This window comes from Sturnus vulgaris, chromosome 1, assembly GCF_052056855.1.
Source record: "Sturnus vulgaris isolate bStuVul1 chromosome 1, bStuVul1.hap1, whole genome shotgun sequence".
Lineage (NCBI taxonomy): Eukaryota > Metazoa > Chordata > Aves > Passeriformes > Sturnidae > Sturnus > Sturnus vulgaris.
Window position 1 is genome coordinate 82,724,035 of NC_142243.1, and position 117,198 is coordinate 82,841,232.

At 39.0% G+C, this 117,198-nt stretch overlaps 2 protein-coding genes across 3 annotated transcripts; both read left to right on the plus strand.

Annotated features, from left to right (window-relative positions):
- The first annotated feature begins 2,412 nt into the window (after positions 1 to 2,412).
- On the plus strand, positions 2,413 to 62,973 carry RETREG1 (reticulophagy regulator 1). 2 transcript variants are annotated; one of them, XM_014893085.2, is made up of 9 exons: positions 2,413 to 2,688; positions 16,484 to 16,590; positions 18,367 to 18,397; positions 53,005 to 53,131; positions 54,931 to 55,015; positions 56,195 to 56,332; positions 58,119 to 58,183; positions 59,342 to 59,468; positions 62,362 to 62,973. In XM_014893085.2, the coding sequence occupies exons 1-9, from the start codon at positions 2,459 to 2,461 to the stop codon at positions 62,871 to 62,873; spliced, it is 1,422 nt and encodes a 473-aa protein (XP_014748571.2). In that variant the 5' UTR covers positions 2,413 to 2,458; the 3' UTR covers positions 62,874 to 62,973. The 2 variants fall into 2 exon arrangements, with proteins under 2 accessions (XP_014748571.2, XP_014748573.2); XM_014893087.2 differs by lacking the exons at positions 2,413 to 2,688; positions 16,484 to 16,590; positions 18,367 to 18,397 and adding an exon at positions 43,171 to 43,391.
- Positions 62,974 to 67,502: 4,529 nt separating this feature from the next.
- On the plus strand, positions 67,503 to 75,286 carry ZNF622 (zinc finger protein 622). Its single transcript, XM_014893088.2, has 7 exons — positions 67,503 to 67,710; positions 69,272 to 69,880; positions 71,305 to 71,574; positions 72,311 to 72,473; positions 73,284 to 73,396; positions 74,219 to 74,362; positions 74,951 to 75,286. Exons 2-7 carry the CDS (start codon positions 69,274 to 69,276, stop codon positions 75,076 to 75,078), a joined length of 1,425 nt encoding a protein of 474 aa, XP_014748574.2. The 5' UTR covers positions 67,503 to 67,710; positions 69,272 to 69,273; the 3' UTR covers positions 75,079 to 75,286.
- Positions 75,287 to 117,198: the final 41,912 nt, after the last annotated feature.

Here is a 117,198-nt window from a genome sequence, read left to right on the forward strand (position 1 = left end):
AATCCAATTTTTAACATTTTAACCCCAGTGTGCTTTCTGAGTCTAATTATCCCATGGTCACTTTAAAAATGCATGAGAAACATCTGACTGCTTCCCAGGCTTACCTATTAACTGTCTGGAGTTAGCTAGATTTGGATGCCGGATAGAACTGCCCACATTACTGAAATAACTGAATGCTAGCAAGGGAAAGTAAATTACCGCTGGCTAAGCTGGGGATGGTTTTTGCAAGTTATGGGCAGTGTTCACTAGAGCAGCAGCTTGGCATCCTGCATTGACCTGAAAAAAGGGTGAGTATAGGAGAAACTCTCTCTTTTGTGCCCATCTCTCTACCTTCTTTTCCTTGCAAAAAGGCTGTTTTTACTCCTGTGGACTGTAAAGATTTCCTGTTAGGACTCCCTCTGCTCCCTCTCTCAAAACCAGGGAAGCAAACAACTACTACTCAGCCTAGGAAAGCATGAGATGTCCAAGTGACAGCAGGAGGAGTGCTCAGTAACTGTGAGCAGCTGCTTGCACACACAGGAGACTGCTTGCTTTCCAGCACATGGAGAACACCCTGTTTTGACCAAGTCATTTTAGGACAAATCTTTATTCATCAGCACAAAACTGAAGCAAGAGAACAAAGTATTTCTCCAGTCTTGCTGAGACTACTTCCCTTTCTTTTCCATGTATGTTTCAGGTTATTAAAGGAGTCTGTCTCTTTCCTTTTGCTCTCAGACTTTCAGAGACAATATTTAATCACATTTTAGCTGGGCTTATTATTCAGGTAGGTCTGTTTGAATACCTCCGGGTTCTTAGACATAAGACCACAGAAATATAACTGATTATCATAAAACTAAAATGTGCTTTAGAAAAATGTTATTTGACTATGTAGAATAACATTCTGTATATTTCCTCTCAGGTGCTAGAGACAGCATATGGAATAAGAAAAATAGAGTAACTCCTTCCCAAGGCTTTTGGTGAAAACACATAGTAGACTTGCAATCCACAGCCAATGTTACAACTGAATGCTGTAATTTTGTTTTGTCTTCTTTTACCTCAGAGAAAAAAAAAAAGACATGTTGACCTTCAAGTGAGTGTGACTCATTTTCCCATTAAAAAAACATTCTAAGAGGGTAACTTAAACTTGAAACAGATGTCAATTTCCAATCAAAAATTATTATTCTTGCTCTTGCAGTAAAAATTAATTTCTTTTACACACACTATCCTGTGAAACACCTTCAATGATTCCAATTTTTGGCTCTTCTTATTCAGCAACAGATGCTCAAGTGACAATTCTCACCAGGCATGCTCCCCAGAATTCAGATTCCCAGCAGTCACATCAGCTATTATGCACATCATCAGCTCAAACATAGTGCTACGCTTCCATCTGGAGCTTGGGGCTGGCCAGATAGGTAATAGTGCAGGTGACAGGATAGCACAGTACAGGTTTTAAAGTATTTTTATTGGATATTTAGGATACAGATGTAAGCCATAGACTCCTTTGTGGTCTGACAAGCTCCCAGCATTATGACAATAGCAACTTAGTTCCATTTGGTTTTTTGAGGATTTTGGGGACTGTTATTATGGAACTATGGAATCACAGAATGTCAAGGACTTGGAATAGACCTTAAAGATCATTTAATCTCACCTCTCTTGCCATGGGAAGGGATACCTCCCACTAGACCAAGCTGCTCAAGGTTTTGAGTGCTGCCAGGGATGGGGAATCCACAACATCCCTGGGCAACCGCTCCCAGTGCCTAACCACCTTCACAGTGAAGAATTTCTTTTTAATGTCTAACCTAAATTTCTCCTCTTTCCATTTGAATCCATTATCCCTTGCGCTATCACTGCAGTTCCCGATAAGAGTCCCTCTCCAGCTTCCCTGTAGGCTCCCTACAGTTACAGGCAAGTTGCTATGAGGTCTGCACACAATCTCCTCTTATCCAAGCTGAACAGCCCCGATCTCCTTAGCCTGTCGCCGCAGGGGAGGTGCTCCAGTTCTCTTGTTTATCAACTTGGTGCCCCTCCTCTGGACACGCTCCAACTCTGCTTGGCTGTGGCACACACACGCGAGGAGGAGATGACGGACCAGTCTCACCTTTCGGTGAGCTCCACCTTCCCAAATCTAGAAACCAACCGGGTTGCCCAGCATTCCCCCAGCAGGGAACCGGAGTGCTCCTGCCGCTCCCTCCTGCAGCCCGAGGAAACTCCCGCCAGGGCCGGCAGCCTCGGGCCCGCCCGCTCCCGGCGCCTCCCCCGCCCGCCATCGCGGCCTCCCCGGCCCCGGCCCCGCCCGCCGGGCGCCGCCCCCGCCGCACCTGCGCGGAGGCGGGCACGGGGTAACGCGGGGGCAGCGCCGCGCTCCGCCCCGGGCCCGCCTCTGCCGCCCCGGCCCGGCCCGGCCCCAGCCCCAGCCCCAGCCCCAGCCCCAGCTCCAGCTCCGCCCGGCTGAGCCGCAGCCCGGCGGCCGCACCGAGCCATGGCGAGCGCGGCGGTCCCCGCGCAGCCCCGCGAACCGGAGGCCCCGCAGGAGCGAGGTGCGGCGGAGCCCGAGGAGACGGAGCCGACGGAGGTGTCAGGCGGGGCCGGGGCGGCGGCGGTGCTGGGAGAGACGGGGCTGGCCGTGAGCTGCTGCATCGCGGCGGCGCTAAGCTGGGAGCGGCCCCTCCGCAGCCTGGGCGGCTTCGTCTGCGCCAACCTGCTCTTCTGGTGAGCCAGCCGAGCCAGGGTGGGCGCCGGGTCCGGGGTCGGGACCGCCCCCCGGGATGGGAAAGCCCCCGCCCGGCCCCGCCGCCCCGCCCGAACCGGGGTCTCCTCCCCCCGCGCCGCGCTGCCCTCGGCGCCCGGCGGCAGCGTTTGCCCCCTGCCCTGCTCTCCCGACCGCCCCTCGCGGGAAGCTCCCGCTCCCCCAGCCGAGGAAGGTCCCGCTTTTCGCTTCACCTGCGCATTCATGGCATTCCCTGCCCCCGCCGCCGCTCCGGGGCTGCCCATGGCCCTCGCACCCAGCGCATCTGCTTGGCCGGCTCCTTTCACCGGCGGTGTCCGCCCCAGCCCGCACACACACACGGTCTGCCCCCATAGCCCACAGCAGGATGCGTGATGGTGATGAGGGATCTCAGATGGAAGCTGAGCGGGGCGGCTGCACGACACCCCGCCGAGAACTCGCATTTATCACAGCCGAAATGAGCCTCGGGCCCGCATTTCTGTGCAGAATTTTGAAACCTGCTGAAATCAGGTCCCGAGCCTATCGGTAGTGCTGTGCTGATGCCCTGGTCCAGTACTTTAGAGTTCACTTTGGGTTTATGTGCTTTTCCGAATTGGTGGCCTACTTAGTGGAGTCTTTGTGAAGTGGGCACAGCCGGAATGTTACTGCAGTGCACCAGTTCTCTTTTTGGACTAAGCTTTTTGTAGTTGGAGACACTTTAGTTGAATAAACCTCAGAGATTAACATAGGGATGTGTTTATTGTTGTGTTTGTCATGTCTCTTCTATTAATTTCTGTAGGAATAAAGTTGTCCTTCTATGTGAAACTTCTTCAGGGCTTTCCCATGATCTTAGGTTTTGCTAATGCCTATGTTTTTTTGCTTTCTGATCTAAAATGGTGTTGTATGCCTGCTTGACCATGTAGAGCGATTGATAAATTTGTGCACAGTCTAATAATACTGCAGAGGCTCTTCTGACTGAATAGTGTTTCATTTCCTGTGGCTAGAACTGCCTCCTTTCCTCTTAAGCGAGCAAGAGGTAAACAAGCAGTGCAATGGATTAATAGCAAACTCTTCTTGGTTCTCTATAACCCTAACAGTGTGATGTTGAAACATGAAATCCAAGTCATAGAAAGAAAACTTTCTAGAGCTTTGTGCGGCACAAGAAAATCTCTGCAAATATTTTCAAAATCATTTTATCCTTTGATCCCAGGAGCAGAGTGGTGTATGTGACGTCTAATATAGGTTGATTTTTATTATCCATCTTGCTCTTATGTATCCATGGTAAATCCTTTCATTGAGAAAAGTTACACGGTTTTGCTCTCATTTTCTGCATACTTCAGAGGTCACCTGTTCTTTCAGCCCTTTGGAAGAGTCATAATACTTTATATTTCTTTTCAACGTGGCTCTGATAAAATTTTCAGCATCTAGCAGAATACATTTCCATGTCTCAAGGAGTAGCAGCTGCTGCACAGCCTATTATTGGCTATTATTTTGCGAGATTTGATCAAAAGCAAAGTATAAAATGCCTGCATTATTCAATGCCTGTAGGAAGTCTCCTTTGGTAGTCTCACTGGCAACTTGTTATGTGAGCAATATTTGTAGTTATTTTGTCAAAATTTATAGGTCACTTTGTTACTTTCAAGATGAGTTGGAACAGCAAAAGTCAGGGCACAGATTGCTCAATTTAACTTGGTGGTATTTTATCTCAGAAGGCACTATCCTAGTGCCAGGGTGTTTTAAGAGGTGTAGACGAATTAAGAAATATGTAGAAGCAGGAATGATGACCAGTAAACTTCTGTGGTTTGAAAGCATCAGGAAAGATCTCATTAACAAACCTATGAAATCTGACACTTTGAAAATTAAACAGTGATTTAAATCTAAGGTCACGTTTCCTTGGTTTGGTGTTGGGACTATGAGTGTTTGCAGCACAGTGTGTTAGCTGCTTCTCCTTTTCTTGTTTGAGATCCAGCTGGTCAGCCTGGTTTGTGGTGACTCAGACAGTCCTACTGCTTCAGGACTGGGAACAAGTGTCCACCCCTGCTGCCTGTGAAGTCTTTCCTAACAGGGCTTTGTGCTGGCTGGAGCCTGTAGGTAGAAGGAATATTTCCTAGTTGCTGTTTCATGTGCCTCTTCTTTCTTTGTCGTATGCCTACAAGTATCCCTGCCCCATAGGGGGACTCCCAGTGCATGCAGTCTCTAATCAGGATATCTCGGAGTTGAGAGGTCTGTATTGCTGAATGGGAGGCTTCTCCCACTATAGCAGCAACAGCGCTGGTGGAAGAGAGAGAAAGGGGAGGTGAGGTTTCATTTTACACTTTTTTGAATTTTGGAAAAGCAACACCAGGTCCTTCCTTCCATTTATTTTTGTTGGGACTGTTTTCCTCACAGATATATATATATATATATATATATATATATATATATATATATATGTATACACACATAGGTACCCATCAAAATACTTAGTGTGTAAACTGTTGCAGTAGGAGCTGCTGAAAATGAACTGTTTCTCTGGTGTCACAGGATTTTTTTTTTTTAATATATTCCATTGTAGCCTCTTTTGTGTTAAAAGTCTCTTAGCCATTGTACTCCATATAAGTGCATTTCTGACGGTTACTACTAAAGTATTGTTCTTGTAAGTACAAAAAATTTCCTAACTTAATTTCATTCTGATTTCTTTGATTTTTTAATATCAATATTTTAATATTTAAATAATTGTAGACTTTTAACAAGAGAGTAATAAAAGTAGACAAATCTGACTACTACCAAAAAAGAATTTTTCAGTTACCACATCCATTATTTTTTCACCATGAACAGCTTTAAGCCTCTTGCCCCAAATGAACCTGACTGAAAATCCTTAAAATGAACAAGGATTATATATATATTATTTTGCACCTAACCATCTGAAATATGATTTATATTTTTGTGCTGTATATAGTTTGCAGACTGAAGTCAAAATAACACAGGAAAACAAGGGTTTTTTTCCCCCCTGTTTTACAGCCTTTGTACTGAAAAAGTGGGTGATTGGCCCAAGAACAGAGAAACTCTGTTCTGGTGGGTGCCAGAAATTCACTCCAGGTGTTCTAAGTGTTAGGCTGTTGACTGATAACTTTCAGTCTTAGGTTTAATCTTAGCCAAATATTAACATTCAGTCCTAGATTTTTTTAAGCTAGTATTCTATCCTAATTGTTATTCTTTGTGTGTATGGAATAGAGGGGATAGTGGCAGCTTTTTGTTCTCCCAATCTGTAATATTAAATTTCTACAAGGTCAGAGGGACGAGTTTGTTTTCTGTAATTCTGTATTGTTCCATGTGTTTTGTAGTTTGCAGATAACTATTTCAAATATATGTCTTCTATCTGCAGATAAATGTTTCAAACCTAAGTATATTTATGTCTGCAAGGTCATCCCTATATACCCCAGTTGCATCTGTTGACCAATTGCCCAATTTCCTGATTTCCCTAGGATTTTTTGTGAAGGGAGGTAGCAGAAAGACTAAGATGTAATACATCTCTTCTCTTTTCCCGTCTCTTTGTGGAAGTAATTTATTGCATTACCCTGTTTGCTGTTCTCTTCACCAGCCCAAATGCACATATTTCTTTGAGGATTTTAATATACCTTCTGACCCCAGAAGGTATATTTGCATGTTACTGCAGCTCTGTTCTTACCAATGTTACATGATGTCATTGTACTGGCTCAACAAAGTAACTGACCAACTCTGTAAAATGCAAGTATCAGTCCTAGATTTAGAAAGGTGTACAGGCCTAATTTGGTCTTAAAAATAGTCTTTTCACACCCATATTGTTTGTTTGTTTCTTTGGTCTCAGACCAAGTGAATATTTCCATTGTCTGAGAGAAACAATCAAGAGAGAAAACAATATTGCTTATATCTGAATTGTCTGTGTGCATTGCATTAAGTAAAGATTGTGTATTTTCTAGACAGAAATCTAATTGCTCTTTAAATGTTAGTTACAAAACACACATCCAGAGCTTAGAGACTTGGTGTGTTTTGTTTTTAAGTATCCAATTTGTTTTAGGAGTTGTTATTGAAGTGTTTGTTTTGTTTTAAAGTATCCAGTTCAGTTTAATATTTGTTCTTGAAGTGTCTTTTACTTGAAATCTCTGCTTGGCAATGATAAAGTATACCGTGAAGAGATTTCAAAGTACTTTTCATTAATTAATTTATTTTTTCAATGTAAGAAAGCAATATTAAGCTAAGCATTTCTTTCATGTATTTGCGTACAACTTGTAAATGCTACCACTACTATACCTCGATGGACAGCTTGCCTATTAAGCAAGATTTCTGCCCATTTAGAGAGAAGTGTGCATGCACAACGTATGCTTGCATTTTTATTCTTTGTTACAAGAAAGAAACTGACCTTTAAGACATGCAGCAGCCCTGTTTTATATATTTGTGGACTGTACATTTTTTTCACTTTTGGCTCTGACTGTGGCTATCACTGGAAATGTGGTCTAGAGGAACTACTCAGGCAGGACATTCTTGGTGACAAAATGTCAAATTAAGTGAGAATTGGAATAAAAGAAATCTTTGAAATCAAAACATAAAGAAAAATACATGAAAGTTAAGTGAGTTGAAGTAAGGCAAGGTATTGATATTCTGAGGTCAGTTTGTAGTATGTTGGTCTTCAGATCACTTAATTAAATTTGTAATATTTTCCAAGTCAGGAGAACACATACACATTTTCCTTATAGCATCCACATGCTAAATATGGTTTTGAATGTGGGAAATTTTGGTGTTTGGCTGTCTTTGTTACAGGAAATCTTAGAGCTATATTCATAGTTGTTTTAGGATTACTTTCCTGAAATCCAAAGTATCAGGATAGCACACAAGTGAATACTTCTGCCTTAAATTCTAATAAGAATTTATGTCTCTGATCACTCAAGTAGGAATGGTAGAGTAGGTTGTAACGATAATACATTCATTATCAGAAAAGAGAAGAAAATTCTGGCATGGACAGTTTTGAAATTCACTGTGCATTCATGTGAATGGGTTTCTTAGGTGGTTGCTAGTTTGTTTTTTCTAATCTGATAGTTCTATCTTACTTAATTTGCTGCCTTTTGTGAAGTCTTTGTAATTTATTGGTATTGAGATTTATTTTATTACACCTAGCTATAGTGCAGCAAGTTGCTGATACTTCTTCAAGATTAAAAAATGTTTGTGATTTGTTGTTTTTTGCTTCCTAGAGGGTGATATTTCAAAAATACTCTTCCTCAAGTAAAGCTAAACTTCCGACCTCAGCACAAGTTGTGATAAAATTTTAGAGTCTACTTGTTTTCACCCAGGCAGTTTTAGGTTTATGTTCACTTTTCCAATACAAATTATGAAAACTTTTGAAGGCTTTGGAAGTAGAAAAGTGGAACAGAAAGTTACATTAATTTGATTTAGCTAGCAAAAATAATTAAAAGCCATTAACAGCTTTTTAGTGACAGTTTGCATACTTTTGGCTGAGAGATTAGTTTACAGGAATGAAAATTGACGTTGTTTAAGAGCCAGACTGTGTTACATAAAAACCTGGACAGTTGACAGCATTTTTCAACCAATAAAATGAAATCAGGATCAGTCAGGAAAGAAATCAAGTGGGGTAATTGAGGAAAAGCAAGCATTACTAAACAATTTTGGATCAAATCTGGGATGAGAACTTTATAGAAGATGGAAATGCAGAACAAAGGAGAACAGAAATGAATTGCCGCATGGCTTGTGTTTATTCTGTCTTGCTGAAATGTACATATGCTGTGTCTAAAGCAGTTGTTTCAAGAGAGAAATTATAATTTCTTTGTGTATTGCTTCAAAATAATGAGACCTTTCAAATTGTAAGTAGAATTTTGAGAACAATGGACGTTTTAGGGGGCTATGCTATGCTCCATGGTAGATGTTACAGGACTAATGAGAGCATTAAAGAAAAGGAGATTTAGGGCAGCACGGTAGAGGTGCTACTGCTCAAACTACTGCTACTGTATGAGAAAATGGGATTAAGATTTCTTCTGTACTTTGCCAGAGCACAGGTTAATTAAGGTCATCTGGGCATTTGTCTGCAAAAACAAAGCAGGCAAGGTTATTTGATGTTATGTGTTTCAATCAAAATAATTTTAACTTCCATGGAAATACCATCCCCTGCTTTCACTGATGCACCAGTAGAATTCGATGTCACGGTAGACTCAGAAGGTATGTAGTTTAGGTCATTTAAAACGTCTTCTCAATTGTTTTTTATGTGTTTGAATGCAACAGGTTGCAGTAAATCTGATCCAAAAGCACAAATATTGAAACGTGATTCTAACTGCTGCATTCCTCAATAGATTTCCTTGCAAACAGTGTGAGATAATTTTGCAATGCGAAATTATTAACTTAATCTTATTTCCCAGACCACCAATATACTTCCACATGTTCCTGTTTATAAGGACATTTGTCTTTGGTGATTAAATGCACAGCATTGGAACGATTTTTCTAGTGTTTTTTTTATTAGAGACTTATACTATTTTTGGTTTTATTTAGACTTATTTTTTAGTTTAAGACCTGATTTCTTGAGTTGGGGCAGAGAAAATGCACTATTTAAATTCCTATCCTATTTGTTAAGTTAACATTGTCCAGCCATCTTTGCTTTTGCCCTGAAAGCTGTTCACAGACCTTCCAGAGAACTACCCCTTCTACAGATGGCTGTCAAAGTAACAGTAATTTAAATTTCTGGGAGTCTGGTTCTTAGGACAAGAGGTTTATTTATTATTCAATTTTTTTTTTCCTGCTAAGTTCTTGAAGGTTTTCTAAAGAAAAACTGATTTGGTCTGTGCTTTCTGGCTGAATAAATACGATCCTAATCTTTTCAATTGCAACCTGACAAATAAGCTCTTTGAATAAAAGGCTGATGGCTGAGTTTTCTTTGTCTTAACAAAGAAAGAATTTTTTTTAAGTGGTGAAAGTTTTAGAATAATAGGCATGCCTTTTCTGCTTGAGGTGGTTTTTTTTAATTGTTTGCTTATTTTTATGTACATAGTGATAGAATTTTTAGATTTCTGGGTGCTATCCAATGGAAGACTCTTTGCTAGCTGGCACATAGTTACAAATCAACTGCTTTTCAGTGCTTCATTTCACTCTGAAATATCTCAAATTCCTAAGTTTTTGGATGGAACTCTTACTTAAAGAAAAACTTGAAGTGAAAATGGTGCTTCTTTCTAATTAATGTCTTTATGGAGGGCTTTTCTCCACTCAATTAGATGTGGTCTAAAACATTTTTAATGTATATGTTTTTAAGAAGCATTCTATTACAACATTTCACAGGTTTTCAGCTAAACAGACATACAGCTTTCTAAGTTCAAGATGCCAGGCACCCAGGACACTGGTGTGCATATTTTAAATTTTAATTAACATAAGATGTGGAGTAAATGCTTTTGAAATTATTTTATTCAACAAATTATGCTTTTTGGAAGGCTGGGGAGGTTTTTTAGAATTTAAGTCTTTGTTCCTTCTAAAATTTTTGACAGCACATATACAGATGTGTTTTTACATGTAATTCCCTCTCTTCAACACAAAATCTGTTGTACCAGTTTTTGTTTGTTTTTCAGATGTACAGGTTGATAGTTAAATATCATATAAATAAAATAATATTGTACCAAACTCTATTCTATAAAGAGATTCTACTAAAAGAATTATAACTTTTAGTGTAACTAAAGTATATAAAGTAACTGCATAACTTACTCTGCCTTAAGTGAAAATCTACACTTTTTGTAGGAATTGAGAAGGGATGTTTGCACTATAATTCCTGAACAGTTATCTAAGTACTTTGGCTCAGACCAGGTGTCTTGGTTTTGGCTGGGATGGAATTCTTTTTCTTCCTGGTACAGCGTTGCAGTGCTGTATTTTGGATTCAGTCAGAGAACAAAGTTGATAACAAACTGATGTTTCGGTTGTTGCTGAGCAGTGTTTACCCTAAGTCAAGGACTTTCCAGTTTTCCATGCTCTGCCAGCAAGCAGGTGCACAAGAAGCCAGGAAGGAGCACAGCCAGGACAGCTGACCCAAGCTGGCCAAAGGGATTTTCCAAACCTCTCATGACCATGCAGTGTGTCGTGCTCAGCACACAACCTGGGAGGAGCTGGCCAGGAGCTGCCCATCACTGATCAGGTTGGGCTGAGCACTGGTCAGCAGGTGATCAGCAGTGGTATTGTGCATCACTGATCTTCCTTGGATTTTATCCCTCTCTCTTTTTGTTGGATCACATTTCGTTTATTATTATTGTTGCTCTTATTAATTTATTTCAATTAACAAGGTGTTAAGCCCTGGCTTTTACTTCTTTCTGTTTTCCTTCCCATCTCATCAGGGCAGGAGAAAAGTAAGCACCTTAATTGCCAGCTGGTGTTATACCACAACACCAAGGTGTACTAAAGGAATAATAGGAAAAATACTGGATTATTGAGTTCTGATTTCCAATGTTTTGAATACTCGAGACTTGCATTTCCATATTTGTAGCTACAGCATTTTGATATTTACAGAGGCTTAGTATGAAAATAATTTATATAGAAGAGCGATTCACATAAAAGTTGTAAATTTCATAGACAACAAAACCAGGTTTGACAAAACTGCTTTGGGATGGTCTTTCAGTCAGGAGAGTCTAAGCGTTATATTGCCTGTAAATAAAATAGAGTTGAATATATGTTTTTCCTTCTTGATTAACAGGAGGGCAAACAAAATGATTGACCCAGTGATCACTAAGGGCACAAGCTTTCTAATACTGCCTTTACCATGCATTTCAAAAATGTTATTCAGGCAATGTACTTCATGCTGTAATTAGAAGAAAACAAGCCCTCTTCTCCTTCCCCAGAACTCTTGCTTGAGACGGTCATAAGAATTTATTGCAACCAGACAGGTGTTGATCACTCCAGTAGTAAATGTGGAAGAACGGTCTACATTCAGCTCCACGCAGGAAACAGTTACCACCAGGAAAGAGTTACTGACAGATCTTTTCCTTATCCAAATGCCTTCACTGTAGATATTTGTCTGAAACAGTGTTTGGTGGTCCCCCGTCAGAGCAAAGTACACATAGCTTTGAAATTGGCAGTTCAGTATTCTCAAAATGCACTAGAAATATTTTCTCTCTACAGGGGAGGGTCATGCTTGCTTATCAGTGTCTGATTGGAAGAAGACCAGTTCTATGGAAAGCTCTGGCTGAAAGGTGTCAGTAAATTTTCGCCTAAACATTTTATGAGGAAACAATTATATACTAACCTGTGCTCTTTAGAACTCCACAGTATTACTCTGAAGAGTTTGGCCACTGGTTTTAAGATGTAAATATGAGTTTGTGGAACACAGAACTGAAGTCCACAAGTCACTCATGCAGCCAATAAATGTGTCAAAAAAAGTGATGGTAATGCAAAGCTCCATGCTCACATCTGTGTTATTGACAGCTTTCATTTATTTATGTGATTATCTCTGGAATTCATCTAAGGATAGATGGTTATTAAAAATATATCTGCTAAGGCTTTCCAGAAATAACTAGCACTGGATGCTGATAGTCTAAATAATTTAATATTTGAATAAATGTTTTCTTATGCTTTGTGTTTACAAAGTGCAACTCATTCATAGTTCTAGAATGTGTTGTAAAAAACCCAAACCCTTAACAGCTGAAATGAAAGAATCAAATTAATTTATTTAACATTTGAAACAATTTGTAAGGTCTGTGCCCTCCCTGTATCTCATGGTACAATTAAAAATAGCTTTTGTCATGCCCCATAAGTTTTTATTATGTTTACTGACTGCAATAGTGTATGATATTGTTAACCTTCAAAATTTCTTAGCTGGCTCATAACACTTGAATAACTTGTACAATCCAGTTTGTGCAGTTAATTGTCCCAGGTGCTCTGGGACAATTCTGGTGCACTGTGAGATACCTGCTTTTTGATACAACAAATTGACAGTATTGACATAGGACCATCCCATACTATAAAGAACTGGGGAAAAGAAGGAGAAGGTGCCTTACTCTACTTTTCTATCTTTAGGTTCACCATCATGCAGTTGAAGAATTTCCACTTTTAATTGTGGAAGTTGTCAAGTTTTGATTCTTACTTATGCAGTTTAGAATAATTTCATCATCACATACAGCTTCAGTACGACCAGGCCCAGCAACAGAAAATGCTGTGCCTCTAAGTTCTACGGTCAGCATCTTACCTAAAGATACTTGTCAACCACTTCTACTAGCCTAAAATAGTCACAGAATGAAAATACCATTCAGGTTGGTAGGAGCTTCATGAGGTCTCTTGCAGCTCAAAATAAGATCAGTACTTAGATCAGATTGCTTAGGGTTTTGACTTCGCATCCATCAAGGTTAGAAAGTCCACAACCTTTGTGGACAGCTACTGCTTAATTATCCATTGATATCGGTCCTATTTCATTTTACAAAAACAGTTTCTCAATCTTCCACAGTGGAGTTGAGTGGCAGGCTTAGCTCCATCACATTTACATTCTTCCAACATAGAAGAATAGAGGTTGGAAGGACAGCTGCAAGTCAGCTACTGTGGCTTGCTCAAATGTGCTCCAGTTGGAACATATTGCTCGAGTTCTTACACAGTTAAGCTTTTTGAAAGGCCTACTCTGTAGTGGTCTGCCACCTGCTTAGCACCTCCAGTAGCTCTTTCACTTGAGTGCTCTGGACCAGAAGACATCTTTCCCAGTGAGGCCACTTGCCATCAGTGCAGGGGGCAGGCATTTCTTGCAGCCTCAAACCCAGGTGGCTGTATCCCAGTCCTGGGCGTCTCATGACTGCACTGCCTACAGCAGAATTTCTTGTGCCCTTGTTGTGCAAGCTGTCCTGTTAACTGCTGAAGTAGTTATCTAGAATTCATAATTCTGTACATTGCTTTAACCTTTGCTTTCTTAAACCCCCTGTTCCCCAGAAAAAAACATTCACAAAATACTGCAGAATTCAAGAGGGGAACAAGTCTTGTTTATGTCTCTAGTAATGATTTTTATTTCCGCACCACTTGTAGAAGAAATTAAACAATTTGAACTTCAGTCTGTTTTGTTTATTGCTTAAAAAAGAGAGTATGTTCAGTAAGCTTCACTTACATAGCGTTTTTCTATAAAATAGGAGGAGTGCAGTCTATGAAGATTTCATTCTGGAGCCTTTAATTTTTTTCATGTTAGAAATGCTTAAGAATACAGTCTATTTTTTTTTTTTAAGAAGGGGAAAAATGCCCTAACTTTTATTAATAAGCAAAAGTACCACAGAAACTGTTATTCTGTTGCTATGCACAATGTTGATAATTCCAAGAAAAATTCTGAATCCTGACAGTGGTGGTAGCATAATAAGTGGTTTTCAGATCTCTGCATGTTGAACTAACCGTTTGATAAGCTTATGGTAGATATATGCCAAAAAAGTACAAGGGGGACCTATGAGCTTTTCACCAGGAAGGGTTTCAAGGACGCAGATCTGACATACAGCTCACAGTTTTTCTAGTCTGTGCTGCTGTGGCACCTGAGGGCTGACACAAGCTAGATGAGTGAATTCACAAGGGATGGTCTTTCTTGCAAACATCACAGTCTAGATAAAAAGCTGGTAATGTTAAGGCATGGGAGGTTAAATCAGAACAATTCAAAGCTCTCCGAAAAAGTGAAGAGTCCTTGTTTGGTGACTACATTAGCTGCTTCAACTAGATTGCTAGTTTTTTTCCTCAAACATTGGAGCAGGGAGACTGTAGCATCAAGAAGGTGGAATGACATGACTTGGAGGCATCTTTCAGAGAGGATGCTACCTTGTTAATCCTTGTTTGCTAATCCTGGTCCGCATTAGTGCAATTGTTTTTAACAGCAGGTGACAGCTGTGATTGCAGTGAAACTAACAGTGTGGTTTAGTTGTGAGCATAAAGTAGGTCAAACATGTTCTGTGCATTTTTTGAAAGATACATTAAGCCTTCTTAGTAAGCATCTAATCTTACCTTGAAAAGCTAATAAGATGTGTGCATGTACACACATGCACACACTTGTATATCAATTTTGGTATTGATGGGTGTATTTGAGACCAACAGAGTGGCCAATGGTAATTGCTAAGTCAAGGCATTCTGTGTGATTCTATAAACATTAATGCACAAGCACCATGAAGACCCTATAGAGTAGACAAGGTACTAAGCCCAAACAATTTGAAGGTCTACATTTGCTATAAACTTCTGCTGCCTAGAAGCTGGATAAAAAATTCTTCACTTGATTTTTTTATCCAGCATCACATCTCGAACTTAATACTTACACACAGTCAAAGATTTTTAATGCTGAATTATATTACCAAGAAAAATAGTAGGAAAACATGATGTTAATCTGTTACAAGTTTTGATTTATTGAGCTGTGATTGGGCAGTTTTGATAGAGGTTGCCTTGTAATCATTTTTCTCTACACTTCTCTGTTGGTTTTCTTGAGCTGGCTGAATTATACAAAGGTGCTGATTTTATACATTTATTTCATAGAGTAGTCTTATAATTCAAATTCTCTACAGATATAAAAACCCTTTATATTTGGATAAAACCTTCAGAGTGAGCTTATGTATTTGCATTGGAATTCATATACTGGTCTGCTCAGGGTGATTACGAGTTTGTGTTCAATGTGAAAATTAGTGGCATGGATATTTTCTTTAATGCAGTATTTTTTTTGACGTTTTCGAGGAACACTGGAGCAGTTTGCTACTACAGCAGTATGTCCTGAGCTTGTTAGAAATATTATGAAGTAGATTTTCTTTCTAAAATCCAAGTGTGCTCAAAGGGTTGCCTCTAGGCTTCCTGCAGTGGCCGTGTTTTCTACTATTTTCACTGCCCTTCCCCCTCTTTCTTGCAGAAAAGCTCTGCAGCAGAAACTCATTGGATAGCCAGCTGCCCTGTTTTCAAATCTGAGAGATTTCTTGAAAACATCCCAGCTTTGTATGATTTTGTTACTGTTGGTATTCTCATTTGATCCAGTGCCTTGGACAGTGGCTTCTTACTAGTTTTGGCTGACCCCAGCTTTTTAAAGTTAATTGCTTTTACCTGGAAAAATTAACTTGTTCACTATTTCTATTCAGATCTCTGATTTAAAGTGCTCAAAACCAGCTATTAAAATACTTTAGTTTAGTTATTGATTTAGTTGAATTTTAATTCTTTTTACTTCACACCCTTTTTTAATGAGTTAGGATATTTGCCAGTAAAACAGATAGAAGAGCTAATCTCCAAACACACCTGGATAGCAAAGTCAGCAGTGCATGAGATTATAATTCATACTTTCCGAGCCTAGGTCTGTTTGACTTGACTAGACATGCTCTAAAAAATTATGTAATTAAAAAGAATTCATGAAAGCTTGTTATGAAGACAAGTTTTAGTGTTATTCTGTGATATGAATTTATCTCATCTTTGAAAGAATTATTTGTATGAAAATCTTGCTTAAACGTATGTTCTGTAGGAAACAAAAGAAAATGTTTAACCTTTTTTTGTGCATTTAGACAAGACAACTAATTTTAATGAAGCCACAGTTAATTTATAAGTAGTATTTTCTGTGCAATAATTAAAATATTTTGTTTTCTTTATTTTCTCTGTCTGTAAATAAAAGCATGGACAAAAATCTACTACAAATTCAATGTTTAATCTTTGTATCTTTAAATGTCATGCTCGGAGCTCTCAGTATTTACTTCTCATGGAAAGGTTGTGGGGAGAAACTGAATTTGATTATTACAATATGAGTCTATTTCTTCCTATTTATTTTCAGTATTAGTAGCAGCTGTCAGTTTTTGCATGCTTCCAATGAGTTTTAAAGTATTCAACATTTATTTCTTCTTGACATTCTAGGTTTGTTGCATTGACCCCTTGGAGAGTGTATCATCTGACTTCTCTTATAATACTTGGAGTGTTAATTTTTCAGATAATGAAGGATTTGGTATTCTCAAAGCTAAAAGGTAAGTGTACTGCTAGACTTCTGTGCTTAAACACCTGCAATTTGGAGCATGCTAATTCATTACTAAAACTAGTTCAATATTATGATTATTGTAGAAGTATCAACTAATTTTAGAGAGTGATAGTAGATCTGTGATGGTCTATTTACATTTCAATTGAGTTTTGCTACATTTTATAGGAAGGGCATTAGGAGATTTGTTTCAGCATTTAGATGAATGTAATTGTTAGGAGTGGGCAGTCATTCTTGTTTCTTAACTGCTATGTCTGAAAATGCATTATTTTCTAAAATACAGAGTTTTCCTAAACATTCATACTTCTTCCAATATTAATCATGTCATTTTTGGAAATTTTGGGACATCCAATATAAATCTGAAATTTGTAAATAGATAGAGAAAATACCTATCTTACCACAATTGAAATAAGAAGTGAATAGTATTTTCTTTTCACTTTGTAAAGCATTTAGTCTCCAGAGCATAAAAAGTCTTACATGAATACAACCAATTTTGAAAGGGATTTTGAGTTTGTTGGCTGGTCTAGTATTTTGGAATTTTTTTTTTCATTCCTGTCCTATACTTCTTTGCCATCTTGGAAAATTCTTTGACAAAATACTCGTCCTAAGTTTTAATTTTCATTGCCAGGAAGTGGGGTTTTTTTTAAGATTCTTATTTTGCTTTTTGTTTGTTGTTAAATCCCATGCAAAATGAGGGAGAGGCCCCTTGAATTTTCATTCTAGGGGAGACCACTTCAGAAGTTTCAGAAGTTTGAAAAACCATCTGAACATAGTACAAAAGTAGGAAATAGACATTAGAGAAGCATGGTTTTCCTCTTTGATGTACTAACACATCATTTCTGACTGCTAAAGCCAAGTTGTTCCTTGCTAAATTACAGCAGGTATTTGCTACCTTTTCTGAAGGATGATTTACTGGCATTTCCTTTTCTGGGAGTCTTGGTTACCATTCTATTTTCTGCTTGAGTATTACATGCCCAGAGGCCAACTTATAAAGCTAAGCAGAATTTGATTTTTTTAAGCTCTATGCTGTATAAATCACCACAAACACTGAATACCTTGCTAGCTGGAAGGCAATAATTTAGGTAAATTCACTCATACCTGTAAATAATATTTTTGTAGTGACCAAATCCAGGATGTACCACTCTTGTGTGATTATTTAACCGTTCATTTTAGAGATGAGGCTAGGAAGATTTCTGTTTCTTAGCTTATAGAATAATTACTTACTGTAGTAAACTCCTTTATTTTGCTATTTTATTTGATACCATTGTAGACAGAGTTCAAGAAGAACCAGGCTCTCAAAGTAATACTGCAGGAGTCTTGTGGTAATAAATAGAAATCAATGAAGTGCCACCCCAAAAAACAGAAAAAATTCCAGTATAACACATCTGCTTCACATTTCCAGCCAGCCACTAGATGGCAAGACTATTACAGATTCATGAGGAATGTAAAGAGGTTTCAGTATGTAGACATAAAGGGTATGTTGATGTAAAAGTTATGTTGCTTATCATCTTCATGGCATGCTTCCATGTGGAAATGTAGCCATAGAAGTTCCTGACTTTTTCCATTTATGATTTAAACTGTATGTTAATTTACAGAAAGCAATTAAAAATGGTTACTGTAAGATAAAGATAACATAGCTTTCCTGTTTGACTGATACAGAGAATTCCTTGGTCATTTTGTCCCACTTCTGAACATGTTCTATGAATAAAAATAAAAATGCTTTGTGATTTAGTGCATTGTGTTTCATCTTACATTCCTACAATTGCAGGTGCGCAGCTTTGGAGGGCCATCACTGGCAGGTAGGTATTTTATTTTTAATGCATGGTTATTTATTACTATATTTTTTATAATTGGCCTGAAATTTTTTAAGAAGTCTGTTTTCCTCTAATGAATTATTTTGATCTGAAAATATTTTCTAAGTTTGTTACTGCTTGTTCATAGCTTTTAATAAATTCTTTCTTCTGATTTGAGTTATATGAAAGTACAGAGTAGTATATCAGAATAGTTCTGGCTTTTTCTTACACTAGGATTATCATGTTTTGTGTTTTCTGAGAATGAGTTCTTTCTTTGAAAAGTGAGATAATACTGTGTTGGTCAAGAGGTAACTTTTAGAACTTCATTATTACCAGTGCTGCTGACTGAAAGTAGGTAAGCTTGCTGGGGTTTCTCTTCAAATCAACACAAGTAATTGATCGTTATAATTGCCAATAAATATTAGTTGATATCCATATGAATAGAAATTAATAATTCTGAAGCTTATTGACTTGTCATTGACCTGTCTTAGTTAAATGTTTTTATCATGTTAGTGGAGAGTATATAATTTATTCAATTTGTGTCAGTGGTCCTGGTTCCAGCCAGGACAAGGTTAATTTTTGCAGTAGCCAAAAGGGGCATGGCCAGGATCCAGAGGTTATTCTCTACTACCTCTCATTTTCCAGGGATAGGGGCAAGAGTGCCTCCCAGGTCAGGTAGTGTGGCAGCAAGGTCAGGTGTGGTCAGGGATTTATGCATGGCATGTGAATCATTCATCTGCCACTCTGATATTGTTGCTGTTGCTGTTTATTGTTCTTTCTCGTTGCTGTTTCCCATAAATTTTTCTTATTTCAATCCGTGACCTTTACCTTTTTTGTCTCCAGTTCTCCTCTTCAGCCCTCCACAGGGGGAGGGGTCATGGGGGAGTGAGCAGTGTGTGGTTTGGAGTGTTTAGGTGGGAACACTGAATTGGGGAACACCATTCCTTAAGCACAGCAGCAGTTTAAGCAATGTCTAAACAATTTGCAGACAATCCATTTTCAGAAAAAAAGATTGCATATTTAAGGCATTATTCTTCTAAGCAGACCATCAGGATTTATTATATATCTGACATAGTTCGAAAACATATCCACTGGTACACTATCGTATTATAGCCTGACACTGAAGAAACAGTAATGCAAAGTTTAAAAAGGGAAGATGCCAGGTTTTATTCTCCTTCTAGAGACAGATACCAGTGTCATAGAAATTACAGAAAGCAATTCAGATGTGCAGCTCCGGTTCAATTTCATACCTCTAAACTTCCACAGGTATGAAATCTCCTCAGACTTTCCTTTAAGCATGAAATGAAGCAATGTGGAATTGATGGCAGCTTAGTTCAAGAACAAAGCGGAGTAAAATGCTTCTTTTACTATAGCTGGTGCTACTTTGTGTATCTGTGTAGAGTGGCAGTGCTTCAATAATTTTAATTGAGAGGCTATTGCTGTGGCACAGTAGATTAGTGTGATTTATGTTTCATTTCTTCCACCTGTAAATTTACATAAAATTTACATAAAGTTTACTATCTTTTGGGTTTTGAATCTGACTTTGTCTGTTTACGTTTGAGAAGAGGAAGGCAAAGAAAGTTAAATTACTGGTGAAGTTGAAGGAAACATAGGGTTTTGACTGCCTTTTGTTTCCATGAAAAATAATTCTGCAGTCTGATACTTTTTTTTTGTCTTACTTCCCAGTTCATCAGGTCTCCAAACAAGAATAGTTCATTTTAATGAAAAGACTATAAATAGTACTTAAAATATCTTGGATTTAGGTTTCCAGTTGTTCAGAATTCTGGACTTGATTTGCTGTTCTGTGCGGAGACAATGCAGAGAGGGGAAAAGAGAATTTGATGAGCTCACCATAGCTCATGCCCTTGGGTAATATAATAGAAGCATTGTATGTGTCCATCTAGCCCAGCAGCTGCTCTCTGAAGGGATCCAGCCAGGAGAAACACGACCTTGGGTAATGTCCTGCATTAAAGCAGACAAGCTTGCAAGGTTCTCCTGGTGTACTTTCCCTGCAGCTTCCAGTTGGACCTTACCCTCCATCCCCCCAAGCTGTTCTAGGTGGACCTTCCATGAATTAGTCTCATTGCTTTTGTTCTTACAAACCTCTGCTGTTGGCAGCATCCTGTAGCACAGAGATCCACAGCTGAACCACGTGCTTTGTGAACAGTTTTCTGTTTGTTTACTGCTCTGTAATAGTTTGTAAGCTCTTCCTACATTTTTTTCTTGTTTGAAGAAATATTGAGCAATTACTCTCTATTAGTATTCTCCAGCAAGCTGTGACTTTATAAACTTCTGTCCTGTCCTGTTTTTTTCAGTTTATGACTGCTTAATTTTTCCCAAAATAGAGGTTCTCTGAGTTTTCATGTCTTCATTGTGCTTTTCTGCACTTTTCTTCCATATCTGTTCTTCTTTTTGTTGGGGGGACAGAATTACAAATAGCATCCAGCATTCAGAGGCATCCTTGGATTATATGTTGTCCCTCCCTTTTTTTCATGACAAATCCCAACATGTGATAGGGGTTTTTTTACCTCTACTGAGCTCTGAGATGATGTTGTCATGGATATATAATGACTTCAAGGTAATGTCGTAGTAGTAGTAGTAGTAAAGATCAGCTTAAAGCCCATGTGACTTTAAAAGTTTTTTGTTTTTTTTTTTCTCTTTGAATTTCTTCACATTTCATCTGCCTTTTTGCAAGAAATCGTGTGATGCTTGATTAAATTCTGCTGTTCCTTGCAACTGGTCTCTGTCTTCACCAGAGTAATTCCTCTCATTTCTCATGGCTTCTCAGGCTCCATAAAAGCATTTGATGAGAAGCCTTGTTGAAAGCCTTCTCAGAAATCCAGGTGATTTTTTATGGACATCTGTGTTTGTCTAAAAGCAGGTTGACTTTTTGAAAGGGCAGAAGGTTTGTGATACGATGTCCTTTACAGCTTACATTAGGACAGGCATGCATGTCCTTTGTTAGTTTTCCTGACAGTTTGCACAGAGCAGAGATGAGTGTTTGGTGGTTTGCAATTCTCTGGCTCTTGCGTACCTTCCCTAAAAATAGATATTGCTTTAGACACTTCACAGTCCTCTGCCTTAAGGCAGCTTTAAGAGACACTGTTTAACCTAAGTGAAATTTAAACTGTTGCACCCAACCTTTCATTTATATCTTTTATACATTCACATAAAGACTTTACATTTGTTTGCATTGTGGGTGGGTTTTTCTTTTTCTGAATGCTACTATAAATGTGTCTATTGATTGTGTTGAAATTGAAAGAACTTCTGTAAGATGTTGAGGCTGGGTGCATGGTTCCTTTTCATTTTATTCAAAATTGTATATGAAAAACTGTTTTCATGTTATCAAATATGAGCAAGATGTACCAAATGTATCCCCATATCTAGCAGAGAAAAACCTGATCTAAAGTAGCTTACAGAGAAAAAATGTGGTAGATCTGTGATATTTTCAGTGAGAGATAATGCCTATTCTAATAAATGTCTATTCTAATAAATGTGTACATGATTTTTTTTTTGGCATCATGGCCCTACAGCTCTGCATCAATAGTTTGTAACTGCCTTAAGGACTGTGCTGAATGGCTGTATGCAGGCAGGAAAGGATTTCTGGTCTGTGCCAACTTTGAAACTCCTTTGGATTGTTTTAGCAAGTGCTAGTTGGTATCTGCCAGAAATGTTCTAAGAGCTATTTTGATGTTTTAACTGCACAACTGACCAATTCTAGTGCCTGACAGAATTGCCACACACAGTTTGGTTTACCAAAACAGATGTAGATAGAAAGTACCAAAAAATTATCTGAACAAACTCATTTCCTGCCCTACCTTTTTGTTATGTGGTTTTGGTTTTGAAAGTTAATATCAGTCAGTCACTATCACAGTAGGATGTTTCGTAAATGATGGCACTGATTTCTGATGAGTTATGTAGTGAAATGGTAAACTTCTGGTAGTTGGAGGGTGAATTACCAACTGTGACTGTTCTGAAACTTGCATTTTTTCAGCATTAATGTGCATTGTGTATTTCGTCTGCTGCATGTACATTCCAAGTATCAGAGACAGAAGTACTTCAATGAAAATGCTGATTTGTGGCACTTGTTTTTGGTCCTCCTTCGTCTTTGTTGAGCACTGCTGATTAGTCAAAGCAAGCATAGCCTCACTTTTTTCATTGCCATAACTTAAATACAGAATGCTTGTTGTCTCACATGTAAAATGTGTCTGTGTAAGAAGACCTGTGATTGTATTTCTAAAGGAATAATTTAGTACTATTTTATGTTTAAAATTTCAAACTGAAAATAAGCTGAACCTTCCTTAGGGAAGGTAGCACTGAAGCACCTTTTTTTTCCTAATCTGGTTCTGTTTCTGAGGAACTGCTGTACTGGTGCCTTGCCTTTTTTAAAAATGGGTGACAGCTGTTAAAGGAGCATTGGTAAAGATCACTTATTAAATTACTTTTCCTCATTATAAAGCTGTTTTACTTCTTTCTATCCTAGTGGTATTTCTTTGAAATCTGGGGCTTCTCTAGTCAGTAGATGTGTTAAAATAGCCGCAGGAATTGTAGCACACCTTCATTTCTTGGGTGGTCAAACTTAAGGTGAAATTAATATTAATGCAAAATTATTCTTTTATAGCAAGCCTAAAAAAAACAAGCCCTAGTGACAGCCTGAGAAGGGACTAAGCCACAGTCCTTTTAAATGGCCATCAGAGAGTCAGTGAAGAGAATAAGCCAGAAAGAAAAGAGTTAATGCTCTGAAGACCAGCAAGCTCTGCATAGCTTGTTTTCAGTCTCCTGTTATGTTTTATCATTTTCTCAAATCAAGGCTATTGATTTCTGGGAGGAGCCTTCCCTGACCAGTCATGGTGTTAAGTCCCCTACTGCACTAATGGCTGCTAGAGCCACACAGACTGCAGTAGGTGTGTGGTCCTTACTGTATTATTATTCATTGAATGTGTTGGATGTAATCCTTTGGGCTGTGAAAATAAATCCTGAAGGGGTTCTCCTGGCCTTGCAGGTTGAAAGAAAGGGGTTTTTTATTATTCCCAAGGTTATTTTATTATTCCTAAAGAACATGTTCTCCTCTGCTCCTAAGAGGAGGGAAAAATAAGAAGGTGCAGCACCATGAACAGCGTGTCTCATCTGCTGCCGCTCATATGATCATGTCAATGAAGATTTGGAATTCCTTAAGAAGAAACAGTAACATTTACAAGAGAAAAAGGACACTTCTTGGTCAAAGCTTTTAACTGGCAGCCGTCTTTACTGAAGCACTTTAGGAACTGATGTTGAAAACCGTGGGTTAGTATTGAAGCACCCTTGAAGCTCGGTAGTTAGCTAACTGGGATATTTCTGAAATAATAGCCTTCACTGATAGAAGGTTACAAACAGACACACAGAGGTTATTTTCTAAGCCCAGGACATTCCTCTTCCTCACCACCTCCCTCCTCCAGTCCCTTCTTTGTGGATTCTTTTTATGAGAGTCAGCTGTGGTGATACTGCTGGACTCCCAGAGCTGCCCACTTCCAAGCGAGTGTTACTGTTTGGTAGGCAACAACATCCATTACTGGGTCAGCTGATGTGACAGATCAGCTTCAGATTCAGGTCATAGCTTTTCCAGACCTGAATTCATCTTTTGAGCTACACTGATTTCACACTTGCATCAGCCTAGCTCATAGACATTTGTGTGCATTACAATGGTCAGTGTGTTCTGAAGAACAGTATTCTGTACTAGCACCATTCAGAGCTTGACAGACTTCACATAATGTGACTATTGGCTTTTTTCCAAGAAGAAAAAACACTTTTGAACTCATCATAATTCCATAATGCACTTGTGCAAAATTATTCCTAATATGTCACTGAGAGCAATGAAAAAAATTCTTCTTGTGTTGTCCCTAAGTATAAATGAGACAATTGCCCCTTTCATCTAATTACCATGCTTTGTTTATTATAGCAGAGGCTTTACATACCTCTGATTTGCATATGTTTTGCCTGCTGGGTTTGCTTAAGACAATCTGCAAGTCATGTGCTTAAATATTTCTGATGTAGTCTGCTTAGTCTAATTTCATGATCAATGGAGAAAGATTTGAAATACTTCCTGAGATGTATATCCTGATCTATCTCTTCCCAAACAAATGACTGTGGGCTGGTCAGGTATACTGAGTCTTAATGATGACTGTTTCCCTTGAATATATGCAGGAAGCCTAGGGTGGTGAGACAAGTGAGGACATTTACAGCCCTTGTGTCATTGCTCCCTGTCGATCTGAAGGCTTGGCTGTTTTGGAGATGCCATTGATTGCTGCTTGTGGCTACAATAAGAAGCTGACTCTTGCCACAACAGACAAGAATACCAATCCACAGCAGTAACAACCTTAAGGCATGAGAAATTGATTTATTTATCTGAAATGAGACTCAGGCACAGTATGATTGTGCATTCAGATCACTTTTGAGACACCAAGGATATGCTGCTTCACTGTATCTCAAAAATCCTGTCCTTCAGGGTGTTGCAAAGAGATTTCTTTGCAGATGAGTGGATTAGGAAATAAGAGGTCTTCTTCCATTAGGAACTCCAACAAGATCAAGGCTGTAGCAGAAGTGTTCCTGTTTTACACTTGTTAATCCGTTTCCCTGATGTTATAGATAGGAACAAACGTAATGTAAGCCAAGGGTAGTCATGTGGGCCAGTCAGTACTAAAACACGGCACCATCAGCTCCAGTTTCTGTTGCGTAGTCTCTTTGTCTTGTTTGGTCATCCAGACAGGATCCATTCCTCACATGGCCCTACACAAATACACAACCTGGATACAGACTGAAGAAAATACTTCCTGTGGACCTACATTAAGGCAGAGGGCAGAATATAGTCTAACAGATAAATAGATACAAATAAGCTCCAGAAAGCAAATATTTGCTGCTTCAGTTATGTCAGTATAATCTGAAGGCATCTGGAGTTCTCAAAGATTTCCAGCCTTGGTATTTCATAGTGGTTGCTGTTCTGTTCATTTCGGCTCATATATTCATATGAGTTTCTGTTGGAAGATATATATGGCTGGATAACATACCTCAAACAATTCTGCTTCAAATAAGGTTCCCCCAAATGTTCTTAGTATATCGTAGTATATTACAGTCCTTCAGGAAGTGGGTGCATACTTGCAGAAAGCAAATGGAAATTGAGTTTAATTTGCACCCTAAACCTGTACTTTTTCAGTGGCCGCTGTACTGTTCAAATACCAGATTGTAATTTTCCTTTTTTTTTTTTTTATAATGTGTTGCCACAACTCAGGCAGCAATATGTGTGGTGGGGCTTTCTCTTAAGGCACTTTACACATAAATTATCAAACCTAATGCAGATTGCAGAAAGATTTGTCTACATTGCAAAAACCTCTTGATGCTTCAACTTTTTTTTTTTTTTTTTAATATTATGGGACCTTATTCCTGCTTTCTGGCTAGTTATTTCCAAATTGTTAGCTACCTTTCTAAGTAATGTATTTTGCCGGGTTTGTTTGATTTACATTGATACATGATAAAACCAACATGCTGGTAAAGTTTTTTCTTACAGGAGCAAAACTCAATACTTCCATAAAAATGCTGTAACTTCGGTAAAAGTGTCACACTTAGCCTGAAAAATGTTTAATACCTTTTTCTATACAATGACACTATATTCTATAAGGTTGGTTGGTTCTTTTTTTGTTTAAGGGGAGGGGAAATGAGGAATGTTGCACAGCATTTGTAGGTGTCATGTATCTCACTGGTAGAAATAGTTGGCTTGTTTGACTTGTTATTTTTCTTATATTTGCTAGAAATAATATGTAGTGCAATATAACCAATTTCTTCTCACATAGAGTGGTTTGCAGACTTTTGAAGTCAGGCCTACTTTCTGTGGTTCTCTCGTAATTTGGTTTTATCTCAATTTTGTCTTAGCCATCACACGGCATTTTCTTCTCTTCCTTCTCCCCAGAAGCTCAACAACTCACCTTTCATTATGAAGGGTACACAGAAGAGATGAGGAGAAAATGTTGGAATCGTCCCGTTTCTTTACAATTGCCAAATAAATATTGTATTCCTCTTTATGTAAGCCTTACTTGCCTTCTGTCCCTGTTAGATAAACATAAAGGTTAAACATTATCTTGGCTGTAAGAAGAGAACTTCTGAAGAAGTAAGGACAGAAACAAAGAACCAGCAGAATTGTACTGGGGCTACTTTGTTTTTATACAAGGATGTATTCTAACCCAGTTATGTTTACAGAAACTGTCATTATTTGTGTGTCAGTATCTCTGTTGCTCTGAGCATGATGCTCAAACTGAGCAACATCAGTAAGCACTTATATCAGTATAATGTAAAAGACATGACTTTTGCTGTATATGGTAAATATCTTGTAAATGCATCTTAGGCATAGATTTTTTTCTTCCTAAGACTTGTAAATAACTCAAGTAGAAACATTCTCCTTTTCCACTACACTGCTTTTTTAATAAGTTGTTTCCCATTTTATGTTTATGCACTTGGCTTGTCAAATACAGTGTGTCCCTTATGAGTTAGGGTAGTTGATTCTGTGCCATTTCCCAGTCTGATCTCCTATACATTTTGAACCCTGACTCTGTTCTTTCCAGTGTCTGCCACTCCTCCTAGGGTATTGCAACTCACTCATCTGAAGGATTAAGGCAAATACTGAATGAATATGTTAAGGACATACCAGTCTCATATAAAAAGGCACTTCTAATGCCCTGTCCTTGCCCTTTGGTATAGCTTTTCAAATAAATGTGAAGTTATGGGGATTGCATATGTGCTGTATTTTTGCAGTTTGCTTTTAAGTGTCATATAGTAGAATTTCAAAAGCCTTGTAGCAGTTGAGATGTATGCTTTCATCTTTTCTTCAGGACAGGCTGTGTACTTTTAAAAAAGTAATGTGCCTTCTTTTTACTTTTTTGGACACTGATAATCCTCCTTGACTGCTTTAACAGCTTCTTAATTACTTGGATAGCCCTTTTTTTCTAGTTTTACTTCATAAACCCTAATTCCTAGAGAAATTTATTACTTTACTTATTTGTCCCACAATCTTGTCCTTTCCTCTACCCCAATGGCTAGGAAATCAAAATTATTCAGAATTATTTTAAACTTTTAGTTCTATTTAGAGAGCTCTGAGTGCATTCCATGTTGTTTATTTTGGTGTTCCAGTACTGAGATACTAAGGAATCATTCAGAAGACTGCTGTAGTGTACCTCTGGGAAATCTTTTTCTTCTGTTCTGGTAACAGAAGTGTTCTTAAACAAATATTCAATTAAATTTTTGAGATTCAAAAGAATACCCCATATAGTCTTATTTGATAGTTGTTTTTCAGTCTTACTAAACTCACAAACAGGTTATTTCAGTTATAATTTCTAAGCATATTGTTTGAAAGCTTTTTGAGGTGTGTGTGTTCTGTTTGTATTTTCTCAGGGATAAACAAATATTATTCCTTTATTAAGCCAGAAGGATTAATTTCATGAAGGAACTCAAGGCAATTTCATGTGGAGGTTTCAAAAGATCCTTATACCTAGTATTGTGGTTGGACTGGATGATCTTGAAAGCCTTTGCCAATCTAAATAATTCTGTGATTTTTACCAGTTTGCCTTCATGCTGGGAAAAAAAATTATCTGGGTACTGTGAGATGTGTATTTTTACTACACTTAATTAAGTTTGAAATACTTATTTTTAAAAATTTTTTAAAATTTTGTAGTACTTTGTTCAAGTGAAGTCTCTGCATCCATCATTAAATGTGTGAAAGAAATATCTGACATAAGTGCAGTTTGTGTAAACTGCTGATTGTGCTGCATCCTGTGCAAAAGTAGCTCAGTAATTAATTTCCTTAGTTACACATTGGTAAAAATTAAATGCTACACTCAGCTGGTCATAGTCTGTGGTGATGGGAGGACTGATATACAGCTTTTGTTTGTCATCTTTTGTTTAAACATAGTGCATTTTTTCTTGGGCAATTTTCAACATATAGCAAAGCCAGCTCTATTCTATGTTAGATATTTTGAAGTATGGAGCTGCAGTCACTGTTCAGTTATTTGTGAGAGCTTTGCTTCTGGGTCCACTTTGTCTAAAATGCAGTTCTGTTAAAGGCATCTGTGAGTGCAGGCAGGTGGATTTGCCTGTTGTGAACAGCCTAAGAGCTGCTAATTCAGAGCTGACCCAGTTCTGACATGGCCACTGGCATGTCGTGTGCCACCCATGATGTCATCAGTGGGGAAAAAATGCAACCTCCACACTGCTGCCTGCCATCATCTCAACTTTCTCGTGTCTTTTTTTTGTCACTGCGTTTATTGTAATGCTAGAATGTTTATTTTGATCTCAGCACTAACCAAATATTAGATAGAAGATACGTAGAATTGAAGGTATTTGGTTGTTTTGTTTTGTTTTTTTTTTAGTTCAGCTTTTTTCTAGAACTTTGAAAATAAAAGAACTTCTTAAAGCTGATGGAGTTGAAAGGAAAGTTATAAAGCAAATATAAAAAATTACAGTAAGTACTCAGTAAGGAGTGCTTAGATCTACTCTTCCATCTTAGACAAGAGCAAGTATGGCAAGTGCTGCATTTGAATTTGCAAACTTGGACTGTGTGGTCGCCTGTTCTTTGGCAAGTTTTCCCAGATTTCTGCAAGGGAATTTGGAGGAATCCTTCACTCTTGAATACTTTTGTATTTCTAACTTATACAGCAATATTGACACCAGTATTTTTTACCAACCAAGCTAAAGCTTTAAAAATGTTAATTACAGGGAAAACAAACCATACTCTCTTCTGAGATGTGGGCCACAATTTGAGATTTGGGCTACAATGAAAGCTACAAGCTTTTCTTAAAATACTTGCCTATCCCATCTTCCTGGGTTGACTGTGAACATCTCTGTAGAGAAAATGTATCTGAAAAACTGCAGAGAAATTGTGCTGGTACCATCCATCTCAGATTACTTTTTCTGTTTTCAGAGACCCCTTGTGAAGCAAGCAATTAATCTTGTTGTGGAGTGCAACACCCCCACAGAGAGTATCGAATGAATTAAAAGGGCAATATCTGGTTACCTCCTGAATCTAATGAAATGTTTTCTGACTGTTCTTGAGCAGGTCAGCTTTTTCATGCTAACCATAGCATCTGTTATTCTTTCCCTATTTTTTTTTTCAAAGCTGTTTGGAAATTGTCAGTACTGGCAGGCACACTTACATATTGTTGTCAATTCTGAATATTACTGCACTTTCACTATAAATATTTTGCTTTGGGTTTTGTTTGGTTTGGTTTTTTATTTGTCTCTATTTACAAATTGTTATTATAAATAGAATGCTTCAGCAGCAGGGTGTAGAAAGATACACTCTTAATTTGGCTGCCAGCCTAAATAGCATTACAGGAAAACCTGCCCAGGGATGTGATTGATGGGTATTTCATCAATAAGAAAGTGAAACTTGGAATTGAGTTTATGTGGTAGAAAGTGGCAAAGACCCTTTATATCTTAAATAAAGATTTGTCCATTTGAAGGATCCAGGAAGCTTGGACATAATCTTACCAAATGTCAGCCAAAAAGTAATGTCATGTACTTAAACTCATGTGTTGAACTTACTAGGCTCAAGTTGCAAGAACTGCCTCTTGAAGTGTGGCAACAGCCTTCCCAACCGGCTCAGACAGGGAAAGGAGATGACTTGGATTCAGTCACATCATTTTGAACAGAGCAAGTGGTTACTGCCTCTGTCAGGTCTCATCCCAAATATTTATCCCTAATCCATAAAGATTTATGAACAAGTATCCCGTATTCTGGGATTTTCTAATTTTTGTTGGGAATCCATGTGTCTTGCAATTTGTAGTTGTGACTGTGTAGAAGTAGCTTCATATCAATACAGTAGAATTGACACTAAGTTACTGACTGGAGCAATCTTTCATTACTTATTCTCAAGTGGAGATACTGTATTCCAAGGCTTTGCAGACAGCACAAACTGGAAAAAGTCAGTTCCTTGTAAAGGACATCTGTTTTCTAGTGCAATTCTCTGAGTTAGCAAAGCTATCTCTTCTAGTTCAAAGACTTCAAAGAGCTTAGGCATTAGACGTAGTAAGATGTCTAGACAGTCGGACCTTAGCTGCACATTGCTGTAGATTTGAATTGGTTAATAGGCAATAATACTTTTTTTAGAGTACCAAGGTACCAAGCCTTGCTAAAGGGAACAGAAACCTTACATACCTTACATACCTTAAATATCCGTTTTTCTAACTCTTTGTAGGTTTATGCCATAAAATAAATAAAACTATTGCCTAGTCCGGAAGCAGCCTGTCTGATTGCCACAGAGCTGCTGGATATGTTTGCCTACCTCAGAGATTTGTTTTATTTGTAAATGTAATGTTGCTATTTTTCACATTTTTTATGTATTTTAAAATGTATATTATTCTAGAATTTGGTGGGTTGCATCAAATTAGTGCCTAAACTAACAGAATATTGTTGCAACAAGTACCAGACAGATCATAAATAAAGGATGACTGCATTTTTGATGAGTGTAAGTGTGTGAATGGAATGACAGACCTCAGGCTGCTCATCAGGACAGAAGTTCACAAAGCTGACCTTTTCTAAGGGTAAAGAGTAAATTTAAGTGAAAAGAGTAATGTTTAAATGGTCATGTCCTGTGGGCTATGTTTGTTCCATTGCACATGTAATATTTTTGCCATCGGTGTTTTTATTCTATTCTTACCACTTTCCATTTTAACAGTTGAACAACTGTGAGAGATAACTTGCAATCCTGAAGTCATTTGACTTGTCATCTTAAAGGGTATTTATAAACTATAGCATTCAGGGAGCTCCCAGTGTTACCTTAAATAGACTCCTTTCAGCATTAAGAAGAAAATTGGACTGTTTCATTTTGGAATGGCTTTTCTTAAATGTAAGTCTAATGATGGTTGATTAAAAACTCCATAAAAATGGGTAGCAAGCTAAACCATATTCTGTATTTTTATATTATCACTAAAGACTATGTGAAAAACAAATGGAATGACTTATGCTAAATTTATGAAAAAGATGTTTTTCTCCTGCAAACACAAGTAGCTTTTATCCTCTTTTAACATTGCCCTATATGAACTGTTTCCTGCAGGGAGAAATGCTGCTTTTGCTCTTTTATTTTTTTGAGAAGAGTAGGGTTTGTTCCGCACAAACAACAACAAAAAAAGTGCTGGTCTCCCAACAGCCTATTGAGTTAATTTCTGTCAAATTTTCATCGTCTAAACAATTTTTAAAAGGATCATGGAAATCTGAGGGTAAGAAGAAAGAAAAAGGAGAAAGCAACTTTGATTAATTTGAGAACTTGATAAAAGAAGCAAGAAACATTTGTGATCAATTAAACAATATATACTAGTTATTGACATGGAGAGAAGAGGACATCCTTGCTCAGAATATTTAGAATGGTGATAGTCAAGAAAAAGATCAGAAGAAGTAGAGTAGTTAGGTACTTTCTATAGTAGTCAGGTTTTGACCTTTAATTGCATCTGGTTTGCCAAATGCAAGCATTAGATTACAAAACGCATGATGGAAATTATTTATAGGGGACACAAGAACATATAGTTGTAGTGGGGGTTTTTTTTGTTGTTGTTTTTAATGCTGCAGACGTCTGGGTGGTTGTAACATGTGAGGGTGTGCTTCCCAGCCCAGCATCTGATTAGTCACTAATTTAGTAAGGAATGTCCTGGCACAGTTTTGTTCAAGCATGTGAGCCTATCAGCAGAATAACATATTATATTCTTTTAGGTGTTTCAACATGCAGTTGAGTAAAACAGCTCAGCTATTTTGAAACAAACTTCATGATATTCCTTCCAATTCTCATTTTCTTCTGTTATTTCTTATTGACAGAAGGGATGAAAATATATTTCATGCTTTAAACATTTTAATTAATATTCAAAATGTTTTAGAGTCTAAATAACACCGAAGATAAATTCTATACAGTTATAAGTATTTTTTTTTTACACTAAGGGAAACAGAAAGTAACATGCTCATATTCTGCATTTTCTGCAATTTTCCATACTCAGCGAATACAGAGAATCAGACATATTAAGGTGACCAGTTTAATTATAATTTTCAGAAATAAACATTTGCTGTAGTGCAAAACCACATTCTCCCAAGTCAACCTGTATGTTATGGCCACAGCACCATATGACACACATTTCCTTTCCCTAGCTTAGATTTTCCCTAGCTCCTCTTTCAGAAGTTCAGCCTTTTTTTACTGAATGCTTGGATTAGTAGCACGATTAATAGATCACTGATGCAGTTGTGGCCATTGAGGTTACTGTAGGTCAGTTCACAGTGACAGTGAATTAAGAAAATATCTGCTAGTTGTGCTGGAACTATTCTGACAAATGTACTCATAAGGGATGTGCAAAGGCAGTGAATAGTGGGATGGCCAGGTACCAAATAATTTTTAAAAATTAAAACAAGGACCAACTATGATTTTCAGAAGATCCTTACAGGATTCTTTCTCAGTAAAATAGCTTCTGAAATTCAGTGTAGATAACTGTGAAGTTATGCAGAAATACCAGTACTAAATTCACATATAAAATAATAGTGTCTGAAGGTGACTGTAACCACTCATGAATAAGGTGTGGTCTCACAAAACCAGCATTGATTAACAGACTATATCTACTCTTAAGTATCTGTAAAAAGGACATACAGGGAAAAAGCAATGACAATCACATGCTACTCTTGCAAATCTATTTTATGTCCAAATCCTGAATACCCTGTGTGGGACTGATCTGCTAGCTTCCAGAAAACGGTACAGGAGAAAAAATAATCCAGAGTACAGCAATAAGGTAGATCAAATGCACAGAACTATTTCCTTATGAAGAACAAGTAAATGAGGTAGGACTTTTGAAAAGAGAAAAAAAGAGAAATACAATAGAGGTTTCTCAAAATACCAAGGGAAACATGCCTTCTCTCTCATACTTTTGGAATGAGGAGGCATCAAAATAGCAGACAGAAAGCTGAGGAAAAATAAAAATATGTAATAAGTTCCAGAAATCCTTGACACATGGTTGCTGTGAATATTAGAACTATAGATGGATTTTAAATATAAATTACAGGACAGTTTTTAAAAAGAAAATTAATTGAAGGCTTTTAAATAAAAAATTGCCACCTCTGGCTTTGGAAGTCTCCAAGCTGCAGACTGTTGGAAGCTGTGTTATATTTTGCAGAGCTGTCATTATGTATTATCCCATATTTTTAGTCTGTTGCTTAGGTATCCCCAGGTATTTAGTTTTGGCAAGCATTAAAGACAGCGCACGGGGCTAGATCGGTCTTTGGCAGACCCAGTCTAGCTGATCTTGGTAATACACGCATTAACTTTTTATTCAGTTAAGTGACACAGTAAGACTGAATGAAATGTAGCTGTTTATATGTGCATTTGTATATAAATTGTATATAAATGTTAAACTCTGAGCAATCTGAGAAGGGTGCATGAGATAGCTGTTGCTCAGTTTTAGACAGAGTGTCTGTTGCTACCACCACATTCCAAGGAAGTTGCAAGGTCAGTGTGTACCTTAACATTGTGCTTTTATGCATTTAGGCATGAGATCAGAGTAATATAATTAATCAGAGCAACAATATCTGAGGTTTGCATGTCTGATCTTTAAAAAAATACTGTTCTAAACACGTGTAGCTTGCCTTAGAATACAAACTGTGATGTGTTTGAACAATTACTGTATGAAGTTCTCATGTCAGGGCTGTATGGGAACAAGCTGTTTCCATTGTGTTCGCCATAAGTAGACAATTTTCTTAGAATGGGCACCTTGACAACTTCTGTCCTAACTGGTAAGCTGAATCAGATATTTTTTTATTATAATTAAAGTCTCATAAGTGTGGGAATTCAGCTGGAAATTCAATATGATGATAAACAGAAGTTTCTGAAGGTGACACATAAGTAGAACTTTAACAAAAAAGTTTAAATACTTTGCTCAAAATCCTTGCAGATGTACCTTGGAAAATACTTATTTCTTCAATCAGTAATCAAACTCAAAACATACTGAAGAGGCATTTTTTTGGTAATGAATAATTTTAGCAAATGGAAATAAGTCTTTTGGGGCTTTCTTAGTTAGTGAAAGGAGGTGAAAAGCTCTACAGGTTACCTGAAAAGCAGTTGAAATATTATGTATTTAAAGTGGTCTGAATGTTTCCCAAATAAATTATTTTGGGGGTTGGTTTTTTTTGTGGGTTTGTTTTGTTTTGAATTTAGGTTGTTTGGGTGGGGGTTTTTTTGTATGTGTAGTTTGTTTGTTGGTTTTTTTTAATATTAAAAAACCACCTCACTGAATTGTAGTAGAAGTTTGAGTAGAGAGGGTTTTTGCTACCCTCCTACTTCCCTTCTTTATAGGAACATCTATGGGAATATCCAGGGAGATGGGTTCAATTATCTTTATACAAGAATAATACATGAATAAAGGAAACAGCAAAAGCTGTGATAAAATGTTGTGTGTTTTACAGATTTCTATAGATATGTACAAATTTATATATCAGTAACTTCTAAATTGAAAACATAATTTTTCAGTCCTCTAGCAGCAAATTGTACTTTTAAAATGTATTTCATACAACTTAATAAAAAGGATTATTTATACATCTTTTGATGTCCATTTAAAAATGAGGGGAAAGGAAGTTTTAGCAATGACAGGAGCAGTTGTCATGCTGTACAATACAAATGGTCTATGCCTGTGTTCGAAACCACCTTACAAAATGCACTGAATTTAAATAGAAATTAATGGCAAAGGAGTAGGGAATGGCAAATTTGTCTTTGGGATAAAAGCCTAGCTAGCTGAAGTTAGTTTTGTCTTCCCAGCAGTTGTGTCAGCCTCTCAGCAGAATGTCATCCTCTGCTGAGGGTGAAGGTTATCGGGTGCTCTGCCCTTCTGGCTGAGTGCTCTGGCAGCGCTGTCCTGGCCAGCTCGAGGGATTCCTCTCAGTCACAACTCAGCAGGTGCCCTTGCTGACAAACGGGTTAAGCTGCAGGCCCTCATTGATCATCATCTCTCCTCTGAACCCTTCTTGATTTCTACTAGCCCAGGCGCCATTTGACTGTAGTTTTTGGGGGAAGGTGTGGGTGTGGGAGAGCACTGAGGTCTCTCTTGCAGTCTTGGCTGCCTCTTTGCCTTTTCCATGCAGCTGTGTGGTGTTGCATTGGCCTCCCATTGCTTTAAATGTGCAGATGATACACAGAGAGCTGGATATTAAAAGACCAGATTGTTTGGGTTTGACAAGTATTCACTTTAGAGAAACTCTGTGAAGAAATTGGTTTAGCCAGTCACTTCAGGATAAAATTAGCTTTGTTTTAATCAGTGCACTCAGAATTAACCATCTTACCCAGCTTCTAATCGTGTATGTGTATGAATTGCCATCATGTGAAACATACTGTTCTTTGTATAATGTCTTTCTTGCTGCTGCTTCTCATTATTACCTATCTTACTCTTTTATGTTGTCACAAGTGATACTATGTAGAACTATTTTCTTTGAGTTTTGATGTTAGCATTTAAAAAGTTTATGTCTGCTTTCTCTCTTCAGCTAGTAGGGCTATAATGTGAGGTCAAAATGTAATATGGACTGTGGTGACAGGTTCCTATATGTTTTTAAACCAGCTGGTTGCTCAGCATACACAAATATGTGCTTTCTAAAGTGGCATGCACTCTGACATTTTCTACCCGATTTTAGTTTGTAGATACTTTAAACTTCTTTTATATAAATGTACATGTTACTGTTTTTCTTTTAGTATATCAGAATTCCTAATTTGCTGTTACAAGTGTTGGAGTTGGAAAGTAGCATACAGATCTAGCATACAGATTACTATCATATGAAAATATGGCCTTGAAACTGAGTCATGTTAGTGACAATTTAATCATCTTTTCTTTTGCTGCAGCTGCACAGTTTTATAAACCACCACACTGTGACTGAAGAAAGACAATTCTAATGAAAAAAAGCTCTTTTTAAAGGGAGAGAATATTATTGTAATTTTACCATAGGCCATGTAAACTAGAATGAACTCTAGATGAACTAGAGAGTTCATCTCATCACATAATAAGCAAATAAATAGATAAGTTGATATTAGTAAGTCGATAAATTTGCAATCATTTAGTCATCTGTCTCACTTCCACTATACAGGCATTGAAAAAGGCTGTGGAGCTTAAGGAATCAAAATAAGTCATACCTACTATGATTTGGCTAGCAATTCTGAGTATTAATCAATACTTTGGCTCTTTGTGCTGGGATGGAAGAGTAGGGTTGGTGTCGGTGAAAATGATGAATGATACATAACTGTGTGCTGTGCTTACATTATAATGTACTTGAAGTCCTGCAGTTATTCATCCTTAAGCTTCTAAGGCCTAATTCAGAACTGGTGATCTGGACTTGAATCTAGTTATGGCTTGCAATTGCACTAATCCCTCTCTGAAGAGATTTTCTTAGGCTGCACCAAAGAAGAAATTATATGATTAGATGGAAAAGTGGCTCCTATCCTCATGTTCATAGTATGATTGCAGCACTGAAATAATGGTGGGTCATCTAAGCAAACTGTGAGCATACCAGCAGCATCTTTTAGACATAGGTGCTTTCAGTATGTGGTCTGAGTATCTTGCTGTATAGTCAGCCTTTTATATAATTCAACTTTTTGTCAGTAGGAAAAGAAAACAGCTGCTGAGAAGAAACAGATTCAGAGTGTTGCAAACTAAGAGACAGCTTTCTCTTGAAACCTTGAGTAGCATGTATGCCTACGGAAAAAAATGCATTTTAATGGGACTTGACTGAATTACAGATCATGAGATGAACTAATACCTTTGCAGAAATGTAGAAAAATGAATCAAATAATTTCATGAAACAATATGCAAAAGGTTTCTTGAAAATTTTGAAAAAATATTCAATTATCTTTAGAAATGGTTGACATCATTGCTAGGTGGGTTTGGATTTTTTGTTTAGTCTTTTTTTTTTTTTTTTGCCTCCAAATATTTGTTTCTTTTATAGCTGTTTAACAAGATTCCATGGCCAAAAAGTCACAGAGCAGTTGAGATTTTCACCCTTAGTGGTAAGATCTACCTTCCTGTCTCCAGCTCCTTTCCGTTTGTCACACAAATCCAGCATGATCTGTCATATTTGTAAAGAGCAAGATTTGCTATCTTCATGTGACTAAAATCTGCTTTTACAACTGCAGTTGAAGTGTCTCTTACTTCCTTTAACTCCTCTTTATGCTTGTGTTTGAAACTTGGAAATACTGTCATGCACCAGGGAGCATTATTATGCGTGCTTTGTGGGAAACACTAAAACCTCATAGTGACAATTCATTGTTGCTGATACAAGTCAGGTTTTGGTGCCTGTTGATAGTTTGCTTTCATACTCAATTTTTAATGATTCTCTAAAACTACATGTTCATGTGCTTTGTTCTGCCCAGTGAATATTTCTTGCATGTGGTATCTTGTTTAGCTTTTTGAATGTTGCACTACTTCTTTTTTGTCAAAATGGAATGCTCTTTGTGATTTTTTTCTGAAAATGCAGCTTATAATCTTAAAAATCTTTAACAATTAATTGTTTCATCCAGGTACAAATAAGAATCCTGCAAAATATGCAGATTTCCATGAAGAAAGAAAAATTTTCTTGAACACTTTTTTCCTTTGTTTTATTGGTCTTCAACGGTTGAAAGATTTTATCTTTTTCTTTTTATTTTTTTCCAATCCTGAACCTTGATACAGCTAAACACCAGATTACGTTTTGTGTGTAATAGGTGTCTTCATCTTTTTTAGCACACTGCTTACTGCTTGTGGTTACACCTGGTATAATACCCCAGCAAAGAACTGAGTGTGTTCAGCAGGTCCAGTTTGAGGATTTTTCATTTATGCTTGTGTGAAAGATTTCCTCTCTTTTAAAACCAGCCTCCTTTGTATATCTCACACACAGTAAGACCTCAAAGTTAAGTAGATATAATAAGTATTGGTAGTTTGAAGTCAGCTTTACATAGAAAGAATCGGGACAGGAACGTTTCAGCAAGTTTTGATTGAAAATACAGGAAAATTGGGCATACCCTTCAAGTTGACGAAATATAGTAAAACATCTGCTTTCTTATATGTGTAGTTACAAATATATAAATGTACACATGCCTGCACACACACACAAATGTGATCAATTAATTCAGTTTCCCATATTGAAAAAAAGGGGAAATAGTCCGTTTTGGGGAACTTCATGTATGTTAATAATGTGATATTTTTTCAACGGTATTAAACAGCATGTGTCCTTTCACATTAATTTTCATCCTAAACACATTCTTCGACAATGACAGTAGTTTTTAAACCCATGCTTTTGCTGAAGATAACATCAGTTCAAACCATCTAACTAAAGTAAAATGCTAGACTTTTCCATTCATTCTGGAAACTAAACTAGATGTTCTTTTGAGAGTGGGTTATATATATGTAATTTTTTAATATCAGTTGAGGGTTTTTAGGGTGTCTTTAAGTGTACGGTAGGAAGTTCACATTACTGGAAGTGAGACTCATTCATAGCTGAATAATTAGAACAGGGTTATACATTGAAAGCACCGTGTTTCTTTTTAGGTGAGGAGAGACATAGAAGGCAACAGTGGTTGTGAGTAGTTCTGGAGCTGGTTGTTCAGCTAAAGCATACAACAGGCTGATTAATTAAAGTCTTTCAAAGCTTGCAGCCTGAGTGGGACATGCCACTTACCTCCTAAAACCCTTGAGCGTTGTCAATATCTATCTGAGTGTGTAAAACAGTGTATGGGACATTATTTCCAATCCTTTTTAGCTTTTCAATGAGGCTGCTTCCATGTCTCTGGGAAGAACATAGCTTTTAGTTCCCTTCTTTTGCAGAAGACTTCTGCAGTCTTTGGTGCCTGGCTGTGAAAGAAAAATTTTGCCTAAATGTCCATACTCTATGGGGAAAAGGCATTTACTAGATAGTTATGATACATATTCAGTCCAAGTCTGCACTCAGAAAGAGCAGAACTGGTAAGATTCCCTGATCAAGCAATATGTCGGGCAACGTGTCAATCAGATTTGTTTGCCAGCACATCTTACCTGACTGTAAAGAGTTCTTACTCAACAGCTCTCAAGGAAGTTTTCAGAAAGGTCTAGAAGAGGTTAGCTTACTTGAAAACAGGATAATGGAGAGAAGCAGAAGCAAGAAGAATTTATTCTTAAAGTTATCCAAATAACATAAAGAAGATCAGGTACTCTGGAAAGCTCTTTTAAAAAATGTAATGACAGCCAATAGCGCATGAGGAACAACTTAGAAAAGTGTTCAAAATGTGTAAATAGTAGTATGCTCTCACTGGGAATAACTACATTTCTGGTCTCTCCTACCTTAAATTGGTTATGGTAAACACAGGAAGAATTTACAAAAGAATAATGATGATTTTTGAGGGCACGCAGGAGCATACACGCATGAAACAGGTGAGCAAAATAGAGCTTTTAAAGCTGAATGAGCTGACCAAGAGGAGGACATTGTAGATAGGATCTTTTTCCTCTTGATTACAAAACCAAGGGCTTCCTTGTTCCTTTCAGAAATAATAGCACAAGGGGGAGGAATTCACTGTAAGGTGGAAGGGGTTGTTCTTTTTGTTGAAGAACAAAAAGAACAGAGCCAAAGGGAGGGAAAATTTCAGAAAACACTGCAAGAAGTGAGAGAGACATGGCAAGGGTGGAATGTAGCAGCTCTAGACAAAGAAGTTGCTCAGAGAAGCACGGACTAGTCATGTGAGTTGAGGCCTCAAAAGTGGCAAGAAGGAACTTAGGACAGAGAGGAGTCACTCAAGTCCAGTGCAGTTAATGCAGTGCTTAGCTGCAACTAAGCAAGGAAGTAAGAATCTTGAAAAATAACATGTGTAGGAAAAGATTTTCCTTCCTCATTCTGTCATTTCTAGTCACTTTGAGTTTTCCATACTGGAAAAGTTTAAAACTGATTTTTAGCAATGATAAAAAGTGGTAAACTCTTTTCTAAACAGGTTTGTATTTCAATTTTGCAGTCCCATCAAAAAAACTTAATTATAATGATCTGCAAAAACAGTAAGTCACTGTGAAAAGATAGGAAGTCCACTGTCAGCCTTTTCCAGTATAAGACTTCTTGGAAACCAGTTGAAGTGGCTAGACCAGGGCAAATAATATTGGGTGGGGGCTGGCTGTTTATTTCTTCCCAAAGAGTATGCAGTTAAGCTGCAGATGCCCTTGCCACAAGATGTTCAAGATGTTACAGTTGTTATCATAGGATGGAAGTCCACTCAGAGCTAAAAAATAGGCATCACATCTGACTCGAATCTCCACAAGCTGTAGTCTGTAAGACTATATGTAGAAGGCAGCAGTGTATTTTTTCCTTGGCTGTTCCTTTTGGACACAGTAGAAGATGCCAAAGTCCTTTGGCCTGATTCAGTACAGTACTTCTGTTCACCTGCTGCTGTTCCACCCAAGCGTTCTTGGAGACGTCATTCCATCTCATGCTGCTCTGAAATAATCTGGAACTTGATCTGCAGGAAACCTCCAGATGGGCCAATACAAATTCTAATTCTCTTGGGTGCAGAAGAATTTGGAATGATCAAAAAAATGAGATGATTTTTCTAGATAGTCTTCTTTTAGTGATACCAAGCAAAATACTTCAGTGTGATTGCAGTTCCACTAATTATGCACTCATGCTGTTCCCAAGTATGATTTTCAAAAGTGAGGAGCAGTGATACCAGTAGAAACTACTCTTTGAGTGTTGAAGTGTTTTATAAATGCTCTAATTCCAAGCTAACAGGTCCTTGACATTTTAGATAGGTACTCATTCAGTAGACAGTTTTGAACCTAATCTTTCCAGGTCTTCCTTGTGAATAAGTAAATAAGGTGATACTATCCTCCTTGCCTCAGTGAGGGCTTGGAAGATTTATAAGGAATTGTAAAAGTAAACAGTTTTTCTGCTGTAGCAATAACCTCTGTGTACAGAGTGTGACCAAGAAATGAACAGTCCAAAGCTTCACTTGAAGACTTTGGAGTACATCCAGTTCCAAGGCTGAAATACAGAGACAGACATGATACTGAAAGCTTTTCAGCTTCTGAGTGTGATCATCAAATGCATTAAAATGGAATATTTTGTAAAAAGGCATTTGACATAGTAAATGTGTGTGCTTGTGTAAGAGTATATTGCAGTGTGTGGAAAGTAAAGCAGACCAAATTGCATAAGGGGTTCACTTTTGTTTGCTTTCATTTTAATGCTACATTTAAATTTTGAATGATGCTCCTACGTGTTTGCAGATTCCAGTTATTTCTTTTGCTTCATTTCCTAATTAGAACACATCACAACTTTGATCTGAAGGTGAAACTGTTACACATAATTGTTTCATTAATTAAGATTTTTCAATTTGGCAGCTCTGTTGTTTCAGGGTAAGCTTGAAGAAATTCAACTCTTAATTATTTCATCTATAACTATCAGAAGTAAGAGAAGGAAAAAAAAGAAAAGAAAAAACTATTACATTGGCATATACAGGTATTGGTGACCATGGAAACTCTCAGTTGTAGGCAGGACATTTATTAATGCTTACATATATAATGCATTGCATAATTTAGTCAGAGGACTTTACTCCTGTTTTACTAGATCTTACTCGTCCTTTTGAAGAAATTTATATGAAAAGAAGAAGAAAGGGTACAATCCTTCATAGTTCTAAAAGTTAAGCAGCTTTCTAGAAATTATATATTGCTCACAATGCATCAAAGATACATGGCATACGTTTTTTCTGGCTTTGATTATTTTTTAAAAAATGTATCTTTAACACGTGATATCCCAGGACAATTATTACTGTCCCATTGAAGGACATTCTCACTCATGCAGGACAGGCAAGTGTAAATCTTGCTGGGTTCCTTCCTAGAAAAAGAGATTTCTTACCTGAAGATCTCTGGATGTAATGTGGATTTGAAAATATATTAATAACCACAGGTCAGCCTGTTCAATGAAGGAAGGAAGCTGTGTGAAGGAGCAGTGCTGAGCCATGTGCTGAGCGACAGACATAAGGGATCCTTGGAGTCCTGGACTGTGTGACAAAGCTTCACCAGCACAGATAAGGTTGCAGGGGTGTTGAAAATTAATAGAGACATAGCTGGTGTAGCTGGAGTGACAGAATCCTTGTCATGCATGCAGCAATAGGAGGAAAAGCCATAGGAAATCCATATTCAATTCACCTTCACAGAAGCAATCAAAGTATTTTGTCAGAAAGCTTCCTCCTGTCAGCATACTTTAGTTTATGAGGACTCCTTCAGCACAGCGTTCTGGTATTCCTGTCTAAGATTAGTTGTGGCAGATGAGCTTGGAATCAGAACTTAAAAGCAATGCAATTAATTATTATTGAAAACTTGTCTTCCTATTCCTTATTTAAAAGAATTACTAAGTTTTTATGGATTTTTTTCATCTGTGAATTCAGTCACTGGAGAATAATTTGGCTGCTTCTTACAGCCTGTGACTGACACTTTGCAGGGAGGAAAAAAAGGATTCTTGATAGGTAATAATTTTAAGAGTAAACTCTTTACTCTCATATTTTCAAGCCTTTCATTTTATTAAAGTTTGAACGATTTAGCTTCTCCTCATTTGGGTTGCTGCTTACACCTGCGAAAAATGGGAGATATTGAGGAAAATTTCCAGTAGAAGCAGAAAAATAAAAGTACTAAATGGGTGGTGATTCTCCCTCACATGACCAGAAGGAAAACAAACTGTTTGGCTTTTGACTGCTTGCTACTAAACACCCTGTCATAGTGTGTGAGGTGAGTCACGACTTGTTTATTTATAGCCACGGCCAATCAAAGCCGACCGCTCTGAACTTCATTCAAGAGCAGCAGCCCTTAGGATGTCTTGTAAACATTTGCTCTCTGAGCAAGGAGCATTCTTGCTGGAGCGAGCAGCACAGGTGCCTGGCTGGTGGCTCCTAAAACACAAAACAGACCAGAAGATCGTTGCCTGGATTGTCTAGATTGGTAGAGAGAGACTGAGAATTCCCCTTTACATCTGAAATGCCAGACAGTGAGGATCTGGGACAGGATGACAGGTACTGTACTTTGCTTGTGCTGGCCCTCCCGTGCAGTGCAGCGAGGACTGAGGTTTCATGTAATTAATCTGTGTGTGCTCCTGAATGCTCAGCCTGAGATCAGTTTTCTCTGCGTTGTAACCAATCTTCTGCTTCTTGAGGGCTTTGCCTCTAATGCTAAGCTTCTCAGGAGGGAATTGTAAGTCTTAATGTATGATAGAGGGTAAATGCAACAGCTCTGAAGTGCTTCTTAAACTGAAGCTGAAGGGAAGAAAATACTGTGTGGTTTCTACCTGGTCACTTTTTCCTTCAAAGCCTAAATATGTCAGGCATGGAAACAGTTTAGTTGGAGCCATGCTACTGACAGAACACTAACTCATTTCTGTGAGATAAAGCACTGTGTCCCTTTGAGGTATGCCTGTCTTTCTGAAGTTCAGCTTTTGCTTTAATTAGCTGATAAAACCAACAGTCAGGACAAAAAAACAAAGTAATTGCATCCAAAACTCGATAATAATTTTAAAAATACTGTTTCCTCAAATGTGATCCAGTACATTCTTGTGAAATAAATGCCCCAATTAAATTTAGCCAAATACTTTTTAAACTAGGTATTTGAAAAGTAGATGTTACTGATGTTTGACTATGACAGAGTTTATAATCTAGATTTCTTAAAGGCCACATGGTTTTTCCATAGTCTTGATGCTAATCAAAATATTTGCTCTAAAATGGTGTTAATGAAATATTTGATGTTGTAAAAAGAGTATTTGTCGTGTATGTAGAACTAGATGGTTTTTTTTCGAAGTTAGTGAACAAAATGCCAGAATACAGAGGCGAATATAAGAAATTAGGCAACTAGAGGGATCAGAATTGGGCATTTCATTACGGCTTTGGGTTTGATTTCTTCTATTTAAATTTAAATCTGAACATTTATGTGGATGCTTTTCCAGTATGTTTGTCAGTGTGTTGTGAGATGAAATGCAGAAGATAGTTCTGGTTGCCTGTTGTAGAGCAGCCCATTCAAGCACAGCCCCCTCACTGGATGAGTGTGGGTGAATGGATCCCCAGGGGCAATTGGGTCTCTGCAGGGGTGGTTTCACCTACACATTTCCGTTTGCAGGGATATCTGGGTTGTGTCCTATATATACACGACATAGATTACAGTTAATTGTAGTTGCAGGTAGCATTTTTTTCTTCTCTTAAGGAAATGTTGACTCATTACTGATAATCACCAGTGTTAATTGCTGTTCTTCAAAAAGTGTTTGGTGAGGTTTCCACTTTGTTCAGTTGTTTATTTTTCAATAAAGAAAAACAGAAATAAATCTGACCCCTTAAAAAAAGCTTTCAGCTTTGTAATAATATCTTATTTTTTTTGTTCACAATTCTTTCTCTATAAAGGCTTGTAGCAAGCTTTGGCAGCTAAACAGAAGGCCTAAGACTCTAAGACCTCTTTTTCTATCAAAGTTGGGAGGTTTTGTTTTGGAAGAAAAAAGATGAGCTTTTCTAAAGCAGTAACTTGGAAAAACATAACAGCCTGCTCTTTCCATTTATCATTTTTGAAGCTACCATTAAATTAACTGACCCTGATGCTCATCTCTCATCCTTTTGCGTCTTTGCTATTGAGCAAAAAGGTTTGAGAAAGTAGTTTAATCAAAAGGTTCCAATTTCTTTTTCTGAAATTAATTTGCCTTTTTTTCTTGGTCATTACAAATAGGATATAACTGGAGAACATTGCTAAAGAAGTGCTAATGAGGTTTGGTGGAGGTCAGAATATTTTGGTCCAAGTTGAACAAGATGGAATAGAAGGGGGAGCTATGGGAGCTGTACAGGAGCAATTAATCTTAGAATTGCAAAGAAAGAAATTGTAATGTAAATGTACAGATAATGGTGTCATTTTAAGGGCACACTGAATCAAAGCTTCAGCTTGTATGCATTTAAAAAAGGAGAGCAATACTATTTTTGTGGAAGGTGCAGAATGAGCTTTGATCACTGATTGGTTTCAGTGCACTGCCCTCCTTGTAAGCTCTTCTCAGATGCAAATGCTTCCTCTCTCCTCTCAAGTTCATGGCCTACTTCAGAAAATATGTAATATTGTGTCACAAGTGTATTTCATGAACATTGTTACATCACAGTTAAATATGTGGCATTGGTCAATACTCTGTTAGTCATACTGCTAATTAAAATGAAAAATAAGCAAAGGAACAGATGCACAAGTACTTCTTAGTAAGGCTAGCCAAAAAGTGAAGAGTTGTGAAGAGCAGGTACCCTCTTCTCTTCTGTTTTGGCACATGATCATGGGTGGTAACAGATGAAGAACATTGAGGAACTATGTAGCCACAGGTAGAGGATTAAAAACACTTTAGCATAAGGAGATATTTTCCATCAGTAATTCTTTATCAATGGATCCACTACAGTTTTGGTGTAAGTCAGTATAATTTTTTAATTTTTTTTCTTGAAAATTGACCTTTTGTGAGGAATATAATGATAGTCAAGAATATATAAAAGACACTGTGAATATCAGTCCTGAAGTGGTGGAAACATATGGCTTTAGGAAATCTCAGTAATCTATCAGAGCAGTAAATGATAACCTACTTGTACAAAATACATTAAAACCCACAGAAAAGAGTGAAATGAAGTTGTGCACAGAAAAAGTTAGTCATATTGTTATGTAACACAGAAAGTAGTTTAAAAATATATTCTTTTGCATCTTTGGCATTTGAAAATACAGTTTTCCTTTTTTTTTTTTTTTTTTTTTTTTTTTTGTGCAGCTGTTCTACAAGGGAATATTGTTCTTCAGGGAATATTAAGCTCATCTTTCCTAGCTCTTTGACTTTTAAAGGCCTTGAGCTAGGAATATCCCAGCTGAAGAATGTGGAGGCTGTGAAGGAGGAAAATAAATTTATTTTGTGAAAAAGCACTAAAAGAGTTGTCTGCAAGAGAAAAATAATTCCAAAATAATTGCTTCCAACAGCTGGGCAGATCTGTTTAAAGTTGTGCAAATGGAACTTTATGGTCTTGTTGCTTAGTAAGGAGTTTCCTTACTTTTCTGAACAAAAATATCTCTTTTGTGTTTGTAGCAGTTACAAATGGGAACCTGACCTGAAGGATCCCAGCCCTTGGACCATCTTGGTAAAAGGACAACAGCACATAGTAAATAGCATAATGGTCTTTGCTAAACAGAAAGCAAGTCAATAATAGTATTTACATGGCACCGAAACACTCCATTTTCATGCAAAGAGACATTTTAGAAAATCTTAGTGGCTAAGTCATGAATTTGGACTAATGGCACTTGACTGTCAGATGATGCTTTGAATGACCTTGCACTGCAGTAGTAGCTGGTGTTCTCTGCAGGGGAGCTGGGCAGGAGGAGTACAGCTCACAGGAAGGGTTTCCTGTGAGAGCTGGCCTTCCAGTCTGCTCACCAGTCTGCCCAGAGGAGCTCAACAAGGAAATGCCCCAGTTCAGCTTCAGTATGTTTTGTTTGTCTTAGCAGGACATTTAGCAAAATGTGACAACGTTTAATACTGTCTTGCTGTATTGAGGAACTTGTATACTGACATAACCTTCAAAAAAGGCTGGAATTAACCAGATCATGTTTGGTCAGCTGAAGAAATAAAATGCAGCTCCTTGCTAAGACTTCATAAGATGACTGATGTATTATACCTGAATAGAAGAGATGAACACATGGCCTCCAAAATAAAATCTTGTTAGTAATGGGTCATTTTTTTTATTTAAGCAATCTGTTGGACAACATGAATTGCCTTATCTCTTTGCAGAACACTTCAGTGTATTTTTATAAGAGTAAGTTTGCTTTCATTTTCTTAGTTCTTGACTAGCAATATAAGCAAAAAAACTACCTTAATTTATTGGATTGACATTGTTTAGCAGGACAGTGGTAAAAATGTTCCCGTGTCAGTTGAAGAGAAGAAAATATAATTATGGCTTTAGTTTAACACTCTGTGCAAGGAGTATAAAGAGTCAGGGATGAAAGTTTGCTTATCTGTCACATGGCCCCACCAATCTGCTCTGCAGTCCATTGAGAAAGGTACATCCAACCTCATCAAATGCTGATGATTTAAACATATTTCTTGTACAGTAATGTTACAAAATAGTCATCTTGTTCAGGAAATGAAAAGGGGAAATCTGTGAAATAAGATTTTTTTTCCAGATTTTTATTCCACACCTTCCCTTGAAAAAAAACAAAACAGGAACAGTAAATTGGACTGATCCACTCTTAATAAAAAGCACAAAATTGAAGTGTCAGATGAAAATAGACAAGGCAGGGAAGAAAATGGGAAGAGTTTGAGAAACAATTTTATACAATATTAATACAATTCATTTACTTCTTATAAACAATGTATTTGAACTACTGGAGGTATGATAATTAAAGGAGATTTTCTGATTGGGGAATGTTAGTAACACTTTAAGGCTGATAACTACATTCTCCAGCTTCCATTTAAAAACAAAATCTATATCTTAGAGATTCCAGGGGAGCCAAAACTTCAACAAGAAAGGGGTGGTCAAATGTGATCAGTTAAACTATGTTAGCCACAGTAGTACATGTTAGTGAGCCTAAATCTGTGCAGAACCTGTGGATTAGCAATGGGAAATAGGGTGCATATGGATATCTACAAGCTGAAGCGATTTCTGTTTGAAAAGCTTTGTAATATTTGGAGCATAAAGGTTGTAGATGAAAATTCTCCCTGAAGGCTAAGAATGGAGTATATTTGTAGATGCTTCCTGTTTTTGCTTTTTCTTTTGTGGAAGTCTTTGGTGCAAGGACAATTTTACATGGTATCCAAGTGATTCATTTAAATTGAAGGTTTTGATGACTTGGTAATGGCCACATGACACAATTACAATTATTTTAGTATACTTAACGATTGCTTAGGATCCAAAAGTGGCACAGGATAGAGCCCAGTTCTACATAGTCACCTTTAAAATTAGCCGCATAGGTCATTGGGATGCTGTGCTATGAGTGTAGTAGTGCTGACCATTCTGTCTTTCCACATAGTGCACATTACATTCACAAATGGGTTACATTGTGTGTCTGTAAGACTAATCAATAGTGCATTGTGTCCCACCACAGTTCAATAGTAGCTTTTAGAGGTTTTGCCATTGGTACTTTAATATACTTAACTGTAAAATTTCCTTTTAACACTATTTTATATTTTGGAAAGAGAAAGCGGTGTTAATTTTCAGTATATGAACTCCTGATATTTTTATGTTTAAAAAAAATTACACAAAACTTTTTAGTCTGGATACTATTTTAAATCCCTTATCTCTGTACCTTAATAATTTAGAAGAAAAATTTCAAAACCTACTTTTTTTTTATAGGTCTTCAGGTATAAAATTTTTCCTTCAGAGAAAAACTACCATTATAAATCACTCCCTTCTGCATTGTGGTGATTTCTTCTTTACAGCAGAAGCCTGTGAAAGCTCTGAAAAGGTAGACCTACTTGACTGGGCTTTGCTAACGCTTTACACTCTGGATCTCATTTGATTAAGTTTCATGATGAACTCTTGTTTGCCTGTTTGTCCTTTGATATCCAGATCCCTTACAATTGCACCGTTCTAAGTAATTCTATATATTACCTTTTCTTAAAACTACCTATATTTTGATTTACATATATTTGGGAATGTAACTTTCAGTTCTTCCACCTTGACTACTACATTCTAAGTTACCCTGAAAATTACAGAGTGCACAGGCTTCAAATGTGTGTGGTTACAGTTGGGAAATCAGGAGGGTTTAGAAGCTCTATAATTACTAACTCTATGTTTATGTGGGTGCAGTCCTTCCGATCCACCGCATCATGGTGTTCTCTTGTCCCTCCTGCAGTTCTGAGTAGCGTGTCTGCATGAAGATACATAGAAAACTGTGTACGCGTAATTTAAAAAAATCCAGCACATCACGAAGAGATCTTTAAACCAGTAACATGAGATCTGCTGACCTTTCTGAGAGAAATGTGATGGGGCTTTGCTTGAACAGATGTCTAGCTATGAAATGGGAGCATGACACCATCAGTCATTTTTAGCGAACGTAATGCCACTGAGTCTTCTGGCCAGAGTTTGTGACTGTGATCAGTGGACTCATCTGGGTGGTAGAGTGTTTTGGGTAGTTTTTTTTTACAATTACTAGGCAACAGCTTATATATTTGCTCAGTTATTGAAATGATGCAATAGGCAGTCAGAATGATGTGAGTAATTTATTTTTTTCTGAACACCCTCAACCTTATTGATGGTAGTTTTAGGATGAAAGTGTAGCATTGTATATCAAACTAAGGATAAGTGATGGGAGCATAAAATGTTCTTTCTAAATGATCCACAAAGGCCTTTGGAAATAATCAGAGTTGGCTGCTTATCCCCAAAGGAGCACTTGGACAGCAGTTCCCAAAACTGTTTTGGCAGGAAGTACAGGGTTCACATTTAAGTAATGTATTAAGGTACTGAGAGTACTTTAATTAACTCCACTAATATTATGCTGAAATAGATTTATATTCTTGGTTGACTTATGTCATAATCAGGCACTCCACATTTGTCATCTACATCACTTTACATGTCTTCTTTTTTCCTTTGTATCTTTAAATGTGACCGTTGGAAAATTAATTTCTCTGGAGTATGCGTCATTGTGTGCCTGTTTCCTTTTGATCTAATGCAGGCTTAATAGTTATCTCTGTTTTTACAGGGCCATGGCATAACCTCTCTGTCTTTGTGTACATACATTTTATGTTGTACATACGACTATATGATGTGCCTCCTTTCTCACTCTCCCTTCACCATGATCTGTTGCTTCCCCCTTGTTCCAACCCTCTGGTCTGTGGGTAACACTGCTATTTAAGTTGGCTCAGAGTAAAAAGATAGGAAAGATAGACATCACCAAGGCTGGTAGTTGTTGGGAGGTGTGAACAAGAAGAGGCAGCATGTGCATCTGGTGGTCACACTGAAGATCAGCGAGCTGACTTTCTTACACCTCTAATTGCCTAAGATCAGAATAAAGCTTCAAAATAGTGCCTGGTGTTCCTTGTAAAATAGAAAATTGTAGCTATTGTAGAACTGACAAAGGTGTCTTGTGATTGCTTGTGGCCTAGAAGCAACTGCCAAGTGCTCTTTTGTGGAGCTCAGTAGTGGGTTTGCAAAGTTTTGAAGCAAATTTCACCTGTACCATCCACTCTTCTTGTGGAGGAGGCTTGTCTTCTTGATGTGGACCACAGGGCCAAAGCATATTGCAATATATTTTATCTGCACTGCAGCTCATGTTTTTGACAACTTGGCTAAAGAAAGCATCACTATCATCAAGCAAAGCAATTGCAGAAAACTTTCCCTGCAAATATGCACTTTTTATTCATAATTTGCATTCTTAAAAATTGTTAGTAATTATCCCACTGTGCCTTGTTATGGCTCCTTCTCTTTAATCTATATTGTCTTTATATTAGTGGTTAGCATATGTGAAGATAGTTTGTATTTTTATTGTACTTTATGCTTTCGTCTTTCATCCCTCTGTTTTTGCTATTAGCTTAAAACTATTAAAGTAAGTATCTGCAGTTGTACTAGGTATTTCAGAGCTCTAATTTGATAGCAGGCATCAGGCCTGTTCATTTTTGCATTGTGCTTCCACAAAGTTCTACTTTGATCGTCAGCAATATAAAATACAGAGTAGGAGTAAAAGTCTGTAAAAGGATTTTTGTTATTCAGAGCAGTGTCATGACAGTAGTATTGGAACAAATGGGCAACTCTTAAAATACTTATTATTAATGCTGTAGAATGGTTTACAGAAGCTGGAAGCAGTGTTTCTTTAGGGGAAGTGGCCTATCCATAAAAATTGCAGTTCCTGTAGGCCAAAACCCTTGTATGATACTTTTCTGAAGCTGCTAATTATCAGAGATGATGGAAATTGAAATCCCTGTTGTGGGTGGGATACAGACAGAAAGTTCTGTCTAACATTACTCATCCCTCCAGCTGGGTTCCTGCAGTGATCTCTATGAGTTATGGTTTTATTTGCATCCTCTGTCATGGGCAAATATCTGCATTCAGTGGCTTGTATGGCAGAGAAATTGAAAAAGTCACCTAGTCCAAGACACGGGGCTCTTTATCCTATGCATTTCAGGTGCACTCTTTTAAATAGTTCATTGGTGTTTTTCCTTAGATATGGGGAAAAACCCTCACCCTGACTGTTTTGTTATGTGAGATGAAATCACACCACTGCAACACCATAAATTCTATAATGCAGTCAGGAATAGGGCACCAGTTTTGGGGTGAAAAATAGTGGCTGAAGCCGCTGTTTCACGCGGGTCGCGGTGCCACGGGCAGGTGAGGCTGTGTCCCCGCTGTGTCCCCTCTGTGTCCCTCCCGTCCCTGGCTGGTCCCCGCGCGGCTGTGCCACCACCTCGTGGCGAAGGAGGAGGACGGTCGGGAGGCAGGGAAGGGTCTCCGCGGAGCAATTTTGACCGAAATTGTACCTTTTTACAAAAATGCGGAGACCGTGTGTAGCTGATAGGAGTCAGGGGTTTGATCTGACCGTGTGTGTCCCCTTATGGCTGTGCTCTGACCCGTGTACAGTCATTTTTTCATAATGCAGATTTTTATTTATCTTGTAATTCAGTCTACCTGTGACAAAATGTTTGGTCTTAATGCAGTGATGGATTAGACATGTTTTGGGTTATATATCTCAGTGAAATGACCAGAGCTGCTCATGGCCGACTTGCATTCGCTGTGACCAAAGCTGTGTGTACTCAGCAGTGCATTGTGTGAAAACTAACTCAATAAAGCTGGTGCAGAATTCAGCTTCTCAGTGTTTGCACGGTGGTTCATCCATTCTTTGTACCAGTTTGACTTGACATTGACTGGCCTGTGTATGTCTGTATTATTCTTTGTTGTTTCATGAAACAGCTTCGTTGTACTCCACAAAGGTGTATGATGTGACCATTTAAGCTCAATATTGGATAAACTCACCAACCCCAAATGTGATAGACACATACACTATCCTATGGTTTTCCAAAAATTCTTCGGTACAGGTTTTGTGGTGGGCTTGTTATTTTATTAAAAATACTGAACAGTCATAAGATAAGCTTTAGAAACAGTCCTTTCAATATAACAGAAAAACTAAAGTTCCGTAGCAAAATTAATGTAAATAGAAAGACTTCAAGAACAATTTCTTTTTTTCCAGGTAGGTTAGCAATTTCATCATCATAGTTTTCAGAACAAGATAAAAAGTAGAAAAGAGAAAGCACAAGGACTATATGCATAAAACAAAATGTATTAAGATGTGTGGCCATCTTGTGGCAATGAAAAGTACTGTGGTATATTTTTAAAAGAAGAAATAATATTTAAAAATAAGTTTGGGGTCAGTTGCTTGATTTAGATGACAACTGTGCCTTGAACTCAATGTCTTCATATGACCAGAATGAATAAGCAGTAATTTTTATATGGACTGAAAACTGCTACTACTGAACGGATTAATTTTGTTTTGTTAAAAAGATCAAATTAGCTCAATATAAAATACGATGAAACAAGCACAGGTGTGTCTAGCATAGCAACAGCCATTGGATTGCCAGAGGCTAAGGCTTTACATGATGTTTTCAACCACTTTCAACTTCCAAATGAGCTGTAAACAAAGTCGGGTATTTTTGTTTGTTTTACTCAGCTGGAAAATCACCGATTCCAGTCAAGACTACAGACCCAGAATAAATCAGTGCATTTCAGAAGCACTGATGAATTTATTTGTATTTCTTCAAGAAATGTCCCACTTTAAGGAACAAAACCCTGGCAAGGTAAGCACTCCCCAGTAAGATTAACAATTATATATGATTTAGTATATATATATGATTTAATAAAAAGGTGAGAAAGATTTAGGAAAAAAACAAGTAAACAAGAAAAAAAAATACATTCTGACACATTCAGTCATGAGTTTCTGCTAACTTTTTTTTTTTTTTTTTGCTGTGAAGAGTATGGGTAGGTAGTCAGTGAGAAAAGCTGTTCACAGTAAAGTTTATAGCAATACAGTCCATCCCCTTACAGCTGTTGGAACCTCAACAGTTATTCCATGGACTTTTAAAAGGAAATTTAAAGGATCACAATTTAATAAAAACTTGAAAAAGCAAAGAAGTAAATAGGTATGTTCCTAAATGTAAACATTGGAGGTTTTTATCAAAAAACTGTAGTTTTCAGGAATAGCTGTATGAAGAGAGTTCCTCATACTTTATTGTGGCAATTTTTCTCCTATACACTAATAGTTGGTGATTTTCCTTTTTTTACTGGAAAGACTGAGCTGGAGAACCCAGTTCATGAAGAGGGAAGCAAGAGTAAGGCTTTTCTCCAAGCTGGAAGAATATCATTATTTAGTATAGTATGATAATAGTAGATCACATTTTTATATTTGTATTTCTAAATACATGTTAAAATACAAGTTAAAAGAAGACTACGAGGCTTTTACTCTTTTTTTAATCTCTCGTAATTTTGCCAGAAAATCTTTCCTGGAAACAGGCCGTTCAGAATTAGCAAATAGAAAGTATGTAGTACCACACTGAAATATTAGCAGTTTAGACTGAAAATACAGGTGAGCAACTGGATTTAAAAATGAAAATTATAGAAGAATGAAAATGACCTAGAAAAAAATAATAAATTATATAAAGAGCAGTTGTGTGTTTGGACAATAGTTACATTTAAAAGAAATAAGTTTATAGTGAAGTAAGGAAATGTAGTATCAGCAATGTGGTAACATGACAGTAACTGTATGTTAAGAGATATCTAATACTAAAAAAGATCATTTTGATAGCATGTTTTCCTTTCTTTTCTCTGACCTCATTCTCTAAGCCATGCCATTATTTTACTGCTATAATTAGAAGCAAATTAGGCAGTAATGCTGTGTGCAAAATTTCTTTGAATTAACTATTTTATTGCAATTCAGCTCCAAAAGCAAATGGATCCTCTCTGCAAACTTTCAACAGATTAGTTGAGCACTGTGCAGTTGTGAAAAATATACTGTTATGTCTCAGGCACCACAAAGGCCAAATCTTAAATTCTGTATTGAAAATACGGCTCAGTCTTGTCATTAACAGGGGTACTAGAGCAGCCAACAAGGATCAAGAGATTGCTTGCCAGCATATGAGAGAAAATAGTCTCACAAAGTAGCACAACAGGGGAGAGAGCTCTAGATGGAGGAAGGATGTTTTGCTTTTGTAAGCATGCAACAAGCATGCACTGTAATATTGCAATTATTGAGTTGGGCTTTTTCCTGTATATAAATTGTTCAGTCCATTTTCATGCCATGAGGGTATAATTTCTAGTAATTTTAGCAATAAACATTAGCTTTTTAAAGCTTTACAGTAAATGAATAAAAATAGCATGTTGTTATGGTAGAAGAGGGGATGCATCCTAATTATCCAAAATGGATATTTTTGTTTGATGCTTATTTTCACAAGAAGTGTTAAAAGTAATTCTCAGTTTTAAAAAACAAACTTCAATTTTGCATTGCTTTCTAGACTTCATTAGCATGCAACATCTTTCTTTTGTAAAATGATCTAATCATTTAAGTGGAAGTGTTAATGGTGAATTTTAATGTTTTTGCCAGTTTTGCCTACTAGTCTGCAGCATATGTACATTTTTCACTGTCTTGGGAAGTTACATTCCTGGAGTTGTCCTCTCCTATGTCTTGTGTAAGTATGGTCTCTTTTCCCGTCATGATTTGTGTATGTGTGTACTGTTCATTATTTGGTCTCTGTATAGGGACTATTTATTTATTTATATACCTGTTTACATACTCATGCAAGTTTGCAGAAGACACCAATCTCTGTGGTACAGTTGACAAGTCTGAGGGACAGGATACCATCCAGAGGGACCTGGACAAGCTTGAGAAGTGGGTGCCTGGGAATCTCATGAGGTTTAACAAGACCAAGTGCAAGGTGCTGCTCCTGGGTTGGGATAACCTCTGGTATCAACACAGGCTGGGGGATGAACAGATCAGAGCTGCCCTGCCCAGAAGGACTTGGGAGTGCTGGAATGGCTGGACATGACCCAGCCATGTGCACTCACAGCCCACAGAGGCAAATGTGTCCTGGGCTACATCCAAAGCAGTGTGGGCAGCAGGGTGAGGCAGGGGATTCTGCCCCTCTACTCTGGTGAGATCTCACCTGCAGTCGTGGGCATCCCCAGCATAGGAATGACATGGACTTGTTGAGTCCAAAGGAGGCACATGGAGATTATCAGAGGGCCCTAGCACCTCTCCTATGAAGACAGGCTGAGCAAGTTGGGGATGTTCAGCCTGGATAGGAGAACACTCTGGGAAGAGGCATTTCAGTTCCTAAAGAGGGCTTATAAGTAAGCTGGAGACAAACATTTGAGCAGTGCCTGTTGCAATAGCACAAGTAATGGTTTTAAACTGAAGGAAGGTCAATTTAAGTTAGATATAAGGAAGAAATTCTTTACAATTTTTTGTCATATGGAAGTCAGCTTCCAAGTTTTTTCAGTGTGTTGATTCTGGCACAATGTTGCATAGTCATGTTTGTCAAGTTGAGATATCAAAATCAGGCTAAGGCAAGGTAATGATAAATGTTATAATGACCATAAATCATGTCTTACTGATAGTAAAAAAGATGTCAGTTGACATAATTATAATGGTGTTTTCTGTGATGAGTAGGAATAGCCCCTGAAAACTGGATTTTACCATAAAATTGTCTGACATGGGCATTTCACAGTGCATTTTTATGTAAAACTAACTGTATTATGTCAAATTAGTAGTTATCTTCTGCAAAGGCATTGTTTAAGCTTTGTTGAATAACTTCTTGTACAGCAATATTTAAATACGATTTTTTTCTCTGTCTTCATTTTTATCACAGTATTGTGTGCCTTTTTATGTCCCTTCCTTAAGTGCAATGAATTTGGACAGAAACTGTGCAGCAAAATAAAGGCTTTTCTGATGAAACTAGATTTTGGAATAGTGGAATACATTAACCAGAAGAAAAAAGAGAGATCTGGTGAGTAGTTAATTATAGTCCCATATATTATTAGATAATATCATTATATTTCCGTATGCAGAGCATTTTATTCACCTTGCAGAAAATTTGGTTTGTCCTGAGAAGCTAGCTGTAGAGATATTTCTTGCTTTGAACCTGGCTACTGTTATTAGCTTTATAAAGAGGGACAACGTATGTCAAATGTCTGGGTATGATAATAAATAAATTACGACTTTATGGAAAGACACAAGGCAAGCTCTTTGTATGTGATTAGATGTAGTGCTTATAAGTTTTCAGAAAAAAACTACTTGCTGTTAGGTTGCAATGATTATCTCTCTTTAGATAAGGCAAACTTGCCCAGCAGAGAGACTCACTCAAGAGTCTCAAAATAAGTACATAACAGAATTTTCAGGAAGAGACCAAACTCTGTTCCTGTATCTAAATTCGCCATGGTTTCACTCCCTCCAGCAAAAATAATTAGTTTTCTTCTCCAAATAGTCCAAAAGCATATAAGAATTGCCACAGGATAGCAGCTACAAATTAATCCAAGTTTCTACATGGAAAGGGGAGAACTCAATTTAAAACAAAATCTTGCCCATCTATCCCAAAATCTTCCTAATACTAGAAACTTTTAGATTTTAAGCAATAAAGTTATTTGAAGGAAAAATCTGTATGTGAACAGAGTTAGTTTGTTTTTTTGTAGTGTAGTCACACTACTTGCAGGTAGCCTACTAAGTGCTACATCAGTAGACTCAGTATCTGCTTTAAAACATGCATTTCTTGTAACCATTATACAATTCATTATACAATGTGCTGTTCCTAGACCCAAGGAGAACCACTATGTGTCTTTTCCCCTTTTCTTACATGCAATGTGTTAGTAATTGGAAATAAGGAATAATGCATTGGAAATTTTCTTTTATGCATTATTCTACTTGTAAAGTTCTTTAAGTGAAACTGGCAGAGAAAAAGATCAGAGTATAGTTTAATAAACTTCATAAGCCAGCACTGGGAAAATGGTTGAGGTTAGATGCATTCTTTCCTGCATCTCATCCTCCAGTTTAATTTAACCCAGACAACTTCTCTACCTTGCTTTGCTCCTTGGATTCACCATGTGGGCCCACAAACCTTGTGTTGGCACAAGAGAGGAAAAAGCAAGTTGCAGGATGAACAACCAAGAACACTATGACTGTGTTTTTCATTTCATATTGGTTTAAGAGATTCTCAGACAGAGGATGCAAAATTTGTATCTCTGCTTATCTGTAAAGTGCAATATTCTACCACACTTCAGAGGATGCTTTGTATGCATATTTGCATATGACTGTGAATGCAGGGTAGCTGGGTGTTGTCAGAAGAAGGGGTTTGTGAATGAAGATTACATGCAATTATCAAGAAAATTGCACGTTCTCATGTAAAAGTAATGTGGTGGGATAACTACATAGCCTGTTCTAACAGCACATTGTACCTGTGCATTTTACCAGCAGTGTAGTCTAAAAGAGAGATACTTATTGCCAGGGCAGATGACATGCTAGTGAGCAACAGAGGCTCCTGAAGGAAGTACAATGCAGGTAAATAGATCTACTGGAATGTATTCAGAATAACATTCTTTCTCCCACTTTGATTGCTGTATTTTGATAAGCAGCCTGTCTCTCAGTCAGGCTTGTTTCCCTGGTAGCATAGCACACAAATGATGCACTGTGTCAGCAAGTGGAAGGTTATTTTGCTATACAAGCTGCGTGACAGGGAGCAACACTGAACCTGGAAATCCGTTGTCATGAGTAGGATAAAAAATATATCTTTTTTCTTTCAGAAACAGCAAAAACAAAACCCACAGAAGATGACAGTGAATTAGACATATCAGCTCTGTGTCCTAAGGTGACTTTTTTTCAGTCAGCCCTGTCTTGCTTGTAAAATCTATATAGATAATGGGAGGCTATCTAGATTGCTGTCTCTGTTCTTCTGTGGAAGACTTTAACCTCCCCAGGAGGCTGTGTTCCTGAGCTAAGCAGTATGCTTTAGAAGTGATTCATAGTCTCCACCTTTAGCCTTACACAAATCAACCTACTGCATTTGTGACTTCTGGCCTTCAAGGTAATGGTTTCATTGGCCTACTGAGCTAAGAATGTGTTTATTTTGTATTGGCTGTAGAATGATTACATAAATATTTAAAAGCAAAGGTGGTTACTTTTATTTCCAACAGTAAAATTGCAGTTGATTTTTATCAAACTAAAATACAAAAGGGAAACATTAATAGAAAACCTGTTTGTCAGATATTTTTGTAATCACTGATCTAATTTTCAATGATGGTGCAAATAGGTATATTATTTAAAAAATCTTTCTAGATATGTATGAGAATACTCAAATTTCTCATTTTTCTACTAGTATTTTAAATGACTGTATTGCAAAGGTTTTTTCTGTTATAATCAGAATACCAGTTGATATTTTAAAAATCATCTTAATAGGAATTATTATGTAGTATTTGATCAGTAGCATATTAAAACCTGACTTCGACAGTGATTGCTTCAGAGGTGGTTTTGTGCTTGGGGAAGAAAAAAAAAACAACAAAAAATATATATCCCATGGGATAAAAATTTGTAGCTAACATAACTAAATATTGTTCAATAAATTGATAAAGGATAATGATTTTTTTTCACCTAATTTTTGATGGTCTTATACATATTGGGCTGTTTTTCTGGTCCAAGTTTATTCATTTTGTTACATTATGCATATATTGTATTTTCAGGCTCATTTTGCTTTCATTACCATAGGGTTGCTTTCAGAATGAATAACTGGAATTTTCTATTCTTCTTTAGTATAATACAGCCTTTAGTTTTTACAAAGAGGGATGCTTCTAAGCATTGCACAGTATTTTCATGTTTCTTCAATTAAGGCTTAAATAAGAGGTGATTTATGTTACCATGACATACAAAAGGAATTTTTTTCAGTCTCTAAGCACTGGCTTTCTGTAGTGTGATTTTAATTTTTTTTTTTTGTAATATAAGAATACCATGTATGGGACTATTTTCTGTGTAGGTTAGTCCTGCAATTGTTGCCAAAGAGCTGTCAGTGTCTGACACAGATGTCTCAGAAGTATCCTGGACCGATAATGGGACCTTTAACTTATCCGAGGGCTATTCTCCACAGACTGACACATCTGACGGTATGTAACAGCTGCATCTGTGTCATCGGTGAATTGCACACGTGCAAGTTACCCCAAGATTATTAGACAATTTGAGGACAGAAAGCGTCGAGGTTGTTGCTTTTCTCTCTGAAACTAATTTAAGGTTAATCTTAGTGTTTTATATAGTTTGGGATACATTTTGTGTAAGAACTGTCCTCATCTTAAAAATGTTAAAGTACATCATCAAGGGTCTAAATAAATAAGTAATGCTGGGTAAAACCAACACATTCAATACGTGCCAGGTGTAGCACTCTCTTCTACCAAAGCTTTTAAGCAAGTAAACCTTTTAAAATTACTGCCAGTGCTTTTGTGGGTAAGATAAGCCAATAAAAGCTGAGGAAGAAACAGTGAAACACTGACTTGTTAAACAGCCAATTAAAGAAAGTATTATCAGGTTTTTTTACTAGAAATGAAGACAGCCAGCAATGAGCCTATGAAAACTTAGACTAGGAGAAGTCTCAAGCACTTGGCTTGATCTTGACCAGAAAAAAGTTCTTACTTTTTACAGACCAAGCTATCAGTAAACACTTTGCTGAAATAAAGATTAAGGACAACAGTAGTTTGATATTATCTCACCTGTGGATCTGTTGCTCTGCCCATCTTGCATTTCTCCTAGGAAAAGTTTCCTGTAAATGACAAGCAGGATGATACTACAGGCCAAATTAATACTTTCAGTTATTTTCCTAATATTTCAAGTTGTAAATAGACAGCATTGTATGATCACAGAACCGTAAGTTTTAAAAAGCAATTGTCATTCATCTCATCTTTCTTCCTATCCAAAGCAGTTTCAAAGCTCTTCATTAAAGCTTTCTGAAGTTTCTCAGGGCTGTGGCCACTTGAGTTCTGAACACCTCTAGTGGCAGAGATTCAGCAAGTTCCCTTTTGCTTACCCTCATGATGAAAAGGTTTTTTTTTTAATAGCGAGTCAAAATTTCCCATGTTCCAGTTTGTGTCAGTTTACTCTGATCCTTTTACTGTGCACTTTCTAGAAGAGTCAGACCCATCTTCTCTCTACCTTCCCATTCAGTAGTCAAACTGATTCTCAGTTTGCCACCTTCTCTTGGGGCCAAACAAGGCCCATTCTCTTAGAATCTACATACATCCTGTTCTCTAGCCCCCCAAATAATCATGCTGGCCCTCCAGGGGATTCAGTCCTGTATGCCATTGTCTATCTAAAACAGGAAAGGTCAAAACCAGCCAAAGTACTTCAGTGTGTAATCTTAGTTGATGAATAGAGGAGGAAAATCCCTTTCATTTACTTTCTGCCTTCAATTTTGCTACTACAGCTCAGTGTGTGTTTGGCCTTCCTCGTTGAAAGGGCATACCACTGATTTGCTGCCCACTGATCTTTTTCTGGAAAGCTGCTTTCTGTCTTGTTGCCCCCAGCCTGTACTGCTGCATAGGTTGTTCCATCTCAGATCCAAGACTTCACATTTTCTTTTGTTGAATGTCATGATGTTCCTTTTCAGCCTGTTCCTTTCTCCAGCCTGTTGAGGTCCCTCTGAAGGCATCCTGACCTCCAGAATATCAAATACACATAACCCACAGCAATTCCTTTCTGCCCATGAACTCGCAGAGTGCACTCCAGCCTGTCATCCAAGTCGTTAATAAAAACCTTGAACAGTGCTAGTTTCAGTCCCTGTGACAGACAGCAGTAACCAGCCTCCAGCTGCACCTTGTGTCACTGATGAAGTCTTTGACCCCTGCAGTCCAGCCACTTTTCCACCCACCTTACAGTTCCCTTATCCTGTTCACTCACCAGCTTGGCTGCAAGGACCATGTGAGAAATTCTATTCAAAGCCTTGCTAAGTGAAAAATAACAACATCCACTCTTCTTCCCGATGGAGCATTTCAGCAAATGGAACATACACAAAAGTATGAGACCAAATGGGATGCTTCCAGGGACTGGCTCATCTCTTGTCAAAGCTCCATGCATTCAAGCCACCACTCTGCATGCAGCACCACCCTTCCTTCTCACTTTCCCAGCCCGTCTTTCCTAAAGAAAATGGAGAAAATTACATATGAGTCATTTTTAGGATTTATTTCCTTAACCCTTATGAATGCTCCTACAACAGGCTCCTATTGCTAGTTTTCATAGAAAGTAAGTTCAAACTGCTTACTTTATACCTTCTCATTCAATCACTTTATGAAAGTATCTGCTTGTGCTTATTTAGGCCCCTTCCACAGGCCATGCACTCCATGGTATGTTTTACACATTTCTAATAACAAATATTGTGTCATTCATTAATGCAGCCATTAAAATTCAATATTTGATTACATCATGGTTTTTATCCTCTTGAAAACATGAAATAATTCAGATCATCTGTAGAGTTTCCATTTTCTGTTTCCTTTTTAATACAAGCATTGGCCAAGAAAGGAAAAAGAAATTAGTCTTTACATTGATTTAAATCTTTATTTAAACATTCTTTTTATTATTCCATATGCATGTTAAAAGCTTGGAACACACCCTTACATCTTTACATATTTGTAGTTTATATATATTGTGAAGAAAAATAAATTTTAGGACTTCATGTGGTTGGTATATTTAGAAATAGCTGTGCTGAAGATTTGCATGGGTTATTTCATTACAGATAGATACCTAAAAAAGTTGGCTTTAAAAAGTTCTTTTGTTCAAATAGTTAGGTTCATACCAGTTGATTTGGGGTGCTAGTTTTATGACTTCAAAACCATTTAGTTTTAGAAGTGACAAAAAGATCCTTCTATTAGAGGACTACTAGAGAAGGGATTAGTAAATATATTCAGAAGAACACTTATTACTTGCATTTTTACACATGGCTGCCTTTTGTGAAAAAGGAAAAAGGAAACCTTTTGTGAGTGCTAACACTGCTTTCTTCTGTTAACCCTGTAATAGATTTTGACCGACCTAGTGATCATGAAGAAGCTTTCGCTAGAGATCTTTTAGAGTTTCCCTCTTTAGAAAATGGTGCCGGCACAAATGATGACGATGACTCAAGCATCGGTTTACCCACCCAGCAAAAGCGAAGGAAAGAGCAAACTGATGTCAAGGCGGATCATGCTTCCAGACAGAGTAAAGAGAGACCATCCACTGCAGGGTTGTCCTTGCCTTTGACCAGTGACCAAACCTTTAATTTAATGAGTGGAATTGCTGGCAATGTCATCACAGCTGCAGTGTCTGCTGCCATCAAAGACCAGCTGCAGTCCCTACAGCAAGCTCCCTCACAGGCAGCGCCCAGTTTGAGCGAGGAGACAGACACTGAGGAAGCTGATGATTTTGAACTGCTTGACCAATCTGAGCTAGAGCAGATTGAGAAAGAATTGGGACTTTCACAAGGTCAAGAAGCAGAAAACCAGGAAAAGAAAAAGTCTTCAGGCTTCCTTTCAAATCTGCTTGGAAGTCATTAACCTGGAAGTTGCAGCTGGCAACACAGAAGAAATGAAACATAAAACACAAAAAATACCATCAAATGCAAAAAAAAAAGAAAAAAAAAAAAAAAAAGAAAAAGAGAGAAGAAAATTCTGAGCTGTAAGCTTTAACTATCCCTTTAGATGTGTTGTAATAATTTCCCTTATGCAGAGTGAATTAACTGGATAAATATCCACTAATACTGATAGTTTAATGTTTCTGGTAGTTATACCTCAGTGTAGTAGCATGGAAATGAATTATCTATCCACAGTTTGGTTGCAGATGTGTGGTGGAAATCAGTTCAAAACAGTTGAGAGAGAGGTTTCTTTTACCTTTTTGCCAACCATTTATTTTGGGGTCCTGAGCCAAATTTTCAATATCGGCAGTTTATTTACTCTAGTTTTCCAATCATGTAATACAATTAATATTATGAGGGCAAATTATAAGAGGGCTGCAGTGAGATTAACTGCATCTCACCTCCTTCAATCTTACCAGAAAGTACGGATCCCTGCAGTTAGCATTAGGTGTAGTGCATCTACTATATATGAAACAGATTAACTGGCACAACTCGAGTTTAAATATGTGTGCAACATTATAAAACCCCCTAGATTTCATACTTAAAAATCTTTGAATTATTTTGGATATGGTGATGCATTTCCAAATTTTTTGTTGTTATAAGCTTGTAGAGTTGTAAAGTGGCATGTTATATGACTGACCACCTGCTGTGTTCCTTGATGGAGTCTAGTCCTTGGCAGTATTGCCCATGTGAAGTCAGCCAATGAATCTTTATGTTTAAAAGTTAATATTGTGTAAACTGAACAACCTTTTTGGGAGCAGGTGAGGGTAGTTATTGTTTGGAGTAGAGATTAGAGATGTAAAAAAAAAAAAAAAAAATCCATAAAGGCTTTTTAGGTGCCACTTCCTTAATTTGAGATTCTGTAGGTTTTGGTTTGGCTTTTTTTCCCACGATAGCTGCTTCCACTTGCAACAAAAGTTGTGTTGCAAGCTGATTATTTTAAGATATTTAGAAGCATTTGGTGAGGTCAGTTGCTAGAGATGACACTCAGAATCTTCTTCTTGGCATGTAATTTAAAACAAAAAAAGATCTTGTTTAAATTATTTGCCAGTTTAAAGTCCACACATGCTGAGTGAGTGGCATGGGATCTCAAGCAGATAACTTATTTTTCTAGGGGTTTTTTGTTCACCTGTGACAAAACTGCATTGCAATACCAAGCAATAGTAATCCAAGAAATAGGAAGAAATAAAGCTAGTTTTTTTAATGTGATGTAAACCATTAGCAAAGTTGAGGGACCATGTCAGCTGCTACTCCTACTCAAGTAAATTTCCATTTGCTGGCATTTGAAGAGGTAAATACTGTTATCTAGGACCCTCAAAAATTACAGCAACAAATAATAAAAATCTTCCACTAACATATATGTGTAGGTAAACCTGTGTTTGAAATTAACTTCATTTTGTATTTTTTTTTCCTTTTGAGGTGGAAAAATAGGCAGATGGCCAAAAAGAATATAGCAAAAGGAAGGATGCTGAGATTTTTTGACACTAGCTTTATTGTTGCTTGTGCTTTTTGTGTCAGTAATGCATATTGACCGTGTTTGCTGTCCTTTACCAATAAAAGGGTAAGCCTGTGCCTTCATTATCAAATACATTATGAAATAAGTGGATGCTGGATATAGATCCCACAAGATGCAGCTTTCAAAATTACAGTATCTCAACACCTGAGTTTCTGGAAATCATTAGAAAACATGGCCCACATCACTTCCACAGCCTTAGTTGCTAAGTTTCTTCTTTAGCTTTCACCAGCCTGTTCTTTTCGTTTGGAAAAAACAAATAAACAAAAAAGTCAAATACTCAACCAAAATTTTAAAAAAGCTTTTGTTGAAAAATCAGTGAGTTTAAAAAGTTCTCGGATGACTTAAAAGCCTCATTTCCTTGCCGCATGTTTAGGACAATCTGTACAGTTAAAAGACTACAAATCCAAGTTGTTGATGAAGCTTTGTAGGATCCCCAAACAACTGTGTGCTTCCTTGTCCAGGAGTACTGGTGCCAGAAGGGAAACAGGCTGCAGGATAGGGAGAGGCAGGAGGGAGGGAGCAGTCCTTCACAGGCTTTTCTGGAGCAGATTGGCAGGACAGACTAGCTGGCTGTCAATGGTGGCGTTATAACAGTGTGCACTTTATTGTTGTTTTATGAAAAGTACTTGTGGTTATAAAAGTGTGTAACACAGGGCACTCTTCTAGAAATAATAGATTAGATCAGAAAGAAAAGCAGTTGGAGGAGTTTCTCAGACTTTTTGTAAATTACCCATTTTCTGGTTTCAAGATAAGTAAATAGATTGATTTTGCTCCAGTACAACTCTCATTTTTCTATTTTTAATTTTTTTCAGAAATTAAAAACCAACCAAAACTTGAGAAAGTAAATCATTATAGTTAGGGACATAGTTGTTTTTCTGAGTATCTTTAGATTTTTTTTTTCTGCTGTCATGGTAGTCCAGTCCACACAAGCCCCTAAATACTGTGTAATGAGAAAGATGTAATTCTGTAACATTTAATATTCTTCCTCAGGTAGTAAAAAGATGTGTAATTTTCTGCAGGAAATTATCTCTTCCCTTTCACACAACCACATGTACGAAACACTTTGCTTGGACACAATACATTCCACTGCCAGCAGTTCACCAGCAAAACACAATGTTTCTGTCCTTTGTGGATTCTTTCCACACTGCCCTCAGTTGGAAATCCCTTGAGAAAACTTCATTCTGCTGTATTATAGCAGCAGCCATGAAATAGCAGTTCCTTAAAAATTCCTGTCACAATGGTTCATAGCATCTTTCCTACTGAGCACTGTCATTACCTTCCCATCCTTCAAACTGAATGCATGGGCAGGAAGACAGGCAAGGGAGTACAAGGCAGTACATAACTTTGAAACGTGCAGTTTTTCCATGGAAAGCCTACTTGTGTGTGTTCTCCAGTCAAAAGGCACACAGCATAGAGGGCATAGTGTGAGCCAGTGCCATGGGGTAACAGTGTGTGATCCTGCCCTGGGATCAGTGCTGCTTGTGCTGTGTGTGTGCTCACACCTGGCAGTAAAGGGCTCACCCTCCTGTGCCTTGCAGTGGCTTCTTCATGCATCCTGATGGAAGAAAAGGACATGTGTCAGGGCAGGGATGCAGGTCACTCTTTCATACTCAGAAAATTTCCCCTTGTGTCGGTACACGTGAGTGACAGGATCACCATTGGATTGGTGGCCTTAGGCATGTCAAATCCAATGCAAAAACACCCATTTCCAGCACACCAGGTTTCCATGCGTACGTAGCACACACCTACTGACCATTCTTCTGTTTGTTAGTGGAAAAAAATACTATTCTATGCAGAGAAGGTTAAATAATTGTAGCCAAAGTAACAGGATCTGAAGAGATATTCGTTCTACTTGTTCTGTGTTTGTTCTGCACTTTTTCCAGGCTGTCCCAGCCTTCTGAACAAATCCCTGTAGTCTTCATGTCTGTTCTCAGCACATGAGCAGCGTCACAGTCTGTGAGTAACCCCCACCCGGGCAACCAGAAACTGGAGAATTACAAAATGTCCGTATTTAAGTATTCTGCAGCACTTTACCTGCCTGATCACTGTTTTGTAAACATGGAACTATTACATTGATTGTTTTAATAAATATGTGTTAGTTTTTATCTTTCATCGTGTCACTGTGTGTTTGCTTCCAGAAATGGAAAAAACCCCTGTAACAACAAACGGGGTGACCTTATCACCCTCTGCAGCTACCTGAAAGGAGGTTCTAGCCAGGTGTGGTTCGGCCTCTCCCCCAGGTAACCAGTGACAGGACAAGAAGACAGCCATAACCTGCAACAGGGAAGGTTTCGGTTGGACATTAGGAAGAATTTCTTCACGGAAAGGGTGATCAGATCAGGAAGGGGCTGCCCATGGAGGTGCTGGAGTCACGGTCCCTGGAGGTGTTTCAGGGAAAGACTGGACGTAGAACTCCGTACCATGGTCTAGTTGACACCAAGGCGGTGTTCGGCCATAGGTTGGACTCGATGATCTAAGACCTCTTTTCTTACCTAACTGATTCTGTGAAAAAAAATCAAACAAACAAAACAAAAAGAAAAAAACAAACCTCAAAACAACCCACAGCGCGGCAGAACGCCGCAGCCCTGCTCGGCCCGCCTGGCACCGCTCCCGCTCCCGCCCCCGCTCCGGGCGCCGCCCGTGCCCCGCGCCCTCCGGCCGCCAGGGGGCGGGCGCGGGCCGCTCCCGCCGGAAGCCGTGCGACCGCTTCCTGTCCGCGCGCCCCGCCCCGCCCCTCCCTGCCGCGCCGCGCGCCCGGCACCGCCAGCTCTGCCGGCCGCAGGTGAGTGTCCCGGCGTGAGGGGCGGGATGGCACGGCATGGGATGGCATGGGATGGCACGGCACGGAATGGCAGGGCATGGGATGGCACGGCATGGCACGGGCTGGCACGGCACGGGCTGGCACGGCCCGGCGAGGGTGGGGGACAGGCTCCCTGTGAGCCCGGCCTGGTTCACGCTTGGCCTGCTGGCTCCCAGCTGCCGCCTACGCCCCGTCTTATCTCTTTTAAAATTTTATTTGTATTTATTTATCTATAGGTGTTGCCGGAATTTTTGTTGTCCGTGTGGTAAACGCCTGCCTGGTTCCAGGATTCGGGACACGGGCTCAGTTTAAATTCAACCGAAGGGAGCTAAAAATCAGCCGTAATAAAGAGCTCAGGGGAGATTGCGATTTGTCTGGAAGGGCTTGGCTGTGCTGAGCGCTTGTGAGTACCTGCGGTGTCGTTTTTCCTGAGCCCCACACCAGGTAGGACTCGGAGCTTCGGTCCTGTGCCTAAAACGGGAGGGGAAAATGCAGGCGGGCCATGGGAAGGTATTGTGTAACTACAGGGAATTCCTCTGGTTTATGCAGTTTGAGCTGTAAACATGACTCCACGTAGTAGTCAGAGGTGAAGGTTTATGGCTGAGCTGCTTTCTTTTGGGTGGGGCGGAGCCGGAGGAGATTAAAGGAGTGTTTTTAAATGCCCCCGTGGTAGTGTTGCGTGTAGCTTCTGTCTGTCGTCATGAACCAGGAGATACTATTCTGCCTCAGAGTCCTGAAGGAGTTTGTCACTAACTAGCGTGGCTCTGGGTCAGTGGTTTATGGCAAAGGTTGATGCTTGGGCGGGGAGAGAGGCAAGGAGCCAATACTTGGGATCTCTCAGTGGGCAGAGAATACGTTTTTCTCTGAAACACAAAAAGCATCAGATGATTATAGTACTCCAAATAAAATAATATGGCCTTTATTTTCCGCATCACTGTCACACTGTAGCACAAGCAATAATATATAAGGAGCCCAGTGGTTCCGGGGAATGAGTGTGTTTTGACTCTACATGTTTGTGACTTCTGCCACTGCTTTTCCCTGTTAGTAGCTTCAGGGAGGGGCTGCTTTTCTTCTCCCTGCCTTCAGACCCCCTCATCTTGATACATTATTACTTTCTTCTCCAGATTAAGCCATAATTTTTATAAATCAATTAAAACATGAGAGTGCTTTCTGTGATCTCCAGATCACAGTTTTTTTGCTTTTGGACCATTTAAGAGATTCCATCACTTCTTTAAACAAAAAGAATGTTAAGATTAATGTATGGGTTTGGAAAGGACACCATCAGCAGCATCACTGGCAGGTCACTGCTCTGCAGTTGTCCTGTACCAGCCCTGGTAACACAGCTCACCTGCATGGTGGGAAGTGGAGGGAGACTGGGGTTAGCAGTGGCTTCAGGTACAAGACTTAGGCATGACTGACTGCATCTCCAGATGTACAGCTCTGCATGGTAAAGTGTTGTCAACACTACACGCAGTGCTCCAAAGTAGCTAAGAAGTCTTTATTTTTAAATGCAATAACTTTTTTTTGCCATTTAATAAGGGTGTGGAAAATAGAAAATAGGCCTGTAAGCAGGTTTTTCCTTTTTACCCTTATTTCTGAGGAATCATTGGTGTCCTCAAAGTCTTACAGTTGGCAGAACATGAGCTTGGTAAGAACCTTTAGTCACTGATCTTCAGTGAAAAGTGAAATACTGTTGTTGTGACTAGGGCCCCTCTCCTGCATCCCAATCCCAACAGGCACAGCGTTCTGCATCCAGAACTGGGATGCTCAGCTGCTGCTCTGGTATAAGTAAACTCAAAGTCTTTTATTTATAAGTTTCCTCTCTTCCTCCTGCCCATGAATACTGCACTCGTTGCTGATGCTGGTGTTAAATAAATTTAATTCTGTGCAAGAACTGTGTGTCTAATACTGCCTTAAAAGAAGGTTGTCAGGATGTTGTGTTGGGGCTTTTTTGTGTCTGTTACTTAATTTTTTTAGCATGATTTTCTTTTTTGCCACTTCCTAGTAATGGCCACCTACACTTGCATCACTTGCCGTGTGGCTTTCAAGGATGGTGACATTCAGCGTGCCCACTACAAAACCGACTGGCACAGGTACAACCTGAAGCGTAAAGTTGCTGACATGCCTCCCGTCACTGCTGAAAATTTCCAAGAGAGAGTCCTGGCGCAGAGAGCAGTAGCAGAGGAGCAGAACAAAATCACTGCCACTTACTGCACAGTGTGCAGCAAGAGGTTCTCCACTTTCAATGCCTATGAGAATCACCTGAAGTCCAAGAAGCACCTGGAGCTGGAGAAGAAAGCTGTTCAAGCTGTCAGCAAGAAGGTGAAAATATTAAATGAGAAGAATCTGGAAAAGGGGCTGGCCCCAGCGAGTGTAAATAAAGATGAAATGAACACAGCTATCCAGCAAGCCATCAGAGCCCAGCCATCTTCATCTCCAAAGAAGACACCTCTACCTCCTAGTAATGCAAGTAGCTCTCCAGTTTCCAGGGAAAGCGCTAGCTTGTCCCAGAGCAGAGAACGACCAGAAATACCACCACGGCTGCAGTGGTTTGAGCAGCAAGCAAAGAAGCTAGCTAAGCAACAAGCAGAGGAAGAAGAGGATAATGAAGAAGGTAAGGCAGTATGCACACTGACAGAACATAGCTTGAAGTGAGCTATGGTTTGAGCAAAAGCTTCCTCCTCCTTCTGTAGCAGCATTTTCCATCACAAAAGGTCTTATTGTTGATTAAATTTTCAGTTTAACAAAGGAGTTAAGGTTGGTCCATGTTTGCAGTCAAGGACTCTGCTGTGTTAGTGTTTGAACTTGCAGCTGTTCAAGTGACAGACACTAATGCATGTAAAGATTGAAATAAATAGTCACTAGTATGAGCACTGTTTCCCACATAAAATGTCAAAGGAACTTTTCTTTAAAGAAGGCTAGTAACAAGTTAGTTAAAACTACTTCAGAAAAATAAATGAACAAAAATCCAGTTATGATCATTTGCTATTGTCCCAACTCATTTTCTGATCTGTTGAAGGGGGATGGGACTGTGGTTGGTTTTGTTTCCCTCTGCCCACGAAGACCAGAGGAGAAAGTTTGCTCTTTAACCTGACTGTGTGGTGTCACCTCTCAGCATGTTGGTATCTGTGTTAAAATGTGTTCAAGAGCTGCCACCCTAGTGGCCTTTCCCTGTGACTACAGCTCTGTGTTGGAGGTCAGCCTGGAAAGCAGACAGCTGAAAAGATCAGAGCTTCAGAATTTCTAGAAAAGGGGTTTTTTTAACCTGGATGCTTTCAGTGTTGTAGTTGACAGTGCAGCTCCAAACACATCTATTGGAGCAGATGAATGGGGTGATTGAGCTGTAGCAAGGGGATAGGTATGAATGAGGGGGAACTTCATTCCAGCTTCTGAAACCCCTGTGTCACGTTACTGCATCTGTTACAGCAGTTCTGTGCTCTTGACATTTCAGTTGCAGTCCAGCGAATCTGTTCTACATGAGAAGAAACATTTACCTCTGAACATACATCATAACACCTAAGGAAGAAGCTAGCTTCCACCTGTCTAGTACTAATGTGTTAGTCATAAATTGTATTGCGAAAATTTCAATAGCTTTCTGAATGCTAAATGTTCCTTTAAGTGTGTGAGCAGGAGTGTGTGTTCCCTCACTACTGGAAATGGGTATTTTCCTGATGTTACCAGAGCTTTCTTACTTTTAATGAGCCATGCTTGCATTCTTGTGCTGTGATGAATTAAAATTGAGGCATAGAAGCATCAGTAAAGTGTTAATAGTTGAGAAAATGGAGGGGGAAGAGCATATAAAGTATATAAAAACCAAAAGTTTTTATGAGCAACCTTGTGCTTTGCTGTGCATCTTAAAAAGAAATGTCTTTTACTGCCAATGGTAAATTCTTGCATCTGGAAGTTACTGTGTGGCACTTCACTGTAAGAACAAAAAATGCAATATATTCTATGATGGCTTTTTCTAACTTATTTGGGACTTATTTTGCTTGGGAAAAGTATAAAATAAATATCTTTTTTTTAAACTTCCTTTAAAAGACTGGGAAGATATGGATTCTGATGAAGACATTGGCTCTGACGAAGACATTGACTCTGATGAAGAGATGGAAAGTGTGGAAGAGGAGGAACAACAGGCAGAGGCTGAAAGCGTTCCTGCTGTTGGAGCCATACCAGTCACCGACTGCTTGTTCTGTCCACATCACTCAAGATCTCTCACAAAAAATGTGGCGCACATGACAAAAACCCACAGCTTCTTTATTCCAGATATAGAATACCTTGTGGATCTCAGAGGACTAATCAAGTATCTTGGTATGACTCAATGTTTTAGAATTTTTTGTCAGGATAATTATATTCTGATAGTGCTTATTTTCATTTGGATATGACACCAAAAGTTCTGGTGTGGGTTGCTTTTTTTGTTGTCCGAGTGCTGTCAGTATTTTGATCATGAGCAGGACCACAGGCTTCTCGGGGAGAATGAGAAAAAACTTGGATGAGTAAACATGGTCATGTACCCTGTAGGTCTCACATAGTTTTCTGATGTTGAGAAAGTTGCTCAAATAATAGGAGATCTGGGACAAAATCCTGTTGCTAAAGCTTGCATATGAACTGTGTTGTCCTACCAGTGAGTCACAAGTATTTGTCTCTTCGGTTTACAATGCTTGTGAGAGAGCTAAAAGCTAGGAAAAAAATGTATTATCCTTCAAGTCTAAAAATAATTATGAGAATAAAATTACTTTGGAATATTGGATAGAAATGTTTTTCTATCTCATACTGCAAAGTAATTTTATTGGAAGTGAGAAATTTGTTATTGAGACTACTGAATGGCCCATACCTTGTCACAAGAAATCTTCAAACAGCCAGACTTGTCCCTGATGGGGCCATATGGTCAAGGCATAGGAACAGCAGGGCTATCCTGGAAATTAAGGGCTCAAGGCTCCTTCTAAGTCTCTCTGCCTGCAAGCTGGGAAGGCTTTGTCACAGAAATGTTAATTACGGACTAGGAAGATTTTGTTCAGACCAATAGAAGTGCCAATGTTTTCTGCAGGAGAGAAAGTTGGCGTTGGGAAAATCTGCATCTGGTGCAATGAAAAGGGGAAGTCCTTCTACTCTACAGAAGCAGTCCAGGCTCATATGAATGATAAAAGCCACTGCAAACTCTTCACAGATGGAGATGCTGCCCTGGAATTTGCAGATTTCTATGATTTTAGGTGAGGTAATTTCTCTTTGAGTGGGACATAGGTGGGGATAGACAAAAGAACAGTTAAATATTACATTAGAAACTACTATTCATTCTTACAATTAAATGGTGTTTCATGTTTCAGTACTTACTTTACGTTGCTGGTTCCCCATTGCTGGTTCCCCACTCTTTTAGGTAATGGTAACAGGAAAATTGGTGTCTTCTTCTGTGACCATTATTACCAGTCCTACATCGAAGTACATTTTGAATTTTGTTTTGTATGTTTGCTGTTACTGAATTAATATTTCAGTGCACCAGCAAAGGTCATAACTGTCTTTTCTATTACCTTTTAAACAGATTGTGGACTTAACACCTACTGTGGGTTTCTTACATAAGTTTTATTGTGTAGCTGGAGTTGAACAGGACTGCTATGATTTAGAGGCCTCTTGTTGAACTTCCTGCAGCTTATCCTAAGCAGTGTTCATATTGGTCAGAAATACCTTGTATTATGGTGACAGGGGGAGCTTCTGGGAGCGTTCGTTCAGTAGCTGTGCAGAGCTGGTGATCTGCACTGTGGTGGCTTTCCACCGCAGGTCACTGTTAAGTGTGCAGCAGCAGAACTGTGCTGAGTTGCAGAACAGGGTGGAGGAAAGAGGTTCCTTGTCTCCAGGCCCTGTTCAGGGCAAGGTTCTGCTGTTAGGCACTCTCACACCAAGGCAGGTGAAACATGGCAATGCTTGTGCTTTGCTGTAGCTATGCATGGTGGTTCTTTTGTAGAGTGGGTCTGGATAGATGGAAGCTGCTCACCATGTTTAAACCATGTATTGCTGCTCTTCCACAGGAGCAGTTACCCTGATCACGAGGATGGGAAAGATGTGGAGAGTCCTGGAAAGCGCTCAGCAGAGAAAGAGTTGGATTATGATGATGACACCATGGAGCTGATCCTTCCATCAGGTGAGGACAGAGTTTGTGTTATACCATAACACTCTGCACTTTCCTTATCTGCCTCCACTACCTGCAGCACAGGCCGTTGTTGTGTTTTCCTCTGGGAAGGGAGGAGGTAGCTTTGCATTTAAGTGTCTTTGGGGTTATGTCCTCACCTTCCATTATTTTCACTGCCAAGTAGTTCAGCTTCTTCAGCACTGATGGATATGTGAACTGTGGCAGTGGGGTGCTTTGCCCATTTTACATCTTCATTATCATGTGACACTCATGGTATACTCCAGCATATTTGTTCGAGTACAACTTGGAGTTATCTAATGTAGGGGTTTTTTTGTAGAGGCCCAGCTCCTACCTAATTCAGTAAATTAAATTATTAAATAGCCTTTCTCTACTTCAGCATTTGGCATTTTGCTTGCTTTTTTTTGTTTGGTGATTTTGTATGAGGGGACGTCAGCCCTTATATTCTGAAAAGTGCTGCCAACTCTGCAGTTATACAAGTTTTCCTGAATGTTAGCAAGTGGCTTCACTGTTTACTTTGAAACAGCATTGCGTCTCTGCTCATTCCACTAATGATAATTTTCTTTTCTGATAACTGCCTGTTTGTTATCTGAGCTAAGGCCCTCTTGAACAGCATCACATTTTGTGCTTTTTCTTCAAGCAGCTCTTACAGTAATTACATTGAGTTCCTCATAATTCTAAAATTTTTAATGTTCTGGACCCTTTAAAAACATTTCTCAGCAGAGGGGTTTTCCATATTTCTCACAATACGCTTGAGTAGTCCCATTTCAGAAGCTGGTTCATGATGGATAATAAGATGTCCCCTCCTGTGAACAGGTGCCAGAGTGGGTCACCGTTCCTTGATGAGGTATTACAAGCAGCGCTTTGGTGTGACAAGAGCTGTGGCTGTTGCGAAGAACAAGAAAGCCGTGGGTCGGGTGCTGCAGCAGTACCGAGCCTTGGGCTGGACGGGGCAGGCAGGTGAGTGACAGTGGGAGGGCTTTGCAGAGGAGGACGCTCTGGGATGTCAGCACTTCACAATTCCAGAGGTCAGCTTTGCTTTACACGTGGGTTTTATGCAGTAGTTTGTCTTCTACTCGGTTCATTTTAATTCCTGACATCCAAGCAGATACAGGAAGTTTGTTTTAAAATCAAGTGCAGCTGCTGTGCAGGCTTTTCATTATGTTGTTTGTGATAACTTGGTGACTTCTTGAGATTTCTTGGTTTCTGCCCGTCCAAGCCACTACTCTTGCTATTTAATAATACTACGTAAGTCACGCTTTGACAGAATACTTTTCCAGTTGGGGAACAGTATTGTGGTGTATATCCACTTTTGAAATATAAGAATCATGCTTGCAATGCAAAACAACCTTTGCCTTAATCACATTCATGGGTATTTGTAGAGGGAACTGGGCTTTGCCCAGAGAAAAGTGAAAAGAAGAGTGCCAGTATGGGAAGGAAGACCTATAGGTAACTGCTGAAGTACGTGGGCAGGTCAGCTGGTTTGCATGCAAGTTGTAGAAAGGTGACAGACATTGATCCATCTGTCTTCCTTCTCTCTCCCTGCAGGGGCCATCTCTGCTCAGCAGCGTGACATGCAGTACCTGCAGAGGATGAAGTCAAAGTGGATGCTTAAGACAGGAATGAGTAACAATGCTACAAAGCAGATGCATTTCCGGATGCAAGTCAGATTCTGAGTTCCAGAGAGAACTGCCTACAACTGGTTATGGGAAGGGAGATTTAATGGTTTCAGAGTTACGGATTCTCTTATTAAAATGGACTTGGTACCTATCAAATGCTGATGTGTTTGCTGGTGTGCCTTCCTCTGTAAAACGAATGGCAGAGAACTTGTCTCGTCTGAAATAATGGTGGACCTAACTTAAAAATAAAATATCTTCAGTGGAACATGTGGCAGAGTAGTCATGGCTATGACTGAAGGTACATGCATAGTCCTGCTGCCCATCTTTGTGCAGCCCATTTATGGGGGGCAGTTGACATTGTCATTTGTCTGAATATCTTCAGTTTCCAATTCTGCTAACTGGTAGAAGCCAAGAGGAGATCCTAGATCTAAATGCTTCAGATGGAGTTTATTGAATGTTTTCAGTAGTGGTGCCAGACATATCAGCTGGGTGTTTTGGAGTTCTAGCTGGTGCTATTGAAGTGAAAATTTGAGAGCAGTTTCATGGAAATGTAACTCCAGGATTAGCACTGTCCTCAGAAGTTGACTGTACTTACCTAATGCTCCAGCTCAGGGCTGGATTAATAATCTGCAGTGTAGTTATTTTACATTGAATGTGATGAATTTTCATTTCCTGAAAACTGCTCAAAATTATCCTATCCTATCTAATATTTAGATGAATGTTAATCAAAATTTTGTGTTTCCTGCTTAAAATTCTGAAGATATTGTGGATGACAGTGTTTGTTGTTACCACTCAGTACTGGTGTTTGGTTATCGTCATGCAGTGACTCAAGACATGTATTGGCTGGAACAGGTGAGCTCTCCCACTTAAGCAGGTGAACTGTTGCAGGCTGGTGCAGAGAAAACCTACTTGTGTGTTAAAGAGCTGAGGCATCAGTGCTGCGTTGGTCCTGCTGGTGTAGATGTTAAATATTTCCATGACTTTACCGGTTCTGACCTTCCTGTAAGGCGGCAGGCACCTTCAGCGAGAGATGTGGGCTGGTTCCTGGCATCCCAAGTTATCACGTGTGGGAGACTGAGCGTGTGCCACAGGAACATGGCTGTTTCCTTGCCTGTCAGTTCATTGGGAAGGCAGCTGGCTACGGCCAGGTTTCACTTCTGCTTTCAGGATTGCTCTGGATTCCTGAGTTCATTGGTGTGATTTTGATACAAATTTTCGTTCTTTCTTTCTTGTGAGCCTTGTATGCTTGATGTCACCGAGAACAGTAGGGAGAGACTTTGTTAACACTATTATTTTACCTTGAAGTTGTTCTCAAGTCTCCCTAAGAGGTAAGTTCAGTAGAAGCAGCACCATCATCATGTCAGCACTTCTGAGAGAGCGGTGTATTTATGAGACTACTAGGAAATTTCACAGTGGAGGTTTTGATTTTGTGAATTTGTCTGTGGTGTTTTGGTCCATAGCGGTTTTTTGTGTCTTCTGTGAAGGTTCTACTGCCTTGGAAGTTCTTTTGCTCTTACTGAGAACAAAGAGCCTGAACAGTAATGAAGGCCACAGGTTTGGCACAGCATTTAGTAAGTAAACTGGCTAATACATTTAAAAAAGGTGCAGGCAGATTTGAGTGAAGGAAAAACTGAAGTAGAGAGAATTTTCAAGAAAGGCTGTGTTCACATCCAAAACCTTCAACTAAAGTTGGACTGATTAATGAGTACCTCCTTTTTTCTGACAAGGTAGAGTCACTGCTGTTGTATGTCCCTAGCTGGATCTGGTGCATATTTGATTTTATTGTAGAGGGTTTACTCTGGGTTATTCACTCTCAAAGTTAGAGGTAAGACACCTGGTCTCAGATAAGTGACTCAAGCCGTGTGAATCTTCAGACACCGTATCCCTTATTACAGTCATGACCTGTGGCCCAGCCTGTGATTATGGTATGGATTTCTAGCACTGAGGGTATACCCTGCTTGTATTTGACAAGTCTCACCAGCTGCCCGTTGGGAGCTGCTTGTGTCTTTTTCTTTGGAGAATTACTATCAAAGGGTCTTTGTGTTGATGGATAAGTTAGATTGTCTTTACAAATAGGGCAAAATAAAATGCCACAAAAATACAGAAATAGAAGGGTTAAGACTTACTAACCTGAATATTGAAACCTACAGAACTAGCTCTGAGTACGAGAATAAGTCACCAGTGCGAATCAGAGCAGTATGCAATCTTGAGCTTTTGGAAAACACTCATGGAATATACAAAACTTATATTAAAGACTAAAGAATTATTCTGGAAGAGTCTTGGGAATAACCTAGTACAATGGATTAAATCTTAGTGGTTAAGCATTTAAGGAATCTTGGCAGTGAAGGCAGAAATAAAAAGAGATAATTGATCACTACAAATTACTTCGCGGCCATAATGTTCAGGCTGAAGGTGCATGCAGTTTGCCACTCTTCTCAACATGAAAGGGAAGCAAAAGCAACTCCTGTTCTCTGTGCAGACTTGCTCAAAGAAGCCTGCTGTTTATGAAGAGATGGGGATTGCCTCAATTTTCTGAATGGTCTAGTTCAGAAAAAAGGCTGGTAAGTAAACATGAAAATCTATTGTCATCTTACAGTCACAGGGAAGCAGAAGGAAGTAATTGGTATAATTTGCACCTGTGATTCTGTCCTATACATCTTGCTGCAGTTTAGTCAGATGAAAATGGAAGAGAGGTATGGGAACCTACTGGTATTTTACAGGAAGAGTTGTGATACTCAGGTGAAAGTGGCTGCCATAGAAAACCAGCAGAGGGCGTAGGAAAGCTTTTCCCAGAATTGTGTTTACTATGAAAATAAATAAAGCCTAGTAAGAGTGCATTCATGCAGAACAGAGTTAGGGTGAGACTGCAAAGCTCACCACTACCATGAGTCAAGATTAGCAGCAGGCTTCTGTGAGATGAATTGCTATTTGTATCTTTACATAGGTCCTGGAAGAGCATTGCTGGCACAGGACGGCTGGAGCAAGTGTATGGGGGTTGTCAGCAGAGTTCAGCGACAGTGCTACAGTCTGCACAGCTTGTAGGTAATTTCCAACTATGTCAAAGTATTTCACAGAATCACACAGATTTTACCTCCCTGTAAAAAGGATAGCTGAGGGCAATTTTTTGTTTCCTAGGAGAATTCCAAATTACATTTGTTCCTGTCAGGGAGCTGTGTTTCCAGCTGTGATCCAGCCTTGCTCTTGTGCTCCCCTGGTCTAACCTTACATTTTCTGGCTCTTACAATGACTAGATTTGAGACTGTCTGGGTACAGTGAGCACTGTGGAGAAAGAATTCCTGATATGAATGTAGTTCATACAGGACGAGCAGGAGATCATTCCTTCTCAAGTAGTGCATTCATTTTAGGAAGGGCTGGTAAGAAGTATAGCAAAGGTACCTCAGTTTGGATAAGGCTGGGCTTCTGCCTACCTGTCCATCCATTAACAGCTGGGTATTGAAGTTGATCCCAGTGCTGCATCAGGCACTGCATAATGAAGCAGAAGAATGAAAGAACTGGTGAAGCTGGTGGAGCACATCTGTACATCTGGCATCTCCTTTTCGAAGTAGTTCTTTTGTTTTGTACACCTTACATAAATACATAAGTTACATACAAGTTACATAAATAACCCAAATGCTACTGGAGGGAAAAGCATGTACCTGTCATCTGGAAGGAGCGGGCTAGGAAAGATGGAGAAGCATATGGATGTAGTGTGGTAGAGACACAGGAGACTCAGAAATGTAAAACAAATTAACAGCTAATTATGCTGAAGCTGCAAGTCAACAAGTATTTAATCAGCCCCTTTAAGAGTCCACTATTGGTCCCTGATAAGTTTCTTCAAGGCAAAGGGCCTGACATGTAAAGGTGTTGGACTGTTGCCTAGCTAACAGCTGATGCTGGAGGGGCAGCACCTCAGGGAGATTCTCCACCACAGGTCTTAAGAGTTACTTTTCATCTATTAAAATTGAGGCATCCTGTGCTAATGGGCTTCATCTGCTCAGGGCTTTGGGCATCTTCCTCCACACTGTCAGCTTAGTGCTGGTGGGACACTGCACTGCAGGGACTCAAGTGAGTTTATACTATCATGACCTACAATGGATGGAAGGTTATAAATAAGCTTTAGGACACACTTAACCTAAAAGTAAAAATGCATATTAAATTCCTTTAGTCTTAATGTTTAATTGCTTTAATCCAACAGTCTACCATGCTGTAGTTGCAGAATAGCATTCACTAGACTGTCATCAAATCTTCAGCAGCTGGCAGAGCCTAGATATTTAAAATGACCATCTAAAGGCACTTCTGACCCAGAGGAAATTTCTGTTGTCTCCCACTGCTTCCCAAACTCTGTAAGATGCAGAAGCCAGGCACTTCAGGAGCCATAGAAGTGGTGACAGGACACCTGTAACTGGTTTTGTGTTAAGAATTTCTGCACATCTACTGTACCAGACTAAAAGGCAGAGTGATAAATCCTAGCTGGGCCAGGAAGGGAATCAGAATCACTCTGGAAGTGCTTCCCACCGTAAAGTTACCTGACTCTTCCCACAAGCAAAAAGCAATCCATTAGCAGTTTTTTTTTAATAATCACATTACCAAGGATGTATGTCTTCATACAGTTCTCTGATGCAAGGAAAAGGGTCATCTAACATTGAGACATATTTTCTGTCATTCCTTACACTTCTTGTCTCGGAATCTTACTTGTTTCTTACTTTATTTATGTATTCAACTTCATATTTGCCAGCAATTTACAGTGATAAATTCCATAACTTTCATGCGAAAGTAAGAGGCTTGCTCCTCCTGCATCGTGTTAATAGGCAAAAAGGAATGTGTACCAGGACTCAGAATAACTGCATGTTCACATCATCAGATAACCTCATATCTTAATGTTTCTTTCCTGAAGGACTTCAGGAAACAGGTCTGAGTAGGAATGACTGGCAGTCAATAACTTGAATAACAGACTTAGCAGCAGCAAATGCTATTGATTACAGAAGGGGAAAAGGAAGATCTTTACATTTTGTTTGAGCTGTAGAGGCCACAAAGAATAATCTGATGTTTTACAAAAATGACATTTGCAGCAAGATACACTTCTCCTTGGAATACTTGTTTGTTTATTCTGCTAGCTCAATGAGAACTTTAAAGCACGCCAGGAAGACCTAGTGAAGAGGTTACAAAACTGAGTGGCTCAGTAAATAGTCACAAGACCAACAGAAGTTGCATTTCTGCAACAAATGGGTAAATCAAGGACTTCAGATGTGTAAGAGCAGTGCAGCAGGATGACCTGTTCCTCAGCTCTGGTTACATTTTCCAGCAAGGTGGGTGGAAGGAGTCTTCCTTAGCATTCTCCCTGTGTCACATGGGCTGCAGTGCTCCAGAGCTTTTGGCTTCTGCAGCATACTCACATTAGGCTCTGCAGCACATGGAGGTGCAGCCCTCACCATCAGGTGAAGCCTGAGTGTGCTGTCTATGCCTCAGCTTCCTCTGTTATTTGTGCTTCTTTTAAGTTAAAAAAGAGGCTTGTAAACCTCAGGACCAATTTCCCTTGCATTGCTCCACCTCAACCAAATGCCCCAATGCAAAAACAATTTCATATTTCCTATCCCTGCCAATGCCTGTTAATGGTTTGCAAGGTTTATACAGTCATCTACAGATATGTTGACTTCTCTTTTTCTGGCTTGGGTAGCTTTCCACACTTAATTTTCTGCCCTTTACAGACATGAAAGCAGCCTCGCTTTCCTAGGCAAGATCTGCATTTGGTCTTTCATTGTTCTGCTGCACTAACACTCATGCCTTAACAGGTAGAGCAGCTGTGTTTTTTTCTCATGATACATGCACTGAAAATCTTGATAGAACATTTGGAACTAAAGCGTTCCACAATCCAAATATTTTCTGACATCTTTCATAGGAGCAGTCATACCTAGTTTACTTAATTCCTTGCAATAACAGTGTTTCAGTAGATCCTGCCATTCAAGTTGCAGTATTTTAACTATACTGTGCAGGCTTTCAAAATATGGCATTTCAAAATGAAGGATTATTTCAAGGGGTTTTTCCCTCTAAGTGCTAAACATTACCAACTGATATTACCTTAAAATAGGGCAGCAATAAACCTAGACTGTTACTTTTACTCTAATAATGTGTTACATTGATCCCACATCCAAGTAAATGACTGGTTAATGTCATTGTCTTTCTTCATCTTCAGTAGAGGATGTGGCAATTGCCTCTGCATTCCTGCCAGTGGAAGGTTCATTGTCCCACAGAGAAGAGTGACCTGTGAGGTGCAGAGCTGTGTCCATCACCCTTGGATATTTCAGAGTTTTGCCAACAGGTGTCGGTAGAAACCCCATAATTCATCGTAGAGTCTGTCTTGGTTTCCTTCCTTGTCTGCTGAACTCAGCCATGCCTGACACAGCTGCATGAGAGAACACACTGTGCATAGGTTTGTCCTTGACTCTTTCCCACCTAAAACCATCATGGTTCTTCCTGCAACACAGTTCCTGACAGAAAAATGGCCTTTTATGGAAGAGGGGAGGAGCAGTACAATCATGGCACAGTCCCATAGCCATTTACAGAGCACAGAGAGGATGAGGTGGCTCTACTATGCCCACACAGTTCTCTAGCAAGGAGCTATCAGGAATTAATCAGCAGGATCTAATGCAACATCTTGCCTTCCTCCAGGTCTGGGCATTTGTCTTGAGTTGTAATCTGAAGCAGAGAGTCCTGTCCTGAGGGCAGATGCTTTTCAAATAGCTCACCAGAACTGACTTGAAGGTTTAAGTAGTTGCAGGAGGGTACCCTCTTCTTAATTAATAGGCCAGCTGTTCAAATCCATGTTACTAGGCAGCTAAATATAGAAATCAGCAAGATGCCTTTGAAGTTTTATTTTAAATGACTTGGTCTTTTGGCCTCATGAATCATCCATTTTTTCTGTACTGTGGCATGGCTCCAAGAAGCGATCCCAACACAGCCATTAAGAATAGCTGAGGTACTTTGGGCAGGATTACAGCCAAAGCTGTACGTGTGCTCCAAAGTTAGTCAGGGTCAGGAATCAGTGCCAGAAACTGCAGTCAGCCCACCTTGAACATTTATCATGTCCCAGTGGCGAGATCACCCAGACTCAGAAGGTCATGAAGCATTGAATCATTTGGAAATCCACCTGTTCTTTCCATGGTTAGATACCCTTGTACTGTGTCCTTGTTTTGCTGCTGTTCCTCTTGTTCCTGGGTCATCTCAAGCTGGCTAGGAGCTCACAGGGCTCAATAGAGTAGTCCTAAATCCATGGTTTGTTCCTTGACACCAGCCCTAAAATTGGCAATTTGAGCTCTGAGTAAAGCAGAAGAAGCCACTTGGTAACTCTAGCAAACAACCAAAAGGAACTCTGATAGCAAAATAACTTTTTTTGTTTTTTCCTTTGTGCAGTTTTTGTCAGGAGGAGCAGATCACAGCTCCCATGCTCACCTAAGTGAGGCATTCCAGCATGAAGGCTCCTGAGCCCCCAAGCCTGTTTATATGCCTATCTGTGACAGCAGCAGATATTAACAGCAAATCAGTCAAGCAGAGAGAATAAATAAATCCTGTGTTATTCTGTATAATATTTTACTGGCTCACTGACTGTGGAGAAATAACTCCTTTCTGACTGGCTGGGGGATGGTTTGATGTCCAGTGACAAGTGCAAGAAGTAGCCATGCCTAGGACTGAAGGTCATACTTAATGAAGGCATTAAGTCATGTGTCAGAAGCATCCAGGTAAACTGTGCCCCACCTGCCTACATGGTCAGTAGCTCTTATGAGCAGTTTTACCATAGGCCTTTCAAACCTTTACACAGACACAAAAAAAGTCATAACTGGTTGCCTTGATGTTCTTAATCAGATCCCTCTCAGTGTTTTCATGTAAAAACATTATGAGAGTAGTTTATGAGCTTGCTTCCCTCCTTAGCATTCCATTCCTGCTAAGACCTTTCACCTTTAATAAATCTTTGCTTCTCAAGGTTTTACTGTGTACCAGTTACATCTTAAATGCTTGTGGGGTCTTCTTGTGTGACCAAGGCATGCTTTCCTATTAGATATTATCTCAGAGGGAAACTCTTGAGAATTCTGAATACATGCACCTTGATCTTTCCTGTTTTAATTCATTAGTCACCTAACAGCATTTCTCAAGGTTATCAGAGCAAAAAATGGAATCTGCAGAACAGCTTAAAGGGTTTGGAGGAAAATAGTAAAGTAGTATGATAAGGAGAAAAGGTTTTGTACAGTCCAAGACCTCTGCATACTGAATGTGTAAAAGTTTGCAGCCTGCAATAAAGGAATCTCAATGGACTTTTAGAGGATAATATTTACAGGGCGGTTACTTAATGTTTTAAAAGTCCATTGAAAAAGTAGGTGAGATATTCTTATAAACTAACCAAATGCTTCAGGTAAATATGAAATATAACCACTTCAGCATTTTCCAGATATGGAATTGATGACTGGTTCTCGGGTAGATGTAATTTATTTGATTTAGTTACATTTTACCCTTTTTGGTTCTCCTTTTTTTTTTTTTTTTTTTTTTTGTCAACAGGGCTTTGGCTTTTTTCTCTGTACTGTGCTACAATTAATGACTTTTTTTGAGCCATTGAAGACTAAACTGGAATTCTTTCAATTATGCAACAGCATCAATTTATGAATGAGTACCCAGCAGGTTTTGAAAGGCCGTCTTCCTCCTTGGCCAAGGTGATGATATTGCAAAAAGCTGCAGCATTCCCGCACATCTGTTCATCTGCCTCTCTGATATGCTCTATCTGGAGTACAAATGCAGATCAAGGTTACAGCAAGAAAGAAGTAAATGTATCCAGACAGAAGGAAAAGGAAATCTTGCAGTAGGCACCAAGCATAGAGAGCCACACAACATTGGATATGTTCTCCTACAAAACTTAGCTTTTTGTAAGGGCTCTGATTCCAGCTGATGTTTTGACATAATGTAATTTGCATTCTTTGCAAACACAATTTTAGTTGTTCAGTTTCTTTGGCTAACATGAGATGTGTTAACCTGATTGCTTTCCTATTCCTTCTGTCTGATGTCTGCATGTCCTGAATTTTGATATTGAAATACAGAGAAATGCTGCTGATTCAGTCATCAGATCAGCCCCTCAGGCAGTGATCTCTAAGCTTCCTTCCAGCAATGTCTCCTATGCAGTCACCTGTGGAAAACACTCATCTTTGCAAGGACCCAGCACATTCAGAATGACTTCAAACAGGACAAACCATTGGATGTGGTTTTTTCTGTCTTTGGAGACAGAACTTTCTATCTTACACCAGAAGTTTATTACAGTCTTGACCAGAGGTGTAGAGCTTTAAAGATAGTACACCAGCCTGATCAGAAATGCAAACTGTTGTGCACATCCAATAGGAAGCACACAAAATGCCTTAGAGTCAAATATGGCCCACACTAGCCACAAGAGGACAGGCCATTACTTCTTGTGATACAGTTGCTGCAGTACATCCATTAAAAAGCAAAACCATTTCTGATGCAGGGATAAGTTGCCTCCAGAAGGAAACCACCACAATGTGAACCTCAGCCAGCTGACTGGAAGCAACTCACTCCAGCTACCAGGAGTGTAAGAGCTCCTGTGCTGTACCTTGACAGCTTTCACCACAATCCGGCTTTTATCACAGCCCGTTACACTGCAGTCTGCCTCAGAGGGAAAATGCTGTCTCCTGCAGCCCTGGGGAAAACCTGATCCATCTTGTGGAATTAAGGGACTTGCACAGGAGATCCCACCTCTGCTTCCCACCTGGCATGTGCCTTGGGAGTCCAGTGAAGGCTGTGGCCTAATACTCCATCTGTTTGGTCTCAGTTTTTTGTGCTGAAAGGAGAAAAGAACAGAAGTGACTTCCCTGAACCTGTGTTTGGAGACAGTACTGAGTCATGAGCAAATGTTTTGAGAAGGGAAATTTTTCCCTCAGAGCCCTGAGGTATGCAGGTTAAAAAAAAAGAGAAAAAAAAATGGGGCAAAAGATGCTAAGAAACAGTCGTGGCTGGAAAATAAGTCTGTGCACTGCAGTAAAAACCAGTTCACTTTTATTCATCCAAGGCAATTGCATTTCTGCCTAGCCGAGAGACACAGCCAAGATTTCTGTCCATCCACACTGCCTGTTGTACCTCCACTTACAGACTAAACTATTTGCCACCATAACAGAAAACCATTCTTTGATAAATAGTGTTACTATTGGTGTTTCAGGAAACATGGACACCATGGCAAACAATGCTGGCAGGACTCCTGAAGACACAGTGTGCCCTCTGTTCCCTCTGCTTTCACTAGGTTGTTCACCCTGGAACTTCTTCCAGCTTTCCCTTGCTTGGGTGATGAACTGGGCAGATGGCATGTGGGGGCATGTGGATGAAGAGTTTCACATTTGTTAGGAGCAGCCTTATTGCCTTTCCCTGAGCTGGTAATTCACTCAAGCTGAATGCTTCTAATGTTAGCTCAGCCACCATATGGGTGGGAAGCATGGAGTCTTCCTGCCAGGACCTGGAGGAACATGCCTTAGGTGGTTCATGTGTTCCCTCTGGCACCTGCTCTGTGGGACCCTCCACAGCCATGAAGCTCTCTCCCCACCACTGTTCCCACTCTCTCCTGATTTCACACACTGTCTCCATCTGTCCCACTCCACTTCTCCTATGGCCCATCCACAGCCACACTTCAGCTCCAGCTCAGTGGTAAGCCCCCAGGATTTTCAGCCAAGAGAAAACAAGGGTTAGCCTTTGCATTCCCAGCAGAGCTGTGTGCAGGGTTGCAGGTTTAGAGAAATAACAAACTGGACCTCATGGTTCAAATAATGAATTTTGTATAATATTAAAGGAAATGGTGGTCTCTGTCCAGCACACCTTTCCAGCCTCCCAGCTGAAATGCAAGCTTCTAAATTTGATGCCAGCTCATAGCTTCCCTTTTCACTTTTTTATCTCCTTTAATGGTCATCTTCTCTGATTAGCTAGTGGTTCATAGCGTCCTTGTGTGAGATGTAGATAGCTCAGTAGTACAGCATATGCTGATTTACCTAGGCCTGTGTTTTATCTGGTTCCTAATGGCAGGAGCCCAACTCATCAGCATACAGAGCTCTATTTACAGTATTCATGACCTGTTTTTTTTATCTCACTTGGAGCTACATTCTGTAAGTTAAGATGACCCTTAAAATGGTCTGTATCAAGAAGATAGCACTGTAAATCAAAATATTTTTGCAAATTATTAGCTTGATTAAACAACCTTAAAGAAGTTAATGACTTAATGAAGGAGCAGTATGCAGAACATCAGTAGTGATGCTGATCTAGCTCATAAGCATGAATTATTTGTGAATGGGAATTGTGCTAAATACCTGATGAGAATAGGCAGAATATTGTGGACTGAGTGCTCAGGCGTTCCCTTTTGCTGGTACCATTTCATTTGTAGAGCACTTGCTATTGTTGATGGAGTCTTCTGGTACCTGGGCAGATAAGAAGAGCTTTGTAGAGCTTTGTAGAGCTCTACAAAGAGCTGTAGAGCTTTGTCCACTACCTAATCTTTTCCTCTGCATCATTTCTAGAGATGTAGGACAGTACAGAGACTTTTTTGGGGAAGCAGAAACCAAGAAGTACTGGAGAAATTACTCCATCCAGCATAGGACTTGGTTGTCCTTAAGATCTACAGGAAATCCTGAAAAATTTCCTCTGTTGTCTAGGCTGAAGAACAAAAGCCTAAGACATTTTGCAGCATTTCAGCAGTATTTTGTGTACTGATAGCTGCTTTGGCAGGTAAACATCCCTGGGAGAGTAACAGATAATGAGGAGTGGCAAGAGAGATGATCATTGATCCATGGGGCTAAATTAATCGGAGGAATCAGCCTCACATAGTGAATTACATGTGATGTGCATTTATGTGGAAAGTCCATTTTTTCAAGTCCACGAGCTTAATATGCAATTGGAGGTGTGCCACAGCAAGGGAGAGGAATATTATTTTTCTTTCTATAGTCTACTTTAAAGTGCATTGGTAATGCATCTTAAATGATGAGTCTGAACTTTAGGTTTTGTTTTCCTTTTTAATGGGAAGAACTCCATGCTCTTGTCTTAATGTACTAATTAATTCATCCTGTTGAACTTTGTATGTTTTGAAAAACATCGCTGTAGTACTGGAAGAGATTCAATGCTTTCAAAAGAGAGACTACAAAAAATTGCTTTCATCTTCCTCACATCACTGTAGAGACTAATAAATATTGATATTGCACAGACCAAAGGTACACCTGGTGCAGTTCCCTGTCTTGGTGGCACTGGGCTCAAGGTGTGTACTGGCAATAGCAGCTCTGTAGCATCTTCTCCACCCTCCAAATGATATTTTTTAAATTAGGAGAAACTTGCAAGAACCCTTTAAAATATTTTAATGCATAGTTGGATTAACTTTCCTTTTACAAGACACTTAAAAAAAGAGCCATGAAGAAGAGGTTCCAGTGCCACAGAAGCAAGTTTTCATAGGAATTATGAGTTTTATCTCAGTCTCTGCTGTATGGAATAACAAACTCTCCCCTACAGCAAAAAGTGGGAAACCCAAACTCATATGCTTCCTCCAGTAGGGACTTCTAGGGTGCATATGAATTGAATTTTTAAGCTTCTCTGCAGAGAAGCAAGAGCTTTTATTAACTGTCTCTCACTTCTTGCTTCCCCAAAGATAATGATTTTCTTACTACAGTTTACTTGAAAGTGCTTTGGTATTGCAGCTTGAATGATGCATCCAAAATTCAGGTTTTGACTGTTTTTCTTTTTAGTTGGAAGAACTCCATGCTTTTGTCTTAATGGACTAATCTGTCTGCACACATAACTGCAGAGCTGGACTTGCAGATTACCCAAGTAACCTCCTCTGTTGATGTTAAGTGGTTAAGTGGTGGATATTGTCTGCCCGGATTTTTCCAAGGCTTTCAGTGCAGTTTCCCACAGCTGCCTCCTGTGGTGGGCCATGTGGTGGGTGGGGAAGCCTCTGGTGAGCTGCACACAGAGGGGAGTGGGAAAGAGCTTCTTTTCAGACTGACAGCCTGGCACACATGGGGTTCCCCAGGGATCAATACTGGGCCCAACGGTGTTTAATATCTTCAAAAGTGATCTGGAAGATGGGATCAAGTGTATTCTGATGAAGTCTGACAATGAAATCAAACTGAGAGGGGAAGCAGACACTTCCAGAGAGCCACACTGCAGGAGGACCTGGATAGGCTGAAAGAGTGGCCTGGTAAGAACCTTATGAAGTTCAACAAGGACAAGAGTAAGAGATTCTCTTTTTACAAGTAGTCATATGGAAAACAAGAGATAATGGGTAAAGTCACTCCTAGGGAGATTCCAATTGGACACGAACATTTTTCATGATAAGAACAATCAACCATTGGAATAATCCCCCCAGGAAAGCAATGGATTCCCCAGCATTGGACACATTTAAGATCCAGCTGGACAGGGTGCTGAGCTGTCTTGTCTAGATTGTGCTTTTGCAGAGAAAGTTTGGATCAGATGATCCTTGAGGTCCCTTCCAACCTAGTATTTTATGATATCTTTATGAAGATACTGATGTTTTCCTGGAGGTGAAACAGTTCATGAATCTTCAGCTTTAAGGAGTAACTGAGGAACAGCCCCCACTCTCTTCTCTCCCTCCCTCCCTTCATGCCCTCCCAAAGCTCTAACAACTGACTGCATCAGTTTTGCCAGCTTTCCTCCCCAGTCCTAAAGTTTATAACTGGAAATGGCATCATCTCTAAGGCAAGGACAGACTCCACAAGACATTGAAGGAGAGAACAGAATGAATGGAAAGCCTTTTAAAAGCCTCAAGGCTTTAAACTCTGGCAGCACTGCTCCATGGGTACCACAAAAAAGCTGGACAGTTGTTGAATAAACAACATGCAATCTTTGTATATGACTTAGACTTGTTTTTCCTTTTCCAACTACCAAATTAGCATTTCCAGACTCTCACAAGCCTTGAGCATCACTAGACTCCAGTTGTCTTTGACTTCAGCTTCTTAAGTGTACTTCATACACTTTTCTTGTTTTGTTTTCAAGAAAGTGAGTTTCTCTGTAGCTGCTCAGCACAGATTTCCCTTCCCCCAGCCCAATAGTTTCAGCTGTATCCTATAAGCAGGTCACATCTCCAATGAAAAATTTTTTGAGGTTTCTAAGGCTAATTTTCTAAGGCCAACTGCTTGTGCTAGACTACAGAACCTGTGTTGCTTCCTGCTGTGTCCTGTTTTAGACTCCTGTTTACCAAGGCAAAGACAGTCATTTAGTTCACACTCTGTAATGCAGACCAGACGTGTGAGTCTGGTTCCTCCTTCCCTTCCTCTGCACCTTACTTCAGTGTCCAAAGTCTGTATTAGAAGCAGCTGAATAATGATCATGGCCTAAGGCAGAGGACTCAGGTGTAACATCCTCCTTTCTCTGACTGTAATCGAGTTGAGTTTGACTCTTTGCAGGCTCCTTCATAAAGCTGGGGCAATTGTTTTCATCCACTCTGTTTTTTGAGTCTGCCCTCCAACCTGGCTTTACGCAATGAGGTTGGCTGTAGAATTAGTGTCTCACAAACAAACAGTGCACATTCTCCTCTGCTGAGTTTTTCTTCAGCTCCTCATCTCTTCAGAGCAGTAAATCACAGCATTTCTTTCTGGGAGTCCTCAGTAAAAAACAATTGGATTTGTTCAGATCTGTCTTACCTGGACAAGGACTTTTACTTTTACATATATTTTCTTGATTTTCCAGCTCTCTGGGAACATGAGAATATCTGTACTGGGCCTTATGAAAATGTACTTAGTCTAATATCCCATTTCCAATAGCAGCCACAATGCTGCAGAGGATCCACTTGAACAAATGGTCTATAGAGCCAGCAAAGGCAAAAGAAGACACTATCAGGAGTCTGTGAACCTGGCCATTTTCAGTTATCCCTCTTCATGTATCCTCACAGTCATACCTCTTTTAGTAGCAGCACTGATTTTTTCCTTTAGCATCTCTCCATGGTCAATGAGTTTGTCCTTGAGCTACTGATCCACTGTGCCTCCAAAAGCTGCCTGTAATGAGTTCCAGAGGTTACCTGGGAATAACCTCCACATCTCCAAACTGAAGGTCCAGCCTCTGTAGATGTCTTCTTACAAAGGCAGATGCTTATTCATTTGACTTTTTTACTAAACCTTCTCCAGCTTTACTCCCTTTTTTTAGATGCAGTGAGTAGGACTGTAGACAGTACTTAGGATCATTGTGGCAGTGCAAAGTCCTTTTAGGGCCAAAAATCTTGTTCTTTCATGATGATTCCCCACATATTGTTGGCTAAATGTGCAGCAGTCAGTGAAAAAAAGCTTCAGTGAGCTGTCAGTGATAACTCCAAAACCCCTCTTGAATTCTAACTGCAGCTTCTAAGTTCAGCATCATGTACATGTAGGATTAGATTATTTTTCCCTACAAAATACATAACATATATTTTCTGATCCCGAAGCTCATCTATCACCACTTCCACCAGACAAACACACATTTTTACAAGTTCCTTGTCATCAGGTGGGTATTTTGCTGCTGGAAAGATTCCAACTACCTCCACCATTGTGGAGATTTCAGTCTTCCTTTTCCAGGGAATTGATGAAGACATTGAAATTGACTGATCTCAGGACTGGTTCTTTGGTGAGCCTTTCAGTAGTCCACATCCTAAGAAGTTGCCATTAAGCCAACCATTTGCTTTCTATCCTTTAAATCCAAAGAAGGAGCTTTTCTTCAGGACACCCTTGAATACCATCCATATGGAACATTATAAAACAATTTTTGAAAACCCAGGTGAATGAGGCTGACTGGATCTCCTGTATTCATATGCTTATTGACACCCCCACAGATGTCCAGAAGGTTGGATTGGAGGTTTTCCATTCTGGAAGCTTTTCTGGTTCTTTCCCAGCTGATTGTGTTCATCCCGTGCTCTGGGAACCTATTTTATAAAGCAGAGTCCTTCTTACCGGGGGTGGGAGGGAAGGCCACAAATCTCTGGTTCCCAGAACCTCCTCTGAGCTGTACTTTGGGATGGCACAGACCCTGGCAGACAGCACTGTGTACGTGCTGCTGTGGTGTTGCAGCATTGCAACACCAGTATCCAAGCTATGGGATATGTTGCACAGCTACATTTCCACTGTGTGGGGAGCAGATGTCTCCCCATCATCTTCATCAGCAAAAAGGAAAGAAAAGATTTAATTGGTCTTCTCTGCCACGACTTTTTTCTTCCTGAATGTCCTTTTTATACCTTGGTCATCCAACCACCTTGCATTTCCTGCTGTTTTAAGCCTTTGAGTATTTACATAATATTCTTGCTGTCAGCATAAGCATCCATTCCAAAGTGCTTCTCTAGTTCTTATTTTACCTTCTTAATTTCCTGTTTACAGTTGACCGAAATTGCTTTCTTATTCTCATTTGAGCATTACCATTTTTAAGTATTGGCTTCTGTTAACATATAGTGCATCCATTCTTTACAGATTATTCCTGTCTCCTGGTCTTAACAGGCATAAATCCCTCCTTCCTACCCAAAGACTCATCCACCTACTGGCACTCAGGACCTCTACTTGCCCCCATGGTTTCTCACAAGAAGCTAGAAGTATTCTGAAAAAGTCAGGATAGAGGTCCTGGACTACAGTCTCATTCTTCACAGCAGACCTTATCCTGAGCATACCATCTTATCCTTCCCTACCATTTGATGCCAGCATTCCAGCACACCTGGGGTCTCATTCTGGTACCCTTAAGTACCCTCCCTGGGCATCAAACTTCACTGCCTTGGTGCTCAGCAAGCAAGTGTCCATGCTGTCCTCTCAGCCACCACAAACCCAGCTGCTTGTTTTCAGGCAGAAACCCACTACCACCACCTTCTTCATCCTGTTCTTGAAGATCCCCTTTACCAACAGATTGTATTTGGTGCAAGAGGACACTAATGTGAGCTGGAAGCCAAATCTCATCATTGACAACAGTGCTTTCCTTCCACCTGGGCACTGGTCTTCCTGGAAAAATCCTGACCAGACCAGAGGTGTGCAGGAGGGTGAAAAGAGAGCATCTTTATCTGTCCTACAATTAACAAACAATCAGTGCAGACCACCCTTGCTCTTTCACGTCCAGGTGAAGAGAGCTAGCTCTCTTCAAATAAAGGCTCTCTGCAGCCTTTCTGGTTTGGATGGAAACACAGTGATGGTTCTCTCCACTGTTACATCTTCCTAACCTGCACAGCTCCACAGCACCTGGGGCCTACCCCAGAGGAGGTTTTATTTCAATGACACAGTACATACAAAGTACTCTTTGACTGATACTTTAGTGAATGCTTTTATCATTGTCCTTGAATCCTGGTCTTTCAGAGGAGTCTTGGCAGGAGTTTTGGGTTTTTTTTAATGCAACTATAGATTTTAGAGATGTTAATCTGGCAAATAAAACAAAGAATATTAGAAAATGGGTTTCATAATCAGACCATGCAATGAAAATATGTTCTTGCATTTTATAAGTGTTTTAATAGTATGGAGCTTTTTATTTTCCTTTCTTTAAAGAATTCTGATTTCTCATCTGATAACAAAGCAATGTTTGATCTTTTCTGTGCATTCATCACCATGGTACCAAAGTGTCTTACAGAGAAATAAGGCAGGTGGTTGGCAGTCTTTTCCTTGAGACTTTCAACAGAAGTGGCCCTTGAAGGACTTTGACAGCCTGCCTGTGTCAACCTATTAGTATTATTAGTATTACATTGGCATACATGCACCAATGAAACAAACCCAAGGATTTCTAAGCTGCCTGGATGCCATTGTAACAGATGGCTGGGAATAGGAAAGTAGCCCAGAAAGCATTTCTGCATGCATTAGTTCTGCAAGTTGAAACAAACCTGAAAGTGTTTGTTCACCCTGAAGACATTATCTGATGCTTTAGTGGATGGAACTATCATTGATAATGTGGCCAAGTTAGTGAAGCACTAAATTATTGGCAGTTTCAGAGATAGGTTTCAAATGTTTTTTGTTACTTAGTGAAGAGATTGGCATAGACCTATTGCAGTCTCCCTGAGACTGCCCATCATCCCTGAGGGAACAAGTTCCTTTGGACTGACAGATGGGACACTCAGCTGGATGTGAAAGTATACATTTACATTCATGACATTCAGTAACAACAGGCCAGAAATGGAGCCTCCAACAACAGATAGGAACACTTTTTACTCAAAAATAACTTTTCTAGTTCTCTTTTTCCTCTACCACATCTCCTCACCCTCCACCCACATCCCCTGCCATCTTTTCCACCCCAGTGGCTTCTGGGGTACTGTGCAGTCAGTTACAGGATTATGTAGCTCTTCCCATTCTACTAATTCCAGTTGATGGCAAATACATGTAACAAACACATTCAAAGAGAAGATTCTGTAATTTATTTTCTGAAAGAAGAACACTTTCTTTCTGCTTTATGCTCATCTGGCTGAAGGTGGACCTTGAGTTTATAAGTATTTTTATTTATCATTGTCCTCCCCTTTCCACCCTACAGCTGTTTCTTTCCTCACAGAAACCACAGTGTAGATTAAGTGCCACAATATTAAATCTAATGACAGTTCAGTTTCCAGAAGGTGGAAACAGTTTAGTTTCCAGAAGAAGGTGAATGTACTGCTCTGGTGGAAACAACAATTAGAGAAGAAATATGCACGTGTTCATCTGCAAGGTACCTTTTTTTAGTTAAGTAAGCAGATGCAAGGGAGCAAATACTGTGGATAAAGTTAAGAAACTGATCTGCTATGAAACATGGTGAGAAAATAATTAGGAAAACAGAAAAGCATCAAATTTTCAGTGGACTCTTTAAAACCTTGACAACATGTCAGGGAGTGTGTGGTATATACTACAGATAGCTCAGTAGCATCTCACAAACGTGTCCTAAGGTTTCATTTTTCTGCATGCCATTTTGCAACAGCTGGCATGTTGGGTTTTTTCTTTTTTCTCCCTTACTAATACAAAAATTCTTAAGTGGGTTGGCTCTGAATTCCCATCTTTCTAACAGAAAGTATCCAATTCTATTTTTTTCCCACATTTTGAAGAGACACATGAGACACAATGGGCAACTGAGCTGACAGAATTAATTTCTACATCTGATGAGGATCTGAGTTACAGGGAGTCTGGGTGGTCCTGTGCAGAGATGAACATCTTCAATATCCCTTCATTAAATGCTGCTTCTGCTTTTGTAAAAGAAAACCATAGAATAATGGACACAGAATTTAATCTGGATCTCAGGACACTGAGAATCAGACATTTCCATTCTCCCCATGCCTACCAACAAAGAGCTTGTCACAGAAGCTAGGCAGAAGAAAATGAGAAATTAGACAGGTTTCTAGCAGAATTCCTAACAAATTCCAGTGAAATAATCTGCAGAAATTATTTCTATCTGAAAGAACAGACAAATCTGATAAAATCATGTCTGTCTCTGAGCACACCTATCTGGACTTGTTTATGGTCTAGTGGCTCTTAATTGTGTCCTATCCCTGCCACTATCTTGCATATAAGAGCTTATCTATTCCATTTAATAATTTGTCAATAACTTTGTAGTTCTTGTTTCAGCTCTGTGGGCACTGGGCAAATGATGGAAATCAAACTGGATATCCCAATCTTAGCTGAATTAAGACTTCCAGGGAAAAGGGAAGATGGGCAATTGGCTTCAGTGGGGACATAGAAGTTTGGCATCACTTCAGGTAGAGCAATTGTAAAAACCAGCATTCCAGATCCCGAGGAAGAAGTTACAAATACGTTAACTGACCCAAAATACAAAGGAATGAAACCAATATTTGCAAAGAGTGGGATGGGGAGATGCTCCAATACCCAAACTAGATTCACTTTGACAAGTGCTAATCTGAGTAGTAAACAAATCATATTTCTAAAGAAGAATTTTAAAAGGACAATGAACATTACAGAAATGTAAGCTTCTTGGTTACTTAGAAACTGAGCTCAGTGATTCAGAGCCATTTCTTAAACCAATCTTTGCTTTATACAATCCCTCCAATGCAGGTAATAGAAGAGTGATTCAGTCTGTCTGACACAGACTATATCAAGGTCTGTACTTATCCCCGTTCCTCCCCATCTCCTTCATTTCCTTCTCTGAAGCAATGTTATTTGTCAATCCTGTATTGGACCCCAGCCAGGAATATCTGAAAATGCAGTCTCATATTGCCTAAATCCATAAAGAGGAAACTATTCAGACAACTGATGCACCTTCAGGGCAGAACATTAAATTGATCCTTTGGCAAGGAACACTACGTGTAACTTTACACAGCAGTTCCCATAAATACTACTAAGATTATCAGCCAAAGCATAGATTATCTTGAGCTGTGGTTGTCTTTTAAGAGCAGCTATGAAAACAGTTTGTACTGTGTGTAGGTACTTGTCTAGTCTATATGTCCCCCCCTGTCCACCACCCCAAAATCTGGGCCTTGAGAAGAGCTGGTGACAATGTCTCATGTATAGTCAAGGTGACTGCTTTACTGGAGCATGACAAATCACCCAGTGGAAATGGCACTGGGCAGTCAGAAGGGAATGGCTCAGATATTCTTCTGCTGTAATTGAGTGGAAGGGAAGTAGCTATTACTTCCTATGTCTCCCATGATTTTCTTCAAAGTGTTGAAAGATCTCAGGGTAAGTTGTGTGAGGTCTTTCTGGGGCAGACAGAGCCTTGATGTCCATCTTGCATTTTCTCAGCTGAGGGAGTGGCCTCCACTGGAACACTTTATACATTCCAGCTCCCCCTTTTTAGTCCCTAGAGGTTTTCAGTCAGCTTGCATCTCTGGGACAGCACTATATGCAGCTGTGTGTACATGTAGAGTTGCATATGTATTCCCACACACATTCTAGGTCTGAGTTACAGTTTGAACTACAGACAAAACTAGGCCATTTTCTGAGTTTCTATCATTCTGCAGAAAGTTACTGTTCCCAAACCATTTTGCATGGAATTTAAATGTAGTGTATACAAGCTATGTATAGAGCATTTTCCATAATTAAAAAAAAATAGTATTAAAAAATTAGCATATATTATTAGTACCTTTTCCTGAAAACCTTTCTGGCTGCCACTATGCATGATTTCATGAAATTAGAGTTTTCCTCTCTGAGAAACATAAACAAAACTCCTCAGTTTTTTCAGCATAATAATTTTCTGACCCTCTATTCTAATGCACATTTTTACCTCTTGGCCCCTCTTTGGTAACTGGTTACCTGTTAAGCAATATAATAACTTTAAGAAATCCATTCTGATGAAACATTCTTTGGGATCAGGATGAGTTAAATGTTTGTTTTAACTCTGGATGCAGAGTACATTTTTGTATACGCTTGGCTATTTTTTCGCTTGTTTTTAAGTTATTTACCAGGCAAAAATGACACGCAATGTCATCATCCATAACAACATCTGCTGGTATTGAAATACTCCTCTCAGCAGATGCTTCCAGAGTGGTATGTGGTGGCATAGCTTTGGTGAAATTCTTAAGATTCAATGAGTTGAGAAGGCAGTTAAATGGATTTCCTCAGTCCCTGGGCATCTCATGTGCATCGCTCTACCCCAAGAGATGTAGAAATTTGGATCAAATTCAGCGTGGCAACTGACATTCTCGTGATCAGGAATCTGGCTGGCACACCACAAAATCTTTCAATACAGGCTTTCAGTTTTGAGTGGGCTGGTGATATCTGCATTTTCAAATTCCTACTGGCATTTGAAATCAGGAATAACATCTCTCTGAAATTCCCCCTCTAGAGAGCTACCAGATTTCTCCACAAGTACAGCATAAAAGATGAGGATTCCTCTCCTATTCAGACTGATTCATCCTTCCTTAACACAAGGCTCTGAAGGAGTTAAATCCTCAGTCTAATAAAATTGTGGTCTTGCCAATCTTTTCTTCTTTTTTTCTTTTTTTTTTAAGGTGCCAGACATAAAAATAAAGAAGATGTATCAGCACACTTCCTTAGAAGCTCAGCTTCCTGATTAAGAATAAATGCAGGATATACAGTGTATTTCATGCTGAAATGCATTCCCTTCTAGAATTTCATGAGTACAATTAGCCATTAGCAAGATCTCCACACACAAACATAGGACTCAGATCAGGAAATAATAGAAACAGCCACATACTGCTAAAATGTGGAGAGGGAGAAAACCACAAAATAAGAGCCAACTGTTGTGTTAGTATTGTCCTGATACTGCTCCATGTCTGTCTCTAGTCAGGCTGAGAAGAGAGAATGAGTGATCGTGTTGTAAAATACCCAGCAGGAGCTACGGTGCAGTGTGCTTGTACTCTTTATCACTGTGCAGTGGTGATGGCTGATTCTGGAATGCTGCATTTCACCAGTTTAGTCCAGGGTACCTATATGCCACTACTTTTTAGGAGCACCTCAAACATACATAAATTAGAATTATTTCAGTGACAGGAAATTCTTTCATCCTTTTGATGCCCAAGTACTAAAAATACCAGTCACAAACCTGAGCACTCAAGTGTGAAAATGAATTTGAAAGTTCCCTACAATTGGTGCTGCCTGGGGCCATCTCAGCGTACAGGAACCTGTCCTGTGTTTTTTCTTTTGTGGTTTCTTTTCCCCTGCAACTTTTTCCTTATTGGGTGTAGGAAGGAGTTCTGTTGGATTGATAAGTACAGCAGGTACACGACTACCTGATTCTACTCTTTGCATCTTTACACTTGTGGTGTATAGAGAACCTGGCTGCTACCAGGTTTAAGGCATTCTTCATTGTTCAGGGTTAGCTTGGGGTTATCTGAATCTGGTGCTTTGAGGAAAGTCTTCTCTATGTACTTTTTACATTCGAGTGAATTGCAATATTTTCCATTTCAATGCATTATACAAATAATTATTGTATCCTCCAGCAGTACTTGCAGATGTTTCTGACACCCTAGTGAGGAGATAGGTTCTATGGTGTCAGGGCTAAAATGGGTAGATACATGTTGGATTTCTGACTCTGAAGGTAGCGTCATACCTTGGAGTGAGTATTGTAAAAGGAAAGATACAGATTGATGTCCAGAACATCACGTGAAGCATCCACTCTGCCTCTTTCAGGTTCAAAGTGGATAGTTTCAGAGGAGTTCCTGATATACAAATAAATATATATAACTGTACCTTCCTGAATGACAAAGAAACATCTCCACACATACTTCAGGGTAATTTTTAATCAGGATTTAATTTTATTGTTCGTGTTTTAGTGCTACAGATGGTTCTTATGCTTGATACTTTTTTCTTCTCCCAATGAGTCTAATTTCCTCAAAACTGAAACAAATCATATAACTCTCTCCACGATCATGCTGCAATGATGTTGTCATAATTATTTATATCTTCTCTTGTACAAGCCATATTAAATAGTGGCTATTATAAGACTTTTCAATTTAGACTTAATTGGCAATCTGAAGCCTACCATTTTTTTTGCCATTCATCATAATGACTTTAAAGTATACTCTGCCTAAATTCTGGATCCAATGAATCAGGAACAGAGTATAGCTCTAGGAAGAGAAAGAAGCCTAAGGAGGAAAGTAAAATATCTAGGTAGAACCTGCTTGAGATCCAGCTATTTTCCTATGTTGAGGCAAGGATGGAAAGTTTGTTCCCTAGTAATAAATTGCAATGCTCCATTCTAAAAAAATATCTGTGGTGGTCAGATGAGCTAAAGTCATATAGTAAATGTTTGTGAGAGTTTGTAGCATGTATCAAGAGTGGACACAGAAACATGTTGTTGAGCATGACCTAGGCTAACTGTATGTTCTCAATGTGTCTTTTCTTTCTGCTTGCCTTGGTGAATAGGATTATCTGTTTCCACATCCTAGTTACACTCAAGAGAGGGTATTTGTACGAGCTAGAAAGGCAGTGTACAGGCTAGTAGTGCCATGCCAATACTCACTAGAAAAAAAAGCATCAAACAGGATACCAATTCCTCTTTGAAATATATTTTTCTGAACTGGGCTTGAGCCTTTGTTTTGCTCCAGAATTGCCCTTTCCTTGCTTTTCTGTCTCCTTCCAGAAATGCTGTGCTTCCCATGCTAGTTCCTACTTGGATCACAAGCCTCTATTTGTTGATTTTCATTCCGATGCTCTCTCCATAAAATTAAATGCAGGGCTCTAGGCCACTGTGTAAAGCAATTATGTTTACATCTTGAATGGGTACATCTTCTTTAAATGTTCATGATATTGTATAAACATGCATAGCACTAAAATTGCCTGCCTCTCCCCTACCTCCCAAGATCAATACATACCAGACTAGAGAAAGATACAGTTTTTCTAAAATTTATAGTTATAACTGAAGTTTATTTCAATATCTTAGTTGTCCTGATCTCTGCTTGGCTTATTTAATGGATCCTAGGATCACCTCTCTTTGAGGATTTTTGAAATATATATATTAAAAATATGTATTTTTTAAATGTTTCACTGTATGACCTCAAGGCTCAGACCCTTATTTACAGAATCTTATTCCCTTTTCTTCAGGAAGCAGATTTTGCATTAGTTATCTCAAAACCTGAAAGCAGCATCAAGGATTAGAGAAATCTAAAATTCATCATCTACAGCTCCTCAAGTGTGAATTTAATATGAGAGAAAACTGACAGTATAATTGCTGCCAGGGTATATGGCTCTGAAATCATTCAGCAGGGCCAGAATAAATTTGGTTTATATCTGAAAAGGATGCCTATTGACAAAAATGCATCAGCCCATTTCTTAGGGGAAAATCAAAACCATTCTTTTCCAGAATTCACATACAGAGCTTTCAAAAGCATTTATTTTACAAACAAAACCAGGCACATTGCCTCCTCTCTGTGCTGCACTCATCAACTCAGTATTCTAATAGATTTAAAAAGAGGCACCAGTAAAACCATGGTTTGACCAGAGCAAATTATTTATAATGAATGCTAACAAATAGATTAATTTAGTCTCATTCCTCTCAAAGTGACTGGTTTCCCTATGGGGGTGTTTCACCCATTGCTAACCATGAAAAAGCCACTTTTGAGGACAATTTTGAGTGACCACCTCCATCAGAGGTCACATCCAGAGAGAGTTGTCCATTATACTGCTTCCTACTTCCTCCTATTGCTCTTGGAGTAGTTGCAGGAAAGTACTTGAGATTTTATTATCTGAACTATGGGATCAGTTATAATTAATGTGAAACTATTTGTTTCCTGGCAGGATGATGCCATGTCTCGGGTTGTGGGTAAACTGATCATGATGATGGCCTCTCCCTTTGGGTGAGGAAAACTTGGAAGAAAAGCTGAGGAAGCCACACATGCTTTTATTTCTTCAGTAAATTGTGGCCATTTAAAGCCAGGTAGCAGAGAGAGCTGCAGATCTTAAACTAATAATATTGATTTTCCTTTCTGGGACAAACAGCCCCTCTGCAAAACATTGCTCTGAGAAAAATATCAGACATTTGCTAAGCTGTGCTTAACAGAAGTATTTGTGTTGTTCTTTGACTGAATTAAGCAGGGTGACATATAGCAAATACAGAGGCATAGTCATATGATTTATTAATTTTCACCATCACTACAGTTATTCTTCTAACCTTACATACTGATATTGAAGCGCTTTACCAGAGGTCCTGACATTGTCTCTAAAGCTTTTAAAAGTTACGCTTGTACATTTCAGAGAGCATGTTTACATACTGAGTTTTTAGACAGATACATAGATATAGATTCCTGTCCCTGCTTCCGTAGATAAAAGTCCCTTTTTGCATTTTAAAGAAATCGGATGGGGAAAAAAAAATCTAATAAAAGAGGACCCAATTTCTTTCTCCATTTCAGGAACTATGGTCAGGATGTAATGAGCTGTAATATGAGGAAGGATAACTACTGATCAAAGCAGGTACAAAATTACATGTAAGCCAGGGAACGCAGTTTCAAGGACTCTGATATCTTTCATCTTCTTTTATCATCTCTGGATAAGGTGAGGAGTATCCAGAAGGGCACACTCTCAAGAGTGTACCCTCAGCCAGTTTGCTAATGACACAAACTGGGAAGAGTGGCTGACACACCCAGAGAGCTGTGTTGGCATCCAGAGTCATCTGGGCAGGCCGGAGAAATGGGATGATGGGATCATGAAGTTCAAGAAGGGGAATTATAAGTCCTGCACCTGGGAAGGAGCAGCCTCAGCATCAATATATGCTGAGGGATGCCCAGTTGTAAAGATGTTTTGCAGAGCAGGACCTGGGTCAAACACAAGCCAGCAGTGTGTCCTTGCCACGGGGGCAGCTAATGGTATCCTGGGCTGCATCAGGAAAAGTGCTGCCAGCAGATCCAGGGAAGTGATCACCTCCTCTGCTTAGCACTGGGAAGGCCTTGCCTTGTGTGCTCTGTCCAGGTCTGGGATCCTCAGTACAAGAGGCCCTAAGACATACAGGGGAGAATCTAATGAAGGGCCACAAATATGACAGAGGGACTGGATTATCACTCTATAAGGAAAAGATGAGAGAGCTATGGCTGTTCAGCCCAAAAAGGAGAAGGCTAAGGGGAATTTTATCAGTGTGGTTACTACTCAAAGGGAGGATGCAAAGAGGACAGAGCCAGGCTCTCTTCATTGGTGCCCAGTTAGAGAACCAGAGGCAATGGGCACATACTAAAATACAGGAGGTTCCCTCTGAACATCCAGAAACACTTTTTCACTATGAGGGTGACCAAGCACTGGCACAGATTGTCCAGGAGGGTTGTGGAGTCTCCATCCTTGGAAATACTCAAAACTATTGTCTGGACATAGTCCTGGGTAACCAGCTCTGAGTGTCACTTACTTGAGCAGCAGGGATTTGACCGAAGGACCTGCACAGGAGCCTTCCAACCTCAGCCACTCACTGAGAATCCCAGGCCAGGCTGACACAGTTAGGATTCCAAAACAGTCCCTTGGTTTCCATCGCATTTGAGCAAGTGAATTCTGCTTGAGGGCCCATTGAGGGAGGCAGAATGGGAGGGAGGAGGAGATCTAAGGGTACAGGAACATCTATATGTTCTAGACACTAAATCACCTGGTTCTTGGAGTGAGAATGAAGAGTGTAGGAGCCTGTGAGAGGTCAAAATTACTGCCAGCAGCTCTAAAGGGAGACAAAAAGAATTGGATAGAGCCTGTCCACAAGGACTACTGAGAAATACTTTCTCATGTGAGTGGTTTCATGAGATCAGATGCCACTTCTCTACACCTTCCCAAACAGCACTGTCTGAATGCTTGACTGATCTCCTGTGGCTCTCTTCCTGCAGACTGACCATTTCTTCACCATATTGACTACAAAAGCATATCAAAGGAAGCAGCAATAGAAAAGACTTGTGGGTCATGCTGTAGAAGCAGCATTAGAGAAGGTGGCAGCAGGTCATAGAACATAAACACAAGATAAGGGCGATACAATATTTTTCTTTATTAAAAAGCCCCCAGTGTTTGCCCAGGCAAATCCTTCGTACTTATCTGAAACCATTTGTAACAACAGATTTCAAAGGGTCAGTGCTACAGGGGTTTAAAGAAAAAGATCCTGCAAACATATGAGAAGACCTTTTTCAGTGAGATGGTTAAGAGGACTAAACTGGGGAGAAAAAGAAGGTTTTTTAGTTTTGCTACAGATTTTCACTACTCTGCACCTTTTACTGCTCAGGTTGGGCTTAGATACCTGATGATCTTCATTACCATACTAATTTCCAGTTATCCTTCAACTGGGAGAAAACTTCCCAGCTGAAAGTCTTATGAATGCAGAGTACAGATCAAGCTTATCTCCGTCCTTGCTGCCTGTGTAAAATACTGCCAGGCCAGAATGGTAGCTTTTAAATCTAAGTCTTTTGATATAAATATGTCAAATGGGAAGAACTCACCCTTGTACTTTGTCATACCAACATCTATAGTTCAATTATGACAAAATTTGACAGTAGAACATTCTTCTAGCACTAATAGCTGTTGTAGCTTGGTGTAACATGAGATGATATTGCTAGTCATAACATGAAAGTTCCACAAGTCTTTCTCTAACTGGCAGAAGAGAAAGCATGCCAGGTTTTTCAGTCCATGAATTTTGGGAGAGGAATGAAAAGAATTGGAGAAGGCCTATGAACTGCCTTTGGCAATTACAAGATTAAATGGAGACACATGTCTTAGTTCTACATAGATTTTATCAGTGTACAGAATAGCTCATCAGACTGCATTTTCCACATTTTCACCAATTTTACACATCTTTTTGCAATTAACACATGGTTCAAAGACTGAAATAAAAAAATCTTTGATACTTTATGCTTATGTCATCTGGCATTCATCCATAATTTCTCCCTGAATTATTCCATGTTGTCTGGGAACAGCATTTGACAACAGCAGTCTTCAAAGGATTAGTCCTGCAGGAGCTGTGTAAAGCAGATCCTGCAGACTCTTACATGGGTAGTCCTGGTTTAGTCAGATTATGATTAACAAGGAGAGCTGATCCAAAGCAATTGAAGTAATGTAATGCCTTTTTAATGATTTCATGCTGCTAGGCTGAAATACCTGTTTTTGTAGCATAATGCCTAAGAGCTGGGTGTCCACCCAACACCACAGGGTCTTCAGCACTACACCCAGCCATGTTGCAAGTGTGCAGGAAAACCTCTTCTACTTATAAGTGACCCTTCCACAAAAGTAGTGTCTAAGGATGCAGGAACAATGAAAGATGCAGTTTTTCTTACTGTCAGTAACATTGAGATTTTCACTGTATATTAGCTTGGAGAAATTCTATATTGATACCAAATCTTGATTATAGCTTTTCTAACAAATGTAGGTTTTTACCAATTATCGTGATCCAGGTGATCTTACATTACTAAGCCTGTTGAGTCATATTTTTTCTATCAGTATTAACATAAAATCAGAAAATGAAGACAAAGAGGATCATGATTAGAAAAGTATCTACTCATTGAAGTAGTGGCAAAATTTAGCTTTTTTTTTTTTTAAATAAAGATTACTTATGCATTTATGCAATGAATATTGTTATAATTATTATAACACCATATTCCTACAAGCAGGAAAGAATTTCTGAAATGTAAAATTTTGATATTATGATGGTGGTTTGTTAGTACTTAGCTAAAAGTTATGGCAAATATAAACAGGACCAGTCCTACATCTGCCACATATTGTCACAATTCAAAGTTTATGAAATTACATTGAGGGATATCAGCCTCTGGCAAAGCATTACTGATGTGAATGTCTGCCTCACATAGTCTGGCACAGCAGCAAAACACTGGGCTGAGGCTCAGTCCAAAGTCCATTGTACAGCTCTGCTGAAATTACTTGCAAGAAATGAAAATGTGCAGCTGCACAGTCACTCTTTCATACATACATTTTAGCATTGTGAAACAGGGCATTTCCAGGGGATGTACAGAAGTATTTGTGCCATTGTAAGACACATTGCTTAGGCTTAATCTAGATGTACAACGATGACAAGGTACAGAAGATGCAAAGAGATCCTCCACAGAGTAGATGTGGAAAATCTCTGTGTTGTGAGCAAAAGCTGTGGCTCTGGCTACACTGCAGGTACTGCTCTCCGTAGCTGATGGAAGGCTTCCAGCCATACAGACTGTGTTGTCTCATGTGGCCAGCAGTGCTTACATCACCTCACAAAGACTGGTGCTGGCAAGGTGGGGCAGGTATACAAGGTGAACTCCTCAGGAGTAACCCCATTCCCTGTGAGAATGAGTCATGGGTGATATCTTTCCTGACCTGTATGTCTGGTATCCCTTAGAAAGACCCAGGAGTGCTGTCAGGAAGGCAGCTGCAGCATAGAACAGTAACACCTCGATCTGAACAAACGCTGGACCAAGAACTGTGAGACACAAGACTAAGAAATGCAAACAGTGAGACTGAAAAATTAGGGCTAATTTTAGCTGATAGTAAGACATTTGCCATCACATGTGCACTTAGGTTTCTTGAAAGGTTGAACAAAAACAACACAAAGGATGTTCTCTCCTTGCCAGTCTGGGGTAAGCAACAGTAATTCCAGTGCCTCTGCCTGAGGTAAGTCATGCCTCTATTACTCACTGTGCAAGAGAGGGTTTAAATTACTTCAGTGAATGTATTGGGCAAAAGGTTTAAAATTAAACAAAAAGAAATACCTTTTTTACACACGACTACACTGTAGATTTCAATAATGCTGCTTGGTGTCAGCTTAAGGCTACAACTGAGTTGATGAGAGCCTTGGAAAATCCATGAGTGCATTAGAAGCTGTCAGCTCTAGAAACCCTTTAAGACACTTTAAACAGCTCATAAAAATTGGGAAACTGCAAAAGAGGCATGTACAGGGACTTTGCATTAGTTTATATATGTCTTGTTTTTATGGTTAGAGCATTAAGTTAATGAACCTTTAAGAGTGTCTGAGATGTATTTGTTCACACCTGCGAGTATCAAAGCAGACACTTAAAATGGATGTTGAAAGGTTACCATAGTCAGTGTCTTACCTGTATACTTTCAGTATGCTTTTTTTTTTAGTTTGTTATTTAAAAACTCAGTTAAGGAGAATGTCACTTGTTGAGAGGCATCTAGAATCTTTATTCTCAACCTTACCAGGAAAGATTTCCCACAGAACTGATTTGCAGTACCTTGCTGCAGATTATCACTTGAATACTGCTGGACCTTCATAGAATCCATTCAAAACAAACACCCACACTGACTGTGCACCTCAGAAGTCTCTTTGTCTCTCCAATATGGATTGTGACTGCTCTCTTCTACATCATGTGTTCTAATTTTCTAAGATAAATGTCATGACCACCACCATCAAAAGCCTTTCTAAAGTAAAATAATACAATAGCAATTGCTTTTCCTTTGTCTGCACCATCTGTTACCCATTATAGAATAAAAGTGGATTATTCTGATATAATCTATTCTCAAACACTCACATACAAAATTACATTGTTTTTTACTCTCTGTGTGTTATCCTCCAGGTAGTCCAATAGTTACTTGTTCCATTACTTCTGTTTCCAGAAACAGAAGCTTTGCCGATTGGTTGCATTTTCTTCCTGTCTTTTTAAACCTCTCAACATATTTACTCTTCCCATTGGATTAAATGCCGCCTATTATCCATAAATTGTCAAAAGTGATGTTTAATAGCACTGAAATTTCATCAGCCAGTTGAAGACGTGTCCTAGGATATAAAGGTGCCATCCTTGCCTTGGCACTGACCACCCCACTAACCAAGCTAATTAACAGTAGAAAGTCAATCAGCTGTCTGGAGATGGGGAAGGTCCGTGGAGTCTCACTTTTTCATTTTTTCATGGACTGATGCATACCAAACAGAGGGTACTTTGGAAATGCCACCATTGCACCTTTTACCTTCAAAATGTGCACACTGCTGTTCTGATCATCTGTGCTCTGTGCAAACATCTGTAGTTCTAAGTGATTCTTTCCATATGGTGAAAGTTCTGGAAATTGACAGGCTAATTTGTACAACCAGACTGTACTCATACAAATAAGATTACACTAGGATCTTGGAGGCAAGGCAAATTTGCAATGCCATACGTGTTAATTTCTGTGCCAGATAAAATTACATTAATCCACTGCAATTGTATGTGCTTTGCCCAGGAAAATGGTACTCTTGATATCTTATCCTCTCTGTGCATTTCTGAACTTCTCAGACAATGAGAATGCTCATCTGCACTTGAATAAAATCTCATCTTTTGTGCTAGTCTCCATCCTTGCTTGCTTGATTACTTAGAATGCCATAAAAAACAGGCTCTTGTAGTGTTTGCTCCTTAGAAACACTTGCCAAAGAGGATAATGCCAATTTCAAAATCGGGGTGATTTTTGGTAATTTTTTTTTTTGGTGGAAGAGAATCATAGTTTTGTGTCTTTTAAAAAATTTCTGTAAGGAAAGAAAAAGAACAAGACAGACCCGTCAGCTGGCTGCAAACAGTATTTGAGTTATAATAATGAATTGTGAAGGTGCAAGCTAGAGATTGTGAGACTGTTTGGACTGAGTGTGCTAGCTATAGGAGGACAATCCTTTGATTCAAGTTCTCAGTGTAAGCCCTCTCCTGATAACTGAGCAGATGTATGCAGATATTTGACTATTAGGTTTGACAGGAAAGAGAATTGAAACTGACTACTGAACTCTACAAGTACTGAGAATAACATAATTTTAGACACTGTCAGTGTCCCTATTAAAAATCTGAAAGAATTGTTGAAGTCAATGTAGGATTTGTGATTTATTTTCCATCAAACACACAGGTGAAGAAGTCTTCACAAAGTCAGTTTTGACAGTGAGTATAAAAGCATCTGAAGTGAAGACTGTCAAGATGACTGAAATCCCCTGTAAATCATTGCTTTGGACACCTTTCTCTCCAGCTGGACACCTTCAGAAACTCCTCAGCTTGAACGAATTATTTGGTCAGCTTGTTTCCAAACCTCATTTCTTTTTCTCAGTGTAGCTGCAAATACGATAAACTCCAGTAGAGTTAAATGAACTGGTACTTCAGACTAGTGTCAACATCTGTGTGAAAATACTTCCCATCATTGGACAGCACTATTAGCTATATCTAGTTTATTTGGGTAGCTGTATTTAGTACTGCAGACTTCTCTTCATTGCAGCTGCAGGCTATTCACCTAGAACATGACCTCTTTTAGTTATTACTTAAGGTAGTAATAGTAGTGATACAGATTACAATGAAGATCCCTTGAGAAAAAGGACAGAAACTAAGCTCTATGTCACTAGAATTTTTCATGTCCTATAGCTCATTAAGGAAAAAAAAAATAAAGTAAATAGGGGAAATAATGTAGAAACACTTAGCTAAAGGAATCTAATTTTTTGGATTGACTTTTCTCCTAAGTATAAAAGATTAAAGGAGAAGGGGGGGGGGGCAATAAGAAGAGCAAACTCATAGTAGAATGATTTAGGAAAGCAAATCAAATGCTTAGGGCTCAAGCTGAACACCCCTGCAACTAAGATTTGAACATAAATTTCAGGTAGGCTTGACTCAGTATGGAAATAGGCCATGTGAACTTTCTTTGAAAGTTAATTACAGACCATTGCAGGAGGCAGGACATTTCATCGTTTTGACTCTTGATCTTTTCTGGCTTGTTGAGACCTATGAACATCTGAAGTTACCACAGACTTCTATTAATTTTCTTGCCTTGGTATCCCCTAGGGATTTTTATGCTGCAGTTTCATGTTTATTCATAACATAGTATCAAATTTGATAAAAATTCAATAATGGCATTCAATTGGACAAGAATGTATGCTTTTTTTTGTTAGATATCAAAGTTACTAGTGAATGGATATGAGCATGAGAAGATAAAGTACATAAAGTACAACAGTCAGAAAGATCAGTTAGTTGGAGTGCTGAACTTTGTTCCCAGAACCTAGAGCTTTAAAGTGCTAATTAAGGTTAGCTGGTAACTTTTCATATGTGCATCGGCTGTGTAACATTGCAAATTTGGTATGGTTTGCAAGGAAACATTTCTTATTAAAGATGGCAAAGTTCCTTTTCCCTGTGATTCAGAGAAACATGATCCAGACATAAAAAGATAAAAATCATTGAATATTACCTTCTACTTTGGATGAAATAATCTAACTCACCCCAGTCTCTTAATGATTCATTGCAATATTTTCAAGAGAGATCTGGGAATGTGTATTATAAATAAAGGACAGACTAATTTCAAAAGAGATGGTGCTATTAGGAGAAGCATCTATGAGAAGAAAATAGATACAGGGATGAAATTTAAGGTAACATATTCAAATATCTTACTTCAGATTTTAATTAAACACCCAGGTTTATCTTTCAAGTAGTGCTATGCTTCCAGCACGTGGCTAAAAAGAGCTAGGAGTCTCTGGGACAGAATTTGAAAAGTTCACAGCCAGTCATGGAAGCTTTATAAAGGCTGCCCCATTTTACCTGAAGACAGACACAGCTGACCATGCATATTCATGCATTTTAATTCAATAAAAGATAGCAATTAGTTTATACTATGCGCAATTTCAGGATGCTCCCCTTTCTCTCTTGAGTGTAAAAGGCACATGCTTACCATAAATGATAAAAAAAGCCTTTTAGTTAATCCTGAGGCATCCTACAGATTGATTGCTTTGCAAGTATCCCTCATCTACTACAGCAGGTGAAAAAACCAAAGAGCCATCTATAGTATAATACTTTCCTCCTGCACCATGGGTCCATAAATACATAACACAGCCAGGGCAGCCCATGGCAGCCTTTCAAACCAGTGAGAAAGGGTACCCATTTCTTTAGTCTATGCTGGCCAAAAGCCACTTTCTTTCCTGCAATGGAGAAGGTTGGAAAAAGGGCACTTTTCTAGTTAATTCTATATCTTCCACATCACAATATGATTTGCAATTTTCCAAATATCTAGGATGGCTTCTTGAGAAGAGATGCCCTGCAGAGTCCTTTTACCTTCGGCAGCACAGCTATTCAAGATGCCATGCTGCTATTTGTGGCTTCCTACCACAGCTGCACATCAAATATACAAAGCAACAGCCAGGCGCACTTTGGCAGCAGGAATAAAATTATAATGTGAGGACTGGAAGAGAAGTTACTTGTTTTTTATTGTTCTGGTAAGAAATTAGTAATCAAATGTACAGAAGAAAACAATTGCTTGCTGTTCTAAGCAATTGTTCCAGAAAGAAGAGTTTGTTACCAGGAGAACAAGGGTCAAGTTCACTGATTGTATATTCATGATTAGCAGTAGGCTTAATCTAGGAAAATTTTGAAGTATCCAGGATGAGTTCATCCAGTTTAGCATTTTCCATGTTTAGCATTTTCCATCTATCTGTTTCTGTACCATCACCACTCCAAATGACAGAGGCAGAAGAGGAGCTGTGACAAAACAGAAGTGGGAGTGGTAATGCTTTAGTTCTTGAGAAGTCTAGAGAAAGAGAGGCTGTGATACACTTAAATGCAGTCTGACTTTTCCCCACTCCTGTTTCTGAGGTGATTGATTAAGCTTTTATGTAGTTGCATGCACATTTGGTGCCATTTTGAATGCTCTTAGGTTCCTGCCTGATCTCCATATGTTACTCTAGAAAGCTATGGATTTCCTACAGGTCCTGTGGCATATCTGCAAGCTCAGTGTGAATGCAATCATAGCTCGCATCCAGAGAACACGGATTTCAGATGAGCACACTTAAAGTTTTCCCTGAAGTGTGTGCCACTGAGGCTGAAGCTACTCCTGTCCTAGTGCCTCCATACTGTCCAGGATAACTCAGGCAAGTTATATTTTGCAGTTTTAACAGTCGAGGACTATTCAAACTGGTTGCAGCACAATCCTGCAGTCTATCCTTTTCCTGCAGCCGTTCTTCAAAAAGGTCACATGTCAATAGCACATGCCTTCATCTCTGCAGGAGATTTTATTCAGCTGAGTGTTCAGGTTCAAGCTTGCTCAGTGGCCTTGCAAACTTAAATGTGAAGCTACATCTGGTACTGAGAACACTCATCCCTAGCGTGCCTTGCTGTAGCAAACACGTGAAGGAAACAGGTATCCCACGGGTTTGTGCTTAACCCTTTGTGTACTTGGTGTGCTGGGATGCCATGTCAATGAAAGACAGTGATCCTTGCCACAGCCCTGGGTTTTACTGCACTGTAGGCATTTCTATGGTTCTCTTTTCTGTCCCTGCCCTGTCCTACCTTGCTTGCAAAGTATCATACAGCTATAAATACAGAATCTTTTCTAAAAACTATCCTTCAGTTTGCATAAACCCCTACTCAACACCCGCCTCCAGGAATCACCTCCAAGCAAGGTACAGAAAATCCTGCATTTCCTTTACTATAGATTTCAGACCTTGATTAAACACACATAAGCTCCCACCAATCATTTTCTTTTCCTTTCCTACAGCAGATAACATGGTCCTGCATTACCTTGCATTTCTGCAAGGGTCTTCAGAGGAAGAAAATGAACTAAAAAATCCCTAAATAACCAACTTAGCCAACATCTCAGTTATCTGGCAGGAATCTGGGATCAGTGAGAATGGAGTTTTTACTCTTTCCCCTTTAAGAAGCATGAAAGATGTCACTTCTGGTTTACATAACTTTCCAAAACAAGTCTTCCTGAATTAAGATTATTTAATTAGCAGATACATTGAATTTTGTAAGAACTAGAAGCTCCTCCTCAGTGATATAACACCTTCCCAATCTAATGCAATGTGGTCTGTGATGACTTAAATATTTTTTCTTACAAATTTATCACAAGAAGGAGAACTTTGGCTCTCAGTACACATGGGAAATCTCATGAAATAGCATTTTCTCTTTTTTTTTTTTTTTTTAAATTCTGTTTTGGGAGGGCTGGGGGAAGACAAATGAAGAGGACAAGAGATTATTTTACAGAAAAGCATACTCAAGTCGCAACCTTGAAATAATAAAGTCTATCTCCAGCTCTTCTATTGAATCTCACTAATGTTTTGGAACTTTTAGGAAGGAAAGTCTCATATCTGCAGGAGCTGTTCTCTTTTTTAGGAGTTAAATAACAGATAACCAACAACTTCCACAGGTCACTTCTGGCAGAGCTGAAAAACTCTCAGTCCAACCAGAGGAAAATCTGTCAGCTTGCATTTTTTCTGCCACAGTTTCTCAGAAAACGCTAGATTAGGAAATTCTGTAAGTTACACTGATTCATCTTAGCTGTGACACGTTCTATGACTGAGACCATACTGGCTGCAACAACTGCTGCTGCCTCAAGGGTGGAGGACTTGGTCTTTTGTTCAAATAACAGGGGCTTGTATTTTTAATTTTTAATTGAGACTAATCCCTTGAAGACAAAACAGATCTACCTGTGGTGTGAGAAATAACCAGAGCAGTGCTTCTTCAGCCAGGAATTAACATCTCAGACCTGAATGGATGCCCTTTTCCTTTCACCAAGTAAATAGCAGTAAAGTACGTCAGCAAAATACCTGAAAAATTTTAATTCTCACTTAATGGGTATCTTGATCTGAGTTTTGACATCATGGTATAAGTATGACAAGCTCCAGTTCCCACCATCACAAAGTCTCTGTCGTGAAGTTCTCACCCTGCCCAGTGTGTACTAAGGAGCTGACCACACCAGGGTTCAGCTCATGGTGGGATCCCTCAGAAGGTGTTTCCATAGAAGAAGCCACATTTCACTGCCTTGCTGCAAACATTGGACAGTTTGCAGTTTTTCAAGTAGTCAGACATAGGCTGGAGGCATATTGAATGCACTAAAGGACAACTGTGAGGATTTGGGAAGCTGTTACATTATTTTTGATGTCTCACCACTACTTCTGAAGGTTTGATGATGCCTATACTGTGTATTATAGATGCCTGTACTGCATATTACAGTCATTCTGATGCTTATAGACAAGGAAATACAAAGAATTTTTCTTTTTTTTAAAGTAGGGTTTTTTTCTATAAACATATAAAAAGGATCTGTACATCTGATACTAAAATAAATTCACTTTGGCCTTGTACAGTAGCTTTTGGTCATATAATGCCTAATGGAAAAGCTAATTGACATTCTGTCATTTCTGTTTCAATTAACTGAACTCACTGATGCCGCCCTCTAGAATTCGTGACAGCTGATCTATTTCCAAAATAAACCAAGTAACTAAATTTATTTGCAAACAAAGATTACCTCATTCTGGAATCCATACTAAGCCTTTTTTCCATCCTCCTCAATTGGTACAAGAGAAAATGTTAAGAAAATGCTTTTAACCATTTTAAGATCAAAAGGGACACTATATGTCACAGTAAGATCATGGTTGAGAAAAAATAATCATAGGTATTTTCAAATGTTTTAAAAATAAATCAGCACCTTTGATAAAAACCAGCATACTGGCAATTAAGACAGGAATTCCAGCAGAAAATGGCAATTATGGATGGTATGATAGCATTTAAAGAAGAAAAAATTATTACATTTAAAATTCAGAAATTTTATATCATCATCCACGTAAGCAGCTGAAAGCATGCTGAAATAATTAGTGAAAGAAAGGAAAAGAATGCCAACCACCATTTCTTGGACAATACAAATAAAAAACCCTACAGAGATCTGTCAGGGTACCACAGACTCTTGTTCCAGGAGTGCTGAGAGGTCTCCAGGTGCATGATGGTAGGATCAGGGCATCCCTCGGGCACTGGGGCCACTGAGGCAGCCACAATCCCGGGGTGAGGCTGGCACTGGCCAGGCATGGTGGGAGATGTGGCTCAGGTCAGGGCCCAACAGCAGAGGCTCAGCTTAAAAGTGGCTCTCACAAAAAGGGGCCTGTGGCTTTCCCAGCATCCCCAGCCACAGAAGGAAGAGGATATTTTCATATTTCCAAAAATTTCCTTTTTTCCTCCACGATGGGGAAATGCATTCAGAGCTTCAACATGTATGGAAGTTTGAGAAGCTCCTCAGTCTTCTGCTGAGACTGGATGCTTCTGCCTATATAGGGATGTATCACTGTTGAGCAATACTGGGTTGGATAGGAAACTAAGTATGCATTTCCAAAAATGCAAGAGAGCAGTGTGAAAATAAAGATTTTAATTGGACAAGAGGTTTCTGCCTGCATGAGATTTGAATTGGTTGATATAACTGTAAAATCTTCCACCGCAGGATGAGTGTGTGTGTTCATAACAAAAATCTGGCACGCTCAGTGAACCAGCAAATAATCCACTGTCACTAGCACAGCTATTAACCATCTGCAGGGATCTTTTAGTGTAATAAAGCTGGACATGGAAATGTGGCAAATGGCCTTATTACACAGGAGGGTGTTCTATGTTGCATTAAACATCCATAATGTATTTAAAATTAAACATCTGCTTACAGCCAAAATGCCTTATTTTTGTTTACAGGTGGTCTCCACCAACCTGAATTTCATTTGAAAGGGGTATACACAAGGTATTCAGCAAATAGAATGATGTGCTTGTATTATTATTTAAGTATATTTAATTTTCTACTATCTCATAAGTATTTTGTTTTGAATGAAATACACTGACAATTACTCCCTTTGCTCCCTTATTAATATTTTAGTACCATATCATCTTGTTTTCCTCAGAGGTACAGGAAACAGCAAAAAGGAAGTAACTCATCATTGAGCTGTTTGTTCCTCTATTTATGATACAGGTTAATGTGTTATGGAAATTTTTTGAGAAAAAAAAAAGAGCAGTGTTCAGCTTTTCAATGTGCAGTAACACAGTGCTTCCATTCCTATAACCCTGAAGTAGTTTGTTACCTGCACACCTTATTCCTGTGTAACTTCTTCTGTACATAAAGACTTGCATGAAGTGTTTATCTTGATATATATTAAAAAAACAAACAACAAAACAACAACCAAACAATACTCCCTATTCTGTTTATTCCCTGTTTGTTTCTCCTCCATTAATTTAAACACCTTCCTCATTTTTTTTTCTTTTTTTTGGTTCCTGAATTTTCTACCTACAGCTCATTCTCTGCAAGTAAAAGAAATGGTATGAGTTTCCATTTTTTTATTTGGAGGAAAATATTGCACAGTGCAGAACTGGCATAGTGGAGAAGAGAATGTACCTGGAGCAGAGCAGAGGAAAATAGAGGAGCAACAAGTTCTATTCCCTCACGGGTTGTACTTCTGCCCTGTTCCATTGCCTGCTGGAAATGCAATTCATTTCACTGTCCCACAGTCTTATTACTCTGCTGTTATTTTTATCTATATCACTGTTCCTTATTATTTGTCTTGTTATAATGCCTAGATACTTCTGCCAAGATCAAGTCTGTACAAATATGGCCTGAATCTGCCAGTAAAATGTCGCATATGATAATGGAAGAGGTAGGAACAAGAACACAGAAAGCAAGCATTATTGTTTCAGTTTTATGTAGAAAATAAGCCAAACTAAAGGAGATGTCCTCACATCTGGGAGTCTAGTGCTGTTTGAATGTCCCACTGTTCCCAAAAGAGATGGCAGATGTTACAGCCATAGTCCTCTGGAGGCTGTTGGACACATACATGTCTGGGAGTGTGAAGAGCTGCTTTCTGTTTAGACAAACAGATACCTCTGTTCAGCCCAGCTGAGGTCACTTGCTCAAGGTTCTTCAAGAAATGCATAGCAAAGCTGTGCTTCAATATAAATCCTATAAGCTCCACTTCACTGTCTTAATCACAAATAAATTCTTCCTGGTTTCAGCTTCTCTTTTTTTTTCTTTCTCCCAACCACCTACACTACTGCTGTTATGAAGTGAATTATCCTTTCTTGCTTTACATTTTACTTCTTTCTGTTTCAATCTTTGATTTTGGCTCCAGTCCTCCTCTCTCTCAGCAGAAGGCTGAACACTGCTTCGGTTGGAGGCTGTGTTACAGAATGTTCTCCACCCCTTCTGCTCTTTTGTTGGCATCTCCTCCCAAACAACTCCAATGCTCTCTGAAGCACAGGCATCGATAGCCTTTGTAATTCTGTTTTAGCCAGTGTGCCAGTAGCTGTTGGTAGACATGCAAACATGTGATGTATTAAAAAACTCATGTCTGTGAAATACTCACTACGATCAGCTCTCCAAGATAATTACATATGTGTGAAAAAAAAATTATTCTGATTCATGTCAGATGTGTTTCCTTTTAAGAGTAATGTTATACATTTATTTTAGGCGAGATTAGGTAGAAAAGATTGACCTTCTGAAAGAACTCTATTATTCTGTACAATCGCAACTTTCTTTCTTTTTCTGCCACTAAGTAATTCGATTTCTGTGTTGACATTTTTATCTTCTTCTTATAACCTTTCCAAAAGCCATGTCACTTACTGAACTTTTGCTGACAAACAAAAGGAAGAGAAAAAATGCCATAAACCTCCACATACAGCAAATAGCAAGGGCATGCTGTATTACTCAGATATGGTTGAGTAACTTTTTAGCATTCATTTCTCACTCCACTCCTTTAGTTCCATTGTCTTTTCCTTCTGGTTTTGCTTTAGTTCTCATCTACCCAGTACTCATCTGTTTGTTCTGACACTTCCTTTTTTTTCTCATCATTTTTATTGTGACTACCTCTTCTTTCTTTAGAATTAATCTATTTGATTAGTTCTGTCTTCATTTTGGTTCAGCCTCTCTGGCAACCCATTCAGGTATTACATTGCTGTGAAAAAAATTATATGTAAAGAGTTTCCTAACTCCACAGCATCTGCTGTTCATCAAAATGTCTCCATCAATGTGCCATTTTTTCTGCTTTGCTTTATCAAATCTGGATGAATCCATGTTATTTACCTACTTAACAACCACCTTGTGAACAAATGTAATTTTAGGATTGGAGCATCTTGTTCTAATGCCAAGCTAAATGGCCACCACAGACTTAGCTAATGTAGAGCTGCCAGAAAAACAGATTTTCATGAGAATCAGAATTAGTGGCTGATGAGAAAAGTTATAATGATACTTCTTATTCCACTATGAGAAGTCAACCTCCGAATATACATTTTTTTAGAGCAATACTGTAAATAGAACTGGTGTTCTTTGTCCTTAATATATCTGTTGCATGGCCTCCATAATAGATGCAGACTCTAGGGGGACTGAAATTGCTTTAACATCACCTTCCTCCAACTGGTTTGAATGTCACTCTCCTGCAATACGGGTCTGATGCTTTTCTGCCAACAGCACACTGCTGAGCTGGTCTCCAGCCAGGCTGAAAGGTTGGACCAGGTGTTTGGAATATACTCTGCAAGCCCCTCTGAAGAGCTGAGAGCCACATGATGCTGTGAGATTGTGGGCCGAGGAGTGCTGCTTTGGTTCTGTGGGCTGCTTCGGTCTTCTGGTAAAATATCCACACTGAGAAAGCCACTACTATCACAACACAGCCAGAGAAGGCATTGGCTGAGCTCATCAGGCACTCCCTCATCTTGAGACTACATACAAGCGGCCAATGAGGAAGGCGTGATTTCATCACACTTTGGATCTAAATGTGTCTATGGAAAAGCATATGGCTTCGCAATTGTTTTTGGCTTGGTTTATTTTTTTTTTTGTTGTTGTTGTTGTTTTTGTTGTTGTTGTTGTTGTTTTTTGTTTCTTTCTTTTTTTGATACTTTATTTCTCTCTCCTTCCCTGCACAGACTGTTGCTGTCATCTTCACGAGATCAAATGTGCGCTGGTGTCATGCTTGATGCTGAAATTCACACCTACTTTCCTTCAGCAGCCCCAGCCAAAGTTAAAAGAATTTCTAACCGCTGACGATTTTTTTTTTAGAAGGTATTTGATCATGATGCTTTTAGCAGATTTAATTTTGAAAATGAGGTGATGTAATGAATTAAAGGGAAAACAAAAAAAAGAAAAAAAAGCCAGCCACAGAAGACTGGGAGAGCTACTGTTTCACACCCAAAGAACAACTGTTGAA

What these genes read in the sequence shown, in the direction of transcription:
- RETREG1 (XM_014893085.2), top strand. Translation starts at nt 2,459, where the DNA reads ATGGCGAGCGCGGCGGTCCCCGCGCAGCCCCGCGAACCGGAGGCCCCG. An exon ending in TGCGCCAACCTGCTCTTCTG is followed by an intron (nt 2,689 to 16,483) that starts GTGAGCCAGCCG and finishes TTGACATTCTAG; the next exon opens with GTTTGTTGCATTGACCCCTT. An exon ending in TATCAGCTCTGTGTCCTAAG is followed by an intron (nt 58,184 to 59,341) that starts GTGACTTTTTTT and finishes TTTTCTGTGTAG; the next exon opens with GTTAGTCCTGCAATTGTTGC.
- ZNF622 (XM_014893088.2), top strand. Translation starts at nt 69,274, where the DNA reads ATGGCCACCTACACTTGCATCACTTGCCGTGTGGCTTTCAAGGATGGT. An exon ending in AGAAGAGGATAATGAAGAAG is followed by an intron (nt 69,881 to 71,304) that starts GTAAGGCAGTAT and finishes TTCCTTTAAAAG; the next exon opens with ACTGGGAAGATATGGATTCT. An exon ending in AGGACTAATCAAGTATCTTG is followed by an intron (nt 71,575 to 72,310) that starts GTATGACTCAAT and finishes TGTTTTCTGCAG; the next exon opens with GAGAGAAAGTTGGCGTTGGG.